Source organism: Hemitrygon akajei, chromosome 2 (assembly GCF_048418815.1).
Source record: "Hemitrygon akajei chromosome 2, sHemAka1.3, whole genome shotgun sequence".
In the NCBI taxonomy this organism is placed as follows: Eukaryota; Metazoa; Chordata; class Chondrichthyes; order Myliobatiformes; family Dasyatidae; genus Hemitrygon; species Hemitrygon akajei.
Genome location: NC_133125.1, coordinates 143,589,011 through 143,733,189, shown reverse-complemented (window position 1 = coordinate 143,733,189; position 144,179 = coordinate 143,589,011). Strand labels below are relative to the sequence as shown.

General features: G+C 44.1%; 3 protein-coding genes across 4 annotated transcripts in view; 2 read left to right on the top strand and 1 right to left on the bottom strand.

Annotated features, from left to right (window-relative positions):
* cdc16 (cell division cycle 16 homolog (S. cerevisiae)) overlaps nucleotides 1–55,175 on the top strand; it is a 75,633-nt gene extending 20,458 nt beyond the window's left edge. For both annotated transcript variants that reach the window (XM_073028937.1, XM_073028946.1), the window contains exons 9-18: nucleotides 843–922; nucleotides 8,982–9,031; nucleotides 10,917–10,990; nucleotides 27,334–27,459; nucleotides 37,278–37,430; nucleotides 39,724–39,787; nucleotides 47,026–47,087; nucleotides 49,510–49,645; nucleotides 52,949–53,039; nucleotides 54,629–55,175. In XM_073028937.1, the coding sequence (XP_072885038.1) occupies nucleotides 843–922; nucleotides 8,982–9,031; nucleotides 10,917–10,990; nucleotides 27,334–27,459; nucleotides 37,278–37,430; nucleotides 39,724–39,787; nucleotides 47,026–47,087; nucleotides 49,510–49,645; nucleotides 52,949–53,039; nucleotides 54,629–54,918 (1,126 nt within the window). In that variant the 3' untranslated portion in view covers nucleotides 54,919–55,175. The remainder of the gene's footprint in view (nucleotides 1–842; nucleotides 923–8,981; nucleotides 9,032–10,916; nucleotides 10,991–27,333; nucleotides 27,460–37,277; nucleotides 37,431–39,723; nucleotides 39,788–47,025; nucleotides 47,088–49,509; nucleotides 49,646–52,948; nucleotides 53,040–54,628) is intronic.
* A 20,206-nt stretch (nucleotides 55,176–75,381) lies between these two features.
* Nucleotides 75,382–89,608, top strand: LOC140716322 (putative defense protein 3). Its single transcript, XM_073028922.1, has 5 exons — nucleotides 75,382–75,690; nucleotides 77,368–77,480; nucleotides 82,679–82,791; nucleotides 85,405–85,463; nucleotides 89,258–89,608. The coding sequence occupies exons 1-5, from the start codon at nucleotides 75,498–75,500 to the stop codon at nucleotides 89,353–89,355; spliced, it is 576 nt and encodes a 191-aa protein (XP_072885023.1). The 5' UTR covers nucleotides 75,382–75,497; the 3' UTR covers nucleotides 89,356–89,608.
* A 3,457-nt stretch (nucleotides 89,609–93,065) lies between these two features.
* On the bottom strand, nucleotides 93,066–143,333 carry gramd1c (GRAM domain containing 1c). The gene is made up of 13 exons (XM_073028907.1): nucleotides 143,157–143,333; nucleotides 126,772–126,887; nucleotides 116,687–116,858; nucleotides 112,692–112,872; nucleotides 110,256–110,399; nucleotides 108,229–108,347; nucleotides 104,000–104,142; nucleotides 103,683–103,786; nucleotides 102,397–102,546; nucleotides 101,568–101,646; nucleotides 96,425–96,544; nucleotides 95,530–95,632; nucleotides 93,066–94,083 (listed from the first exon to the last, which is right to left on the bottom strand). Exons 2-13 carry the CDS (start codon nucleotides 126,858–126,860, stop codon nucleotides 94,006–94,008), a joined length of 1,482 nt encoding a protein of 493 aa, XP_072885008.1. The 5' UTR covers nucleotides 126,861–126,887; nucleotides 143,157–143,333; the 3' UTR covers nucleotides 93,066–94,005.
* Nucleotides 143,334–144,179: the final 846 nt, after the last annotated feature.

Genomic DNA, 144,179 nt, shown 5'->3' with positions numbered 1-144,179 from the left:
TATTTTCAGTGGATGAAAATCCAAGGAGCATCATGGAACAAGATGATATCTTTGTGTAAGTAATTGTATATGACCCAAAATTTTAGTATTGGCCTTTTAATACTCCAAAAAGCAACAGGCAAAGGGGTTTGCAAATCAAGAATTTTCCATTTTAGAAGTACACTTAACATGGAAATAGAAATCCTTGATTGAAAAGGTTAGGGCTTTATTCCTTGGAAGGTAGAAGATTGAAGGGAGGTTTGATAGACGCATACAAAATTGTGAGGGGTTTGAGATGGAGTCATTGCAAGAGGATGGGTGGGGCTGCAGCTAGAGTTCATGGGTTAAGGGTGAAAGGTGAAAAGTTTAAGAGGAACGTGAGGGGAAACTTATTAATTCAGAGTGTCATGATAATGTGCAACGGGCTGTCAGTACAGGTAGTGCATGCAAGCTCAATTCCAACATTTAAGTTTGAGTAGGTACACGGACAGTAGGGGTACAGAGGGCTATGTTTCTGGCACAGGTCTATTGGACTAGGGAGTTTAAATGGTTTGGCATAGACTAGATGGGATGAAGGGCCTTTTTCTGTGCTGTACTTTTCTATGACTCTTTAGAGGCTAAAGACTCCCTGAAAGCTGACACTGAACGACGCAGCACTCTCTCTGCACTGCCATAAATTTTAGGATTTTGCTGTGTGGGGTTTGGAAAGGAAGTTAATCCATGACTTACTGCCATGGCTGAGAGTGCCACCCTCTGCCTGACTCCTGCTTATGTTAATGCGGAAACAATTTCATAATTTTTACTCCCTTTGAAGGTAGATTAATCTGATAACCTGAGCTGTTTACTTTGTTGTCTTTTACCAGGGTGATGAATAAAGACCCATATCATGCTGTGCTGCTTCCAGTGCACATTGGAGCCTTGGTGGAACTGAACAAAGCAAATGGTAGGAACCCCATCATATACCTTCATTTATCAGAATCAGGTTTAATATCACTGACATACACTCTGTCACCACTTTATTAGGTACACCTGTACACCTGGTTGTTAATACAAATATCTAATCAGCCAATCATGTGGCAGCAACTCTATGCATAAAGGCATGCAGACATGGTCAAGAAGTTCAGTTGTTCAGACCAAATATCAGAACAGGGAGGAAATGGTAATTGATCTTGGCCATGGAATGATTGTTAGATACAGCCGGGGTGTTTAGAGTATCTCAGAAACTGCTGAACTCGTGGCATTTTCACAACAGTCTCTAGAGTTTACAGAGAAAGCATCCAGTGAGTGGCAGTTCTGTGAGTGAAAAAACTTTGTTAATGAGAGAGGTCAGAGAAGAAATACAAGGTTGGCTCAAGCTGGTTTGGAAGGCGACGGTAACAAATAACTGCACACTGCAATTGTGGTGTGCAGAAGAGCATCTCTGCATGCACAAGTAAATGGGCTGCAGCAGCAGCAGGATGTACTTAATAAAGTGACCACTGTGTGCATGTCACAAAATTTGCTTTGCAGTAGCACTACAGTCCGATAAACAACTAGAAATTACAGTAAGAAAAATACTAAGAAGTTAAGTAAGTTATGCAGAAAGAGAGCAAAAATAGGTAGTGTTCATGAGGTTAGTTTCATTGTCTGTTCAGAAATCTGATAGTGGAGGAGAAGCTGTTCGTAAAACATTGAGTGTTTGTCTTCCAGTTCTTCTACCTTCTCTCAGATGGTAGTAATAAGAGGCCATGTACTGGGTAATAGGAGGGTCCTTAGTGATGGATGACAGCTTTTTGAGGGATCATTTTTTGAAGATGAACCCAATGCTGGGGAGATGTGTGCCCATGATTGAGGTGGCTGAATTTGCAACCTTCTACTTTTTCTGATCCTATGCAGTGATGCAACCAGTTAGAATGCTCTCCACAGTACATCTACAGAAATTTTCCAGCCATTGGTGACATACCAGAACTCCTGCCTAATCTATCAAATATGCACTGCATCAGCCTCCTGCTGTCTGCCTGACACCTGCTCTTTAGACTCTTGGCTCCAGGGGATGGTGTATCCTTATTTGCCCTCAGTAAGACGAAAGAGCTGATTGTGGACTTCAGGAAGGGTAAGACAAAGGAACACATACTGATGCTCATAGACTGATCAGAAGTGGAGAGAGTGAACTGAGAGTGGAGTGGAGAGAGGCACCCTCAAATTTCTGGGTGTCAAGATCTCTGAGGACCTAACCTGGTCCCAACATTATTGATGCAGCTATAAAGAAGACAAAACAGCAACCATACTTCATTAGGAGTTTGAAGAGATTTGGTATGTCAACAAATACACTCAGAAACTTCTATAAATGTACCATGGGAAGCATTCTGACAGGCTGCATCACTGTATGGGGGGGGGGGGGGTGTGTGGTTACAGCACAGGACCAAAGAAGCTGCAGAGGGTCATAAATTTAGTCAACTCCATCTTGGATACTACCCTACAAAGTACCCAAGACATCTTCGAGGAGTGGTGTCTCAGAAAGGCAGCTTCCATTATTAAGGACCTCCAGCACCCAGGGCATGCCCTTTTCACACTGTTACCATCAAGTAAGAGGTACAAAAGCCTGAAGGCACACACTCAACAATTCAGGAACAGCCTCTTCCCCTCTGCCATCTGATTCTTAAATGGACATTGAACCTGTGAATGTTAATATACGTTATTTTTGTGTAACCCTCGGTTCAGCTAGCAGCTTAATCTAGGGGATGATAGCCCCTGGCCCAGCCAAACTTAAGAAATCTTGTTTAGTTGGATGCTGCGCAATGTGTCCCCGATGCAAATTAGTACCACGAAATAACAAACAGTACACAATATGCGATTAAATGATTGAGCTTTATCATTCTTAATTTGACTATATGGTTAGTAAAGAAACAAAAAAAAAGAAAAAGGCCTCATTCTCATGGAACAGTCTAATGCACAAATGTTGGAGCTCACATTGTCATCCATTTGTTCCCATTGACCTCCTCCCTCCAAGCGTAGCTGATCCTCGGACCTGTGCTCCTCAGTCCACTCCATTTGGCGGTCTACCAACTTTCTCCATTTGCATCCTCACTCTTCACCGCTCCCCAACCAAAGACCACAAGATCCCTGCTCCCGGACACAAGAAAGTACAACATCCTGCTCATTGGCTAGCATGCCCTGTTATCTCCAGTCATAACCCAAACATTGGTGCTACAGAGAAATCACTGCCTTAGCAGTGGAACATTACAGAGAAGCCATTCCATTAGTAGTGAAACCTTACAGTGTGTTACATCTGTTTTTGCATGATTTTTAATTTATTCAATATACATAGACAGTAATTGGTTGATTTATCTATATATTTTTCTTCTGCCATTATCATGCATTGCAGTGAATTGCTGCTGTTAAATTAACAAATTTCACGACACGTGCCGGTGATAATAAACCTGACTGTGATTCTGACTCTGCCATTGGTGAAGGAGCACTTGGCTGCTCAACGCTAAGCTAGCCAGGAATATAAAGGAGGATAGCAAAAGCTTTTTTAGGTATGTGAAGAGAAAGAAGATAGTTAAGAACAATGTTGGGCCCTTGAAGAATGAATTGGGTGAAATTGTTATGGGAAACAGAGAAATGACAGAAGAATTTAATAAGTACTTTAGATCTGTCTTCACTAGGGAAGACACAAGCAATCTCCCAGATGTATGGATGGGCCAAGGACATAGGGTAACAGAGGAAATGAAACAGATTGACATTAGGAAGGAAACGGTGATGAGTAGACTGATGGCACTGAAGGCTAACAAATCCCCAGGTCCAGATGGTCTGCATCCTAGGGTACTAAAAGAGGTGGCTCTGGAAATTGCGGATGCATTGGTAATCATTTTACAATGTTCCTTAGATTCAGGATCATTTCCTGAGGATTGGAGAATGGCTAATGTTATCCCATTTTTTAAGAAAGGAGGGAGGGAGAAAACAGACAACTAGCGTCCTGTCAGCCTAATATCAGTAGTGGGGAAGATGCTAGAGTCCATTATTAAAGATGAAATAGTGGCATATTGAGATAGCAGTGATAGTATTGGGCCGAGCCAGCATGGATTTACCAAGGGCAAATCATGCTTGACTAATCTATTGGAGTTTTTCGAGGATGTAACCAGGAAGTTAGACAAGGGAGATCCAGTGGATGTAGTGTACCTTGGTTTTCAGAAGGCATTTGATAAGGTCCCACATAGGAGATTGGTGGGTAAAATCAGAGCTCGTGGCATTGGAGGGAAGGTATTGACATGGATAGAAAACTGGTTGGTGCGGAGAAAGCATTTCATCGTATAGAGTGGAACTACCTTTTTGCAGTCTTAGAAAAATTTGACCTCGGTCAAAGTTTCATCTCTTGGATCAAATTGCTGTACCTGTGTCCTGCTGCTTCTGTTTTAACTAATTTTCAGAAATCCCAAGTATTTAATCTCAAACGTGGCACCCGTCAGGGATGCCCCTTAAGTCCCTTTCTCTTTGATTTGGCTATAGAACCTTTGGCGATAGCATTTCGAAATTGTCCTGAATTGACCGGGATTTGGAGAGGGGGTGTTGAGCATAAAGTTTCTCTTTGTGCTGATGACTTATTACTCTTTCTCTCAAATCCGTCTACATCCTTACCTCCAATGTTTTCACTTCTTGACCAGTTTAGCCAGATCTCCGGCTATAAACTTAATTTACATAAGAGTGAACTTTTCCCAATTAATAAAGAAGCACAAGAACTAACATTTCGTGATCTCCCTTTTAAAGTAGTCCATAATCAATTTACTTATCTTGGAATTACAGTCACAAGGAAGTTTAAAGATCTCTTTCGTGAAAACTTTGCCAGTCTTTCATATACTATAAAACAGAGTCTGGTACAATGGTCACCTCTATCTATGTCTTTGGTATGTCGTATTAATGTTGTTAAAATGTATGTTCTCCCCAAATTTTTATACTTATTTCAATCTATCCCAATTTTTATTCCTAAATCTTTTTTTGATTCCTTAGACTCTATTATTTTGTCATATCTGTGGAAGAATAAACACTCTAGAATTAATAAAATCCATCTCCAAAAATCTAAAAAAGAGGGTGGCATGGCTTTACCTAACTTTCGTTTATATTATTGGGCAGCTAATATACGTTGTGCTACCTTTTGGTCTTTCTTTCACGGCCAACCCGAGTGCCCTAATTGGGTGGCAATGGAGTTGAACTCCACTAAAGAATTATCTATCTCTGCACTTCTTGGCTCTGCACTCCCTAGTAGTCTGTCCAGATTAATAGCTAATCCTCTTGTTAGACACACTTAGCGTATATGGGCTCAGTTTAGGAAATGCTATGGTTTCCATGGTTTTTCCGTTTCCAGCCCTGTCGCACATAATCACCTTTTTTTTTACCTACAACGTACGATTCAGCATTTCATGTTTGGTATAGGAAGGGCATTAGACATTTTGAAGATCTTTTCATTGATAATCGCTTCGCTTCTTTTCAGCAGCTCTCTGTTAAGTTCAATCTGCCCAATGCTCATTTTTTTAGATATCTCCAAATTAGACACTTTATTGCTCCTTTAATTCCTAACTTTCCTGAAATGCCTGCGAAAAATGCTATGGACTTATTTCTTTCCATTAATCCACTAGGTAAAGGTTTAATATCAATTATTCGAGATAAATTAGCAGCTTACGACGGGCGCCTGTGGATAAAATTAAAATGGCCTGGGAACAGGATTTAAATACCTCCTTATCTGATGAGAGCTGGGACTCGATTCTCAAATCGGTTAACTCAACCTCTCTTTGTGCTCACCATTGCCTTTTACAGTTTAAGATTGTTCATAGAGCCCATATGTCTAAATCTAAACTATCTCGATTCTACCCTAACATTAGTCCGCTCTGTGATAAATGCAAGAGGGGCGTGGCCTCTCTTATCCATATGTACTGGTTCTGTCCTAGCTTGGAGAAATTTTGGAAAGATGTCTTCACTACGTTATTGTGTATTCTGAATCAGCACCTAGAACCAAACCCCTTAATTGCTTTGTTCGGTTTCTGGGGCGAGGCAGATTTACGTCTGAGTCCGACCAAATGCTGACTATTATCCTTTGCCTCTCTCCTGGCTAGACGCTTGATCCTCCTTAGATGGAGAGATGTTGCCCCGCCCACTCATGCGCAATGGCTTAACGACATTATGGCCTGCTTGGACCTTGAAAAAATTCATTATTCAGTTCTTAATTCGGATCTAAAGTTCCATAAGGTCTGGGGACCTTTTATCGAGTACTTTCATAACCTTCCTCTTGACTAGGGTTTTTTTTTTCTTTTCGGTCCCTTGCTTTCAGCTCCCTTTCTTTTTTCTGGTAGTAGGCATTATTATCCTCTGTTGCTAAGTGTATTCACAGTCTGGGAGTTTGATTGTCCTGATTTATACTCTCTATATTGTGTTGTGGTTAGTCTGGAGTTGTTTTTTTTGTGTTGTGGGGCTTGGGGAGGATACTAAGTTGTCTTCAATTTAGGTGCTTTTTTGTCAAATTCTCTTCCTTTGTAGCATATTGTCATTGTATGCTTAATTTTGCACTGTATTAATGTTCCTCATTGGGATTTGGGGTTTTTAATTTGTAAAATGTATAGAAAAACTAATAAAAAAAAAGAAAACTGGTTGGCAGATAGAAAGCAAAGGGTAGCGGTGAATGGGTGTTTCTCGGAATGGCAGGTGGTGACTAGTGGGGTGCCACAGGGCTTGGTATTGGGACCACAGCTGTTTACAATTTACGTCAACGATTTAGATGAGGCATTGAGAATAACATCAGCAAATGTGCTGATGATACTAAGCTGGGTGGCAGTGTGACATGTGATGAGGATGTTAGGAGAATTCAGGGTGACTTGGATAGGCTGGGTGAGTGGGCAGATACTTGGCAGATGACGTTTAATGTGAATAAGTGTGAGGTTATCCACTTTGGGAGTAAGAACAGGAAGGCAGATTATTATCTGAGCGGTGTAGAGTTAGGTAAGGGAGAAATACAAAGAGATCTAGGAGTCCTTGTTCATCAGTCACTGAAGGTGAATGAGCAAGTGCAGCCGGCAGTGAAGAAGGCTAATGGATATTTTTTCAATTTAGGTTTTGGTATTATCCCTTCAATATCACCTAATAAAAATAATATTGGGCTATGTGGGAGTTGTATTCCAATAATTTGTTGCAGTAAAAGTCTTTAAATTTATCCAAAAAGGTTGAATTTTAGAACAGGACCAAGTAGAATGTAAAAAGGTACCAACTTCTTGATTACATCGAAAACATTGGTCAGATAAATTTGAATTTGATCTATTTATTTTCTGTGGTGTTATATATAATTGATGTTAAAAATTATATTGTACTAATCTAAGTCGGACATTTATTGTATTTATCATACTATCAAGACATAGTCTTGACCAATTTTTTCATCAATTTTAATACTCAAATCAGTTTCCCATTTTTGTCTTGATTTATGGATTCCTGGTTTAATTGTCTGTTTTTGAATCAAATTATACATACAAGATGTAAATTTTTAAATTTTTCCTTTTTGAATTGATTTCTATTTCATTAGGTTTTGGCATTAACATTGTTTGACCCAGTTTATCTCGTAAATAGGCCTTTAGTTGAAAATAACAGAAAAGAGTGTTATTTGATATTTTATATTTAACCTAAATTGAATAAATATCAGAAAAAATTTATAAAAATTGCATTGGCAGTAGCCAAAAAAGCTATTGCAGTTACTTGGAAATCAGATTCATACTTAACTATGGATCATTGGAATAATGAAATACATAGCTGCATTCCACTTGAAAAAATTACTTATAATTTAAGAAATGAATATGATATATTTTTGAAAATTTGGCACCCCTATCTACAAAAGATAGGATTAAATATATAGGTCCTTTGAAGATAAAATTATAAGTTATTTGGGGAAAATAAAAACTGAAGTTATTTTGAACTCCATGGAACATGTGGGGATCCTCCGATATCCAGGCAATCTTTCTATCTTTTTTCTTTCTTTCTTTTTTCTTTTTTTTCTTTTCTTTTTTTTCAGATAGGGGTCTAAGGGGGGGGAGGGTTAAGGGGAGGGGGAGGGCCAATATTAATTTTCCACTATTCTAATATTCTATTCATTTTATGTAATTCTCTTAAAAATTTAATTAATTAATAAATAAATAGATAGATAGATAAATAAATAGAAAAAAAGAAAGAAAGAAAGAAGGCTAATGGAATGTTGGCCTTTATTACAAAGGGAATTGAGTACAAGAGCAAGGAAATCCTTTTGCATTTGTACAGGGCCCTGGTGAGACCACACCTGGAGTATTGTGTACAGTTTTGGTCTCCAGGGTTAAGGAAGGACATCCTGGCTGCAGAGGAAGTACAGCGTAGGTTCACAAGGTTAATTCCTGGAATGTCCTGACTGTTTTACGCAGAGAGGTTAGAGAGACTGGGCTTGTACACGCTGGAATTAAGGAGATTGAGAGGGGATCTGATTGCAACATATAAGATTATTAAGGGATTGGACAAGATAGAGGCAGGAAATATGTTCCAGATGCTGAGAGAGTCCAGTACCTGAGGGCATGGTTTAAGAATAAGGGGTAGGTCATTTAGGACAGAGTTAAGGAAAAACTTCTTCTCCCAGAGAGTTGTGGGGGTGTGGAATGCACTGCCTCAGAAGGTAGTGGAGGCCAATTCTCTGGATGCTTTCAAGAAGGAGCTAGATAGGTATCTTATGGATAGGGGAATCAAGGGATATGGGGACAAGGCAGGAACCGGGTATTGATAGTAGATGATCAGCCATGATCTCAAAATGGCGGTGCAGGCTCAAAGGGCCGAATGGTCTACTTCTGCACCTATTGTCTATACTGAGACTCTCTCTTCTTTCCTTCTGTCCAATATTTACACCTGGTGCCAGTTTCTTACCTCTGATTGACTCTGACGTTTGGTACAGAATCATTACATTCCCACTGTTTCTAATTGTAAACAGAATTGCATAAATTAACTCTTTCTTTGCATTGTCCTTTGTTTTTCAGAGCTCTTCTACCTTGCACACAAGTTGGTGGATTTGTATCCTAATAATCCAGTAAGTTGTTTTTCAATCACAATATTCATATAAAAATTCATTCACAATTCATGCACTGTTTTCCCTTTCTGTCACTCTGCTTATCTCTCTTAAACACAAGTTTCTACAGATGCTGAAAATCCAGAGCAGCGTGCACAAAATGCTGGAGGAAATCAGCGAGTCAGTCAGCATCTGTGGAGTGGAATAATGAGTCCATGTTTCAAGCTGAGGCCCTTCATCTGGAATCCCGATGAAGGGTTTTGGCTCGAAGCGTTGACTGTTTATTCCCCTCCATGGATGTTGTCTGACTTGCTGATTTCTTCCAGCATTTTGTGTGTGTGTTGTTTATCTTTCTTGATGTTGATCCCAATGACCAGAAATTACCAAGTATGTGGGTGTTTGCTTGTGTTGGACATCACAGTTGAGCTATAACTTGCCTTTGCTTGATACCTGCACTTTCACCTGGTGATGATGATCAAGTGATTGGCAGGTACTGGGGTCATTTTCTCACCCCCAAGTTTTGAGGTGGGTCGAGCCTTGTGTAATCGGTCAGCCATGTAATTCTGGGCCAGTAGTGGGATCTATGGCTCCTCTTTACATAGTTTTGATTTATGGCTGATTTATTATCCCTCTCAACCCCATTCTCCTGCCTTCTCCACGTAACCTTTGAAGGCCTCACTAATCACGAACCTATCAACCTCCGTTCTAAATATACCCAATGGCAGCCTCCATAGGCAGCTGTGGCAATGAATTCCACAAATTCACCACCACCTGGCGAAAAAAATTCCTCCCCTGTTCTAAATAGAAGTCCCTCTATTCTAAGGCTCTGCCCTCTGGCTCAGCTTTTCAATATCGCTAGGCCTCAGTGAATCTCCCCTCATTCTTCTAAACAAAATCAGAATCACTGATATCACTGGCATATGTTGTGGGAATTGTTGCTTTGCGGCAGCAGTACAGTGCTTACATAATAACAAAACTATAAATTACAATAGAAGTATATATCAAATAATTAAATAAATAGTGCAAAAGGAGTTTAAAAATTTTACAATATTGTCCATTCAAAAATCTGATGGTGGAGGGTTAGAAGCTGTTCCTGAAACGTTTAGTGTGTGTCAACATACCATCTAGGTGACTTTCACATCCACAGAATCTCCTGTCTTCTCTAACTATGAAATCCCAAATCATTACTGCACTCCACTTCTCACCCCTTCCCTTTTGAGCCATGGAGCCAGACTCAGTGCCACAGACCTGGTTGCTACGGCTTCTTCTGGAAGGCCATTCCCCCCTCCCAACAGTATCCAAAGCGGTATACTTATTATTGAGGGGAACAGCCACAAGGATACTCTGAACTGGCTGCTGACTTCCCTTTCCTGACAGTCACCCAGGAACCTGCCTCTTGCAACTTAGGGATGACTACCTACTTGTAGCTCATATCTTTTTTACTCCTCATTCTGCCTTTTGAGCTTAAAGTTATTGAGTTACCGCTCCAGTTCCTTAACACGGTCTCTATGGAGCTGTGGCTTGATGCATGTCACGCAAATGTGGTTATCAGGGAGACTGGGATCTCCCATATTTCCCATATCTCACACGAGGAACATATTACTACATCCAGATCCATTCTCAGCACACTAGATATGTACGAACAGGTGGGAAAAAAACTGTTCTAGACTTTTTATTTACTTACTTACTTAGTACCTCCATTTGTGCTTGCCCAAGCCCGTTGAGCCAGAGTCAGACCACTTTAACAATGCCTCACACCTCCTTATTGGCCCCGTGCTGAGAAAAAAGCCAAAAAATTACCTGAACTCTTTTTAAACCTCACAATGTGTCTCCAACGTAAGACTGCTTATGCTGATTGCTAGCCGCTGAGGAAAAAATGCTGTTTCTCTTGCCCCTTGCTGAGCAGGTGTCCTGGTTTGCCGTTGGCTGTTACTACCTCATGGTTGGCCACAAAAACGAACACGCCAGGAGATACCTCAGGTGAGAATGCAGCTGTGTTACATGGTCCTTTACAATGGTTTTGTAGATTCTCGCATAAATCCATTTTTTCTTCTAGGTTTTAATTTTATTTTAGTAATTATTTGTAGGTTTGGTTATGTTTTACTGAAAAAGTGGGCTCCCATGACCGGGTGTTTAGTGGTGATGTTAGGAAGCACTTTCTCACACAAAAGAATTCCTTTCCCCAAATTCTAAGGCTTTCTTTAAAACTTCCAAACAGAGATTGGTGTATTGTCGTTTGGTGAGAGGATTGTGGATCCAAGACACATTGTTTTAGGGGCAGATTAACTGTGGCATTTTGGGGGGGTGTTGTTAAGAGGCTGAATGTCCTCTTGACCCTGTGTGAGGTGTGTAACAACATTGAGGCAGCTGTGAGTTCTACAATGCTGATTAGGGTTGTGCACTATAGTACAGTCTGACATAGATTGGTGATTGGGTCCTTTGGAATTATCAATTTTTGTACCCAGTGTTTGAGTTGTTCCATACATCCGATATCCAGACACACTATTGACTGTTTAGAATTTTATAAAGCAGAAAGCAGCCCGTTGGTTCTCCAAGGAGGTGCTTTGTTTCTCTATATCTTTCAGTTATCTTCCTTCTCACTCTTCTATTTATTATGAAAAGTTCATGCTCCTCTTTAGGTTAAACTGGTGAAAGGCCAATTGCAACTGAATTAGACAGGAGTTTGGGAGAGTAGATTAGGAGTAGCTTTTATTGAGTAACTCCACATCCGACATGAAGGAAGTCGAGGATGGCAGGGTTTGTGAACCGTGGATGATTAGAGGTGCTGCAAACTTAGTCAAAAAGAAAACATGACACATATGTAAGGGGCTGAAAATCAAACAAGGCCTTTGGGGAATAAGAATAGAGAATCAGGAGGTATAAAAACTCCTCTGAAATGTCTTTTGTGAATAGGACTAGGGAATCGTAAGGCATTAATTGCATATTTTTAAAAAAGAGATAACTGGGAGAGGGTGGGACTAAACAATACTAAAGAAATACTTTGCATTGTTATTCACCAAGGATAACAACATCAGGGCAGCATAGCTGATATTCAAAGTCTTGTAGTTATCAGGATCATAATCAGGTTTCATATCATCTGCATATGTCATGAAATTTAACTTAGTGGCAGCAGTTCAGTACAATACATGATATGTGTATGTAAAAATATGAATTACAGTAAATATATATTAGTTAAATTAAGTATAGCAGTGCAAAAAAGAGAAATAACAAGTGAGGTAATGTTCATGGGTTCAATGTCCATTTAGGAATCGGGTGATCGGGAGTCCCGGATGGTAGTTTGCCTCCCTGGTGCCAGGGTCCGGGACGTTTCTGATCGCGTCCAAGATATCCTGAAGTGGGAGGGTGAGGAGCCAGAGGTCGTGGTACATGTAGGTATCAATGACATAGGTAGGAAAGGGGAAGAGGTCCTGAAACGAGAGTATATGGAGTTAGGAAGGCAGTTAAGAAGAAGGACCGCAAAGGTAGTAATATCGGGATTACTGCCTGTGCCACGCGACAGTGAGAGTAGGAATGGAATTAGATGGAGGATGAATGCGTGGCTGAGGGATTGGAGCAGGGGGCAGGGATTCAAGTTTCTGGATCATTGGGACCTCTTCTGGGGCAGGCGTGACCTGTTCAAGAAGGACGGGTTACACTTGAATCCTGGGGGGACCAATATGCTAGCGGGGAGGTTTGCTAGGGCTACAGGGCAGACTTTAAACTAGTAAGATGGGGGGGCGGAAATCAATTTGAGGAAACTATGGGAGAGGAGGTTAGTTCACCAGTAGAGCAAGTAAGTAGACAGTGTGTGAGGGAGGAAAGGCAGGTGATGGAGAAGGGATGCGCTCAGCCCGAAGATGTAGGGGAGAAGAAAGAAAAGGATAATAAATTTGAATGCATTGCTAGGGATGAAAAGAGAGGAGGAGGTGGAGAGTATCTTAAATGTATCTATTTTAATGCTAGGAGCATTGTAAGAAAGGTGGATGAGCTTAAAGCGTGGATTGATACCTGGAATTATGATGTTGTAGCTATTAGTGAAACTTGGTTGCAGGAAGGGTGTGATTGGCATTAGTTGCTTCAGGTGTGATAGAGTAGGGGGGGCCAGAGGAGGAGGTGTTGTATTGCTTGTCCGAGAAAATCTTATGGCGGTGCTTTGGAAGGATAGATTAGAGAGCTCCTCTAGGGAGGCTATTTGGGTGGAATTGAGGAATCAGAAAGGTGTAGTAACACTGATAGGAATGTATTATAGGCCACCTAATGGGGAGCGTGAGTTGGAAGAGCAAATGTGTAAGGAGATAGCAGATATTTGTAGTAAACACAAGGTGGTGATTGTGGGAGATTTTAATTTTCCACACATAGATTGGGAAGCTCATTCTGTAAAAGGGCTGGATGGTTTAGAGTTTGTGAAATGTGTGCAGGATAGTTTTTTGCAACAATACATAGAAGTACCGACTAGAGATGGGGCAGTGCTGGATCTCCTGTTAGGGAATGCGATAGGTCAGCTGACAGATGTATGTGTTGGGGAGCACTTCGGGTCCAGTGATCACAATAGCATTAGCTTCAATATAATTATGGAGAAGGACAGGACTGGACCTAGAGTTGAGATTTTTGATTGGAGAAAGGCTAACTTTGAGGAGATGCGCAGGGATTTAGAGAGAGTGGATTGGGTCAAGTTGTTTTATGGGAAGGATGTAATAGAGAAGTGGAGGTCATTTAAGGGTGAAATTATGAGGGTACAGAATCTTTATGTTCCTGTTCGGTTGAAAGGAAAGGTTAAAGGTTTGAAAGCGCCGTGGTTTTCAAGGGATATTAGAAACTTGGTTCGAAAAAAGAGGGATGTCTACAATAGATATAGGCAGCATGGAGTAAAGGAATTGCTCGAGGAATATAAAGAATGTAAAAGGAAACTTAAGAAAGAGATTAAAAAAGCTAAAAGAAGTTACCAGTTTGGTTTGGCAAATAAGGTGGAAGTAAATCCGAAAGGCTTCTACAGTTATATTAAAAGCAAGAGGATAGTGAGGGATAAAATTGGTCCCTTAGAGAATCAGGGTGGTCAGCTATGTGTGGAGCCGAGGGAGATGGGAGAGATTTTGAACGATTTCTTCTCTTCGGTATTCACTAAGGAGAAGGATATTGAATGGTGTAAGGTGTGGGAAACAAGTAAGGAAGTTATGGAACCTATGACAATTAAAGAGGTGGAAGTACTGGCGCTTTTAAGAAATTTAAAAGTGGATAAATCTCCGGGTCCTGACAGGATATTCCCCAGGACCTTGAGGGAAGTTTGTGTAGAGATAGCAGGAGCTCTGACGGAGATCTTTCAGATGTCATTAGAAACGGGGATTGTGCCGGAGGATTGGCGTATTGCTCATGTGGTTCCATTGTTTAAAAAGGATTCTAGAAGTAAGCCTGGCAATTATAGACCTGTCAGTTTGACATCAGTGGTGGGTAAATTAATGGAAAGTATTCTTAGAGATAGTATTTATAATTATCTGGATAGACAGGATCTGATTAGGAGTAGCCAGCATGGATTTGTGCGTGGAAGGTCATGTTTGACAAACCTTATTGAATTTTTTGAAGTAGTTATGAGGAATGTTGACGAGGGTAAGGCAGTGGATGTAGTCTATATGGACTTCAGCAAGGCCTTTGACAAAGTTCCACATGGAAGGTTAGTTAAGAAGGTTCAGTCGTTAGGTATTAATGCTGGAGTAATAAAATGGATTCAACAGTGGCTAGATGGGAGATGCCAGAGAGTAGTGGTGGATAATTGTTTATCGGGATGGAGGCCGGTGACTAGCAGGGTGCCTCAGGGATCTGTTTTGGGCCCAATGTTGTTTGTAATATACATAAATGATCTGGATGATGGGGTGGTAAATTGGATTAGTAAGTATGCTGATGATACTAAGGTAGGAGGTGTTGTGGATAATGAGGTGGGTTTTCAAAGCTGAGGAGTCTCAAGATGGCGCTCATGGAGTAAACCGCACTTAGGCTTTGCTCCAAAACTTTTACGTTTTTTAGCCTATAAACACCCCTTAAACTTATTCTAAAGGGGTTTAAATATACTGAATTCTTCTTTTTAAACTATTTGAATTATTCTCAACTTGCTGAAATGTCTAAAGTAAAAGAACCGAAACAGTCGAAAGAATTGGTACCTTTAGAAGCAGTTGCGAAGATTGTGGAAACTAAATTTGAAGAGATGCAGGAAAAATTATTCCTAAGGCTTTCGAAGTATGATGATCGTTTGAAATCACTCGAAGAAAAGTTTTTGGAACTTTCACTGGAATCACAAAAACAACAGGCAAGCATTTTGGCTCTTGAAGAAGCCGCTCGTAAGAAAGATCGTATGATTGAAAAGATACAAGAAGAGCAAACCTCGACTTCTCAACAGATGGATCGTTATAAAGTTAAAATTACGGATTTGGAAAATCGCTCTCGAAGGCAAAATCTCCGGATAATTGGGATCCCGGAAGGATTTGAAAGCGGTGATCTTACCGTTTTCTTCTCTAAATTTCTAGTGGATGTCCTGGGCAAAGAGGTCCTGGACCCCCCTCCAATAATCGATCGAGCACATCGGGTAACAAGATTTTATGCAAGTTCAAGTTCGAAGCCGCGGCACATAATTTTGAGGATTCACTATCCTCATATCAAAGATCGCTTGATCCGTCTGGCTCGTAAAAAAGGTATGATTATCCATCAAAATTTCAAGTTTCGTATCTTGGAAGACTATAGCCCAGAAGTATTACGGGCTAGGCTGGCTTTCAGATCGGTTATGTCGAATTTTCACCAGAAAGGCTACAAGCAAGCGCTGTTATTCCCAGCACATCTGAGAGTCGCCCTGGATGATGGAACTGTTCGGCTGTTTAAATCGCCTGCGGATGCTCAAGGTTTCCTGGATCAATGACATTCTATTGGGCTGATCAGTGTAATTTAGCCTATAAATTTGGATCTATTATGGTTTGATATATGGGTCCTTTTTTTTATATGGCTTGCATATACTTTTTATATACGATTAAAGCTTTTTTTCCCTGCTAGGTTTATGCCGATTTTATAGTTTTTCATATTATTAATCTATTTGCGTTGAAAATGACCGATTAGGGTTTCTCTTTTGTTTTTCTTTTTTTTAAAATAAAAAACGATATACGCTTTCCTTTATACTTTTAACATCTGAATATTAAAACTGAGAAAAAAAAATGGCGTTTCTTCTTCCCGACTGACTCCAGTGTTTGGAGCGTCATAACTGTTTTGATGTATTTGAAAGTTTGAAACTTTTATTTATTGTTTTAATTCTTTTCTTTTAACTTTTTTGTTTATATACATTTATAACACTAATTTTATATCTTAACTTTTGTAGTATTACCCTTTTTATAATGTGGGTTGTGTGTATTTTCTTAACTCTATTACGTTCGAGTTGCCGTCTTGAGACATGGGGGTAGTTTTAGTATTAGCTTGCTCGCTTGCCTTTTTTGGCTTTTTTCTTGGGGTTTCAAGGGTGGTGGGAGGGGGATTTTTCTTTCTTTTTTTGTTTTTTGCTTGCTTTTTGCTTAGTTTTATTTTTTGGGCGCATATGAAACTACAAAAATGGCTGCAGTGCTATGACTTCCGGTTTCCTTTTGAACTTACTTCCTTCTTCCGGGTTCATGAGTTCACTTTTCTTTCGAACTTATGTATTAACTATAATATATACTGTCATGATGGTTAAGACTATTAATTTCGTTTCTTGGAATACTAATGGTTTAAATCATCCGATCAAACGGAAAAAAGTATTCAATGTATTCCATAGAATGAATGCTAATGTTATCTTTATACAAGAGACTCATGTAAGGAAGATGGATAGTCAGCGCTTGTTTAGGTTCTGGAAGGGCCAACAGTACCACTCAAATGTGCAAGCTAAAGTGAGAGGTGTGTCTATTTTTATAGACTCATCTACTGCTTTTATACATCATGAAACAATTTCAGATCCGCACGGTAGATTTTTGCTTATTACTGGTTTACTTTGTAATCAAAAAGTTCTTCTAGTTAATGTTTATGCTCCAAATACTGATTGTCCTGAGTTTTTTAAATGTTTATTTACATCCTTTCCCAATCTGAATCAATATAGATTGATAATGGGCGGAGATTTTAATTGTTGTTTAAACCCTGTGATGGATAGGTCCAAGCCCATTCAAATTTTGCCGAACAAATCGGCTTCTCTTATTAATTCCTTTATGGTTGATTCAGCTATTTGTGAGATTTGGCGTTTTTTACACCCTAATGACAAAGAGTTCTCATACTTTTCCCATGTCTATCATAGTTATTCAAGAATTGATTACTTTTTCATTGATCAGCATTTACTCACAGATGTCATGGATTGTAAATATGACTCAATTACCATATCTGATCATGCACCTTTGAAGTTATCTATTAAGGTGACGGATTCATATACTAGTACGAAAAGTTGGAGGCTTAATCCTGTTCTTTTGCAGGACTCTGACTTTATTAGCTTTATTAAACAGCAAATTGATTTGTTTTTCTCAATAAATTCTACAGCAGAGATCTCTAGTGGAATTTTATGGGATACTTTTAAGGCATATATTCGTGGACAGATTATTTCATATTCTGCTGGAGTTAGGAAACGAACTAATTCCAAAATATTAACATTAGTTGATAAAATTAAGGCAATTGATAAGATCTACTCATCAACTCCTAGTAAAGAACTTTATAAAGAAAGAGTGGAACTCCAAATGGAACATAGTTTACTATTAACCTCCTCGATTGAAAGTCAGTTAATTAAATCGAAGGCTCAATTTTATACATATGGAGATAAGTCAGGTAAACTACTAGCTAATCAATTGAAAATTGCTTCAGATAAGCGACAAATTACTAGGATTCGTAAACAAGATGGTACTTTGACGATTGACCATAAAGAGATAAATAAAGCCTTCCAAGATTTTTATAATTCCTTATATCAATCAGAATGTACTAAGGACTCTTCTATTATGAATGAATTTTTAGGGAAATTGAATATTCCAAAAGTAACTGTTGAAGATAACGTATTTTTGGATACACCTATTACCGAGTCTGAAATAGAAAAGGCTATTTTTTCAATGAACTCGGGTAAAGCTTCAGGTCCAGATGGTTTTTCCGTAGAATTTTTTAAATCCTTTTCTTCTATACTTTCTCCTTGGCTTTGTAAAATTTTTAAAGATGCATTAAGTATAGGTAAACTACCACAATCTTTTTATGAAGCTTCTATTTCTTTAATTCTTAAAAAAGATAAAGACCCGACTGAATGTGCATCCTATCGTCCTATATCTTTGCTGAATACGGATTTTAAGATTTTTAGTAAAATTTTAGCTATTAGATTAGAAAATATATTACCTCGGATTATTTCTGAGGATCAGACCGGATTTATTAAAAATCGCTATTCATCTTTTAACATTAGAAAATTAATTAACATTGCTTATACCTCTACATCTAAAATCCCTGAATGTATTATCTCTTTGGATGCCGAAAAAGCATTTGATAGAGTCGAATGGTCATATTTATTCAATACATTGCAACATTTCAATTTTGGATCAAAATTTATATCATGGATTAAGTTAATATATCATAAACCTTTAGCTTCGGTTTTTACCAATAATCAAAAATCCCCTTTCTTTCAATTATTTCGCGGTACAAGACAAGGTTGTCCTTTGAGCCCTTTATTATTTGATATTGCTTTAGAACCTTTGGCTATAGCTATTCGTGAATCACCCAATATTTTAGGCATTACCCGTGGAGAGACGATGTATAAGGTATCATTATATGCGGACGATTTATTATTATATATATCTGATCCTGAAAAATCTATTCCTGCTATTTCTTCTTTACTTGCTCAATTTAGTAATTTTTCTGGTTATAAATTGAATTTTAATAAGAGTGAACTTTTTCCATTAAATATGTATATTCCAATTTATAATCATGTACCATATAGAATCGTTACAGATTATTTTACCTATATAGGTATTAAAATTACTAAAAAACATAAAGATTTGTTTAAAACTAATTTTTTCCCCTTAATAGATCAAATTAAGCAACTTGCTAATAGATGGTCCCCACTTTCTTTGTCTTTGGTAGGCAGAATTAATGCCATTAAGATGATGATATTACCTAAATTTCTATATTTATTTCAAGCATTACCAATTTTTATTCCTAAATCTTTTTTTGATATGGTTGACTCTAAAATATCTTCCTATTTGTGGCAGAACAAAAATCCTAGATTAGGTAAAAAATATTTACAGAAGTCAAAGAAGGAAGGCGGCTTGGCTTTACCAAACCTAAGATTTTACTACTGGGCAGTTAATATACGGTATTTGATATTTTGGACACAAGAATTGACTACAGTAGCTGGCCCACAATGGGTAAATTTAGAATGTAAATCTGTGCAAGATTTCTCATTGATCTCAATTTTAGGATCTTCACTTCCTTTTTCGTTACTCAAAATTAATAAACAGATAACTAATCCCATAGTTAAGTATACATTACGAATCTGGTTTCAATTTCATAAATCTTTTGGCTTGAATAAGTTTATACTGTCAAGTCCTATAATATCTAATTACTTCTTTCGGCCATCATCTATAGATCAGGCTTTTTTCCTATGGAAAACAAAAGGTATAAAATGTTTTCGTGACCTGTATTTGGATGATAACATTATGTCCTTTGAACAGTTATCTAACAAATACAATTTACCTAAAACCCATTTTTTTAGATACTTACAAATTAGAAATTTTTTATATAATGAATTAAAGTCTTTTTCGAAAGAATGTCCACTGGACATTACAGAGAGAATTCTAACTCTTAATCCTTATCAAAAGGGTTTAGTAGCTATCATTTACAATATGATTATGAAGATACAGCCGGATATATCAGAAAAAATTAAGAAGGAATGGCAGGAAGAATTGCATTGCCCTATATCTACTGAGCAATGGGAAAAAATTTTATTATTGGTAAACTCATCCTCTATTTGTGCTAAACATGCTCTAATACAATTCAAGGTTGTACACAGAGCCCATATGTCTAAAAATAAAATTGCTCGATTTTATTCTTATGTTAATCCAACCTGTGATAGATGTCATTCTGATATTGCTACATTGACTCATATGTTTTGGTCTTGTCCTTGTTTACAAAGCTATTGGAAGGATATTTTTAATATCATTTCAAGAGTTTTAAATATTAATCTTCAACCACATCCTTTTACTGCAATTTTTGGTCTACCTATGATAGATAATATGTGTTTATCTGCTTCTTCTCAGCGAATGATTGCATTTGCTACACTATTGGCTAGAAGATCCATTCTATTGAACTGGAAAGAAATTAATCCTCCAACTGTATTTCAGTGGCTCTCTCAAACCATTTCCTGTTTGAGTTTAGAAAAAATTAGAAGTGTGGTCTTTAACTCCTCAGTTAAATTTGAGGAAACTTGGAGACCATTTATTCAACATTTTCATGTGAGTTAAATGGTCTGATCCTGAACCTTATAGCTACCATCCTGAATTGTATAAATGGAGGTTCGGAGTCATTGGCACTACTGTGTGTACTTAACATTATACAATTGCCCATGTTAGTTTTTTTTTATATATTGTTTTTTTTTCTCTTTTTTTTGGGGTTTTTTTGTGCTTTTTGTCTTAAATCCTTCATATTAATATTATAAGTTTGGGAGACTTTTTACATTGATAATATATAATTGATTATTAATGAATCTATTGTGTACTCTCAAATGTTTTTTGTACTTATATTTTACTTATGTTATGTTCTTAAAATCAATAAAAAGATTTAAAAAGAAAAAAGAAAGGTTTTCAAAGCTTGCAGGGAGATTTATGCCGGTTAGAAGAATGGGCTGAACGTTGGCAGATGGAGTTTAATGCTGAGAAGTGTGAGGTTCTACATTTTGGCAGGAATAATCCAAATAGAACATACAGGGTAAATGGTAGGGCATTGAGGAATGCAGTGGAACAGAGAGATCTAGGAATAACAGTGCATAGTTCCCTGAAGGTGGAGTCTCATGTTGATAGGGTGGTGAAGAAGGCTTTTGGAACGCTGGCCTTTATAAATCAGAGCATTGAGTACAGAAGTTGGGATGTAATGTTAAAATTGTACAAGGCATTGGTAAGGCCAAATTTGGAATATTGTGTACAGTTCTGGTCACCGAATTATAGGAAAGATATCAATAAATTAGAGAGAGTGCAGAGACGATTTACTAGGATGTTACCTGGGTTTCAGCACTTAAGTTACAGAGAAAGGCTGAACAAGTTAGGTCTCTATTCATTGGAGCGTAGAAGGTTGAGGGGGGATTTGATCGAGGTATTTAAAATGTTGAGAGGGATAGATAGAGTTGACGTGAATAGGCTGTTTCCATTGAGAGTAGGGGAGATTCAAATGAGAGGACATGATTTGAGAGTTAGGGGGCAAAAGTTTAAGGGAAACACGAGGGGGTATTTCTTTACTCAGAGAGTGATAGCTGTGTGGAATGAGCTTCCTATAGTAGTAGTAGAGGCCAGTTCAGTTGTGTCATTTAAGGTAAAATTGGATAGGTATATGGACAGGAAAGGAGTGGAGGGTTATGGGCTGAGTGCGGGTAGGTTGGGACTAGGTGAGATTAAGAGTTCGGCACGGACTAGGAGGGCCGGAATGGCCTGTTTCCGTGCTGTGATTGTTATATGGTTATATGGATTACAGAGGGGAAGAAGCTGTTCCTGAATCGCTGAGGGTGTGCCTTCAGGCTTCTGTACGTCCTTCCTGACAGTAACAATGAGAAGAGGGCATGTCCCGGGTGAAAGGGGTCCTTAATAATAGATGCTGCCTTTTTAAGGTACTGCTTTTTGCAAGTGGTCTTGGATACTATGGAGGCTAGTATCCGTGATGGAGCTGACTAGCTTTACAACTTTCTGTAGCTTTCAATCTTGTGTAGTAACACCTCTCACCCCCTCCCCCCCCATACCAGACAGTGATGCAGCCTGTCAGAATGCTCTCCATCGTACATCTGTAGTTTCCAAGTGTTTTGGGTGACAAACAAAATTTCCTCAAACTCTTCAAAACGAGTTGTTTTGTGTTTTTTTTAAAGAAATTACGATGGATTAGTATCCAGGACTGAAGCGATCTATCCCAGGTTACTGAAAGAGGCAAGAGAGGAGATTGCTGGGGTCATTTGGAAAGATCTTTGCATTCTCTTTCACCACAAGTTATTCCTCTTAAGTACCAACAGAGACAAACCAGGAAATTACAGGGCAGTGAGCCTTTCATCAGTAGTAGGGAAATTATTAAAGAAGGTTCTTAGCAATAGGATCTACTTCATCCAGAAACATATAGACTTGTAAGGTAAAGTCAACATGAGTTTGTGCAGCGGAGGCCATGTCATACAAAGCTAGATCAGATTTTTGAGTAGATGCTCAAGATCGTTGAGCGTAGGTCAGTGGATGCCGTCTATATCAGCTTTAGAAAAACACATGACAGGTTCCTTTGTGGCGGGGTGATCTAGAGGATTAAGGCACATGGGATCCATCTAGATGTAATAAATTGGATTCTGACTTGGTTTTGTAGTTGTCGGGGTGTGTTGCTCTTACTCAAAATCCATCACCAGATGACACAATTATTGCAGGATTTGTGGATAATGATGAAGGTTATCAAAGGATTCAGTAGGATACAAACCAGATAGAGTTTAAATCCAGGCAAGTGTGAAGCAAATTTTGGGAAGGAAAATGTAAGAGGGAAGTGTACAATATATGGGAGGAGCCGTAGGAGCACTGATGTACAGTGCACAAGTCTATAGCTCCCTGAAAGTAACAACACAAGTCAATAATGTGGTAAGGAAAGCACATGGTATATTTTCCTTCTTCATTTGGAGTATTGAGTATAAAAGGAAGTCACGTAGCATAGAAAACCTACAGCACAATACAGACCCTTCGGCCCACAAAGCTGTGCCGAATATGTCCTTACCGTAGAAATTATCTAGAGTTACCTATAGCCCTCTATTTTTCCAAGCTTCATGTACCTATCCAAGAGTCTCTTAAAAGACCCTATCGTATCTGCCTCCACCACCGTCGCCGGCAGCCCATTCCACGCACTCACCATTCTCTGCGTTTAAAAAAAACTTACCCCAACATCTCCTCTGTGCCTACTTCCAAGCACCTTAAAACTGTGGCCTCTCGTGCTAGCCATTTCAGCCCTGGAGAAAAAGCATCTGACTATCCACATGGTCAGTGCCTCTCATCATCTTATACACCTCTATCAGGTCACCTCTCATCCTCCGTGACTCCAAGGAAAAAAGGCCGAGTTCACTCAACCTGTTCTCATAAGGCATGCTCCCCAATCCAAGCAACATCCTTGAAAATCTCCTCTGCACCCTTTCTATGGTTTCCACATCCTTCCTGTAGTGAGGCGACCAGAACTGAGCACAGTACTCCAAGTGGGGTCTGACCAGGGTCCTATATAGCTGCAACATTACCTCTTGGCTCCTAAATTCAATTCCACGATTGATGAAGGCCAATACACTGTATGCTTTCTTAACCACAGAGTCAACCTGCGCAGCAGCTTTGAGTGTCCTATGGACTCGGACCCCAAGATCCCTCTGATCCTCCACACTGCCAAGAGTCTTACCATTAATACTATATTCTGTCATCATATTTGACCTACCAAAATGATCCACTTCACACTTATAGTGGCATGCAAAGTTTGGGCACCCCTGGTCAAAATTTCTGTTACTGTGAATAGTTAAGTGAGTAGAAGATGAACTGATCGCAAAAAGTCATAAAGTTAAAGATGAAACATTCTTTTCAACATATTAAGCAAGATTAGTGTATTTTTGTTTGTTACAATTTTAGAGTGGAAAAAAAGGAAAGGAGCACCAGGCAAAAGTTTGGGCACCTCAAGAGATTTGAGCTCTCAGATAACTTTTACCAAGGTCTCAGACCTTAATTAGCTTGTTAGGGCTGTGGCTTGTTGGACAGTCTTCGATAGGAAAGGCCAGGTGATGCATATTTCAAAGCTTTGTAAAAACCCTGACTCAAACCTTGTCCCAACAATCAGCAGCCATGAGCTCCTCTAAGCAGCTGCCTAGCACTCTGAAAATTAAAATAAATGATGCTCACAAAGCAGGAGAAGGCTATAAGAAGATAGCAAAGCATTTTCAGGTAGCCGTTTCCTCAGTTCATAATGTAATTAAGAAATGGCAGTTAACAGGAACGGTGGAGGTCAAGGTCTGGAAGACCAAGAGAACTGCTTGTAGGAGTCCTAGATAGGCAAATCAAAACCCCCATTTGACTGCAAAAGACCTTCAGGAAGATTTAGCAGACTCTGGAGTGGTGGTGCACTGTGCTACTGTGCAGCGACACCTGCACAAATGACCTACATGATAGAGTCATTAGAAGAAATCCTTTGCTGCATCCTCATCACAAAATTCAGCGTCAGAAGTTTGCAAAGGAACATCTAAACAAGCCTGATGCATTTAGGAAACAAGTCCTGTGGACTGATGAAGTTAAATATAACTTTTTGGCCGCAATGAGCAAAGGTATGTTTGGAGAAAAAAGGGTAAAAAATTTCATGAAAAGAACACTTCTCCAACTGTTAAGCACGGAGGTAGATCGATCATGCTTTGGGCTTGTGTTGCGGCCAAAGGCACGAGGAACATTTCACTGGTAGAGGGAAGAATAAATTCAATTAAATACCAGCAAATTCTGGAAGCAAACATCACATCATCTGTAAAAAAAAGCGCTGAAGATGAAAAAAGGATGGCTTCTGCAACAGGATAATGATCCTAAACACACCTCAAAATCCACAATGGGCTACCTCAAGAGACGCAAGCTGAAGGTTTTGCCATGGCCCTCAAAGTCCCCTGACCTAAACATCATCGAAAATCTGTAGATAGACCTCAAAAGAGCAGTGCATGCAAGATGGCCTTTTGCAAGGAAGAATGGGGGAAAATCCCCTAAACAAGAAATGAAAGACTCTGAGCTGGCTACAGAAAGCGTTTACAAGCTGTGATACTTGCCTAAGGGGGTGTTACTAAGTACTGACCATGCAGGGTGCCCAAACTTTTCCTTCGGGCCCTTTTCCTTTTTTTGTTATTTTGAAACTCTAAAATATGGAAATAAAAAGGTAATCTTGCTTAAAATATTAAAGAAATGTGTCATCTTTAACTTTATGCCTTTGGGAAATCAGGTCATCTTTTACTCACTTAGCTATTCACAGTAACAGAAATTGTGTCCAGGGGTACCCAGACTTTTGCACGCCGCTGTATCTGGGTTAAACTCCATCTACCACTTCTCAGCCCAGTTTTGCATCCTATTGATGTCCCGCTGTAACCTCTGACAGCCCTCCACACTATCCACAACACCCCTAACCCTTGTGTCATCAGCAAATTTATTAACCCTACTGCTGCAAAAATCTTTGCCTCACCTGGAGGATCTTGCCTTGGACAAGGTTCTGCACGGAAGGTTAGTTAGTTAGGAAGGTTCATTCGTTAGGTATTAATATTGAAGTAGTAAAATGGATTCAACAGTGGCTGGATGGGAGATGCCAGAGAGTAGTGGCGGATAACTGTTTGTCAGGTTGGAGGCCGGTAACTAGTGGTGTGCCTCAGGGATTTGTACTGGGTCCAATGTTGTTTGTCGTATACATTAATGATCTAGATGATGGGGTGGTAAATTGGATTAGTAAGTATGCAGATGATAGATAGATAGATAGATAGATAGATAGATAGATAGATACTTTATTCATCCCCATGGGGAAATTCAACTTTTTTCCAATGTCCCATACACTTGTTGTAGCAAAACTAATTACGTACAATACTTAACTCAGTAAAAAATATGATATGCATCTAAATCACTATCTCAAAAAGCATTAATAATAGCTTTTAAAAAGTTCTTAAGTCCTGGCGGTAGAATTGTAAAGCCTAATGGCATTGGGTGGTGGTAATGTAGGTGGTGTTGTGGATAATGAAGTAGGTTTTCAAAGTTTGCAGAGAGATTTAGGCCATTAGAAGAGCGGGCTGAACGATGGCAGATGGAGTTTAATGCTGATAAGTGTGAGTTGCTACATTTTGGTAGGAATAATCCAAATAGGACATACATGGTAAATGGTAGGGCATTGAAGAATGCAGTAGAACAGAGTGATCTAGGAATAACGGTGCATAGTTCCCTGAAGGTGGAATCTCATGTGGATAGGGTGTTGAAGAAAGCTGTTGGTATGTTGGCCTTTATAAATCAGAGCATTGAGTTATTGAGTTGGGATGTAATGTTAAAATTCCACAAGGCATTGGTAAGGCTGAATTTGGAGAATTGTGTACAGTTCTGGTCACCGAATTATAGGAAAGATGTCAACAAAATAGAGAGAGTACAGAGAAGATTTACTAGAATGTTACCTGGGTTTCAGCACCTAAGTTACAGGTAAAGATTGAACAAGTTAGGTCTTTATTCTTTAGAGTGTAGAAGGTTGAGGGGAGACTTGATAGAGGTATTTAAAATTATGAGGGGGATAGATAGAGTTGACGTGGATAGGCTTTTTCCATTGAGAGTAGGGGAGATTCAAACAAGAGGACATGAGTTGAGAGTTAGGGGGCAAAAGTTTAAGGGTAATACGAAGGGGAGTTTCTTTACTCAGAGAGTGGTACCTGTGTGGAACGAGCTTCCAGTAGAAGTGGTAGAGGCAGGTTTGGTATTGACATTTAAAATAAAATTGGATAGGTATATGGACAGGAAAGGAATGGAGTGTTATGGGCTGAGTGCAGGTCGGTGGGACTAGGTGCGAGTAAGCGTTCGGCATGGACTAGAAGGGCCGAGATGGCCTGTTTCCGTGCTGTAATTGTTATATGGTTATATGATCATGTGTGGTTCCAATCACCATTACAGGGTGTGGAGGCTTTGGAGAGGATGCAGAAGAGGTTCACCAGGATTTTGCCGGGATTAGAGAGTATTAGCTATAAGAGGAGGTCAGACAAATTTGAATAATTTTCACTGAAGCTTCAAAGGCTGGGGAACACAATGATAACACGATGAGTATCACAGATAGTCCAGATGTTTTTCCCAAAGTGGAGAGCATAAGTTTAAGGTGAAAGGGGGAAAATTTAAAGGAAATTTACGAGAAAGGTATTTTACAGTGAAAGTGGTAGGTGTCTGGAAAGGCAGAAGAACAGGTAGGGCATGGAGTAATATGCAGGCAGGGGGGTTTAATTAAAATGGGCATATCAGCACAAACATGATGGGCTGAAGGGCCATGTCCTTTGCTGCTGTACAAGCTTGCGACCTCTCTTCCTGATTTGTGTCGCGGTCTATGCTAATAGGCATTTGTTTCTAACAGAGTTTATTTAACCTCCTCAGTAAAGCCACTACCCTTGAGCGAACCTATGGTCCAGCTTGGATCGCCTATGGCCATTCATTTGCAGTGGAGGGTGAACATGACCAGGCCATGGCTGCCTACTTCACTGCAGCTCAGCTAATGAAAGGGTAGGTGCTACTCCATACTACATTCAGTTAATGTCTTTAACACAACATGTCATTGTTTGATGTCTTGATGAAGGGTCGTGGCCTAGAAATTCAGTTGTCCATTTCATTCCACAGATGCCGCCTGACCTGCCGATTTCATTAGCATTTTCCATGTGTTCATCCAGACTTCCAGCATCTGAACAATCTCTTATGTCTGTCTTATTGTTTGGCAACCTTTGATTTTACAATGCTGGTTTGAAGCCTCAGTTACTTTGTTGGCACGATCTACCAATGTGTTTCAGAAACTAATGTAACATTGTGTTTTTGAGAGAAAGTTTCTGCCAACCCTTCGCTAATGCAGTTGGTACTTGTTGGTACCACACTCTCCTGAGTCCATCAGAAGATGTGCTCTCACTTCCATGGTATTACAACTGTTAATCTGAGCCTATGTGCTTTTGCTTGGATGAAAGGCATTTGGGGCAGTGGTTAAAGAAAAGATGCATATCCTCGACAAGATGGTTCTGGTGCAGGAAGTGTGGAACAAGAAAAGACATTTGCAGAGAATTGGCAGAGAGAAGTAGCAAATGTATAGTCAGTGATCTATCTCAGTGACAGATCACATGAGCAAATGTCCAGAGTCAATGGTCCATCTTGGTGACACAACACAGGATCAAATGTCCAGTCAGTAATCCATCTCGGTGACAGATCACATTAGCAAATGTTCAGTCAGTAATCCATCTCGGTGACACAACACAGGATCAAATGTCTAGTCAGTAATCCATCTTGGTGACACAACACAGGATCCAATGTCCAGTCAGTAATCCATCTCGGTGACACAACACAGGATCAAATGTCCAGTCAGTAATCCATCTCGGTGACACAACACAGGATCAAATGTCCAGTCAGTAATCCACCTCGGTGACACAACACAGGATCAAATGTCCAGTCAGTAACCCATCTCGGTGATACAACACAGGATCAAATGTCCAGTCAGTAACCCATCTTGGTGACACAACACAGGATCAAATGTCCAGTCAGTAATCCACCTCGGTGACACAACACAGGATCAAATGTCCAGTCAGTAATCCATCTCGGTGACACAACACAGGATCAAATGTCCAGTCAGTAATCCATCTCGGTGACACAACACAGGATCAAATGTCCAGTCAGTAATCCATCTCGGTGACACAACACAGGATCAAATGTCCAGTCAGTAATCCATCTCGGTGACACAACACAGGATCAAATGTCCAGTCAGTAATCCATCTCGGTGACACAACACAGGATCAAATGTCCAGTCAGTAATCCATCTCGGTGACACAACACAGGATCAAATGTCCAGTCAGTAATCCACCTCGGTGACACAACACAGGATCAAATGTCCAGTCAGTAACCCATCTCGGTGATACAACACAGGATCAAATGTCCAGTCAGTAACCCATCTCGGTGACACAACACAGGATCAAATGTCCAGTCAGTAATCCACCTCGGTGACACAACACAGGATCAAATGTCCAGTCAGTAATCCATCTCGGTGACACAACACAGGATCAAATGTCCAGTCAGTAATCCATCTCGGTGACACAACACAGGATCAAATGTCCAGTCAGTAATCCATCTCGGTGACACAACACAGGATCAAATGTCCAGTCAGTAATCCATCTCGGTGACACAACACAGGATCAAATGTCCAGTCAGTAATCCATCTCGGTGACACAACACAGGATCAAATGTCCAGTCAGTAATCCATCTCGGTGACACAACACAGGATCAAATGTCCAGAGTCAATGGTCCATCTCGGTAACAGATCACATTAGCAAATGTCCAGTCAGTAATCCACCTCGGTGACACAACACAGGATCAAACGTCCGGTCAGTAATCCATCTATACCTCTCATTATTTTGTATACCTCTATCAAGTCACCTCTCAAATCTTCTACATTCTAGAGAAAACAGTCCCAACTTATTCAAGCATTTCTTGTAACTCACGTCCTCCAGTCCTGGCAACATTCTTGTAAATTTCCTCTGCACTCTTTCAACCTCGTTTACATCTTTCCTGTATGTAGATGACTAAAGCTGCACAAAATATGCCAAATTAGGTCTCACCAACATCTTATACAATTTCAACGTATCGTCCCATCTGCTGTACTGAATACGTTGATTTATGAAGGCCAATGTGCCAGAAGCTTTCTTTACGACCCTATCTACCTGTGACACCACTTTCAACAAAATATCTACCACACTTCTCAGTGCCCAACCGTTCACTGTGTAAGACCTACCCTGGTTGGTCCTACCAAAGTGCAAAATCTCACACTTGTCTGCATTAAATTCCATCTGCCGTTTTTCCAGCTGATGCAGATCTCTCTGCAAGCCATGATAGTCTTCCTCACTGCCCACAACACGCCCAATCTCATGTCATCAGCCAACTTGCTGATCAAGTTAACCACATTATCATTTAGATAATTTTTATACATGACAAACAAAATTTTGAAAGGGATAGATAAGATAGAAGTAGGAAAGTTGTTTCCATTGGTAGGTGAGACTAGAACTAGGGGACATCGCTTCAAGATTCAGGGGAGAAGATTTAGGACGGAAATGAGGAGAAACTTTTTCCCAGAGAGTGATGAATCTGTGGAATTCTCTGCCCAGGAAGCAGTTGAGGCTTCTTCGCTAAATATATTTAAGATACATTTAGATAGGTTTTTACATAGTAAGGGAATTAAGGGTTATGGGGAAAAGGCAGGTAGATGGATCTGAGCTTACGGACAGATCAGCCATGATCTTATTGAATGGTGGGGCAGGCTCGATGGGCCGGATGGCCTATTCCTGCTCCTATTTCTTGTGTTCTTATGTAACAGCAAGGACCCATTATTGATCCCTGTAGCACACCACTAGAAGCGCTTTTCCAAGTTGTCTTTGAAAAAAGTGGACATTAGCTGTGCTCCTGTCTTCTACGCCTCACCCACAGCTAGTGCAGATGCAAAAATTCTTGTCAGGGCCACAACAGTCACCTCTCTTGTTTTCCTTAGTATTCTGGGATAGATCCTCTTTGGCCCTGAGGACTTGTCCACCTTAAAGTGCCCAAGGATTTCTATCTTTTATGATGCAGATGTGCCCCAGAATATCAGTAAATACCCACCATCCATCCCCAGCTCTCTGGCCTACAAGTTCTTCTGCCTAGTGAATACTAATGAGCTGGCCTCCACTTGATGGGCAGAAAAATCCAGAGTTTGGAGAAGGAAGTCGGAGGATCAGAATGGGAGTGCGGCGGGAACCATTTTGAATTTTTCTTATTTTCGTCGGAGTTAAGAGAGGCGGGACTGCGCAAGCATGTGACAGCGGGCAGTGAAGCAGGGAAGATTTAAAAAGGGCAGAAATCCTGAATCGGTTTTGGTTTGGAGAAGGAAGTCGGAGGATCAGAACGGGAGAGCAGCGGGAGCCATCTTGAATTTTTCTTATTTTCGTCGGAGTTAAGAGAGGCGGGACTGCGCAGACATGTGATGGCGGGCAGTGAAGCAGGGAAGATTTAAAAAGGGCAGAAATCCTGAATCGGTTTTGGTTTGGAGAAGGAAGTCGGAGGATCAGAAGGGGAGTGCGGCGGGAGCCATCTTGAATTTTTCTTATTCTCTTTGGAGTTAATAGAGGCGGGACTGCGCAGGTGTGTGACGGCGGGCAGTGAAGTGGGGAAGATTTAAAAAGGACACAGCCTTGTACAGTGGGCAGCAGAGTGTAGGCTTAAGGGCTTGGGCTCAACGGGCTTAGGCGGAAGCAGGCAAGGCAAGATAGGTTTAGGTTTCAGTTTTTCCTGTTATTTGAGGAAAGGGTAAGTATGAGTGCAAGGGCAGCTTGTTGTTCTCGGTGTCGGATATGGAAGGTCCTGGAGTCTGCTAGCCTCCCGGAAGTCCACATCTGCGCCAGGTGCGCCGAGCTGCAGCTCCAAAGGAACCATGTTAGGGAACTGGAGCTGCAGCTCGATGACCTTCGTCTGGTCAGGGACAGTGAGGAGTTACAGGCAGGTGGTCACACCGGGACCACAGGAGGCAGACAGGTGGGTCACGGTTAGGAGGGGGAAGGGGAAGAGTCAGGTACTAGAGAGTACCCCAGTGGCTGTACTCCTTGACAGTAAGTACTCCTGTTTGAGTACTGTTGGGAGGGACAGCCTACCTGGGGAAAGCAACAGTGGCTGTGCCTCTGGCACAGAGTCCAGCCCTGTAGCTCAGAAGGGTAGGGAAAGGAAGAGGAAGGCAGTAGTGATAGGGGACTCGATAGTTAGGGGGTCAGATAGGCGATTCTGTGGATGCGATCAGGAGATCCCGATGGTAGTTTGCCTCCCTGGTGCCAGGGTTCGGGATGTTTCTGATCACATCCAAGATATCCTGAAGTGGGAGGGTGAGGAGCCAGAGGTCGTGGTACATATAGGTACCAATGACGTAGGTAGGAAAAGGGAAGGGTCCTGAAAGGAGAATACAGGGAGTTAGGAAGGCAGTTGAGAAGAAGGACCACAAAAGTAGTAATCTCAGGATTACTGCCTGTGCCACGCGACAGTGAGAGTAGGAATGGAATGGGATGGAGGATAAGTGTGTGGCTGAAGGATTGGAGCAGAGGGCAGGGATTCAAGTTTCTGGATCATTGGGACCTCTTTTGGAGCAGGTGTGACCTGTACAAAAAGGACGGGTTACACTTGAATCCTAGGGGGACCAATATCCTGGTGGGGAAGTTTGCTAAGGCTACTGGGGAGACTTTAAACTAGAATGGTTAGGGGGTGGGAATCAATTTGAAGAGACTAGGGGAGAGGAGGTTGGTTCACAGATAGAGAAAGCTTGTGGACAGTGTGTGAGGGAGGATAGGCAGGTGATAGAGAAGGGGAGTGCTCAGACAGAAGATGTAGGGGAGAAGGAAGAAAAAGATAATAAAGTTGATCGCATTGTTAGGGATAAACAGAGAGGAAGAGGTGGAAAGTTTCTTAAATGCATCTATTTTAATGCTCGGAGCATTGTAAGAAAGGTGGATGAGCTTAGAGCATGGATTGATACCTGGAAATATGATGTTGTAGCTATTAGTGAAACATGGTTGCAGGAGGGGTGTGATTGACAACTAAATATTCCTGGATTTCGTTGCTTCAGGTGTGATAGAATCGGAGGGTTGTCCGAGAAAATATTACAGCGGTGCTTTGGCAGGATAGATTAGAGGGCTCATCTAGGGAGACTATTTGGGTGGAATTGAGGAATGGGAAAGGTGTAGTAACACTTATAGGGGTGTATTATAGACCACCTAATGGGGAGCGAGAATTGGAGGAGCAAATTTGTAAGGAGATAGTAGATAGTTGTAGCAAGCACAAGGTTGTGATTGTGGAAGATTTTACTTTTCCACACATAGACTGGCAAGCCCATTCTGTAAAAGGGCTGGATGGTTTGGAGTTTGTAAAATGTGTGCAGGATAGTTTTTTGCAGCAATCCATAGAGGTACCGACTAGAGAAGGGGCAGTGTTGGATCTCCTGTTAGGGAATGAGATAGGTCAGGTGACGGACTTATGTGTTGGGGAGCACTTCGGGTCCAGTTATCACAATACCATTAGTTTCAACATAATTATGGAGAAGGATAGGACTGGACCCAGAGTTGAGATTTTTGATTGGAGAAAGGCTAACTTTGAGGAGATGCAAAAGGACTTAGAAGGAATGGATTGGGACAGTTAGTTTTATGGGAAGGATGTAATAGAGAAATGGAGGTCATTTAAAGGTGAAAGTTTGAGGGTACAGAATCTTTTATGTTCCTGTTAGGTTGAAAGGAAAGGTTAAAAGTTTGAGAGCGCCATGGTTTTCAAGGGATATTGGAAACTTGGTTTGGAAGAAGAAGGAGATCTATAATAAATATAGGCAGCATGGAGTAAATGAGGTGCTCGAGGAATATAAAGAATGTAAAAAGAATCTTAAGAAAGAAATTAGAAAAGCTAAAAGAAAATATGAGGTTGCTTTGGCAAGTAAGGTGAAAATAAATCCAAAGGGTTTCTACAGTTATATTAATAGAAAAAGGGTAGTGAGGGATAAAATTGGTCTCTTAGAGAATCAGAGTGGACAGCTATGTGTGGAGCCGAAAGAGATGGGGAGATTTGAACAATTTTTTTTCTTCAGTATTCACTAAGGAGAAGGATATTGAATTGCATAAGGTAAGGGAAACAAGTAGGGAAGTTATGAAAACTATGACAATTAAAGAGGAGGAAGTACTGGCACTCTTAAGGAATATAAAAGTGGATAAATTTCTGGGTCCTGACAGGATATTCCCTAGGACCTTGAGGGAAGTTGGTGTAGAAATAGCAGGGGCTCTGACAGAAATATTTCAAATGTCATTAGAAACGGGGATGGTGCCGGAGGATTGGCGTATTGCTCATGTGGTTTCATTGTTTAAAAAGGGTTCTAAGAGTAAACCTAGCAATTATAGGCCTGTCAGTTTGACGTTAGTGGTGGGTAAATTAATGGAAAGTATTCTTAGAGATGGTATATATAATTATCTGGATAGACAGGGTCTGATTAGGAATAGTCAGCATGGATTTGTGTGTGGAAGGTCATGTTTGACAAATCTTACTGAATTTTTTGAAGAAGTTACGAGGAAAGTTGACGAGGGTAAAGCAGTGGATGTTGTCTATATGGACTTCAGTAAGGCCTTTGACAGGGTTCCGCACAGAAGGTTAGTTAGGAAGGTTCAATCGTTAGGTGTTAATATTGAAGTAGTAAAATGGATTCAACAATGGCTAGATGGGAGATGCCAGAGAATAGTGGTGGATAACTGTTTGTCAGGTTGGAGGCTGGTGACTAGTGGTGTGCCATGTATTGGGTCCAATGTTGTTTGTCATATACATTAATGATCTGGATGATGGGGTGGTAAATTGGGTTAGTAAGTATGCAGATGATACTAATGTAGGTGGCGTTGTGGATAATGAAGTAGGTTTTCAAAGTTTGCAGAGAGATTTAGGCCATTAGAAGAGTGGGCTGAACGATGGCAGATGGAGTTTAATGCTGATAAGTGTGAGTTGCTACATCTTGGTAGGAATAATCCAAATACATGGTAAATGGTAGGGCATTGAAGAATGCAGTAGAACAGAGTGATCAAGGAATAATGGTGCATAGTTCCCTGAAGGTGGAATCTCATGTGGATAGTGTGGTGAAGAAAACTTTTGGTATGCTGGCCTTTATAAATCAGAGCATTGATTATAGGAGTTGAGATGTAATGTTAAAATTGTAGAAGGCATTGGTAAGGCCGAATTTGAAGTATTGTGTACAGTTCTGGTCACCGAATTATAGGAAAGATATCAACAAAATAAAGTACAGAGAAGATTTACTGGAATGTTACCTGGGTTTCAGCACCTAAGTTACAGGGAAAGGCTGAACAAGTTAGGTCTTTATTCTTTGGAGCGTAGAAGGTTGAGGGGGGACTCGATAGAGGTATTTAAAATAATGAGGGGGATAGATAGAGTTGACGTGGATAGGCTTTTTCCATTGAGAGTAGGGGAGATTCAAACAAGAGGACATGATTTGAGAGTTAGGGGGCAAAAGTTTAAAGGTAACACGAGGGGGAATTTCTTTACTCAGAGAGTGGTAGTTGTGTGGAATGAGCTTCCAGTAGAAGTGGTAGAGGCAGGTTCGGTATTGTTATTTAAAGTAAAATTGGATAGGTATATGGACAGGAAAGGAATGGAGGGTTATGGGCTGAGTGCGGGTCAGTGGGACTAGGTGAGAGTAAGCGTTCGGCATGGACTAGAAGGGCCGAGATGGCCTGTTTCCGTGCTGTAATTGTTATATGGTTATATTTACCATCCGAGAGAAAAAAACACTTATAGAGCAATACAGCATGGGATACAGTGAAATGTTGTTAGGTTGGCAGTACGGTTGAATGTTAATGAAAATGCCAACCACCTTGCTCATCCAGTTCGTACTGTTTCTTGTGTTTGGCCCATAACCTGCTATTTCAAACACTTCAACCACTTCACTGGGTGTGTGCACTATCCTCTGGATGAAACTGCTGCACCTCCTTTTAAATCTTATCCCTCTCACCCTTAATCCTTGGCCCCCTAGTTTTGGACTTCCTTACACCAAGGAAAAATCTGCTACCATCCACCTTAACTCTTTAATTTTAAACATAACTATAAGGTTACTCCCCATTCTCCTATATTCCAAGGAATATACAGTCGGCCCTCCTTATCCACGGGTTCCGCATGCGCGGATTCGACCAGCCGCAGATCAGGAAAACCCGGAAGTTCTCTCTCCAGCATTCGTTGTTTGAGCATCGTTCACCTGGCGTTCGGTTGCTACTTCGTTTCTGTGAAAAAAATGACTCCTAGAAAGCAATTAAGTGGTCAAAGCAATTCCTCAAAGGCTAAGAGGGAGCATAAAGTGCTATCTCTCACTGAGAAAGTAGAAATCTTAGATCTTTTGAAAAGTGGCTTGTCGTTTGTCAAAGTGGTCCTCAGCCCTCAACCTCCACAGATCCTGACTTTCGTATTATTGAGCCTCTTCCAAAGGGTCCTTGTTCCCTAAACAATACAGCCTTACAACTATTTACATAGCATTTCCATTGTATTAGGTATTATAAGTACTGTAATCTAGAGATGATTTAAAGTATTACTTGTGTCTGAGCTTTGTTCACCTCGTGTCTCGGTCATTCGCTACTTGTGGTGTGAGTGAGAGGAAGGAGTTTAAGGCTAGTAAGGGATGGCTGGCTAGCTATGTAAAGTGCTACAGCCTCAAGAACTTAAAGATCACAGGAGAATCGGGATCGACTGATGCCAAGGCGGCATCAGCGTTCCCAGAAGAGCTACGATGGTTGCGTCTGTACTGAGCATGTACAGACTTTTTTTTCTTGTCATTATTCACTAAACAATACAGTATAACAACTATTTACTTAGCATTTACATTGGATTAGGTATTATAAGTAATCTAGAGATGATTTAAAGTATACGGGAGGATGTGCATAGGTTATATGCAAATACTACGCCATTTTATATAAGGGACTTGAGCATCCACGTGTTTTGGTATCCACTGGGGATCCCAGAACCAATCCCCCGCGGATAAGGAGGGCTGACTGTAGACAGCCTGGCCAACCTGGTCCTCTAGTCGTGCCACCGTCCATGTAAATCCTTTCTGCTCATTTTTACTTATTTCAGTTTTAAATGATTGTGCCCACGTTTTTGTAGTAATATCCCCTTGCTTGTAACTCTCTGCTAATGGAAACATGGCCAAAAATGTTAATACTTCCCTTGCCTTTGGAATCTTAATCTGGTAAGCATCCTCAGCTTGTGTTTGCATCACAAACTGGAAAAGCTAGTTGTGTGAAATCGTTGAATTTGACGTTGAGCCTTAATGGGTGCAGTGTACTGAAGTGGAAAATGACTTTGCACTTTCTTTGAAAGGTGCAAGTACAAAGAGACGTCATTTACTTTAATTACCTTCAAGACAGCATTAAATTCCAACAACGTTAGATAAACTGATAAACACCTGCCCTGTCACTAAGCTAGGAACGCTGGAGGAAATCAGCCAGTGAAAGAAGCCATATTTGTCATGTTATTTGAAAAATCAAAACACTCAGTGAAATTAGTAATTTGCATCAATAACTATGATTACCAAATTTCAGATTTTAATTCTTTAATGTGTTTGTAGCTCTTTGTACATTCCCTGTCTTTGCCATTGCTTTTAAATCAGTCAATAACCTAAAGAATTAAATAAATTTAACAATTCCACAAACATTTTGTGCTGTTGGCTGATCTGTGATGTCTCCATTTATTTGCATGTGATGTTTATGTTTCCTGGAAGACACTGTGCTGTTAACAATGATGAATTCTGTTACCCACAGGTGTCATTTACCAATGTTGTACATTGGCCTTGAGTATGGACTGACCAACAATTCCAAGCTGGCAGAGAGGTTTTTTAGCCAGGCCCTGAGCACAGCACCAGAGGACCCTTTTGTTCTTCATGAGATGGGAGTGGTGGCTTTCCAAAATGCAGAGTAAGTAGGTTCAAGCTTAGCAGAATTCAGGTCTGCAGTGATTAAATTCTTCCAGAAATTCAGAGCCTATGAACTTAACTATGAGGGTTTTGGGCAAATGGAAAAATGCAATTGAACAGAATCAGGATAAGCAAGAAAGAATGGTAATATGGTGAGATAAAATGGGGTGGTAGCTTTATGTAGGGGGCATAAATGTTGGTGTCTTTCTGTGCTGTATATTTAAAGAACATACTTGAATTGAGGTTACAGTGGATGTTACTAGTTTAGTGGTGGGTGGAAATGAGAGCATCAAGTCTAGCCTGTTGTAATTTTCCTCTTTATGCCCAACAGAGGGGAATGTTTCCCATTCAAGAACTTGTCTGATTCTCGTTGTGTTATTTTTTCTGGTTCTATTTTGTTAAATGAATGCCTGAATGATAAAGATCAAAATATGCCCCAAAACTTGCTTGCCCATTCCAGAAGATGATGAAAGTAGGAAGCCCACCTCCCTTCATATGGTGTTCTTGAAAAGAATAGCAGATAAAGAAGTATTAGAAGTGGTCAGGGTGTAGATATCATTGCAACAGCAAGCAGATGTTTGGGAAAGTTTATGAATAAGAAAGGTTCAGAGGGATAAGTGCAAATGGAACCAGATTAGATGGGAATCGTGGTTAGGATGGATCAGTGGGTGGAAGAGGCTGCTTCTGTGCTGTATTACTCTATGACATGTTGAAATGCAGAAGTGGACGTTACAAAGTGGAGAACCGAAAGTTATTTTGGACTTAACCACATTCCATTTCAAGCTAGAAATGCAAGATTGTGAATATGGAGGCTGTTGTTCATGCTCAGGGCAGTGACCATTTTTGGCAATCATTAGGGATAGCTGTAGAGCTATCTATTATTTGTCTATAAGATGGCCGAAACATTCTCTTATACCTGATAAGTCACCTGGTTGAGTATGTTATTGGTCTGACACAACCCTGGGATGAATTGGGATAGGTCTTACTAATAGATGTTTTCTTTCATTCTGTGGAGAGATTGCCTGAGATTTTCAGTAACGTTCTCCACACTGAGAATTTGTAGTGGAGCTGGGTCTCAGTTGATATTGCTGTGTTTCCATGTCCACTAACAGGAGTCTGGTGATAGCGTGAGGTGGGAGGAACTTCTTATGGAGCATTGTTGCTGGCAGGATTTGTTGGGCTCAATGATGTGCTGTTCTTTCTGCTCTTCATTCCTACATTTTGCATCAATGGGAGAAGTAGCTATAATTACTGTTGCTGATGATACAGCTTAGTGAAAGAAATGAGGAAAAGGCACAAAAGGCTGGGAAGAAATAAAGTGAAGTGCAAGAGGGAAATGCACAAAGTCCGAGGTTCACTAAGAATTTTTTTTCTAATTCACAAGGTTTCTCTAATTCCACAGAGAATCAAAATACACATGTTCTAAACAAACTTAAATTGCATCTTTATTTGAGTGTTATACTTGCTTGTTTCGCAGCAAAAAAAAAGTGGTTAAATGTAGAAAAAGCGCTCGGGAAATTTAAGGGGAAATTACCTGAGGACTGAGCAGGAGACTAGAGACTAATTTGAAAGTTCTTTCCAAGAGCTGCTGGTAAAGGCATGATGGCCTGAATAGCTGTGAAATGCTAAGAGCATTATCAGAGAACTGCCCATTGGCCAGATTGTTTAATGTGACAAGGCAGTTGAAGCCCTCTGTTGGTTGGGGTCTACCGTGGATGTTGCATCCCAGCTGCCTACGTGATAAGCAAGTCAGGGCAGGACAATTTGGAGAGTAAACTGTTGCCCATGTAGCAGGCTGCCCCTCCCCACACACCTGATGAATTTAAAGGAGTTGAACTCAACATAGGACTGTAGCTCTGGATTTTCCCACTGGGTTTACTCCTGTCGTCTTCACCATGAGTGGGTTTAACCACAAGGCAGTGGAGGTTTGACATCAGAGTTTTCCTTCTAGATGAGCTGCCAACCACGGCTAACGAGCCCCATCTGCCCTAACGCACCAGTAACCTGCCTTTGACCTGTTCCACCGAGTTTAGTGTCTAAGCCATCCCCATTACCACCCCTGCTATGACAACCTTACGGAACCCACAAGACTCTAGTTCACACAAAACAGTCATAATTTGGGATAGTGATCAGCTCGATACTAGTGATGCTGGATCCTGTCAACTAGTGAGATAAGATACTTTTGATCTAAAAACAGTTTTGAAAATATTGTGGCTGGATGAATGGACTTATTACAAATGTTTTAATTTACCTACTTCTAGTTGCTAAAATGAGTTTTAACAATCATGTTTCAGTTGGAAGACTGCGGAGAAATATTTTCTAGACGCATTAGAAAAAGTGAGAGCAATTGGAAATGAGGTAAAGAATGCTGTTTTGTTTTTCATTTCTGATTATCAATGTAAATAGGTCTGCTGGGTGTAACTTGAGTGTTTATTGTTAATTCAATCTGACTGTTGATGGTGTTTCTGACGTGACAAGTTAAGATTGAGTGGAATGCAAATACTTGAACGGTACAATTAGGATTAGTGTGACTTTATTCAACAAAAGTCATCTATTTAATTAACTATAAACCTTCCGGACAGAGCTGATCTTGTGAAAAATGTAAGACATGCATCTATAATGATTTCGGTTTAAGTGCCACATCTGAAAGATCTGATGAGGTCATTAATTGAAACACTTTTACGGTGATAAAATACACATTCTCACCAGACCTTACTTAGCTTTCACATAGTCTTCTCACTGTCCATTTTCCCACTGACTTGTAACTTGACTGAGCCTTGTTCCTGTGGCAATGCAAACCTACAGTTGCATATACACAGTTCACAACCGCATTTAATGTTGACCATAAGACACAGGAGCGGAATTGGGCTATTTGATCTATCAAGTCTACTCCACATTCCATCATGGCTGATTTTTTATTCCTCTCAACCCCTTCAACTTGCCTTCTCCCATAACTTTTGACACAGTTACTAATCAAGAACCTATCAACCTCCACTTTAAATATACCCAATGACTTGGCCTTCACGGCCATCTGTGGAAATGAATTCGACAGATTCCCCACTCTCTGGCTAAAGAAATTCTTCATGGTCTCAGTTCTACTATTCCATAGCTGTACCCTCTGGTGCGAGAGGAAAGATCCTTTCCACATCCGCTCAATCTAGGCCTTTCAGTATTTGCTAGATTTCAATGAGATCCCTCCTCCCCACCCCACCAATTCTCTAAATTCCAGTGAGTACAGGCCCAGAGCAACCTTCCGCTCCTCGTACATTAACCCTGTAATTCCCAGGATAATTCTTGAGAACGTTATCTGGACCCTCTTCAATGCACAGTACATCTTTCCTTAGATAAGGGGCCTAAAACTGCTTCCAGTATTCCAAGTGGGGTCTGACCAATGCCTCAGCATTGCATCCTTGTTAATTTTAGTCCTGCATTGCCTCTTTTCATTCTTCTTATCAAAATTGACTGTTTTCTATTTCTATAAATTAAATTTCATCTGCTAACTCTCTGCTCACTTAATCAACCTGTGAAGTTTCTTCACTGTCTTTCTTGCATTTGCTATACTGATTGTTCATAAAGTTTAAGGAAGTGATTTTATTACAATAGTTTGAAGCTAATTTCTCCTTTGGCTTGAAGGGAAGTAATTAATTTGTTCTCACATTATTAAAAATACCAAAGTTTCCCAGAATCTGCCACAGCTATTCACAAGTGATTTATCTGGTTGCCTTCCTGCAAGTCATTGCAACTGAATTATGTGTCATACTATTTCACACTACAAGTTGCCAAACTTCTTGTTGTTGTTGCATATTAAGCAGGAATTTGTGTAATGTACACAAAAAGTTTCTTCATGAAATTCTATTACTTTTATCACATCTTACTGGAATTATAAAACAAATTCAGCAGATGCTGAAAATCCAAAACAAAACACACAAGAAGAGCTCAGGTCAGGCAGCATCCGTGGAAATGAACAAACAGTCAATGCTTAGGGCCAAGACCCTTCCTCAGGATCTTACTGAAATTGCCTGCCATTGTGAGACAGTTCCTGGGATTACTGTTAGACTCCCTCCTTGCAGAATTTTTGTTGCTGTTTTCTTATATTTTGCTACACACTGTATTGCTGAAAGCTATTCAAAGTATACTGTATCTTTAAAGTAAAGTAAATTAAATTATACTTGTTTCCAATTATAAACACTGGAATACCACAGAAACACACATCACATCTTCATCAGCTAGAGGAATGTCCAGACTTGTTCAGGGAAACATGAACCATGCTGGAAGAGTGAATATTTTTGTAAGAAATTCCCAAGCAGTGAAAAAGCGGAAGTCAAATTTGCAGCTAAAATTAAGTAAAATTTGGGACAAGTCTGGAGCAAAACAAGAGGATGCCTTTGCATAACCCACGCTTGTTTCCCTGAACTGTTGCTGGGCTTCATGTTTTCCTAGCTTTGTGGACATCATAAGACCATAAAACATTGGAGCAGAGTTAGGCCATTCCGTCCATCCAGTCTGCTCTGCCATTCATCATGGCTGATTTATTATCCCTTTGACCCCCATTCTCCTGCCTTGTCCCCATAACCTTTGGCACCCTTTCTAAGCAGAACCTATCAACTTACACTGTAAATATAACAAATGACTTGGCCTCCACAGCCGTTAGTGGCATTGAATTCCACAGATTCACCACTCTCTGGCTAAAGAAATTCCTCCTCACCTTTGTTGTAAAGGGAAGACCTTGTATTCTGAAGATATGCCCTCTGGTCCTAGACTCCCTCACTACAGGAAGCCCCTCTCCATGTCTAGGCCTTTCAATATTCAGTGGGTTTCAGTGAGATTCCGCTCCCCCCCCCCCCCCCACAATTCTTCTAAATCCCAGCAAGTACAAGCCTAGAGCCATACTCCCTGCTTTTACAGTTGCCTCTTCCATCTCACCAAAACTCTGCAACTACAGGTATATGATCTGTCATTGTCTGACTATTGGCTTGCTCTGCTCTTTAGTCCATGTTGAAAGTCAAGGTGATTTCCCCCACTGGCCACATATGTGTTGAGATCCCAGCATGCAGCTGAAAGGCAGGACAGGACACTACCTTAGGTGTTTTAATATCACTGGCATATGTCATGAGATTTGTTAACTTATTGGCAGTGGTACAATATAATACTTTAGAAATAATAGAAAAAATTATCAATTACAGTAAGTACAGTTGCAAGAAAAAGATTGTGAACCCTTTGCAATTACCTGGTTTTCTGCATTAATTACTCATAAAATGTGGTTTGATCTTCATCTAAGTCACAATTATAGTCAAACACAACCTGCCTAAGCTAATAACGCACAAACAATTGTACTTCTTCTCATTAATACTGAGTACACTATTTAAACAATCATAGTCTAGGTTCAAATAAATATGTGAACCTCTGGGGTAATGTTTCTACAAAAGCTATTTGGAGTCAGGTGTTGCAGTCAATGAGATGAGATTGGAGGTGTGGGTTGCAGAGGTGCCCTGCCCAATAAGAAAGACACACAAAGTCAGGTTACTGACAGAGCCTGCTCCTCCAAAAAAGATCTGTTTATGTGCATCATGCCTTGATCAAAACAACTTTCAGAGGATCTTAGAATAAGACTTGTAGAGATGCATGAAGTCTGAGTGTTCAGCAGTCCACAGTAAGAGAAATTGTCTACAGATGGAAGAAATTCAGTACTGTTGCTACTTTCCCTGGGGGTGGACATCCTGCAAAGATCTCACCAAGAGCACAACATGCATTGCTGAAGGAGGTGATAAAGAACCCAAGGATAACAAACAAAGACACTGAACGAGAATGGTGTTCATAGAAGGACACCACGGGGGAAACCACTACTCTCCAAAAATAATATTGCTACATGTCTCAAGTTTGCAAAAGTCCACCTGAATGTTCCACAATGCTTCCTGGACAATGTTCTGTGGACAACTGAGACAAAAGTTGAACTTTTTGTCAGAAATACACATTGCTATGTTTGGAGGAAAAAGGGCACTGCACACCAACACCAAAACCTCATCCCAACTGTGAAGCAAGGTGGAAGGAGCATCATGATTTGGGGCTACTGTGCTGCCTCAGGGCCTGGACAGCTTACAATCGTTGAGGGAACAATGAATTCAAAATTGTGTCAAGACATTTTATAGGAAAATATCAAGGTTGCAGTCCATCACCTGAAGCTTAATAGAAGTTGGATGATGGAACAAGACAATGATCTGAAACACAAGAGTAAATCAACAACAGAATGATTTGAAAAAGAAGAAATTTTGTGTTTTGGAATGGCCAAGTCAAAGTCCTGACCTTAATCCAATTGAGATGCTGTGGCATGGCCTGAAGAGGGCTGTTCATGCAAGGTTTCGCAGAAATCACAGTGGAGGACACTTCTAACATGCCGAAGAAAGATGATATGGACGCAATGGGAGGTGGTGACCTCGATACAGTAGCTATCACTAAAGAGGTAGTGTTGAGCAAAATTGTGAGCCTAACGATAGACAAGTCCCCTGGTCCTGATTGAATGCATCCCAGGGTACTAAAAGAAATGGCAGAGGGTATAGTTTAGGCTTTGGTGATTGGAAAAAGGCTGAGTGTCATGCCACTATTCAAAAAAGGATGTAGGCAAAAGGCAGGTATCTATAGGCCAGTTAGTTTAACGCTGTGGTTGGGAAAATGCTTGAAGCTAACATTAAAGATGAAATAGCGAGGCATCTGGAAATAAATGGATCCATCAGGCAGACACAGCATGGATTCAGCTAAAGTAGTTCCTGTTTGACAAACTTACTAGAGTTCTTTGAGGATATAATAAACACAGTGGATAGAGGGGAAAAGATGGATGTTATTTACTCGGATTTGCAGAAGGTGTTCGATAAAGTGCTACATAAAAGACTTATTCATAAGATAAGGATGCATAGAGTTGGAGGTTATGTATTAGCATGGATAGAGAATTGATTAATTAATAGAAAGCAGAGAGTTGGGTTACATGGGTGTTTCTCTGATTGGCAATCAGTGGTCGGTGCTGGGCCCACAACTGTTCACAATATGCATTAACGATCTGGAAAAGGGGACCAAGTATATTATATCTAAGTTTACTGATGACACTACATTAAGTAGAAAAGCAAATTGTGCAGAGCAGATGGAGAGTCTGCAGAGAGATATAGATAGGTTAAGTGAGTAGGCAAGGGTCTGGTAGATGGACTACAATGTTGGTAAATGAAGGTCATCCACTTTGAAAGGAAAAATAGAAGATCAGCTCATTATTTAAATGGTAAAAAATTGCAGCATGCTGCTGTGCAGAAGAACTTGAGAGTGTTTGTGCATGAATTGCAAAAGGTTGGTTTGCAGGTGCAGCAGGCTATTAAGAAGGCAAATGGAATGTTGGCCTTCATTGCTAGAGGACTAAATTTAAGAGTAAGGAGGTTATGGTACTGGTGAGGCCGCATCTGGAATACTGTGTGCAGTTCTGGTCTCCTTACTTGAGGAAGGATATACTGGCTTTGGAGGCTCACCAGGTTAATTCCAGAGATGAGGGCATTAGACTATGAGGAGAGATTAAGTTACCTGGGACTACTCGCTGGAATTCAGAAGGATGAGAGATCCTATACGAACATACAAAATTATGAAAGGGATAGCTAAGATAGAGGCAGGAAAGTTGTTTCCACTGGTAGGTGAGACTAGAACTTTGGAACATAGCCTCAAGATTCAGGGGAGTAAATTTAGGATCAAGATAAGGAGGAACTGCTTTTCCCGAAATAATGATGAATCTGTGGAATTCTCTGCCCAATGAAGCGGTGGAGGTTACGTCAGGAAATATATTTAAGACCAGGTTTGGATAGATTTTTGCATAGTATGGGAATCAAGGGTTATGGGGAAAAGGCAGTTCTGTGGAGATGAATCTGTGGTCAGATCAGCCATGATCTGATTGAAAGGTGGAGCAGGCTCGACGGGCCAGATGGCCTACTCCTGCTCCTATTTCTTAAGTTCTTATGTAAATATTGATGAACTGAAACAGCTTTGTACGGAGGAATGCTTTAAAATTCCTCATCACCTTTGTGCTTGTCTGATCGTCTGATCAGCAGCTACAGGAAACACTTGGTGGAGGTTATTGCTGCTAAAGGAGGTCCTACCAGTTATTTTTTAAAAAAGGGTCCACATATTTTTTCCAGCCTGGGCTGTGAATGATTGAAAATGTGTTCAATAAAGACAAGAAAAGTGCAATTGTTTATGTGTTATTAGTTGAGGCAAACAGTGTAGCCCATTCATGTAGCCATGCAAATTTCACTTAAAGGTTTGCAGTCAAGCAATCACTTCCACATTAGCAACATTCTCTGAGTGAAGAAGTTTCCCTGTAATATTTCACCTTTCACCGTTAACCTAAGAACTCTAGTTCTAGTCTTACCCAACCTCAGTGGAAAGAGCCTGCTTGTGTTTACCCTATCTATACCTCATAGTTTTGTATAACTCTTATCAGTTCTCCCTATCATGCCCTTTGTGTGGTTTCCGTAAGGGGAAATCTTGCCTGACAAATCTGCTGGAATTATTTGAGGAAATAACAGGCAGGGTAGACAAAGAGTCCGTGAATGTTGTTTACTTGGATTTTCAGAAGGCCTTTGACAAGGTGTCACACATGAAGCTGCTTAACAAGATAAGAAGCATGGTATTACAGAAAAATGCTAGCATGGATAGAATATTGGCTCACTGACAGGAAGCAGAGAGAGGGAATAAAGGGAGCCTTTCCAGGTTGGTTGCCGTTGGCTAGTGGTCTGTAGGGGTCGGGGTTGGGACTGCTTCTTTTCACATTATGTATTAATGATTTGAATGATGGAATTAATGACTTTGTGGCTAAGATTGCAGACGGTACAAATATAGGAGTTGGGTGATGAGCCACTTGATGCAGGATATCCAACTTCTCACCTCCTCTAGAGATCACAGTAGTTAAGTGGCTAGTCTAAGTTGAGTTTGTGGTCATTGGCGACCTCCTTCCTGTTCCCTCAGAATGCTCTTGGTGGAGTCTCTTATGAATAAGTCATCAAATGTACAGTACTGGTGATTAGATACCCCCTTGTTGGAGATAGTTATTGCCTGAAACATCTGTGGAACAAATTTTGTTTACATTTACCAACCCTTGTGTTGTCTGGGGCTTGCTGCATGCAGGTGCCGGTTGCTTCATTTGGTGATTTGAGCGTTGTGCCATCATTGCCTAACAGGCATATTTCTGACATTTGGGAAGGAGGTCATTGTCAAAGCAAACAGCTGAGGATTGTCTCTGAAGTACTGCCCCGAGGAACACTGGCAGAGATATCCTGGGGCTGGGATGATAGACCTCCTGCACCTACAGCCATTTTCTTTGTGCAGTATGATCCCATCCGCTGGAGTGATTTCTGCTTGATGCTGATGCTGTGAGAAACATTTCCAGCTTTGGAGAATGCTGACAGCTGCCTTCACTTCAAATAATGCACAGACTTCTTCCAGGTTACATGTGTAATGCCAACCAGGATTACATGCTGAAGGCTTGAGTTGCCTTACTTAATATTTCTGTGTGTTTGCTGCTATTGCATTGTAACTGAGTAATACATGTAAAGTTTACCTGTTTATTTTTGCAGGTAACGGTTGATAAATGGGAGCCATTAATGAATAATTTGGGGCATGTTTGTAGGAAACTCAAGTAAGTACCTATTAAAAAATGTCAAATTCACTTTCTGTGTTTTTTTCAGTCCTCACTAGTGAATAGTATTCATTTTCTTTTGGTGTTTGAGGCTGGTACAATTGCAACATTTGAATAGGTAAACTATCCAGATAGGTACAGGGTCTGGAGGGGGTAGGCTGATGGGACTCGCTGTCTGAGCAACACAGCTGACATGGGCAAGTTGGACCAAAGGGCCTGTTTCTATGCTGTATGACTGTCACTAAGATCATGGCTGATTCTCTGTTTCAATACCATTTTCTTGGAGTCTTCCCTATTACACCTCTTGGGAATGTAGTTGGGTTTTGATTGTCATTGTAAATTTTACTGTAATTAATTTGGAGTATAAGTAAGCTAATTACTTAATGTCAGTCTATCCTTCCCCCACCCCCCCCTCAAATGGAATCAGTTAACAAGTCCATAAAGAAAACCAACACGTATGCATGAAGGTTCGGAAGGGATAGCGATAAGAACTATCTAAGTTACGTATTGAACCATGGTTTGACTAAACTTCACGTATGCATTTCGGGTCGCCATAACGAGGCGTTATGCAGGCTTCAGCAAAGGTACCAGAAATAGAAAGGCGTTTGTTTCAGGGAGCAGTGAAGACTGACTGGGTTCCTTCCTCAAGAAGGTGACAACAGGACTTCTTAAAACTAATGAAAAGGTTGAAACTTAGGCCTGCTGTGCCTAAGTGTCAGTGTAACATGACTTCATAATTCTCACTACAAGTGGCACAGATCTATCCCGTGCTGTTAGAGATCACTGGCTGTGATCACCCGTTGTCAGGAGCCACACATTCTGGATGCTGTGAGTGATTTTGTTTACAGACTGCAGTGGTGAGGCTGAACTGCAGCAGAACCATTAAAGTTACTGACACGTTTCATGTTTTAGAATAAGCAAAATACAATAGCAGCATAGCCAAAAGTTTGAAACCTTCTCCACTACCATACAATCACATTGAAATCACTGGCTAGTGGATGCCCAGAATCTGATAGCTAGTTTATCTGCAGAACATTGGGAATCCTGGCAAGACTGGGGTCTGTTGATAGATTCCTGCGGCAGAAGTCATGGCTAGATGGGGGCCCTACCCTAAGTATGGGGTTTCATGTGTAATTACAAAAATACTGAAATTTACCAGCAAAATAAGAGAATAGTTACGAACCTATCAGCATTGCCTTGTTGAACTACCCTACTTATATAGAACAGTACAGTACAGGAAGTATTGCTGTCCTTAAAGCAAAGAAAGTTTAATAGAAGAGCTGAAGATAGAGGAATAACCGTAAAATTAAAGTGAAAGAGGAACAGCTTCCAGTGGCCATGAGCTGAGGGCATGGAATCTCAGAATGGTGAAAAAGAATGGTCAAAATGGAGAGGGGAGAGTTTAATATGGTTTGGAACATAACCCTTGAGGAAGAAATAGACAGTGCAAAGGGACTTGGGAGTCTTGGTGCAGCTTTCCCTACAGGTGAACTTGAAGGTTGAGTTGATGGGAAGGCAAATACAATGTTAGGATTCACGAGCATTCATTTCAAGAGGGCAGAAATATTACAACCAAGATGTAATGCTGAGGCTTAATAAGACATTGGTTAGACTACACTTGGAGTAAGTGGTTTTGGGTTCCCTTATCTAAGGGAAGATGCGTTGGCATTGGAGAAGGTTCAGAGGAGGTTCATGAGATGATCCCAGTAATGAAAGGGTTAGTGTACAAAATAAAAAGCGTTTGATGGGTTGGGCATGCACTCACTGGAGCTGGAGTTTAGTAGAAATAGGGGGAATCTCACTGAAACCAGTGGCATACCGAGGGCTAGATGTATTGGACATAGAGTTGATGTTTCCAATAGTTGTGGAGACTAGGATTGGGTTGGGTGGTGTAGCTGAGGAGAACCAGCCTCAGAATGCAAGGACATCCCTTTAGAACAGAGATGAGGAGGAATTTCTTCTGCTAGAGGGTGGTGAATGTGGGGAATTCATTGCCACAAACGGCTGTGGAGGCCAAGTCTTTGGGTATATTTTAAACAGAGGTTGATAGGTTCATCATTAGTTAGGACATCAAAGGTTACTGGGAGAAGGCAGAAGAATGGAGCTGAGAGGGAATAATGAATGCTGATACATTGCTTAATGGCTGAGCAGACTTGATGGGATGAATGGCTTAATTCTGCTCCTTTGTTTTATGACTTGTAAATGTTGGAAAGGAAACATATGCAAGGTATGAGGAACACACAGGGGAGTGAGTGTAACCAGAGAGCTGTAACAGCTAATACAAGGAGCCATATGGCTTCTCCCACACTGACTGATTTCACCACCTCTCCAGTTTCTGCATGTTGTTCAATGTGTGTGTGTACACAGCGATTCTTAACTCTCAATGTCTTGACAATTAACAGAACCTCTGCTTCTGTTTTAGGAAGTACGATGAAGCATTAGATTATCACCACCAAGCCCTCGTCCTCATTCCTCAGAATGCATCCACTTATTCTGCCATAGGTTATGTGTTGAGTCTGAAGGGCAACTTCGAGAGTGCCATTAACTATTTTCATACGGTATGCCTTTTGATTTCTTGAGAACACTCAAACGTTAACACACTTGAAATTCACACACAATTCTATTTGTTACTAATGTATTTAACTCCATTATAGAAGTACATAAGCACTTAGTACACCTTTCAAGGATAATCAGAACTGGTATTCTGAGTGGTGCTCGTCGGTTGAAAGTCTGTCTTGTCTGGTGATGATAAGGGTTTGTCACAATGAAAATGGTTGGTCTGATAACTGGGGGAACATCAGAAGAACAGAGAGCTCAACCTGGCCTGGGTCAGTGCTTGAAGCTGAGAGTGTTTGAAACATAATGTGTTCTGTTCTTCAGCACTGACTCGCCACATCAGTGAGAGCACGAGTTTGTCAAGCTGAAAAGCCGATTGTAAAATGTTAATATTGCATAACACTTGTTTATGACTTTTTGCTATGGTGGTGGAGCCTTGTCACCACCTCCCTTGCCTTCAGAAACCATTCTTAAAAGTTCCATCTGTGCTTTCCCTTGTGCGCAAAACAATTGTAAGAATTTTCATCTCATCACTGAGCTGACAGAATTACACTGGAACATAGAGGAAGAGGCACAATTAGACGACAATGATCGCTGGTAAAAATTAGGAGAGTGTCAAGAAACTTTGGGGAAGTTTCTGAAGGTGGAGAGGAGTAGCGAAGTATCCAAGGGAGAGAGGGAGGCTCATGGTGGGGCAAAGTGTTAACATCAGTGAATATGATGCAGGAGTAGGGATCAAAAACACCAGGGCTGACGGTCGAGAAGAGAAGCGTCAGTGATGAAGTATGGTGGAGAAGTGTGGACTAGGGGTTTGAAGGTGACCAAGCTTCTAATGTGCTAGAGTGAAAGCCAGTGTGAATTAGAGATGAGTGTTCCATTGTAAGCACAATCAGCATGGAGTGGTTCGAAGGTTAGAGCCCTGACCTTTGTATGTGCATTTCTTCCGCTCTGTGGCCGAGATAACTTAAATCCTTCATTTAGTGCCATGAAAACCTCAATTCGCTACAGCTTGTGTCAGGCTGACATAGCAGCAAATAATCTATTGCTTGGAGCACTGTTGGGAAATATTTACGTTGAATTCACCTGAGGCATCAGAAAAGATGCTCAACACTTTCTGCTGTCTGCTGCTTGAAACACTCTTCATTTACACTGGGTGGCCATAAATTGTGTGTAGCTCTGTAAAATGTGCTGTGGTCCCACAGCAGTTGTGCCGTATTTGTATATCAATACAAGTATACGTTTCTGTACATCAATGAGTAGATTCTTTTCTCCCCAGCAGCCTCCCACAGGAACGTGCTACCATTGAACACTGATACAAATCTTCATTTCCCTTGTCATTTGGATGGAAAACTATATAAGCCAGTTTGAGTTTGGTTGCTCTTTGTAAAGTACAGATGCTGCATGAGAAATCATCGGCCGTGTGTGTGTGTAGAATAATCCCTTCAGTTCCACTCTCCCTGCATGTTTCCTGTATGCCTGAAATCATCCTCTCAAATACTCTGTTCTGGTCAAAAGCTGTACCTGATTCTGACTGCTGTGGAAGTGTAATCTATTCTTGGAGTAAAATCAAATCCTTGCATTTTTGGTAAAGATTAGCTTTATTTGTCACATGCACATCAAAACATTGTTCATGGGTTTGGTGAGTGAGACGGAAGCCACTGATTACGAATAAGTACACCAGCCATTTATTTACAAACAGTAAAAGATTCAACCATGCATCTGAAGTCCCCCCCCACCCGAATTACACAAACTACAAATATAAATATTCAACAAATAGATACTTAGTGCGTGAGCCCTTCTGTATCTGCAGCATCCTTTCCCAATAGGTCTTCAACACTGGTCGTGACCTCAGTGTAAAAATGAATGCCTGGGGAGAAAAGGAAAGGAGGCCAAGTCTCCTGCAGTGCTCTTCTTATACCCCTGAGATGCCTGAAACCGGACACCGGTGCTGTGGCATACCGGGCAACAAATGGGAAAGAGCTGCTGCATCCTTCAAACAGGCCAATCGATGCCCGGCATGGTAGAAGCCACTTTCGACGGACAAACCCCACATGCAATGCGTCAAGGCTGCGCTGCAGGCAGCCTGCAAGTGTCACAACTTACTAACCGTAACTCATATATCTCTGGAATGCCAGAGGAAACTGAAGCAGTCGGAAGAAGCTCCACACGGTCACTGGGAAAGCTCCTTATCAGACCGTGGCAGGAATTGAACTCTGATCACTGGCACTGTAAAGTGTTACACTACTGCTACGCTAATGTGTCGTCCATTTGCTGATAAGATAGAAGCATCTCTTTAAGATTATGTTAGCAAATGATAATAAACTAGTCTGGGAGTTCCTTCCTGTGCTCACATCAGTTAATCTACAAGAGACAACCTCATTCTTATGAGGAAGTATTGAAACCAAATAACCTGGCGTAAATTTTTGTACAGTTGTTAGGTTATTGAGATGGGCAGATTCACAGTGGGCTCTGCCACCACTCAGCCTCATCAACTATGAGTCACTCAGTTGTCCATGAATCAAATAAATCTCCAAAACTCCAATAAATATTTCTGTGCCAACCAGATGTGAGTGAGGAGAATAATTCTCACCACACTCCAATACAGTGGTTAACTCTAAGGGTATTCTGATTTCCGCCCCTCTCAAGCAGACACTACCGTTTAGAAGCTACTTTGAACATAATTGCTGGGGCTTTAAATGCCTTTTCGGTGAACAATTTTTTTTAAAAAATTTTATTTAATTGCGTTTTTAAGTAATTACAAGTGTAGAAAAAAAATGTATATATCCCTTCCCCCCTCCCCTTAACCCCTCCCCCCTAACTTCCCTATAAAAAAAAGAGAAAGTGAGAAAGAAAAAAAAAGAAAGAGTGCCTGGTTGTTGGAAGATCTCCACATGCTCCATGGAGTTCTTAATAACTTTAGTATATATATTTATTTCTTTCCCCAAGTAACCAATTTCATCTTCAGAGCACCTATATATTTAGTCCTGTCTTTTGTAAATAAGGGCACCAAATTTTCAGAAATGTTTCATATTTATCTCTTAAATTATAAGTAATTTTTTCTAATGGAATAAAGCCATAAATTTCTTTGTTCCAACAATCTATACTTAAATATGTATCCGATTTCCAAGTAACTGCAATAGCCTTTTTGGCTACTGCCAGTGCAATTTTTATGAATTCTTTCTGATATTTATTTAGTTTGAGTTTCGGTTTTATCCCTTCAATATCACGTAGTAAAAGTAATATTGGATTATGAGGAAGTTGTATTCGGTGAACGATTTGAGCCTGACTTACTTTTTCTTCTCCAGGCCCTGGGTCTCCGTCGAGATGATACCTTTTCAGTTACAATGCTTGGTCATTGCATCGAAATGTACATTGGGGATGCAGACGCTTATATTGGTGAGCAAGCTTCTGCAGGTTTTTAGAGCATTGTTTAGGCCTTTGTATACAGTACTGTGCAAATCTCTTAGGGGTGTGTGTGTATATATATATATAGCTAGGGTGCCTAAGAGTTTTGCACAGTACTGTACTTGTCAATGTGGAGCAGAATGTAAGTTTGTAAATCTGGCGGAAGCAAAGGATATTGGGAATGGCGAGGGTAGAGCGCTGCGGGAGGGGTGTGGGACAGGGGCAGAAAGGAGTGCTGGGGCAGGGAGTGGTGCAGGTGCAGACCACTGTTTGGGTCATTTGATTCCAAGCAGTTGGTTGATTGATTGTTACAGAATATCTGTCTGGTGCTTCCCACTCCATCCCCTCTCCTTTCCCCTTTTGCTAACCATGGTTCCCCTCCTTCTGCCCCTTCCCACTCGCCATCCACAATAGAGACCCATATCAGAATCAGGTTTATCATCACTCACGTATGGCATGAATTTTTTTTAGGTGGCAGTAGTACAATTACTACAGTACTGTGCAATTGTGCTCCATAGCTATATATATATGTCCTAAGACTTTTGCACATTACTATATGTGTCAAAGTGGCATCTGTAAACTGCCTGTTGGTATTTGCTTATTGGTCCAAATTGCATGGACTGTGCTGTTGTACCTGAATCTCAACCTGCACTCACTACTTAGAAACATAGAAACAGAAAACCTACAGCACAGTACAGGCCCTTCGGCCCACAAAGCTGTGCTGAACATGTCAGTACCTTAGAAATTACCTAGGGTTACCCATAGCCCTCTATTTTTCTAAGCTCCCTGTTCCTATCCAGGAGTCTCTTAAAAGACCCTATCTTATCTGCCTCCACCACCATCGCCGGCAGTCCATTCCACACAGTCACCACTCTCTGCGTAAAAAACTTTACCCCTGACATCTCCTCTATATCTACTTCCAAGCACCTCAAAACTGTGCCCTCTCGTGCTAGCCATTCCAGCCCTGGGAAAAAACCTCTGACTATCTGCACGATCAATGCCTCTCATCATCTTATACACCTCTATCAGGTCACCTCTCATCCTCCATCGCTCTAAGGAGAAAAGGCCAAGTTCACTCAGCCTATTCTCATAAGCAATGCTGGTTGAATGCAGTCCCAAACTGCACTGTTGTTCCTGAATCTCACCCTGCATGGACTGCACTGTTTGTCCCTGGTTCTGACCTATCCGAACTACTTTGTTGGTTCTGAATTCTGACCTACACCAATTCCACAGATGTTGGTGGATCCTGACATGCAAGGGCTGCACTTTTGCCGTCTAGTGCTGACTTGAATGGACTGCACTGTTGGTCCCTAATCGCAACCCACGGGGACAGCACTGTTGGTCTCTGGCGTCAAGTCACTATCTTTTGACTTGATACCACTGAGCCAAGCTACCTCTGTCTGTGATCCCTTGAGTATGTCCTAATTAGCTCAGGATGGGTTGTGTAATTGCCAAGTATTTACTTCCTGACAGTGTTTATAGAAGAGCCTCGATATGTCTCTGAATCCACCTGGGGTATGAAATGTTTGGCCCATTGTGACTTGGGATTGTCACCAAGGAAAATGTTCCATTTGTTGCAGGGACAGAGATAAAGGAGAAACTCGGGTGTTACGAGCTCGATTTGTCTGCGATGAAGGCACCCATGATCAAGAAAATGATCTACTGCTCGTGGGAGGAGCGGGAGAGGGAAAGTGACGTGGAGTTCCAGAGACCGCCCCTGGAAGAAAGTGGCATCATGGCTCTGGAGACTCCACCCCAGCAGAGTAAAGCAGCAAACCCCAGGCCTGCCCCTGAGGACACCCCACTTTTCATGGAGATGAACGAAAGTGACATGATGTTAGAAACATCCTTGTCCGACCAGAGCAACTGAGTGCTTTGTGACCGAGAACTTTGGAACCTTTCTCTGCCTTACGGTGGGCTGGCAGGTCTGAGCGGTCCTTATCCAGAGAGTAGACCAGCTGGAAAGCTGAAGACTCGTGGATACTGAGCCAGTCCTCTCGCACCAGTTTCCAGCAGCTGAGTAACTTGGTATCAAATGATCCTGTGGTCACCTGCTAGGTACAGGTTGATCAAGTGGTATATCGCTTTGTTAATCTGTCAATTCATTGTATTAAAATCTCAAATAACCTTGGGCTGTATGTCGTTCCATTCCTAACCAGGCACTCAGCTAATGTCAGATTATCTAGTCTATACTTCTGTGTTACCTTAGGGCAGGGATGGCCAACCTGTGGTGCATGCGCCAAAAGTGGCACATGGGATGATTAGAAGTAGCGCATTGCACCCCAGTGATAATAATAAAGAAGTAAGCCTACTCATGCAGAAAGTATTAACCAAAAATCAATTTGTAGAAAAAGAATCTATAACAGGAATTCAAGTTGTTTAGAGCTAGAAATCGGTTTTACTGAGAATAAATCTAAAACTTAGCAATTATTTTTATCGATTTTATTATTTCGTGCACATCTTTTGGCGAATGTTATCTTCTTTCACATTAATCTGTTTTCAATTTTTTTAAAAATGTTCAACGAGTCAAACTAGGAAAGAAGGACTTTTGTTCTGCAGTTGTTCCATAACTGTTGAATACACGTTTGATACTTGTTTGATCCTGAGGTGCCAGGCGTCTACACCAGCGGTGCGTCGCAGGTTTTTGCCAGTCAGTTTACAATTGACACTTGTGCACTACCGAGTCGTGTTTTGTTTGTCCTTTGTGAACATTTGCTGTTTTGTACTTGGTTGAAAATTAAGCCTTGTTTTTACATTCAGTTACTCATCACAGTGCAAAAGAAAATAAGCAAAAGAAAAGTAGAAAGTGATAGTAAGCGTGAATTCAGTGAACAGTGGCAAAATGAGTTCTTACTTATAGTGGGTCCGTCAGGAAAACCGTTGTGCATTATTTATGAAGACACTTTCTCACATAATAGAAGACATGATTTTAATAGACACTATAAAACACAACATCAGACTGAAATAGAAGGAAAACTGAAGCTAGTGCCTGGGTTTGAATTACGGAAAGAATATGTGATTAAGAAAAAGGAAGAAATCAAAAGAAGACAAAATATATTTGTCAAAAGTCTCATTAAGGTAAGTAATGTTTATCTTGTTTTGATATTAAATTAATATATCATGTAAAACGCTAAATATGTCTATATTAACATTTTTACAAGAATTGAATAGGGGTACAAGAGTTGTATGACGCATCTGAACTTGTGCATGAAAAAGTTGACGCATGGAATGTGAAAGGTTGGCCACCCCTGCGTTAGGGTTTCAGACCACCTCTGCTGGTGCTGTAGAGTGTTGGAACAAGCCCTTGTCAGGCTTCTCAACAACATAGTCAGACCCAAGTCAGCTTTCTGGTTCCGTTCTTGCCTTTTGCCATATTTTGTGTGCCTTTGACAACTGAGTCAAAGTTGTATTTATACTAAGTCTGGCACAGCTTGTACATGGATGCCTCTCTGACTTTCCCTAAATACAGTCGGCCCTCCTTATCAGTGAATTCAACCAACCGCGAATCGAGAAAACCCGTAAGTGCTCTTCCAGCACTTGTTGTTCGAGCATGTACAGACTTTCTTTCTTGTCGTTATTCCCTAAACAATGCAGTATAACAACTATTTTACATAGTATATATATTGTATTAGGTATTGTAAGTAATCTAGAGATGATTTAAAGTATACGGGAGGATGTGCACAGGTTATCGTGGATTGGGATCGAAAAAAATCGGAAGTTCTTTCACTAAGTAAGTTGGAACAGGTACGTCCAGTATTATTTAGCGTCAGTTAAACGTTTGTCTTAGTATATAGTATATATTTTACCTTTCTGTGCATATAAAACACTTAAAAACGTATGTTTCAGCGCCGAGTTCGATCCAGTGACAGACCACTTCCAAGCCCACTCTCCATCCATGCCTGGTTGATGTGGAGGATCAAAAACCCAATAATTAAACCACTGCATTGCTTAGTAATAATTGTAGCTTTCATCGGGGCAGGGCCTTTCTCACTTTATCCTTTAAAATTGTTCCGATCGTTGACCGACTGTAGCCTAACAGTTTTCCAATGACCGATGGCATTTCACCTCTTTCCGATTGCTTTATTATTTCCACTTTATTTTCAACCGTGTTCGTGATTATTTTTGTGAACAGAAACACTGTAGATTCAGATCTCTGCCACTGGGTCCTAATGTCCACCGCACTAAGACAGGTTAAATAAGGTTTGGGGTTCCGCTGGGTCCTATAGTCCACTGCATTGAAACAGGTTGAATAAGGAATTTGCGCATCCGTGTTTTTTGGTATCCACGAGGGGTCCTGGATCCAATCCCTCACGGATAAGGAGGGCCGACTGTACAACATTCCTCAACCCTCTGCTGTTTCTCCTTGCTCACACCAGATGGAAAGTAATCGTTTGCCCTCGAATTCCAAAGCCAACTCTTCAACAGCTGGCTGTTTCCATCCTGCTTTTGTTCCTTCCACTAGTCAACATTTTACCTTTATTAAATTTTCAAACCTGCTGAAATCTGTCATAGTAGCCAAATTGATATTTCTGCAAGTTTTCCTATAACTGGTGTGGAGCAGCAGCCTATGTAACGGATGGACTACAGTGAAAGCCTAATGAGTGCACCGATAGTTTTATGGCAATTTCCTTAGAGATAAGCCTTCCCTGGAACACACCGCCAAGGGGGTGGTGGAGACAGATACATTAAGGAGATTTAAGAAGCTACTGACATGCTGAAGGAAGCCTGGAACACCACCAAATATGTAGGACCTTCATTGCTGCCCTACACATTAGCGTCATAATGGACAGTAACAGATAACCACTTGAATGAAAGAGAAATGTAGGGCTATGCAGGAGGGAAGCTTTAGAGTGATCTTGGAGTAGGTTAAAAGGTCAGTGTTACATTGTGGGCTGAAGGGCCTGTAATGATCAATGTAGGGAGGGTATTGAACCCTGAGATGAGGAGTTGCTCAGTGCTGTTGGGAAGAGATGAGAGATTTTAGCAAAGAATGAGAAGCAGAATTAGACATTTGGCCCTTCTAGTTTGCTCCACCATTTCATCATGACTGATCCAATTTTCCTCTCAACCCCAGTCTCTTGCCTTCTCCTCATATCCCTTCATGCCCTGACCAATCAAGAATCTATCAACCTCCACCTTAAATATACATTCAATCCTGGAATCATTTTTGTGAACCTCCTTTGAACCCTCTCTAGCTTCAGCACATCCTTTCTGAGTTAAGGGGCCCAAAAAGTACTCATGCTGCATCTTGGGGTTCAGTATAGATCATTAAAATGTCATGAATTGGTGTAGAGGCTAATGGAATGCTGGGAAAGTAACTGTTTTTGAGTCTGGTAGTTTTGGCATGAATGTTACGTAGCCTTCTCCCTGATGGGAGTGGGACAGGGAGTCCATGAGTAGGGTGGGTGAGGTCCTTCATGATGTTACTGGCCCTTTTCTGGCACCTTTCTGTATACATGTCCTTGATAGTGAATAGGCAGAAGCCAGTGATGTTTTGACCTCTCGTTGTGGAGACTTCCTGTCCACCACAGCGCAGTTTCCATACTATGCAGTGATGCAGCCTGTTAGAATGCTCGCTACTGTGCACCTACAGAATGACATGAGTATGGATGTGCAAAGTCCAGCTCTCTTCAACCTCCTCAGAAAACAGAGGCATTGGTGAGCATTTTCTGATTGTGTGTGCTGTGCTGTGCTGTGGAACCATGAGAGGTTGTGTAAGTTGTGCATTTCCATGAGTCTGAAACTGCTCACAATTTCCACTACTGTGCCACCATCGTAAAGAGTGGTGTGAGTGATGCGAGTTCTCCTGAAGTCAATAGCCATCTCCTTTGTCTTGTTGACATTGAGGAAGAGGTTATTTACTTAGCACCAGGTCTTGAGCTCCTCCACCTTCTCTCTGTAGGCCGTCCTATCATTGTTGGAGATGAGCCTCACCGTTGTGTCATCGGAGAACTTGACAACGTATGACTCGGCTGTTTGGCCATGCCGTCATGCGTGAGCAGAGTGTACAGCAGTGGGCTCGGCACACAGGCCTAGAGGGCACCTACGTTGAGGATGATGAGAGGGAAGGGCGGTTTTGTTTATTCAGAAATACACCACAGCAACAGGCCCTTCTAATCCATGAGCCCATGCTGCAATTACACCCATGTGACCAATTAAGCTGCTGACATATACATCTTTGGAATGTGGGAGGAAACATAAAACTCCTTACTGGCAGTGGCTGATCATCCACAATCAGTACCCCGTTCCTGCCTTCTCCCCATATCCCTTGACTCCGCTATCTTTAAGAGCCCTATCTAACTCTTTCTTAAAAGCATCCAGAGAATTGGCCTTCACTGCCTTCTGAGGCAGAGCTGGTGAGTGGTGACAGCCAATTTGCCACAAAGACTGCTGGAAGAGAATAGATCTTTGTCAAGAATTTTTGAAAATGTTAAGCATTGTGTGTTCAAAAAATAAGGAATAAATCTCCCCTCTTTCTCAATTACGCTGCTGCCTTTTTTTATCCTGATATTTGCATGTATGTCTTTGGAATGTGGGAGGAAACATACAAACTCCTTACCAACAGCGGCAGGAATTGGACCCAGGTCACTGGCACAGTGATAGCAATACACTAACCACCACGCTATTGTAGTCATACATTAGTGTGACTACAGTAGGGGTATTAGAGCTACATTAGGGTAGTGTGAAACGGGTATTTAAGAGCCTGTTGGACGGGCTCTTAGACATTGGATGAAAGAAAAATAGAGGGTTATGGGGTAGTGTGGGTTTAGTACTTTTTTTAAAGGATTATATGGGTCGGCACAACATGGAGGACTGAAGGGCCTGTGCTGTGCTGTAATGGTCTATGGTTCTTTTATTTTGAAGTCTGGTTTTCCATTTGGAAAAATTTTATAGGATGAGGTAAGAAGTAAAGCCGGTGAGAGTCACTCTGAAGGGAAAAATACTGTACGTATGAGACACAAGAGACTGCAGATGCTGGAATCTAAAGCAACAAACAATCTGCTTTGTTACACCATACACGCGATCCTTGTTTCTAAAAGACAATTGAAGGTGAGGCTCTTGAATATGCTGTTCCCTGGTGGTAAATGGAATTGGAATGCACATTAGCTTGTTGGTTCTGACTCCAGGTGAGGTATAGCAATACTAACAATTGTTAATCTTCTAGCACCCTTCAGTTTGTCTTGAGTCAATTGAATTGTTATTAAAATATTCAACTGTTTCTGGCTACATCCACGCTACGCCGGATAAATCCGTAACCAAAGCTTTTTCTCTTTGTTTTTACCCTCCGTCCACTCTAAAACGGCGTTTTCGTCCCCCGAAAGCGTTTTTCAGAAACGCTTTTCAAGGTGGATATTTTTGAAAACGCTGCTCGGGCAGATCAGTGTGGAAGGGGTAACCGGAGACTTCTGAAAACACTATCAGACGGCAGCGCGCTATTTCATTGTTTTCTTGAACGCAACCTAACAATTTCAGAACAGACGGCAACGAGACTGAAGCCAGAAGAGTTAGACAATAGACAGTAGTTGCAGGAGTAGGCCATTCAGCCGTTCTAGCCAGCACCGCCATTCACTGTGATCATGGCTGATCATACACAATCAGTACCCCGTTCCTGCCCTCTCCCCATATCCCTTGACCCCGCTATCTATAAGAGCTCTATCTAACTCTCCCTTGAATGCATCCAGAGACTTGGCCTCCACTGCCTTCTGGGGCAGAGCATTCCACATATCCACCACACTCTGGGTGAAAAAGTTTTTCCACATCTCTGTTCTAAGTGACCTACCCTTTATTCTTAAACTGTGGCCTCTAGTTCTGGACTCACCCATCAGCGGGAACATGCTTCCTGCCTCCAGTGTGTCCAATCCCTTAATAATCTTATATGTTTCAATCAGATCCCCTCTCATCCTTCTAAATTCCAGTGTATACAAGCCCAGTCGCTCCAATCTTTCAACATATGACAGTCCCACCATTCCGGGAATTAACCTTGTGAACCTACGCTGCACTCCCTCAATAGCAAGAATGTCCTTCCTCAAATTTGGAGACCAAAACTGCACACAATACTCCAGGTGGGGTCTCATCAGGGCTCTGTACAGCTGCTAAAGAACCTCTTTACTCCTATACTCAATTCCTCTTGTTATAAAGGCCAGCATGCCATTAGCTTTCTTCACTGCCTGCATGCTCGTTTTCATTGACTGATGTACAAGAACACCTAGATCTCATTGTACTTCCCCTTTTCCTAACTTGACTCCATTTAGATAGTAATCTGCCTTCCTGTTCTTGCCACCAAAGTGGATAACCTCACATTTATCCACATTAAACTGCATCTGCCATACATTCGCCCACTCACCTAGCCTGTCCAAGTCACCCTGCATTCTCATAACATCCTCCTGACATTTTACACTGCCACCCAGCTTTGTGTCATCGGCAAATTTGTTAATGTTACTTTTATTCCCTTCATCTAAATCATTAATGTATATTGTAAACAGCTGCGGTCCCAGCACCGAACCTTGCAGTACTCCACTGGTCACAACCTGCCATTCCGAAAGGGACCCGTTAATCGCTACTCTTTGTTTCCTGTCAGCCGGCCAATTTTCAATCCATGTCAGTACTCTGCCCCCAATACCATGAAATGTTAGAAATGTACTCACCAAATACTTTGACCCATAACTTACTGAATAAATAAGTATACTCACTTTGCCCTGTTTTCTGTCCTTGCTCGTATGAAGGTGGTTTACCTATTTATGCAAGTACTTCTCTGACAATAGATGTGTAACAGCCTAATGTAACATTGTATGGAAATACAAGATAACACTGATGCAGACATGTTTTATATATTTAACAAGGGGCTTTATTAATGCAAGAGAGTTAGTCAGTTTTTCAATATTCATTGTCAGCCGGGTCAATCTGTCCGTGAACTCCCTGTCGGTTGCCTCCGTTACGCTCCAGTATTTTTTTTTTTTTAAGTTTAAGTTCTCCTGCGCGAGAGCCAACAGCTGTCCATCGTTTTAAGTTTTTCTAGTCTGTAACTACACAAGCGCGCACTTCTACGGTGAGATTCGACACCAAACATGTCACTTGTTTTCGGTAGATGTATCCTGCGCATGCGCAGCAGGAGGATATTCGCCAAAATCTCCATTTCAATGTGGACAGAGATATTTTCAAAAACGCATAGTGTGGACGCCTATTGCTTTAACGCGAAACCAGCATTTTCAAAATTATCCAGTCTAGTGTGGATGTAGCCTCTGACAAAGGTGGTAGCGTGTTTGCTAATATTGGAGCTCACAGCAATGTGCTAGAATTGTTTGCTGAGGGGTCAAGAGAATGTGCCTGGACTTCATTGTCATCCATCTGCAATCAAACAAAGGTCTCATTCACTCCCATCTGAAGCACAGCCTCTGCCCCTCAGTACTGTACAGGGGCAATCAGTTTGGTGCTGGGGTTGGAACCAACCATCTGGTTAAGCAGCAAGAGTATTACTGGACAAACCATAACCGAATCCTCTGTGAGATCCATGGAGGATGGAGGACTCCTCATGAACACATCTGTTTTAATGTCCTTCAATGAAATTGCACTGGATGGGAGTTGGGAGTTGGGAGTTGCGCTAGGGTAGGTGAGGCTAGGATAGGATAGGTTGGGCTAGGCTAGGCGAGGCTATGTGAGGCAAGGATAGGCAAAGCAAGGGTAGGGGAGGTGAGGCTTGGCTAGGCTATGGCTATGCAAGGCTAGGTGAGGCGAGGCTAGACGAAGCTAGGCAAGGCGAGAATAGGATAGGTGAGGCGAGGGTAGGCAAGGCAAAGCTAGGCGAGGCGAGGGTCAGCTAGGTGAGGCTATGCAAGGCTGGGCGAGGCGAGACGATAGGCGGGGCGAGGGTCGGCGAGGCTAAGCTAGGCAAGGCCAGGTGAGGCTAAGATAGGCGAGGTTAGACAAGGCGACTCTGGGCAAAGCTAGGCTAGGATAGGCTCGGCTAGGCTAGGCGAGGCAAGGTTATGCTAGTGGTGGGTGAGGCTAGGGTAGGTGACACTAAGCAAAGCTAGGCGAGGGAAGATGAGGCTAGGCAAGGCGAGGCTAAGCTCGGCTAGGCAGGGCAAGGCTATGTGAGGCAAGGCTAGGTGGGGCGATGCGAGGAGACTAAGCAAAGCTTAGGATAGGCGAGGTGAGGCTAGGCTGGGCAAGGCTAGGGTCGGCGAGGCTAGGCTAAGCTAGGTGAGGCTATGCGAAGCAAGGCTAGGCTGGGCGAGAATAGGTTAGGCTAGGCGAGGATAGGTGGGGTGGGGCGAGGTGAGGCTAGGCTGGGCGAGGCAAGGTTAGGTGAGGCTAGACTAGGCAAGGATAGGTGGGGCGGGGGGCTAAGCGAGGCTAGGCTAGGCAAGGGTAGGCGAGGTGAGGCGTGGTTAGGTGGGGCAAGGGTAGGCTAGGCTAGGCGAGAATAGGTTAGGCTAGGTGGGGCAGAGCTAGGCTAGGCGGGGTTAGGCGAGTCTAGGCGGGGCGAGGCTAGTCGAGACTAGACTAGGTGAGGCTAAGCTAGGGTAGGCTATGAGAGGCTAGGCGAAGCTAGGCTGAGCAAAGCCAGGCGAGGCCAAGCTAGGCAAGGCTATGCAAGGTGAGGGTAGGCGAGGTGAGGCTAGGCTAGGATAGACTATGCGAGGCTAGGCGAGGTGAAGCTAGGCTAGGGTAGGCTGAGCGAGGCTACGTGAGGCCAGGCTAGGCGAGCCCAGGTTAGGCCAGTTTAGATGATTTGAGGCTAGGCTGGGCGAGGCTTGGAGAGGGTAGGCTAGTCGAGATGAGGCGAGACTAGGAGAGGCTAAGCGAGGCGAGGTGAAGCTAGTCGAGGCTAGGCTAGGCGAGGCTAGGCTGGGCAAAGCTAGGGGAGGCTAGGATAGGTTGGGCTAGGTAGGTGAGGCTAGGCTATGCGAGGCTAGGCAGAGCAAAGCTAGGCAAGGCCAGGCTAGGCGAGGCTAGTCTCAGCTAGGCGAGGCGAGGCAATGCTAGTCAAGGCTGGGCTAGTGTAGGCTATGAGAGGCTATGCGACGCTAGACGAAGCTAGGCTGAGCAAGGCTTGGCTGAGCAAAGCTAAGCGAGGCTAGGCTAGGGTAGGCTATGCAAGGCTAGGCCAGGCAAAGCTAGTCGAGGCTAGGCTGGACGAGGCGATGCGAGGCGAGGCTAGGCGGGACGAGGCTGGGCTGGGCGAGGCTATGCGAGGCGAAGCTAAGCGAGGTGAGGCGAGGCTAGGCTAGAGTAGGCTGAGCGAAGCTAGGCGAGGCTAGGCTGGGCGAGGCTCGGAGAGGCGAGGCTAGTCAAGACAAGGCTAGGCTATGGGAGCTGAGGCTAAGCGAGGCTAGGCTAGGTGAGCTAGGCGAGGCTAGGCTGGGCCAAGCTCGGCGAGGCTAAGGCTAGGCTAGACCAGGCTAGGCTGGGTGATGATAGGCGAGGCGAGGCAATGCTAGTCGAGGTGAGGTTAGGCAAAGTTAGTCGAGGCTAGGTTAGGCTAGGGTAGGCTATGTTAGGCTAGGCTGGGTGGAGCTAGGGGAGGCTAAACTAGGGTAGGCCAGGCTCGGCAAAGCTAGGCCAGGTGAGGGTAGGTGATGCTAAGCTAGGCGGTTAGTCGAGGCCAGGCTGGGTGAGGCTATGCGGGGCGAGGCTGGGTTGGGCGAGGGTTTGCGAGGTGAAACTAGGTGTGGCGAGGCTAGGCAGAGCAAGGCTGGCCTAGGCAAGGCTAGGTGAGGCTAGGCTAGGGTAGGTGAGGCGAGGCTATGCGAGGCTAGGCTGGGCGAAGCTAGGGGAGGCTAGGCTGGGTGAGGCTATGCGAGGCAAAGCTAAGCGAGGCTAGGATAGGCGAGGGTAGGTGAGGCAAGGCGAGGCTAGGCTGAGTGAAGCTAGGCGAGGCCAGGCTAGACGAGATAGGCCAGGTTAGGCGAGGTTAGGCTAGGCTAGGCGATGCTGTGCAAGGTGAGGCTAGGCGAGGCTAGGCTAGGCTAGGCTACGCTAGCCAAGGTCAGTCTAGGCTACGCTAGCCAAGGTCAGTCTAGGTTAGGCTAGGCCATGCAAGGCTAGGTTAGGCTAGGCGAGGTAAGTCTCAGCTAGGCGAGGCAATACTAGTCGAGCCTAGGGTAGGTGAGGCTAGGCTACGTGGGTCAAGGCTAGGCGAGGCAAGTCTAGGCAAAGCTAGGAGAGGTGAAGGTAGGTGGGGTGAGGCTAGGCTGGGTGAGGCTTGGAGAGGCGAGGGTAGGCGAGGTGAGGCAAGTCTAGGCCAGCTAGGTCAGGTGATGCTAGGCTGGGCGAGGCTAGGCGAGGTGAGGCAATGCTAGTCAAGGCTAGGCGAGGCTATGGAAGACGAGGCAAAGCGGAGCGAGGGTTGGCTAGGCTAGGCGAGGCTAGGCTGAGCGAAACTAGGCGAGGCTAGGCAAGGCGAGGCAATGCTAGTCAAGGTTAGGCTGGGCGAGGCTAGGCTAGGGGAGGCGAGGCTAAGCGAGGCTAGGCTAGGCAAGGATAGGCTGGATGAGGCTAGTCGAGACAAGGCTAAGCTAGGGGAGGCGAGGCTAAGAGAGGCTAAGCAAAGCGAGGATAGGCTGGACGAAGATAGGCGACGTCAGGCTAGCCAAAGAAAGCTATGCAAGGCGAGGCGAGGCTAGGGTAGGCTATGCGAGGTTATGCGAAGCTAGGCGAGGCCAGGCTAGGCTAAGCTATGCAAGGTGAGGCTAGTCGAGAAGAGGCTAGGCTAGGGGAAGCGAGGCTAAGAGAGGTTAAGCGAAGCGAGGCTAGGCTAGGCAAGGGAAGGTGAGGTGAGGCAATGCTAATCAAGGTTAGGCTAGGTGAGGCTAGGCTGGGTGAGGCTAGTCGAGACGAGGCTAGGCTAAGGGAGGTGAGGCTAGGAGAGGCTAAATGAAGCGAGGTGAGGCTAGGCTAGGTGAGGTAAGTCTCAGCTTGGCGAGGCAATACTAGTGGAGGCTAGGCTGGTCGAGGCTTGGAGAGGCAAGGCTAGTCGAGACAAGGCTAGGCTAGGGGAGGTGAGGCTAGGAGAGGCTAAATGAAGCGAGGTGAGTCTAGGCAAAGCTAGGCGAGGCGAGGCTAGGCAAAGCTAGTCGAGGCTAGGCTAGGATAGGCTATGTGAGGCTAGGCGAGGCAAAGCTTGGCAAGGCGAGTCTAGGCGAAGCTAGTCGAGACTAGGCTAGGGTAGGCTGGGCGAAGCTAGGGGAGGATAGGCGAGGCTAGGCTAGGTGGGGCGAGGCTAGGCGGAGCAAGGCTGGGCTAAGCAAGGCTAGGTGAGGCTAGGCTATGATAGGTTGAGCTGGGCTAGGCTAGATGAGGGTAGGCTAGGCTAGGCGAGGCAAGTCTAGGCAAAGCTAGGCAAGGTGAGTCTAGGCTAGGCGAGGCGAGAATATGCAAGGCGAGGCTAGGTGGGCGAGGCTAGGCGAGGGAAGTCTAGGCAAAGCTAGGCAAGGTGAGGCTAGGCGAGGGTAGGTGAGGCTAGGCTGGGTGAGACTTGGAGAGACAAGACTAGTCGAGATGAGGCGCGGCTAGGAGAGGCTATGCAAGGCTAAGATAGGTTGGGCTATGCTAGGCGAGGCTAAGCTACGGTAGGCTATACGAGGCTAGGCTGGGTGAAGTTAGGCGAGGCTAGGTGAGGCAAGTCTCAGCGAGGCGAGGCGAGGTTAGGCTAGGGTAGGCTATGAGAGGCTAAGCTAGGCTGGGCGAGGCTAGGCTAGGGTAGGGTATGCGAGGCTAGGCTGGGTGAGGCTAGGCAAAGCTAGTCGAGGCTAGGCTAGAGTAGGCTATGAGAGACTAGGCTGGGTGAAGCTAGGGGAGGCTAGGCTAGAGTAGGCTATGAGAGACTAGGCTGGGTGAAGCTAGGGGAGGCTAGGCTAGGGTAGGCTATGAGAGACTAGGCTGGGCTGGGCGAGGCTAGGCTAGGGTAGGGTATGCGAGGCTAGGTGAGACTAGGCTGGGCGAAGCTAGGGGAGGCTAGGCTAGGGTAGGCTATGAGAGACTAGGCTCGGCGAAGCTAGGTTGGGGCGAGGCTAGGCGGAGCAAGGCTGGGCTAGGTAAGGCTAGGCGAGGAGAAACTAAGCGAGGCCAGGCTAGGCAAAGCTATGCAAGGTGAGGGTAGGCGAGGCGAGGCTAGTCGAGACGAGGCTAGGCTAGGGGAGGCGAGGCTAGGAGAGGCTAAGCGAATCGAGGTGAGGCTAGGCTAGGCCAGGCTGGGCGAAGCTAGTCGAGGCTAGGGTGGACGAGGCTATGTGAGGCAAGGCTAGGCGGGACGAGGCTGGGCTGGGTGAGGCTATGCGAGGCTGGTTTAGGCGATTTGAGTCTAGGCTGGGCGAGGCTAGTCGAGATGAGGCGAGGCTAGGCTGGGCGAAGCTAGGGGAGGCTAGGCTAGGCGAAGCTAGTCGAGGCTAGGGTGGACGAGGCTTGGAGAGGCGAGGCTAGTCGAGACGAGGCGAGGCTAGGCTGGGTGAGGCTATGCGAGGCGAGGCTGGGCTGGGCGAGGGTAGGTGAGGCGATGCGAGGCTAGGCTAGGCTATGCTAGGGTAGGCTGAGCGAGGCTAGGCTAGGATAGGTTGGGCTAGGCTAGGTGAGTATAAGCTAGGTGGGGCAAGGCTAGGCGAGGTGAGGCTAGGTGGGGCAAGGCTAGGCAAGGGAAGTCTAGGCAAAGCTAGGTGAGGCGAGGCTAGGCAAAACTAGGCAAGGCAAGTCTAGGCGAGGCAAGGGTAGGTGAGGCGAAGCTAGTCAAGGCTAGGCTGGGAGCAGCTAGGCCAGGCATGAGCAAACTACGGCCCGGGGGCCATAAGCTTTTTAATCCGGCCCGCAGAACTTGATGAAATTATATTAATAAACCTTGTTAACGTTTTTTCCCCGCAATTCTGGCGTTATTTTTTTCAATAAGCCTTACATGTTACATGTCATTTCTGTTAAGTGATGGACATGAGTAGTGCGCAGGTGCACGTACGTTCTCAAAATAAAAAATGCGCTCCGGATCAAATAACGCGCTCCGCATACTGGCGCGCTGTCACTGTTCTGTCCTTGTGCTGGTCGTTGTTGAGTTTTGGCACAGGGGACAATTGAATAAGAAGGAGCAGGACAAGTAGACCTGCATCTCCTACCGTTTTTGAAATAAAGACAGTCAGGAGGAGAGTGATGATGATAATATCTTGAAGGATAACAGAATTTTCAGTGCTTTAAAATAATAACTGTTACTATTTAAAAAAGCTGTATTTTATTCATTTAATTTTCAGTGTTTTAAAAGTCATTTCAATAAATAGCTAAATACCATGGGACTTCAAAGACAGATATTTTGTTGTAATGCATTTGTTCATTTTCAATTGAAATTAAAGCACGTTTTCTACATATCCCATGATATTTTATTTTCTCTTATGAGGTGTATTACCAAAACACTCCGTCCATCTGCTCCTGGTCCAGCCCCCCTGTCAAATTTTAGAACCCTTTGTGGCCCACAAGTCAAAAAGTTTGCCCACCCCTGGGCTAGGCTAAGGCTAGGGGAGGCTAGGCTGAGCAAGGCTAGGTGAGGCCAGGCTAGGCTAGGGTAGGCTATGCGAGGCGAGGCTGGGCTAGGATATGTGAGGTGAAGCTAGGTGAGGCTAGGCTGGGCGAGGCTATGCGAGACCAAGCTAGGTGGGGCGCAGCTAGCCTAGGATAGGTTGGGCTAGGCTAGGTGAGTCTAGGCTAGGCGAGACGAGGCTAGGCGAGGTGAGGCTAGGTGGGGTCAAGGCTAGGCGAGGGAAGTCTAGGCAAAGCTAGGCTAGGCGAGGCTAGGCTAGGCAAGTTGAGGCGAGTCCAGGCCAGGGCAGGCAGAGAGCGTTTTCTGCAGTGAGTACTGAAGAACACTTCCCTTCCAGTTCTGCTTCGGTTTTGTCACTTCAGGTGGTTGATATTCTTATTGCATGTGTGACAAGGAGCCAAATTTCACTGCTATTGGCTACAGGAATGAGATATGCCAGCCACTTGAGTGGTGTCACAGCAACAACCTTGTAGTCAACATCAGTGAGACCAAAAAAATTGATTGTGGACATCATAATAGAGTAAGTGAAGGGAACACACACCAATCTTCATGGAGGGATCAGAAGTGGAGAGAGTGAGCAATTTCCAATTTCTGGGTTCCGTTTCTGTGAGGATCTAACCTGGTCCCTACATATTGATACAGCTACAAAGAAGGCATGACAGTGGGTATATTACATTAGGAGTTTGAGGAGATTTGGTATGTCACCAATGACAGTCACAAATTTCTACAGCTGTACTGTGGAGAGTATTCTAACTGGTTGCATCACCATTTGGTACTGCATTGCACAGCATCAGGTGCAGTGAGAGCTGTAAACTTTTTTCTAATATAAATTTTCTAATATAAATCCCACCTGTGATAGATGTAATGCTGAGGTGGCTACTTTAACTCATATGTTTTGATCTTGTATACAATTAAATAATTTTTGGAGAGATGTTTTTAGAACGCTATCCAATGTCATAGGTTTGGACCTACAACCTAATTCACTTGCGGCAATCTTTGGGATCACTCCGAAGGAAGCAGGAAATGTTCCTGCCTCCGCTCAACGTATGATAGCTGTTTCAACTTTTTTGGCTAGGAGAGCTATTTTGGTGTATTGGAAAGATCCTCATCCACCTACTGTTTTTTTTTTGGCTTTCCTCCATTATGTCGTGGTTAAGCTTGGAGAAGATTAGAAGTAGGACGTTTGATACATCTTTTGAATTTGAGCAAACCTGGTGACCTTTCATTCAATATTTTCATATGATTTAAATTTTCTTTTTTTTAAACTTTTTTCCACTTTTTTTTAAGGTAATCTTTTCTCTTCTTCTCCTCCATGACTTTTCAGACTTGACCAAAAGGACTTTTCCCCCTTTTTTTGTAATTATATCCTCAAATGGAATGTCCAGTCTTTTTTTTTTGTTTTAGGCTAGTTTAGTGTTATTTTTCTTTTTCTTAATAATGGTAATTTTTGATCTTTTTTTTAATTGTTAAGAGGAGTTGTGGATATTGAGGAGCTCAATATTATATTATATATGATTTTGACCATGTACTCTCCTTTTTTGTTGTTTCTACTTCCATTATGTATTTGATATAACTTCTCCTCTGATTTGTATTTGTCTTTATACATTTTTAAATCAATAAAATAAGATTAAAAATGAAATGAGGGCTGTAAACTTGGCTCCATCATGAGCAATAGCCTCTCATGACGTCTTCAAGGAGCGGTGCCTCAGAAAGGAGGTGTCCATCATTAGGGACCATCATCACCCAGGACATGCCCTCTTCTCATTGATATCATCAGGAAGGAGGTACAGGAGCCTGAAAGCACACACTCAGCAATTCAGAACCAGCTTCTTCCCCTCTGCCATTGATTTCTGAATGGACATTAATCCCATGAGTACCACTTCACTACATTTTTACTCTTATTTTTGCACCACTTGTTTAATCTAACTATTAAAAACATGTATACTGTAATTGTTTTTTCTCCTATTATTATGTATTGCATTGTACTGCCTCCACAAAGTCAGCAAATTTTACAACAACCGCTGGTGATATTAAACCTGATTCTGATTCTGATTTACAAAATCAACACATGAATAACAATTGAGCCTGGATTTGTCAGCTCAGACCTCTTGCTGTCAGAATCAGATGCATGCTTTGAAAGGGAGAATAGCACTACACCTGTGCAAATCCCCACGACGTACAGTGATTTCCGTCTCAGAGGCCCATATCAGAATATTCTACAAGAGGGTGAACTCTTGCAAAGTACCAGGCCCCAATGGTATACCTGGCAGGGAACTGATAAGCGGTCCCAACCAACTGGTAGGAGTGTTCAAGGACATCTTCAAACTCTCACTGCTGCCATCGGACATTCCCAACGACTTCAACAGGGCAGCTATCTTACCAGTGTCAAGTGTTAACCATATAACAATTACAGCATGGAAACAGGCCATCTTGGCCCTTCTAGTCCATGCCGAACGTTTACTCTCACCTAGTCCCACTGGCCTGCACTCAGCCCATAACCCTCAATTCCTTTCCTGTCCATTTACCAATCCAATTTTACTTTAAATGACAATATCAAACCTGCCTCTACCATTTCTACTGGAAGCTCGTTCCACACAGCTACCACTCTCTGAGTAAAGAAGTTCCCCCTCGTGTTACCTCTAAACTTTTGCCCCTTAACTCTCAACTCATAGTTTTAAGGGGAGAGAGGGAAAGTTTAAGGGAGACATGTGGGGTAAGCTTTTTACACAGGGTGCCTAGAACAAGCTGCCAGGGATGTTGGTGGAAGATGATACAATAACATTTAAGAGGTATTTAGACTTGATCCTCCAGCATTCTGTGTGTGCTGCTCAAGATGTGTTGCTGCATAATCTGTTGTGTTTAGAATCCCCTCCATAGATGCTGCCTGACTTGCTGAGTTCCTCCAGTAGTCTGTGGCAGATTGGATTGCTTTAAGTTAAGCTCATCATAGCTCAACCCAGGTAAATGTGAAGTGGTTCATTTTGGTATGTCAAATATGATGGCAGAATATAGTATTAATGGTAAGACTCTTGGCAGTGTGGAGGATCAGAGGGATCTTGGGGTCCGAGTCCATAGGACGCTCAAAACTGCTGCGCAGGTTGACTGTGTGGTTAAGAAGGCATACAGTGCATTTGCCTTCATCAACTGCAGGATTGAGTTTAAAAGCCGAGAGGCAATGTTGCAGCTATATAGGATCCTGGTCAGACCTTACTTGGAGTACTGTGCTCAGTTCTGGTCACCTCACTACAGGAAGGACGTGGAAGCCATAGAAAGGGTGCAGAGGAGATTTACAAGGATGTTGCCTGGATTGGGAATCATGCCTTATGAGAATAGGTTGAGTGAACTCGGCCTTTTCTCCTTGGAGCGATGGAGGATGAGAGGTGTACAAGATGATAAGAGGCATTGATCATGTGGATAGTCAGAAGACTTTTCCCAGGGTAGAAATGGCTAGCATGAGAGGGCATAGTTTTAAGGTGCTTGGAAGCAGGTACAGAGATGTCAGGGGTAAGTTTTTTTACGCAGAGAGTAGTGGGTTCGTGGAATGGGCTGCCGGCAGCGTTGGTGGAGGCAGAAATGATAGGGTCTTCTAAGAGACTCCTGGATAGGTACATGGATCTTAGAAAAGTAGAGGGCTATAGGTAAGCCTAGGTGGTTCTAAGGTAAGAACATGTTCGGCACAGCTTTGTGGGCTGAAGGGCCTGTATTGTGCTGTAGGTTTTCTATGTTTCTATCGTGGGTTAAGGGGCCTGTCCCCGTGCTGTTGCTGTTCTGTGTTCTATGATCTACTTCCTGGAGACTCATGAGACTGTAGATGCTGGAATGTGGAGGAACTCAGCAGGTCGAGCTCATGAGAGGACTGATGCGGTGGTTCAACATGGAATGTGGGTAGGTCCTTTCACCCTCAGATGCTGCTTCACCAGCTGAGTTTCTCCATCAGTTGTTTTCTTGTCTTTGTTTAATTTTCTTGCTACCTTAGTGTCCAAGAGGGAGGTAACATGATATCACAGTGCCACACAGGTATGATTATCCTGATACATTTAATTATAGTCACACCCCGTTTCTGCTTCTCTGGGAGTTTGATATAATTTATAATTTCATGAAGTGCTGACACATCATCTCAATAGCTTCTGTTATTATCCTTCAATCTCCTGTAGTATAGTTACGGTTTGATTATCTAATCTGATTCTTGATTTCAACAGAACAGAGGAACTTTTAATTCCCATAACATTACTTGCTGTCGTCACACAGTCTATCACATGCATGATTTGTTGGAACTCTGCAATTAACCCTGTGCCCATGCCCCTACTTTAATATCCCTGTAATTTCTATTTAAACTTCCTGTTAGACCTGCTTCTATCACACTCCAGACTCTCAATACTATTATATTTCCCAACTAGTGACATGGCTCAACTCCAGATCCATTGGGTCTGATGTTGCTAAGTGCCGTCAAGTTGTTGTCAGCTCATGGCGACCCTATGGATAGAGTCATTGTCCATAGGGGTTTTCGTGGCACTTTACAGGAGTAGACTGCCAGGCCTTTCTTCCTTGCAGATACTGCTGCTGCCCAGGTTGGGACCCGGCTGGATTTGAACTCAGGACCGTCTGCCTCGAAGTCTAGTGCTGATGCCATTACACCACCAGCCAGCCCATGGGTCAGATTAACACTCCGCAAATCAAATTTATTTGTAATCAAGTGTTTTATATCGATTTTTCAGTACATAGGTTTCACTGGCAAAACCAGCATATATTGCCCAACCTTCAGTATCCTTGAGAAGGTCAGTGTGAGCTGTCTTCAACTGCTAGAGTTGCTCATGTGATGCTACTGGGCAATGAGAGTATACTCGGTGAGATTATATATATAGGCATCTTTTAGTCTCGAGAGACCATGGATTTGTGCTTTGGAAAGTTCCCAGGGCGCAGGCCTAGGCAGGGTTGTATGGGAGACTGGCAGTTGCCCATGCTGCAAGTCTCCCCTCTCCACACCACCGATGTTGTCCAAGGGAAGGGCACCAGGACCCAAGCAGCTTGGCACCGGTGTTGTCACAGAGCAATGTGTTGTTAAATGCCTCGCTCAAGGACACAACACGCTGCCTCAGCTGAGGCTTGAACCAGTGACCTTCAGATCACTAGACCAACCACTAATAATATACAGTGATATATTTCCAAGTGCGATGGTGTGTGATTTGGAGAAATTTCAGATTGTGGTGCTCTTGATTTGTTGAATGGTAGAGGTCATGGGCTTAGGTGGTGCTGTTGGCTACCCTGAACGATCAATCACTGGAGCACATTGCATCATGGGATCTAACCTTCCAGCATTTCCGTGGGATTTGCTCCCTTTCCTCCTGATATTTTCAATTCACTGTGGAAAAAAAACTCAGCAGGTCCAGTAGCATCTGTGGGAGGAAGGGAATCAATGGTTATTTGGGTAGAAATCATGTGTCTGGATTTCAATGAGTCCTGACATAGTTTCCACACAAAATATTGACAATTATTTTCCCTCCCACAGATACTGTTTCACTGATTTGAGTTTTTCCAGCACATTGCTTGTTGGTCTGCATTCCAGCATCTCCGTATACCTCCTCTTAAGAGGTTCGGATGGCAGGAGGGAGACATTACAAAACCTGTGTCTCCCACTACTTGGTTGCTCAACCTTAAACAGAACGGTAGATTGAAACATGGAGGGTATTCTTGAGTTTAGAAATGATCAGCTGGAGAATAGAGACAACTGTACATCATTCCTAACCCATCCATGACCCCAATCCTCACTTTAGTCCTTCACCTCAATTGGCCTCAACCATGAGGCAGATTCCCCCAATTTTGATATCCCAACTCAATGCTTGACTGAGACTGGATGAGTGAAGCTGGTAAATTACATGGAGACTCCAGGATTGATAGACTGATCTTCAGGGCCCTTTTCACTTTCCCTCAACACTACTTACAATTCGGTAGTTTTAAGTGGGAAAGGGTGACACTTATGGCTCATCCATTCAGTCAAGAAGAAGGTATTTGTTTACCCATAACCATTTGAGAAGTTGGGCTGAAAGGAGGGAGATATCACAACACTTGTTAGAGCGAGGTGACTGAGTAATGACATTCCCTCTGTTGGTACGTATTGAGAATCATACTTGTAACTGGTAACAAGATCTCTCTCTCCAATTGCACCAAGAATTAGGATGTTACTGCAAACTTTGAAAGTGTAAAGTTGTGTAAAAAATTATATCCGTATTTTTTCTGGAAGTCGAATTATTGGGGGGGGGGGAGAGTGGTTTGGACAGCTTTTGAACAACTTTCATTACAAATAATACATGGATACCACACAGAAGCAGCAGGTGCAGAGAGAAGATCATCGGGGACACCAGCCTCCCCAACCATAAACTGTTTCAGCCGCTTTCGTCTGGCAAACGGTATCGCAGCATTAAAGCCAGGACGGGACAGCTTCTCTCTACAAGCCATTAGACTTTTAAATCCACAAGTCTGTAACGGAGTCATAACGCAAAGATTTTTGTTCCCTCGCGTTGTGGGATGGATGTATGATTTAAGTAAGTTCTAAATTCTAGAGATTGTGGAAGCGTGGCGTGCAAAAGCACACTCACAACAGGGCATTGGAATATATTTCGAGGACCCGCGACTGGAAACGGTGAGACTAGGTGTAATAGAAAGGTTCACATGGAGGAAAGACGAATATTCCGGGCAGGGAGTTGGGTGTCCACAGAGGAACCGGGAGTGCAGGACAAATGTCCCTATGATCTACATAGTGTGAAGAGTACTTCTCCAGGACCCCAGAGCGGTACGGAGCTTCCTCTCTCAGGTCCGTGGACGCCATCCTCTCCTGTCGGCACCTCCCCGGTACTGCCCCACCCCTCGCAGTTCCCGTTCCGTATCGTCCCTATAAGAGCAGATACCACTGGGAGCGGCCACAGACGGAGCCGCGTTACCAGATGCTGAACCTCGGTTTCCGCTGCGTTGTGCCCGGGCTGCTCGCCCTCTGCCTCCCGCTGGCGTTGGCACTGCCCAATGGCGCGCCGATATCATCCTGCGGCACCATGGCCCCGGTTCACAACAATATCGTCCCTCAGAATTCCTCTTCACCGCACTCCATCAACGCTAGCAGCGTTAACGGCACCATGCAAGGTGAGTGGGAGGGGGTGATGGGCTGGGAGAGGGGGTAAGTGACGACGGATCGAACAGTGGCGATGGGTAGAGAGGTGACCGTCCGAGGAGGTGTAAGGTAGGGGTGATGGAGTCAATATCTCCCGATGTTGATCATCACCCGGCATGCCCCCCACCCCACCCCCCCCCCCAGGCGCTCCTATCCTCGACCCCACCCCTCAGTTTCTCTCTGCCTTGTCCCTTTGGATCCGAGGCGGGATGCACTCATGGGCGAGTTTACGAAGATTTTTTCCCCCGCCACGATGGACAACCAAAAGCGTCCGCCTCCTTCGGAGAAAGGAGGGCTGGCTGGGCGGTACATGATAGAAGTAGATGAAATTATGAAATGCAGGAATCGGGTACGTCGCCACAACCTGGTGGGGAGGAGTGGGGTTGTCTAAAACCGGAGAGCATATGTTTAAAGGCATTCTGAGGGTAAGTCTTTCACACAGAGTATTTCAAAACAAAAGTAAATTATAATTATCAAAGTAAACATCATATACAACCCCGAGATTTTTTTTTTCCTGTGGGCATACTCAACAAATCAATGAAATAGTAACAATAACAGAATCAATGAAAGACCAGCGTGCAGAAAACAACTGCAAATGCAAATATAAATGAGTAGCAATAAATAACAAGAACATGAGATGAAGAGTCCATTGGTCGTGGGAACATTTCAATGACGGGGCAAATGAAGTTGTCCCTTTTCGTTTGAAAGCCTGATGGTTCAGAGGTAGTAACTGTTCTTGAACCTGGTGGTGAGAGTCCTGAGGCTCTTGTACCTTCTTCCTGATGGCAGCAGCCAGAAGAGTACATGGCCTGGTTTGGGGGGTGAGGGGAGGGGGGGGATGTGGGAGAAATCCCTGATGATGGAGGCTGCTTTCCTACCAGCGTTTCAGGTCGGTGTGCTCCGTGGTGGGGGAGGGCTTTACCAGTGATGGACTGGGCTGAATCCACAGCTTTCTGACTTCCTGGAGGAATCTTAGTATTTCCATACCAGGCTGTGATGCAGCCAATCTATAAGAGTTAGTCAAAATTCAGATGCCATGCTAATTCTCTGCAAACTCCTAAAGAAATAGAGGTACTCCGTAACAGCACTTAGTTGAGTAGTTGGTATAAGTGAGCTGCCAGAGGAGATAGGAACAGTAACAACATTTAAATTGTACTTAAATGAACAAGGTATAGATGGATGTGGAATTAATGCAGGCAAGTGGGATTGGTATAGATAGGGATGATTGTCAGTACAGACACGGTGAGCTGAAGAGCCTGTTTCTATGTTTATAAATGATCTGAGATGCACTATTCCATCTCTCAGCCTTTGACCCATTGGGTCCACTGGTGTTTAAAGGCTCCAGCAACCTCTCCAAGTTATTCCATGCTCTTATCTTTGTGTTTATTTTAGTTAAGACTTGGGTCTTTCTGGATTGCATTACTAGTGTCACCTTTGTACATTTCCTTGAGGTTCTATATCTTGAGACTGAAAATCAATTGCTTGATAAAAGAAGTTAAGATCTGCATTCTGGTGTGCCCAGTTCATAAGTCCAATCACTCTTCACTGAATAAACACAGCTTTCTTATTCCTTTCAACTGCCTGCCTGAGTGTGCTTGTTTAAATTATAAGGAAGTTGCATATAAAAATGAAATCTCGTTCTTTTACAGTGAGAATAATGGGCCCAATTTACAAAGGGCTCCTGCTCCAAGCTCGAAAGCCCAATGAGAGTACGGCAGTTGGTACGTGGAGTTCTCCTCCAGCAAATACAAAAACAATTGCGGTATGAACAGTTTATTATCTTGGTGCCATGGATATCACTCCATTAATGAAAGATTTTTTAAAAGGCTGTGCAAAAGAGTTTCTTGCCTTAGATTTTGACCAATTTGTGCTTTTTCTACCCTCCCCCCCCCATATCAAAGCAATGGTTGGGGGGTGGACATGTTAACAGAATAGCAGGGTAGTGTACAGGTTAGTTTTGGAACTTTATTAACACTTCGGAAAAGGATGTGGAGTTGTGGACTGACTGAAGTGAAGTAAGGAGTAACTATGGTTGCAATCACCCTGGCTGCTAGGTTTAGTGGGCCTGGAGACTGAATTCCAGACAGTGAGTGGGACAGGGAATGAGATGTCACACCTGCTTCGAAGGACCTGGATCTCTAAAGGCATATTCAAACACTTTGTGAACTGAATTTGAGTACTAAATATCCTTTGAAAGTGCAGTCTGAGAGTTAAATATAATGAAATTGTAATTAGTAATCAAACTGTCTTGCACAGCAGAAGAACTAGGTTGTGACCTTGGTTTTAGGTTGTTAATTGATGGTGGGATTTGGAAAAATGTTTTGCTTTTCTGCATCTCATTCCCCTCCTCTGCATTCTTCTATTCAGTTCTGTCTTCGGTTTTAGGTTTAGAGATTAGAGAGCAGGTCTTATGAGGAAAAGCTGAGTGAGCTGGGGTTTTTTTCTTTGGAGTGAAGAAGGATAAGAAATGACTTGATAGTGGTGTACAAGATGATAAGAGGACAACCAATGCCTTCTTCCTAGTGTAGCAATGGCTAATACACGAGGACATAATTTTAAGGTGATTGGAGGGAAGTATGGGGGATGTAGGAGGTAGAATCTTTACACAGAGAGTGATTGGTCTGTGAAACACACTGCTAGGGTGGTGGTAAAGGCACATTGTCATGATCCGGATTGGTTCCCCTTTAAATTTAGTTGGGTTGCGTTATGATCCGGACCATTGACTCTTTGTTCCCTTCTAATTCCGTTTCACGTGTCCCTGGAGCTTGGCAATTAAGGTGATCTACTCTCGACCCAAACCGGCAGCTTATAAGCCGTTGGCTTTAGCCATTCGGGGCGAGAGTGTTAGAAGCCTTCGCAAGCCGCCGCCGCTACGACAAGCCAGAGTGATCCAGCCCGCATCGGAGTACCAGCAATTCACCTTCCGTCACCAGAGTGGGTCCGGGCAAGGTCACTCTACCAGGGGTGAGTGGAAGGCGGAGTCCTGACTCGACGTTCGTGCCCATTGTCCATGTCTACCCCTCGAAGAGTCCTGGCTCGGTGCCTGAGTGGAAGGCGGAGTCCTGTCTCGACATTCATGCCCATTGTCCGTGTCTACCCCTCGAAGAGTCCTGGCTCGGTGCCTGAGTGGAAGGCGGAGTCCTGTCTCGACATTCATGCCCATTGTCCGTGTCTACCCCTTGAAGAAGAGTCCCCGCTCGGTGCCTGATATGAAGGCTGAGTCCTGGTTCGATGTTCCTGTCCTGTGTTTTGGTGTCCACGTTTCTGGCTGCGGCGATCCATGGTGTCCATGTTTTCTGGCTGCGATGAATCAAGGTCCTAGTCTTCTAGTCCAAGGTCCGCGGCGGTCCCAGTCCCCAAAGTCCCAGTCATGGCCGCGGCTGTCCATGTTCCCCCTGTCCAAGTCATGGCCACAGCAACCTCAGTTCCCAGTTTCCAAGTCCAAGGTCCGCGGTGATCCAAGTCCCTAGTCCGAGGTTCGTATTCCTCTTCGTCCTCCTTGATTTCCCGATTTTTCTGTGTAGCGAGTAATAAACGCTATTTTATTGTACCTAAGAAGGACGTGTTTGTGTCCTGCTTGTGAGTCCTCTCCCAGCACCCTTGTCCCCACCCTGTAACACACATACATAAGGGTCACTTAAAAGACTCTTAAGAGGGACACATAGGTGAAGAAAAATGGAGGGCAATGCAGGAGGGAACCATTACATTGATCTTGATCATGGTTAAAAGGTTGGCGCAATATCTTGGGCCGAAAATATTGGTACAACATTGCACTGTGTCCTTGATCTCTGGAGAGGTGTTAATTATTTGAAATGGGGGTAGGGGAACTTTTTCTGTTAAGAAGGAAGGACTATTGGTCATTTCTGAGGAAATCCAACAGGAACTAGAATGTTGTATTAGTTTGAGATTACACTGTAATACCAGGGTTCTGGATGATATCCAGGATAACCATGTATACCTTTGGTCATTTTCCCCAAGGTATTGGCTAATTTAATTCTGGGAAGATGCAGTTATTGAGGCATAGGCTCTCCTAATGAGGAAACTGGCTGAGAACTTGGTCTGCTCCTTGTGCAACATCTAATGCTTGGGAAACAACGATGGTGCTGGAAAAAGTCCATTTGACTTTCTTGCAGCTGAGAACCTATCAAGCAGCCCTGAAGGTGCAAGTACAGAACATCAGTTGTCAGGGAGAGTTGCCGATGTGCTGCCATCTGTAAGTGATCCTGAGGTAGGGGTTTCCCTGTGAAAGACTCTAAGCTGGCAGATCTCATCCCCTGCGGGGAGAGTGTCCTCTCGGGAAACTGGAGGCTCCTCGGTGCTCCTGGCAAGGAGTTTCTTGGGTGGTTTATGAGTGCCTTCACTCTGGGCAAATGTCCAGTGGCAGTGAGTGGCCCCGACTTGTCTGCTTGCACCTGTGGACTGGCACAGAAGCGTACAGCTTCAATGACTTCCCCGGTGGAATGAAGGAAATGGTACAGAGCAGTCCTGAGGTTAGGGGAGTCCTCGCCCTCATGAGGTTCTAGATGTGAGGGTGGACCATCTTACGGAAGTGAGGCCTGTGGGAAGGGAGGAAATAAGCATGGATCCTTATGGGGTGCTGTATGCTGAGCTTTGCTCTGTCTCTTGGCTGGAGCTACACCTCATGTTACCTGGGCATTGCCATAGGAACATAAGATATAGAGGCGGACCTAGGCTATCTGGCCCTTGAGCCTGCTCTGTCATTGTGAATGCAGCCCAGTCCATTGTACAAGCCATTCTCCCCTCCACTAACTCATTTATACTTCCTGCTGCCTTAGGAAGGCTGCCAATGTATCCATGGACGCTTCTCACCGCAGCTATTGTTGTTTCTCCTGTCAGGCAGAAGATGCAAGTGGTTGAGAACACATTCCACAGGGTTCAAGGACAGCTTCTACTCCACTCTTTTTTTCCCTTTTCTTAAAATTTTCATTTTCAATTTTTTTTTGATTTAAAAGAATAAGGATAAATACAAATCAGAGGAGAGGTTATCTCAAATACATATTTCAATAACAGTACTAAGAAAGGAATACACACTGTCAAAATCATATAGTATTAAGCTAATATAAAGAAATCTACCCCACTCTTGACCGGACCTCTGATGCATTAAAGGTGAATTCTTGGTCTGTCAGGCTACCCTGGCAGTTTCTCTGCGTGTGGAGCATTTCCTCTGTCATTGAAACACTATATTCTGCATTCCACTTCTCTTTTTTACTACCTCACTTTATGTAAGAATGGAATGATGCCAGTTTCACCTAAATACCAGCTGTCTTGTAATTCTTCCTCCCTGCCCCCCCCCACCCCCCATCTTACTGAGTTCTCCCCTTCCTTTTCAGTCCCGATCAAGGTCTCAGCCGGAAACGTTGGCCGTTTACTCTTTTCGATAGATGCTGCCTGACCTACTGAATTCCTCTAATATTTTGTGCGTGTTGCTATCTGAATCTGTCTGAATGGCAGCCGGATCTCTTTACTGTAGCTCTTTTCACCAATAATAAACTGACCTGATTTTCTTGCCCCACTGCATCCCCTAATTCTTCCATTAACAGACACCTACCAATCTCCATTCTGAGTGCAGTCAGTGTGTGAGACTTCACTGCTGTCTTGGGCAAAGAACACCAACGTAGCTCCACCAAATGCTCCTCATTTTAGTCTGGTTATAGATGCTCCACCCAGCTAGAACTAGACCCAGTGGCCATTTTATGAGGATCCTCCTGTAGCTAATAAAGTGGCCACCAAGTTTATGTTTGTGGTCTTCTGCTGTAGCCCATCCACTCCAAGGTTTGACGTGTTATGCATCCTGAGATGTTCTTCACACCACTGTTGTTCTTTGAGTTTCTGTCGCCTTCCTGTCAGCTTGAATCAGTCTGGCCATTCTCCTCTGACCTCTCTCATTAACAGGGTGCTTTTGTCCACAGAACTGCTGCTCACTGGATGTTTTTATTGTTTTTCACACCATTCTCTGTAAAATTTAGAGGCTGTTGTTCTTAAAAGTCTCAGGAGATCACTAGTTTCTGAGGTTCTCGAACCACACCTTTTGGCACCAACAATCATTCCATGGTCAAAGTCACTTAAATCACATTTCTTCCCCATTCTGATGTTTGGTCTGAACAACAACTGAACCTCTTGATCATGTCTGCATGCTTTTATGCATCAAGTTGCTGCCAGCTGATTGGCTGATATTTGCATTATTTGCAGGAAGTGGTCACTGAGTATATTTTCTGTGGCCACACTTTTGAGCACCATTAATATTGTAGGTTATTGTGGGATCACCTTTCATTTTTCTGAAGCCTAAAGCCACTTTAGTCTCTCCTCAAGATAGACAACCCCTCCCCCAGTATAGAAGCGTGTTCGTAGAATTTTTGCTGTGCTCCTTCTATAGCAAGTAGCAGGGGTGTCAAACTCATTTTAGGTCACGGGCCGGATTGAGCAAAATGCAGCTTCATGCGGGCCGGATCAGTCGGACGCGTGCGAACGCAGCTTTCGTTGCCTCCGTTTTTTCAGCCTGCTCTCATGTGTCTCAGTCTCTGCTATAACGACAAAGTGTTTCACTTTACAAATTCCGTTTCTTATGAAGAAGACTGCCGAATAAACACTAAAAACCCTGAAAACCTGGTACCTGAATAAACTCAGCATTAGCCATATCATATGCCATAGGTGCTTTGATTACTGGGGCCAGCTTTAATAGTAATTAGATATTATCTCGCGGGCCAAAGACAATTCCACCGCGGGCCTTGAGTTTGACATATATGTGTTACAGGGAGCAGAGCATGCTACTCCAGGAGTGGTCTCAATAGGGCTTGTCTCATAGCAGTACGATATTTGCCTTCTGTACACAAATACTGCCTCAGTTAAAATGTCTTAAGCTGAAAAATGAAGGAACTGCCTTTCAGGGCAGTCTTGAGATGCTCCTTCTGTATGTATTAACCCCTTGCATACCATCACCAGTGCTTCAACGTGCAAAACAGTGCAATGACTCACGCAAACACGTCTGAGAAAGACAGCGACGTCGTCTACACCTGGAATCCACCTTCAGGAGAGTGTATAAAGGTCATGTTTACGTAAGTATGTTATGAATGGTTGAAGCTGCATTAATAAAACAGCAGCAGGTGAAATAATATTAAGCAGCTGGCCAATGGTCTCACTGGGCAGCAGACGGACATCCTACTGTGAGAATCTAACTGGTCTAGCTGATGGCAGACTGACCAATGCCCCCTCCCCTCATTTTCCACATCTCCTCCTCCAGAGTGCCACATCATCTCATGCACCGAGCTCGGCCTCAGGTGTGAAACCCCATGTGTCATGCAATCTGTAACGTCTAGAATAAAATTTCTTGGGCAGACAACTTCTTGGCCCTCCTCCAGATTTTATTCCAACAGTTGCCCCTCGAGCGACGTCATAAGACCACAAGATCGAGGAGCAAAATTAAGCCACTCAGCCCATCTAGTCTGCTCACGGCTGATTCAACCCCACTCTCCTGCCTTCTCCCTGTAGCCTTTGATGTCTTGACTAAACAAGAACCTATCAACCTCTGCTGTGGAAACCAAGTCATTGAGTATATTTAAAGCGGTCGGTGGGAAAAAAAAATTCCACAGATTCACCCCTCTCTGGCTGAAGAACTTCCCCTATGCTATATTCCATCTGCCACCACTTTGCAAGTCCTTCTGCAGTCTCTCTGCTTCCTCAACACTACCTGCCCTCCACCTGCCCTCGCATTGTCTGCAACCCCGGCCACAAAGCCATCAGGCTGACTAGTCTGTGATTACTCAGTCTATTCCTTCCTCTTCTTTAAACAATGAAGGCAGCTCGGTGGCTGCATAGCTGCCCAACGCCGGCAACACTGCCGGAGAACCAGATCAGTGTTTGGAGTTTGTACCTTCTCCTTGGGGCTGAGTGGGGGCTGTAGGTGTTCCAGATTCCTCCCACTTTTCAGAACTAGCTTATTATCACTGACATAGGTTGTGAAATGTGTTGTTTTTTTGGCATCAATACAGTGCAGAACATAGAGAACTTGCAATAAGAAATGTAGTGGATTCCAGTTAACTGGGACAGATTGGGACCAGTACATTTTGGCCCAATTAATTGGCTGCCCCAATTAGTGAAAATTTCATGGAAATAGTTAAAAAGGTTTTAAAAAAAACCAAACTGAGTAAGAAATTAGGTGTTTAAATGAAATACAGAACAAATCAGAATGCCACCAATATTACTACAGTGCTATAAAACTGTATTAGTTCCTAATAGTTATCATAGGGGGAATTCATCCAGTGCGCACAGTAAACAAACTCAATGCAGACACCTAGTGCAGATAATTGTCTGCCTTCATGCAATTGTGTCAATGGCTGTGTCCTCCAAATTTTCATTTCCATTGTAACTTTCAAGATGATTGTCAATACTGTTAAATTCCCCGTGGTTCCTGACTTGTGAAATCATTTCATTTCCATGCTCTGCTGTTTCTGGCCAAGCCTGAACGTTTGAAACCGCAGTGAGCAAAACTGTTCTAATTTGTCTTAACTGCTTATTTCTCGCCATTTATCAGTGACGAAGATCACTACTTTTTGAACACAAACACACACAGCTGATGCTATTTTAAAAACATTTTGCTCTAAGCAAGGTGCAGGTCTGATGTCCAAACAACTGTGCAAAACTGATACTAGTTAGAACCTGTTCAGTAGCAGTCTCCTGCTCAATTAGTTTTTTGTTTTCTCAGAGTTGCCCCAAATAACTGGTTGCCCCGATTAACTGACAGTCAAAATAACTGGAATCCATTGTATATTTAAAAGCTAAATAAGATGTGCAAAAGTACAGCAGAAGAATGAGACAATTTTCATGGGTCTGATGGCAGAGGGGAAGAAATTCTTCCTAAAATGTTGTGTGTGTGTTCAGGCTCACGTACCTCCTTTCTGATGGTAACAATGAGAAGAGGATGTGTCCTGGGTGGTGGGGGTCCATCGTGATCAATGCTGCCTTGGCCAAACATTTTGAGTCTTGATTCCCATTCCCATTTGTTCGGTCCATGGCTCTCTTGTGCCAAGCTGAAGCTGCCCTCGGGGTGGAGGAGCAGAACCTTCTGGGCAGCCTCCAACCTGAAGGCATGAAAATCGATTTCTCCTTCTGGTAAAAATAATTCCATCCACCCCCCCCCCCCCCCCCCCACCGCAGTTCCTCTATTTACCACTCTGCCCACTTCTCACTTGCCTATTACCTCCTCCTTCCCTTTCTCCTATGGTCCACTCTGCTCTCCTATCAGATTCCTTCCTCTCCAGCCCTTGACCTTTCCCACCCATATGGCTTCACCTATCAACTTCCAGCTTAGCTCCTGCCCACCTTTTTTTATTCTGGCATCTTCCCCCTAATTTTCCAGTATAGATGAAGGGTCTCGGCCCGAAACGCCAATTATTTATTCATTTCCATAGATGTTGCTTGACCTGCTGAGTTCCTCCAGCATTTTGTGTGTGCTGACTTTTGAAGATTTCCACGATGGGTGGGAAGGCTATTTGCTTGCGATGGAGTTGCGTGTCTGAGGTGCTGTGTCGCTGGAGTTTTGTTTTGACCTTCCTGGGAGGTTGCTTGGCAGCATTCATCCCTGACACAATGGCCTTGGGGAAGCACAGGTTGGTTCAGTGAACCGCTTCTCCACAGAGAACGTTTGCAATAATTCATGCTTTCTCTTGCAGAGCAACTGTGGCCCAAGGCCGATCTGTTTACTGGCTTGGGGTAACTTCTAATGAAATCAGTAAGTAATCATTATTAATTCTTCAACAAAACTAGTGGCTTTTGAGTGGAAGGAACCTCGAACAGAGTTTGAACAAAAGTAAAAGTTTCATTGCCAAAATCTGTGTTGTGATGGCAAACTTTGTCCTGCAGTGTGGGCCACCTGTCCCTGGGTAATTCTTCGAGTGTTGGTGAAGAATGATGCAGTGGTTCTAACATCCCCTTCCTCCTAACTTAAGTCCTTGATCCAGTAACACTGGTTTCTAAGGGTTGCTGTAATGTAATCGGCTTAGTTCGGCAGTGCCACGGTAATACAGTGCGATACAGTGCCAGCTATATAATCAGGGTTTAATTCCCACCGCTGCCTGTAAGGAGTTTGTGAGTAACTGTCTGGGTGCTCTGGTGACTCCCCACAATCCAAAGACCGCGTGGACATCAGCGAGTTAGACCAGCGTAAAAAGTTGAGAAGGAGTGGGTGTTTGAGTAGAGGTAGACAGAGTAGGAGGGCTTTGGCTCAACAGGGCCTCGGCAATAACGGGTCCAGGGGGGGTAGGTTACTGGTGAAGAATAGAAACAGGAAGTCTGTCTGTGAGGCCGGTGTTCTGTACTGGGTGTCAGATGTGGGTAGTCCGGGAGACTCCCAGCCTCCCGGACGGCCACATCTGCGTCAGGTGCATCGAGCTGCAGCTTGGGTAGTCCGGGAGACTCCCAGCCTCCCGGACGGCCACATCTGCGTCAGGTGCATCGAGCTGCAGCTCCATAGGGACCGTGTTAGGGAACTGGAGCTGCAGCTCGATGACCTTCGTCCGGTCAGGAAGAGTGAGGAGATGGTAGAGTGGAGCTATAGGCAGGTAGTCACACCGGGGTCTCGGGAGACAGATAAGTGGGTCACAGTCAGGAGAGGGAAGGGGCAATAGTCAGATACTAGAGAATACCCCTGTGGCTGTCCCCCTTGACAATAAGTACTCCTGCTTGAGTACTGTTGTGGGGGGGGGGGGTGGGGGAACAGCCTACCTGGGGGAAGCGACAGTGGCCGTGCCTCCGGCACAGAGTCCGGCCCTGTGGCTCAGAAGGGTAGGGAAAGGAAGAGGATGGCAGCAGTGATAGGGAACTCTATAGTCAGGGGGTCAGATAGGCGAGTCTGTGGGCACAGGAAAGAAACACAGATGGTAGTTTGCCTCCCAGGCACCAGGGTCCGGGATGTTTCTGATCGCGTCCACGATATCCTGAAGTGGGAAGGTAGATAGCCAGAGGTCGTGGTACATATTAGTACCAATGACATAGGTAGGAAAAGGGAGGAGGTCCTGAAAACAGACTACAGGGAGTTAGGAAGGAAGTTGAGAAGCAGGACCTCAAAGGTAGTAATCTCGATTTTACTGCCTGTGCCACACAACAGTGAGTATAGGAATAGAATGAGGTGGAGGATAAATGCGTGGCTGAGGGATGGGAATGGGGGCAGGGAATCAGATTTCTGGATCATTGGGTCCTCTTTTGGGGCAGGCGTGACCTGTACAAAATGGACGGGTTGCACTTGAATCCCAGAGGGACTAATATCCTGGCGGAGAGGTTTGCAAAGGCTACTGGGGAGAGTTTAAGCTAGAATTGCTGGGGGGTGGGAACCGAACTGAAGAGACAGAGGAAGGGGCTGTTGGTTCACAAATAGAGAAAGCTTGGAGACAGTGCGAGAGGGAGGATAGGCAGGTGTTAGAGAGGTCACTCTCAAACCGATGGTTTAAGATGTGTCTATTTTAATGCAAGAAGCATCATGCAGAAAGCGGATGAGCTTAGAGCGTGGATCAGTACTTGGAGCTATGATGTTGTGGCCATTACAGAGACTTCAATGGCTCAGGGACAGGAACGGTTACTTAGAGAGCCGGGTTTCAGAAAGGACAGGGAGGGAGGCAAGAGAGGTGAGGACAAGGCACTGTTGATCAGAGGTAGTGTCATGGCTGCAGAAAAGGAGGAAGTCATGGAGGGATTGTCTACGGAGTCTCTATGGGTGGAAGTTAGGAACAGGAAGGGGTCATTAAATCGACTGGGTGTTTTTTATAGCCCACCCAATAGTAACAGGGACATCAAGGAGCAGATAGGGAGACAGATTCTGGAAAGGTGTAATAATAACAGGGTTGTCATGGTGGATGATTTTAATTTCCCAAATATTGATTGGCATCTCCCTAGAGCAAGGGGTTTAGATGGGGTGGAGTTTGTTAGGTGTGATCAGGAAGGTTTCTTGACACAATATGTACATAATCCTACAAGAGGAGAGGCTGTACTTGATCTGGTATTGGGAAATGAACCTGGTCAGGTGTCAGGTCTCTCAGTGGGAGAGCATTTTGGAGATAGTGATCCCAGTTCTATCTTTATAATAGCATTGGAGAGGGATAGGAACGGACAAGTTAGGAAAGTGTTTAATTGGAGTAAGGGGAAATATAAAGCTATCAGGCAGGAACTTGGAAACATTAATTGGGAACAGATGTTCTCAGGGAAATGTATGGCTCGATGATCCACAGCTTATTAGGGAGAGTGAACAGGAGATAGAGAGGAGCTATAGGGAGTTAGTCACGCCGAGGCTGCAGGGGTTAGACAAGTGGGTGACGGTCAGGGAAGTGAGGGGAAGAGCCCAGAGAGTAGAGAGCACCCCTGTGGCCTCCCCCCCTCCCCCCAGTAATCGTTATCTCATTTTGGATGCGGTAGAGTGGTGTGACCTTACAGAGGACGACCACGGCCATCGGGTCTCTGGCACTGACCCTGGTTCCGTGGTGTGGAAAGGAAAGAGGAAGATGAGGAATACGGTAGTCACAGGGGATTCCATAGCGAGGGGAACAGACAGGACATTCTGTCAGCCTGATAGAGATACGTGCATGGTGTGTTGCTTCTCAGGTGCCAGGGTACGTACGGGATGTCTTGGATCGGGTGCAGAGTATTCTGAAGGGAGAGTGTGTTTCTATAGAAGCAACATTGGGTGTTTTGTAAAAAGAGTGGGTGGGGAAGGGGATAATCTGAGCCCAGTTTATTGCTCACATTTGCGGCTTCAGTTACTGAAAATGCTGCAGATTTTGTCTTCAGAGGCTGGGCCAAGAATCATAAACATCATTAGCCCGAAGGATGAACTGCTCTGCCCTCTACAGGTGATGATGCCTCAGTCTTTTATACACAAAGTCCTGTCAATCTCTTCCTCTTTGGTTGTTGGGCTGCAGAATTGATATTTTCCTTGTAATTTAACTCTCTTGTGGTTGTTTGTATTTTTATATAATCATCTGTATACATGTAATTGTTCAGTGAGTTTTCCAGTTGCCTGTGTATTTTTTCTGGAAACTTCTTGGGTGTTAGTGGTGAGTGTTACATCACTTGTATTTGACTATCTTGATGGTCAACTGTGATTAATGGAGTTTCTGACGGAATTTGCTGATATCCATCCTTAGTCTCTCTCCACGCTACTTCTGCCTCTCCTTCTCTGCTCTTAATAAAATTATCATAAGCAACAAGTTCTATGCCTCATCGTTGACTTCTGAAGAACCTTTAGATTGCAGAAGTGTCAGGATCCAGCTGCAACTTTAGTAACCGTCCCACACCACCACATGGAACATGGAATTGCCATCAAATGCCCCATTTCCCTCCCTGGCTTGAACATTGACATTTATTTCCCATTGCTTTCTTATTTCCTTTTGTGGAACAGCAAATCGTTCCTGTGTCTGTGGCTTGCACTCTTTCCCCCAGCTGTAGACCATCACAAACACCATCTGCTCCTGAACTATTGTCACATTTAGCAGGACAAGTGTTATTGCTGCTGTAACCTATTGATTCTTTGTTTTGCAGTGATGAATTGTGATGGTAATGGAGCAGTGAGGACCACATCTGGACTCGTCCTGGTGCTGATTTGGCCTTTATTGTTCTGGTTGCATTCTGAAGGATAACAAACAGAGGGGTGGGGGGGGGGGGGGCATTTGGTTTGGGTTGTTGAGAATGGATTTCCTTCGACCAAGACTGCAAAGTTCTACAACACATCCTAAGTGGCACTTTAAGCTCTTGCACGGAAAGCTTCCCAGACTAATGAAGAAACTGCAATTTGAAAAGGCAAGGTTGATAAATCCATTTTTGTATGTTTGTTTAATGCATATATGCAAGAGAATTATTTCCAATAAATAAACTTGTACTTTCTCTCAATAAGGATCACCTTTTTTTAAACATGAGATTCTGCAGCTGCTGGTAATCCAGAGCAACACTTGCACACACTAGGAGGAACTCCGTAGCTAGGCAGTATCTATGGAAAAGAATTTACTGTCAAGGTTTTGGCCCTTTGGTCTATTCATTTCCATAGACATTGTCTGCATTCTGACTGTGGTGCACACATTTATTAAACTCCGTTTTCTTGAATGGCACAAAGCATATGCAGGGTCTTGTGCTTCAATTAAGAAAAATCCACTATCAAATTAAGATGACAGCTGGACTCTTTAAGAAGTCAGGCTGTTTAAGGACAGGGTCTATTATTTGACTAGCTCCTGCCCCTGTAGTAATGAAACTGTCATCCAGTGCTTGTGGCCACTGCTAGACTTGTTGAATCTTGTGACTTGACACTAAGGAACAGATAATCCAGAACCCTTCCTGCTGAGATGCAACACTCTCGTCAGACTAAGTGAACAAGGTTAATTTCCTTTATGGGGGAGAAAAAGCTTTGAGAACGCTGAAAGAAACAAATCATTTGTTCGCTGCCTCAAGTCAATTTCAGAATTGTCACACTATCAAGACAGAGAAGTGCTGGGAAAGTTAGCAGGTCTCCTTGAAAGTTGTCAGACCTGAAATATTAACTGTTTTTGTCTCAGCAGATGCTGTCCAACTTGCTTTGGGGCCCTTTCTGCCAACTTAGGTTTCCTGTGGCGGGCGGGCGGGGGCCAGGGATGGAGGCAGAACTAGAAATACATCAGCACCGGGAGGGAGGTTGGGGTTAAAGCAAAACACGATAAGATGCCTTATGTTTTAGTTCAAACTCCTTGAACAGTGTACAAAGATAGGACACTTTGCATCAAGATCTTTCAAATATTTCTTAGCCTCAGTATAACATGTTAATGTTTCCCTTGCACTGGTCCAGGTGACTGGTTCATTGAATTCTTCAATTGGGAATCTCCTCCTTCCTCTGTTTTCCTGATCTCCCCATCTTTCCCTCACTTTTCCTGTCTTCCCCACCTCTCGATTCCTTGCTAAACCGGCTAAGACTGAATTAAACCAATATAATCCGGTTTAAACTAGTATAATCTGGTTTTGACCGGTTTTAAGCAGTATAATCCAGTTTAGACCGGTTTTAACCAGTATGAACCAGTTTAGAACGGTTTAAACTAGTATCAATATTACATATGTCATTATTCCTACTTAGACTTTAATCTGAAAAACTACAATTGTTATTCAACTACAAGAACTAACTAATGGCCACAAACATTCGCAAAACCCATCCCCTGTTCAAAATTATCAACAGCTCCCTAATCGATCGTATAATCCGGTTTAGACCGGTTTAAAACAGTATAAAACGGTTTTGACAAGTTTTAACCAGTGCAATCCAGTTTTAACCAGTTTAGACCTGTTTAGCCCGGTTTAAAAAAGTATAAACCGCTTTAAACCAGAATAATCCAGTTTAGACGAGTATAAAAAGGTTTAGACTGTTTTAAATCAGTATGAACCGGTTTAAACCAATATTAACCGGTTTTAACTAGTATGAACCAGTTTAGAACGGTTTAAACTAGTATCAAAATTACATATGTCATTATTCCTATTTAGACTTTAATCTGAAAAACTACCGTTGTTATTCAACTACAAGAACTAACTAATGGCCACAAACATTCGCAAAACCCATCCCGTTCAAAATTATCAACAACTCCCTAATCGATCGTATAATCCGGTTTAAACCGGTATAATCTGGTTTAGACTGGTTTTAAGCAGTATAATCCAGTTTAGATGGGTTTAAACCAGTATGAACCGGTTTAGACTGGTTTTAACCAGTATGAACCAGTTTAGAACGGTTTTAACTGGTATCAACATTACATATGTCATTATTCCTACTTAGACTTGAATCTGAAAAACTACAATTGTTATTCAACTACAAGAACTAACTAATGGCCACAAACATCCGCAAAACCCATCCCCTGTTCAAAATTATCAACAGCTCCCTAATCGATCGTATAATCCGGTTTAGACCGGTTTAAACCGGTATAATCTGGTTTAGACCGGTTTTAACCAGTGTAAACCAGTTTAGACTGGTTTTAACCAGTGTAAACCAGTTTAGAGCGGTTTTAAGCAGTATAATCCAGTTTAGACGGGTTTAAACCAGTATGAACCGGTTTAGACTGGTTTTAACCAGTATGAACCAGTTTAGAATGGTTTTAACTGGTATCAACATTACATACGTCATTATTCCTACTTAGACTTGAATCTGAAAAACTAACTAATGGCCACAAACATCCGCAAAACCCATCCCCTGTTCGAAATTATCAACAGCTCCCTAATTGATCGTATAATCTGGTTTAGACCGGTTTAAAACAGTATAAAATGGTTTAGACAAGTTTAAACCAGTACAATCCGGTTTAAAATGTGACATGGCTGCAAGAATCAATATAAACACAGAGGTAACACTGAATATTTAGAAAGATCGTATTCCCATCTCTGAACATTCAGTTGGATGGGGATATGTGCTCAGTATCCCATGGGAATGTCTGGAACCCTTCCTGGAAGATCATTACTGCTGATAGAAGCTGTAAGTAAAACAATTCCAGTCAAAGAGAATATACATTAGTGAAGTTATTACTTTATTTAATAGCCATCAAGATGTTTGGAATTTGTTTGTAGTCTGCCCTTGTCCAGTACATTGCACACAGAAGGTTCCCTTCAATCTGACTCCAGTGGATGGTAATCTGCTGACGTTCCAACCTGGATTAGATCACAGTCTAGCCCTCCACTCTGCAGTGATGGGAGATGAAAGACAATCATGGCTGAATGTTGGCCCAGCAGACCAGTGAGGATGAGGGCTGTTGCCCTCCCCCCACCCCAGTGAGTTCTGAGTTCCATTCAGGCAGGGGGCATTTAGACTGATGAAGCCCCTTGGTGTGTAATTGGTGAGCCTGGGGTTTCCTGGTGTCAGGGGTCCTGTCATCGGTGTGTCTGGAGTTTGAGGGCCAGTGGCAGGGGTCCTGCCTTCATCATCAGCTATAACTGAGGATCGCAACCCAAAGGTTAATCAGAGGTCTGGAAGTCATAGCTCGATGGCTGCAACCTTGGGTCTAAGTGTTTGTGAGTCCACCGGGGAAATGGAGGCTGGAGGCAGCTTGTGCTGAGGTTGGAGGAGCGCGAGTGAGTGTTTATGCAGAGGAGGGCTGGGGCTTGGTTTATTGCTGCTGTTGTTGCGTGAACATGGTAAACATGCTACAATGGTACTGGGAATGTGCGGCAACGTCTGTGGGCTGCCGCCAGCACGTCCTCAGGTTGTGTTGGTTGCTAAAGTAAATGACATATTTCGTTATGTTTCTATGTATACGTAATAAATTAATCTGAGAAGTACATGATCTTTTGCACTCAATAAACGTCTCTAATTTTCTTCAAATACTTCCCTTGCCCGTTTGCACCTCAACACAATGAAATCAAGTTACTTGAAAATGCTTTATTTTTTCCATTACACGTAGTGTTTTGACAGTGAGGCTTCATGACTTTAAGTTAGTAAAAATATTGTTCATTGTAATGGACAAGAACCAGTTAATGCATCTGTTTGACATTCCTATGGGCACCAGCGGGAACAAGTGTTTATTCTTTCTGGTGCCTGCTCAAGAAGGGGGAAAATAAAAAGACCACAGCAGAGAGGTGTAACCTCAGCCCTCAGCTATCAGAAGTCATTAAAAATGTCTATGCAAACACAGGTGTCCATATTGTATGTGGTAAAATGTAAACAGTATATCAAGAAACCCTGATAATGCTACTTGTGAAGTCATTCATATATAAAAACCTTTGTTAGGTGATATGCATCAAAAAAAACCTACGTATATATTTTAAATATAGATTTTCTTTTATAAATTGCATTGGATTTGATCCACATTATTCTGCAATTCAATTAATTTCAAGTATGTACAAGTTCATCTAGCTTTTGTGTGCAAAGGGACGTCGGTTCCTACAGTAAAATTAAATAGCCTTAAGAAAGTGAAGCAGCGGTGTTTAGAAATTTCCAGGGCCAAACAAGTCTTGGAATCGTTAAAAAGTGGAAAGTAAAGTTCCTATAAAGCACAGCTGACACTGTTATCAAAGTGCAATAATTGAATATCAAAGCACTTAAAAAACATTCGGTCCAGAAAATTTACAAAACATCCATTACAGTCAAAAGTGGCTCAGTAGAATTTCCATTCAAGACAGAGTTCGTGTGCTTTGTGGTGCTGGGCATCAGCTTGGCTGATGTGGAAGCACACTAACCTGAGGCAGAGGCTGCAGGTTGATTTATAACTGGGCACAAGTGTATCGTCTTTCCTGGATCGCCCCTGGAGGCAAGGGCACCGTATAAACGTGTAGTTCAATTCTGTGTCTTCACTGCTGATGGCTGTTCAGATTCCACTTGCGCTCATCACAGTCTGATTGTGGAGTTCAAAACTCTTCTGAATTGCTGCTAGGGAATTTTTCAACTGCAAAACAGAGAGAGATCATGACCTGACCCTGTGCTCCAAGCGCCCCTCACTTTAGCTCAAACGTTCTGTGAAGGTTTGCACCGGTTACGTTAGTCCATGCATCGCCACTTCCTGCAACACACTACACACGCTCTGCCCAACCCACACGTGGCAAGCAGTAGTTCATGTGGCAGGCTGGACCTTAGAGGAGATTAATTTCATCCAGTCTGGGATGGGCTTGAAATGTAATCCCCCATCAAGAGTGCAGGCTTAAGGGCAGGAGACGGAGAAGGATGTGGTCCAGAGAGGACTGCTCCTTTACACAATGCAGGCCCTTCAGCTCACCACACCGTGCCGGCCTTTTAACCTACTCTAACGCTTTCCTTTTGCATAGCCCTCCAATTTCCTTTCATCCATCTGCCTATTTGAGAATCTCTTAGATGTCCCGAGGTGTATCTGCCTCTAGCACCACCCCCGGCGCACGCTCCACTCACTTTCCACTCTGTGTGTAACACATTCACCTACACTTATAATCTGAAAACTAGGCCCCTCACGCTAGCCATTGCCATCCTGGGAATAAGCCCCTAGCTGTCCACTCTATTAACACCTCTTTTCATCATTCACACCTCCTCTTGTCCTCCACTCCTTAGAGGAAAGTCCTTGCTCGCTCAACCCAAGAGAAAGGCCCTGCCTGGCTCACTCAACCTATCCTCACAAGACATGCTCTCTAATCCAGGCAGCATCTTTGTAAACCTCTTCTGCACCCTCTCTAAAGCTTCCACATCCTTCCTCTAATGGGGCAACTAGAACTGAACACGATACTCCAAGTGTGGTCTAACCAGAGCTGCACCATTGCCTCGTCACTCGTGAACTCACTCCACCTCCCTCTGGATAATCTCAGCTTGGGGACTTGGTGGTGGGGGGGGGGGGGGGGGAAATAAAATAACAGTGTCAAGGGAAATGGAGCAAAGACCAGAGCTCCATTAGTCTGTGCAATAGACCTTGGCTCACTGTTCTGTCATCTTGTAACTCAGCAGCTGGCCGTGATGTTGCTGGAACTTCCCAGTTGTAGTCAAATACTCCAAGAGCGTAATCAGCCCAAGAGAATCCCCGACACACAAAAGGTAGTTAGACCGGGGACCGCAAGCATGTAAAAGAGCAGCGAAGCTCTGTGTCATGTGCCTGGGACCTTGACGCTCAGAGGGTTCCAGGGCTGGAGGAGGTCACAGAGACGGGGACGCAAGGGACACCTAAATTAAAGGTGCAGTAATTGTCAGCTCGGAAGAATCCACAACTGAACCAGTTCTCAGAAACCCTGGGCCAAGCTGTTATTCTGAACTCTAAATAATCAAAGGAACCTTGAACCACGGCGACATGCTGATTATTGGATGCTGGAGCGGTTTACAGACCTCCTCGGCATTGACACAAAGGGTGGGCGGCCCGAACTGTTCCACGTAGTTATACCTGTTCCAGCAGAACAATGGAATCATTGATCACTGCCCGCAGCTCCTGAAGTTGACGAGGACTCTTGTGTTTTGCTTCCTGCTCTAGCGTCTCGTGATCCAAACTGTGGAAAACGGGAAAGTAGCGTCATTTCAGTGAAATTCAAGCGGGTCTCCGGTCGGAATTCACACAGGACACAGGCCAGTGCATTCTAGGCATCTGCCACCTTTTGTGTAAAAAGAAACCTGCCCCACACACCTCCTTTGAACTTCTCTCTCTCTCAGCTCAAATGCATTCCCTTCGGTATTAGGCATTAAGACCCTCGGGAAAAGTTACTGGCTGTCTACTCTGTCAGTGTCCCTCAATCTTATAAACTTCTGTCTGGACCTTCTCAGCCTCTGCTGCTCCAGAGAAATCTACCCTCGGTGGATTAATGTTACATTAGCACAATTGGGAGTTGATGGTCAGCAGTGGCTCAATGGGCTGAAGGGCCTGATTCTGCACTGGGCACCCCTGAGCTTCTAAAAACCTCATCCAAACAGCAAGCGTTCAGAAACTGGGATTACAGTTGATGCAGTAATCAGAAATAATCAAAGACAAGATGTTGCTAGCTGTCTGGAGGGACGGGCCACACAAGTGTGGTAGTGAGGGGGGGGGGGGATGGTCCCAGAGAGTGGTGTTGGGGGGCTGGAGGCTGTAGGGGGTGCCACAGAGTAGTAGGGTGGGTGGACCCCAAGATTAGAGTATGGTAGGGTTTTCATACCTCATCACTGGTTAGGGAACAAAGTCAGCATAAATGGCTTTTCCCTGAACCCACCAGGGCCGGGGTCAGGGTCGGGGGGCATAGTGAGTCGAAAGGCTGTGTCGTTTGAAGTCCTTTCATTCAATGCATCACATCTACTGGAGCACCACCTACCTGATGCTCAGCTTTTCAGGAATCTTCAACTTGCTTGACAAATGGACCTTTTGGGCCACAACTTCTACATCCAGAAGCTTAAAAAACAGACCCAAGTTCAAGGCAGCTAGGATAAGCAGGCTGAAACACAAGGACATCGAATCATATAACACAAGATGCAACACAAACACTCCTTCTGTCTGTCCATCCTTTATTCTCCCAAGTTAAACACGCTTTTGACTTCAATTTACATTTACTACCCCACACCATCTCCACAAAACGTCCAACATACACAAACCTTGCTTGTGATATAGGCCTCATATGGAGCCAGTGATCATTAATGGAGAATGTGTGGAGCAGGTTAAGACCTACAAGTATCTGGGAGTACAGTTAGACGAGAAGCTAGACTGGACTGCCAACACAGATGCCTTGTGCAGGAAGGCACAGAGTCGACTGTACTTCCTAAGAAGGTTGGCGTCATTCAATGTCTGTAGTGAGATGCTGAAGATGTTCTATAGGTCAGTTGTGGAGAGCGCCCTCTTCTTTGTGGTGGCGTGTTGGGGAGGAAGCATTAAGAAGAGGGACGCCTCACGTCTTAATAAGCTGGTAAGGAAGGCGGGCTCTGTCGTGGGCAAAGTACTGGAGGGTTTAACATCGGTAGCTGAGCGAAGGGCGCTGAGTAGGCTACGGTCAATTATGGATAACTCTGAACATCCTCTACATAGCACCATCCAGAGACAGAGAAGCAGTTTCAGCGACAGGTTACTATCGATGCAATGCTCCTCAGACAGGATGAAGAGGTCAATACTCCCCAATGCCATTAGGCTTTACAATTCTACCGCCAGGACTTAAGAACTTTTTAAAAGCTATTATTAATGCTTTTTGAGATAGTGATTTAGATGCATATCACATTTTTTTACTGAGTTAAGTATTGTATGTAATCAGTTCTGCTACAACAAGTGTATGGGACATTGGAAAAAAAGTTGAATTTCCCCATGGGGATGAATAAAGTATCTATCTATCTATCTATATTAGCATGCCAAGCGATTACACTGAACCATTACTGATGGGCGGAGAACAAAGTTAAGAGTTGGAATAATGTGCCCAAATTCCTGAACAAGTCCCCTCCAGGATGACGAAGGGTCTCGTCCCAAAACGTTGACTGCTTCTTTCAACGGATGCTGCCCGACCTGCTGAGTTCATCCAGCTTTTTTTGTTCCCATCAAGGATGAGACTCCATTTAGGAAGCAACATGTTGTGTCAAGAAGTTTTGAACTGGGTGCTTGTCCACAATACTGGCGTCACTTCTGATTTCCATAAGATCATAAGACACAGGAGTTGGTTTAGACCATTCGGCCCATCGAGCCTGCTCCACTATTCAATCACGGTTGATCCTTCCCCACCCCAATAACCTTCGATGCTGTGTCCAATCAAGAACCTATCAAGCTCTGCCTTCAATACACCCAGTGACCTGGCCTCTACTGCTGCATGTGGTAATAAATTCCACTACTTCATCATCCTCTGGCAAGATAAATTTCTCTGAATCTCTGTTTTAAATGGGCACCCCTCTATCCTGAGGCTGTGCCCACTCGTCCTAGACACCCCCACCATGGGAAACATCCTTTCACATCTACTCTGTCTAGGCTTTCCAACATTCAAAAGGTTTCAATGAGATCCCCCCCTCATCCTTCCAAATTCCAGCGAGTACAGACTCAGAGCTATCAATCGTTCCTCATACACAGCCTTTCCTGGAATGATCCCTGTGAACCTCCCCTGAACCCTCTCCAATGCCGCCAGCACATCTTTTCTTAAATGAGGAGCTCAAAACTGTTTACGACACTCAAGGTGGGGCTTCTCACAGTGGTGCCAGGGTAACAGCCTCTCCCTCAATGTCCAAAAAACAAAAGAGCTGATTGTGGATTACAGGAGGAATGGAGACAGGCTCAGCCTAATCAACATCAATGGGTCTGCAGTTGAGAGGGTGATTAGTTTCAGTTCCTCGGTATACACAGCACCGATGATCTCACCTGAACTGTACACACCGGCTTTGTGGCAAAAAAGCACAACAGCGTCTCTTCCACCTCAGTCGACTTCTTCAGTCGACTGTTGGCATGGGCCCCCAAATCCTCAAGACCTTCCTTAGGGGCACCATTGAGAGTATTCTGACTGGCTGTATCACTGCCTGGTAAGGGAACTGCACCAACCTTGATTGCTGGGCACTGCAGAGAGTGGTACGGACAGCCCAGCACATTTACGGATGTGAACTTCCCTCCATTGAGGACATTTACAGCAGCAGAAGGCCTGGAAGATCATCAGGGACACCAGTAACCCCAACCATAAACTGTTTCAGCTATTTCCGTCTGGCAAATGCTACTGCAACATTAAAGCCAGGACCAACAGGTCAGCTTCTTTCTACAAGCCATTAAACTTATAAATTCACATGTCCGTACATTGCAATGGTGTCATAACACAAAGATTTTTACTCCCTCACGTTGTGGCATGGATGAAAGATTTAAATAAATTTATCAGTGCCTTCTGAAGCCTCAGCATCACATCCTTCCTCTTGTATTCTAACCTCTTGAAATTAATGCTAACATGGCATTTGCCTTCCTCACCACCGACTTGACCTGCAAGTTAACCTTCAGGGTGTTCTGCATAAGGACTCCCAAGTCCCTTTGCATCTCAAATTTTGGAGTTCCTCCCCGTTCAGAAAATAGTCTGCACATTTATTTCTACTATCAAATTGCATGACTATGCATTTTCCAACATTGTATTTCATTTGCCACTCTCTTGCCCATTCTAATCTGTCCAAGACCTTCTGCATCCTACCCGTTTCCTCAACACTACCTGCCCCTCCACAAATCCTCATAACACCTGCAAACTTGGCAACAAAGCTATCTATTCCATCTTCTAAAATCATGGATATAGAGCATAAAAAGAAGTGGTCCCAAAATCCAAATATACAACATCCACTTCATTCCCTTTATCTATCCTACTTGTAATCTCCTCAAAGAATTCCAACAGGTTCATCAGGCAAGATTTTCCATGAAGGAAACCATGCTGTCTTTGTCCTAAGCCACTGAGTACTCTACAACTCATCCTTAACAATCGACTCCAACATCTTCCCAACCACTGAGGTCAGGCTAACTGGTCTATAGTTTCCTTTCTTAAAGAGTGGAGTGACATTTGCAATTTTCCAGTCCTCTGGCACCATGCCAGATTTCAATGATTTTTGAAAAATCATTACTAATACCCCTACAATCTCTAACGCCACCTCTTTCAGAACCCTAGGGTGCAGTTCAAATGGTCCAAGTGACTTATGCACCCTTAGGTCTTTCAGCTTTTTAAGCACCTTCTCCCCTGTAATAGTAACTGTACTCTCTTCTCTTCCCTCACACCCTTCAACATCTGGCACAGAGTGTCTTCCACAGTGAAGACTGATGCAAAATTCTCATTTGGTTCATCTGCCATCTCCTTATTCCCCGTTATTATTTTTCCAGCATTTTCTAGTGTTCCAATATCCACTCTCATACTTTACGATCCACTTTGATATTGTTTGCTAGCTTGCTTTCATATTTCATTGTTTCCCTCCTAATGACTCTTTCAGTCGCTCTCTGTAGGTTTTTGAAAGCTTCCCAATTCTCTGTCTTCCCACTAATTTTTGCTTTGTTGTACTCTTTTTCTTTAGGTTAAGGTCTGTCCCTCTAGCCTACACCCACCCCTTTCCTTTAACACTCTCCATGGCTGAATCTGCTTTGCTTTTCTGTCAACTTGTAACTTTCACCATCTGGTTTACCTGCTCGCACCTGTGAAATCACACCTACAAACCGGATCACTCACGCCCACAAACCGGATCACTCACACCTGTAAACTGGATCACTCACGCTCCCACCGTAGTCTTGGGCTTTCTTACTCTGCAATCTCTGCCGTTGCCCTCTCACTTTGGTCAGAATTTAATTTTTGCTTCATAGGCAGTCAAAGATGAGCCAGTAGTGAATAATGACTGCAGTATCAGCAGTGTTCCTCTAATCTGCCAAGCCCTGGACATCCTCTCTAAATCACTCCAGCCTCGCTCATACCCCACTGATACCTTAAGTTGCTCTCATTTCACCAAACCTTTGGCGGCTATATTCAACATCTCTACATCCTACTCAACAATTCCGTTTCATAACTTCCCTATGGAGCGTAATGCGGCGTCGGAGAGTGCAAGGCGGAATGCGGAGTGGACATGGGGAGGAAGTTTCCTATATGGGTGAAATCGAGGTCTAGAGGGCACAGCCTCAGATTAGAGGGGTGGACCTTTAGAACAGAGATAAGGAATTTCTTTAGCTGAAGGGTGTTGAATCTGTGGAATTCATTGCCATAGACAGCTGTGGAGGCCAGGCCGTTGGGTATATTTAAAGTGCAGGTTGCTAGCTTCTTGATTTGTAAGGATATCAAAGTTTATGGGGAGAAGGCAGGGGAACGGGGTTGAGGGATACAAAAAAGCCATAATGGAAGACAGAGCCTAATTCTGATACTAGATCTGGTGAAATGCCTTGGTCTACTGTTATAAGCTCAGTGGCTACTTTATTAGGCACAAAACGTGGCCACTGAGCATATTTCCACATGCTGCAGTAGCTTATCCACTTAAAGGTTCAACATGTTGTGTGTTCAGAGATGCTCTTCTACACACCACTGTTGTAATGCGTGGTTATTTGAGTTACTGTCGCCTTACTGTCAACTGGAACCTGACTTGCCGTTCTCTGCCCTCTCTCATTAACGAGGCGTTTCCACCCACAGGACGTTTTTCTGCTCTTTTCACCATTCTCTGTAAGCTCTAGAGACCGTTCCGTGAGATCAGCAGTTTCTGAGATACTCAAACCACCCCGTGTGGCGCCAACAATCATTCCACGGTCAGAGTCACTTAGATCTCGTTTCTTCCCCGTTCTGATGTTTGGTCTGAACAACAACTGAACCTCTTGACCACGTCTGCATGCTTTTATGCACTGAGTTGCTGCCTCATGACTGGCTGATTAGATATTTGCATTAACGAGCAAGTGGCCACTGAGTCAACGTTAAGCTGCCACATCACTGATAATGGTTGATGTTTCACCACGAGATCTGTAGTTTTCAGCCTCCTCCATGCTGCTCATGAAGACAAGCCTTCCTTAAACGTACTTACATCACACTCATGCTCAACACAAGCTTTGACAGCTTCCAATTCTGCTTTGTTGGTTTATCTTCCAAATTATTTCCTTTATCTGCAATAAGAGGAAAAGGAAAAGAGAGGAGGTCAGGAAACCTCACTGCGATCCATCACCAACGTACCAAGGACCCCATCAGGACCAGCACGGGAGAGCAGGGGTATAAACGCAGCTTCTAATCTGCAGACCCGCGAGCATTTGGGGTCCATTTTCTAATGAACAGCTGTGTCCATAAGCCCCATCTCAGACTCCAATAACCCCCAACCCTAATAACCCCAATCCAGACCCTGAACTCGAATTTCCGTAATTCTGACCAGCAATGTCCCCTGTAAGGTGTGTGTGCGCAGACACACCCCTTTGCTACTCGCGCACAAAGGAATTTAAACTGCGCACAAAAGGTTGTCGTCCTCCACCTCGTTGGCATGTTAAGTATATTTCACAATGGTACACAATCACATTTCCTTTTCCGGTTTCTGATGCGGACGGTGTGGACAACCTGGAGTCTGTGACGATTTGTCTGCCGATTTTAGAACTGGTTTATTTATACCGTTTTTAGTGAAGAATTATTCGTTGCGCACACGTTGCCTCTGGGCATGAATTTGCACAGCACGAGATTTTTGCATGCATTGGTCATTACAAATTAGAGGGGACATTACTGACCAGAATAATCCAAACCTCAATCTTGAATTAAATCCTAATAACCCCAACCCTGACCCTAACTACCCCTACAACCCCGAACACTGGCCCCAAACCCAATAACTCTGACCGTGACAACTTTGACCCTTGCCTTGGCACACAGCGCATTACCTGCGTAGCCTTCCCTCGTGCCAACATCGCGGTTTGGAGAGAGGTCGGCAAGTCCCCGGTTGAAGCCCCTGCGGCGGCGCCGATGGCCCGGCTGACCGGGCTCAGCGGAGACGGGGTTCTGTAGAACCTCCTCAGTCAACAGGTCAGATTCTGTGGAGAGAGCGCCCAGAGCTGAAGCCCTTTGCAGATTTTCAACCCAGGAAGCTGGTGGCTTGTCTGTTTCTGGGCTGGATCAGACCTGCCGTCCGTGAGCCACAGTGGATCGAGGGGATGATATGCTGGGGTATCCTGGTCCACCTCAGCACGCAGGCTGGGTGCCCACCCAGCGCTTGGACCAGGTTACCCAATAATACGCAGTCACGTTACGCGGACTGCGCACCTCACCCGGTCCAGGTACGCTTGCCTGTATCTCACCAACGGGGCCCGGAGTCAGCGAGCTCGGCGAAGCTCCAGAGTGCAGGGGTGGCCAAATCCAAGCTCAGTGGCACTTCAGCACAGGAGTCACTGAGCTATCAGTCAGGGTCAGAACCCAGGCTGATCGCCCTCAAGTGTCTCCAGCTCACTCCAATGGGTGCAGTCGGGAGCAGTCGGCACCTCTGGTCAGTGTAGGCGAGATGTGGGCAGGCAAACCTAGAAGAGCTTCCCTTGCCAAGAGCTACCTCGTCACTTTATCATTTGCTGTCAGAGTCACCTTACGTTCAGATGCTCCTGCTCACTCTACGCACATACAATCAGTCCACGTACGAAGCTAACCTTACATAATCAACCACACTCAGCAGTTACCTGTAGTGGTTTACCAGATCGTTTTTATATTTATTGTGTTTTTAATACTTATTTTCTGTTTTTTTATGCCACATCGGATCTAGAGTATGAATCATTTTTTTCCCCTTTATACTTGTGTACCGGAGAATGACAGTAAACCATCTCGAATCCCCAATCTGGGAGAAGTGTGTACTCCACGTAACCCATAGAGGGCAGGTCTCGGCCAGAGAACCCCGATCTCTTCTGGAGCAGACTCCATGGGCTGTTGGCCCAACTCTGCTCCCCTGCCCTATAATCTTAAGATTTCCTCTGAAAACTACTTCCCCCTGGTGCCGGGAATTTCTTCCCGTGTTTTTCCACCTTCCATCTTGTTTACAATGGGGTAACGTGGTCCAGACTCAGTTGGGCGTCCAGACCGTGCACCAAGGTGGACCAGGTCACTCCACAAAATCCACAGGCTGCTTCTGTTTAGCCCGGACCTACCAGCTCTCCTGACTTATTACATGACAAAACAGAATACAGACCTAAGTGCTTGAAGTAGTCCTCCAATCCGCTCCAGGAGTTTTTCTGTATGAAGGACTTCACCAGTCCCCAGGGCTGCTTCCTGTAACAGACGTCTGTCGAAACTCTGAAGCGAAAGTAAAGGGAGAAGAAATTACTCGAAAGTAAAAGACCCAAAGGTGAATCAGAGTTGTACTCTGCATACATACTTCGATAATAAAGGTCCCTTAGCCTTGGAATATACAGAAAGAAAGTCCCTGAATTTGGGAAGTAAACAGGAACGCAGACGAGGCAGATTAAAGAAATGATATCCTCTGTGGACGGTAGCAAAGCACTTTACCTGAGTCTACACTTGCGCTTTGAGGTCTGAATGATGCAGTATCTGTTGTGCGTGTAGAAGTAGTCATGGTAAGGCACATCATGTGTGGTTACCTCTGCATCAATCACATAGTACTGGCCAGGCTGGCTGTCTTTGGACATGGTCTGCAAAACCAGAGAGACACCGCAGCGATCAGTTACTGACTCTGATCCCAGGCAGGAGTAGAGGTCACGTCGCAACGGCAGTGAAGGTGGAGGAAGGCTGCGTCCACCCCATGCCACTGGACCCCATCAAGGAGCACGGGGTGACTGCCTGTGCGTCAGCCTCCCCACATTGAACAAGGTCATGTGCAGGCATTCTCCATTAAGGGAACCCACACAAACACTCTGGAAGAAGCTCTGTGGCGATCAGCAAGTGGCACCAGCCACCCGAAGATTCACCAACGGGGCAATTCACTTAGGAGAACAATCACACTCCACTTGAGTGATCACAAGACTACTACTACAGGCTGCAGCCCAACCTGTTGTACAGCCTTCCCACTCCCCTCCAAATATATATCCAATATCCTTTTAAAACACTGTTTTTGTTTCCAGTACTAATTCCAGTTGGATCCCGATCTCCACACTGAAAGAAACTATACTCTTGGACATGTTGATTGCTCTTCTGTACTGATGTACAAACCTTAAGAAAGCTTTCTGACTTGACAATTTGAAACACCAATTGACCACTTCAAGCAGAACCTCTCAAAACCTATCGACAAAGTTTAGTGTAAAGTTGTAATTGAGCTTCCTTTCCTGATATCACCTGAAAAAACTTTTGTCACCATGTTCTCTACAAACTGGACTATTTGCTCGCTGACCATATTGTACTTTTCCCTCCCAATTTATAAAGGATAAAGATCGATTTTTATTAACTTTGTATTTTCACCTGAAACGTATGCATACACCCAACTTTGTGGTCCTGTACGTCTCTTAATGAACTTTGTGTATATGTTTTGCTGTCAAAGCATTGTACGGAGAATGATTCCAGTGCTTTCTTTGACACTTAATACAGTCAGCCCTCCTTATCCGCGGATTCCGTATGCGTGGATTCAACCAACCGCGGATCGGGAAAACCCGGAAGTTCTCTCTCCAGCACTCGTTGCTTGAGCATGTACAGAATATTTTTTCTTGTCATTATTCCCTAAACAATACAGTATAACAACTATTTACATAGCATTTACATTGTATTAGGTATTATAAGTAATCTAGAAATGACTTAAAAGTACAGGCAGTCCCCGGGTTATGAATGAGTTCCATTCCTGAGTCTGTCTTTAAGTCGGATTTGAAATCGGAACAGGTACATCCGGTATTATTTAGCGTCAGTTAGTCAAACGTTTTTCTTAGTATATAGTACATATTTTACTTTTCTATGCATACAAAACACTTAAGAAACATACGTATTTCAATAATTTAATCACTGGGTTGCTTAGTAATAATTGTAGCTTTCATCGGGGCAGGGCCTTTCACATGCTCTATTAAAATTGTTCCAATCATTGACCGACTGTAGCCTAACGCTTTTCCAATGGCCGATGGCGTTTCACCTCTTTCCGATCGCTTTATTACTTCCACCTTATTTTCAATCGCGATCGTGATTATTTTCGTGAACAGAAACACTGTGGATTCAGAGCTGCACTGCCAGGTCCTAATGTCCACCACACGGACAGATGTTAAATAAAGACCAGGGTTCCGCTGGGTCCCAAAGACCACCGCACTGATGTTAAATAAGGGACTTGAGCATCTGCGAATTTTGGTATCCGCGGGAGTCCCCGGAACCAATCCCCCGCAGATAAGGAGGGCCGACCATACACTGGTTTTAACACATTTCCACCCTGACAAAGGTCCTTGGCCCACAACATAGACCATTTCTCTCCCCACAGTTGCTGTCTGACCCACTGAGACACCAAGACCACCAGGTTGATACAAGCTGCCCTGATAAAATTGATCAATACCAGATTGTTGCACAGACTCGGCTGGTTCGGGGGGAGACCCGTTGTTCTTCCTTGCTCTAGCTTGCATTTGACTGCAGGCCCTTCTGTTGTTAGCCACCCTCTGACATGACCTTGTAGGATCGACTATCGGCTGGAGGAGTGCAGTGGGAGTGGCCAACTTGTCTGTGCATGCACCATCTACACAATGCACTGCATACACTCATCCTGGGCCACTGACACAACCCCCAGCCCAACAAGAGGACAGGTGAGTGTATGGCCATGCAGGGAGGTCCAAGCACTTGACTTGTGGTTTCTGGTCTCAGCAGCACCTCTGACTGGAGATTTTACATCTCCATTGTTTTTACCCTCTTTCTCTAATTACCCCTCTAACCTGTTAGCCAGATGGTACCACGAGCATGAGAGGAAAGTCACCTCATTAAAGGAAGGATGTGGAAGCTTTAGAGGGTGCAGAGGAGATTTAGCAGGATGCTGCCTGGATTACGAGGAAAGGTTGAGAAAGCTGGGGCTTTTCTCTTTGGAGTGAAGGAGGATTTCAGGAGATACGTCCATACATGGCCTCCTCTACTGCCATGATGAGGCCAAACTCAGGTTGGAGGAGCAACACCTCATCTACCGTCTGGGTAGCCTCCAGCCTGGAGGTATGAACATTGAATTCTCCAATTTCCAGTAATTCCCTCCCCCTTCCCCTATCCCAGGTCCCTCTCTGCCTCTCTCCCCTTTCAACTTTCTGCTCCTTTATCTCTACAGTTCTTTCATGCTTATCCCCTCCCCCCTTTATCCTTCCTCTGATTGGTTTTCCACCTGGCGCCTCTAGGCCCTACCCCCTCCCCTATCTCTATTACTGGGCTTCGGCCCTCTCTTCCCCCCCATTCCTGATGAAGGGTCGTTGGCTACTCTTTTCTCACGGATGCTGCCTGACCTGCTGAGTTCTTCCAGCGTTGTGTACGTATTCTTTGATCCACAGCATCTGCAGTTGTATTTTTGTGTTTGGATTTCAGGAGACTTGGTAGAAGTGTACAAGGTGATAAGAGGCATGGATTGAGTGGACAGCCAGTACGTTTTTTTCCCCAGGGCAGAAATGGCTAAAATTGGAGGACATAATTTTAAGGAGATTGGAGGAAAGTACAGGGAGGATGTCAGAGGTAGGTTTTTTTTTTTTTAAAACAGAGAACGGTAGATGTGTGGAGCGTGCTCCCAGGGGTGATGGCAGAGGCAGACACATTAGAGACATTTAAAAGCCCCTTAGGTGAGCACACAGCTGAAGGAAAGACAGAGAGCTGCAGTATTCGGGAGGGAAGTGTTAGAGCAGGTTAAAGGTTGGCACAATTTCACAGGCTGAATGGCCTGTACTGTGCGGTACTGATCTGTGTTCTATGAACTTCAGAGTCGGCTGGGCTGCATTCTTACAGAGGGACTTCCTTCGTCCTGCCCATCCCTGCTGCCTATTCTGCAACCCAGACTCTCCCAGTCCACGAGGAGCCTCAAACCCGAAACACCAGCCTGCTTCTCTTCCCACAGATGCTGGCCAACCCCCAGCATTCCTCAGAACAGTCAGCGCTAGCGTGCGGCACTTTGCTGAGGAAGGAATTCCATCAGACTTTGATCTGAAGGGATTTGTTTAATGACAGCAAGTAGGAAATAGAAAGTTCTGATGCTACAAACACTCCATGTGCTGTTATTGTCACCAACACCAAGGAAGCATCCACCTGCCTTGGGAAACAGCTCTTTGAAAAGTGCACTGTCCCTTTGGCGTTGCAGTGGGGCAGGCATTCAAAGCATCGACATAGGGCTTGGGTAGACTGGCAGGGGCAGGAATCTTACCCACTGAGTACTGTTACACCCTCAGTCTATTCTAATGCTAGATACCAGCGCACTGCCTGGATTACAGGTCAGGAGCTATCAGGAGAGGATGGACAAACCCGGGTTGGACAAACCCTGGAGCAGCGGATGCTGGGTAGCTGCCAACCTGATGGCATGAACATCAGTTTCTCCAACTTCCAGTCATTTCTCCCCTCCTCCTCTTTTTCCATTCCCTCTCACCCCACTCACCTGCCCATTACCTCCCTCTGGTTCCCTCCCCTTCCCTTTATTCCACACCCCGCTGTCCTAGATTCCTTCTCCTCCAGCCCTTTACCACCCATCACCTCCCAACTTCATCCTCCTCCCCCCCACCGATCCACCTGCCCCCTTACCCGGTCTGGAGACCAGGTGATCCTTAAGGTCAGCACTAAACACAGGCCACTGATAGGAGGCCCAGTACCTGACTCTCAGTTGCAGTGGAGAACTTGCCGATCAATGGGTTTGTGATGGTTATTACGTATTTCAGAGTCCGTTTCTGGGTACCATTCACATCTCTCTCCCATGAACCCATGACGAAATCTGGGGGAACAAGATTATATCGTCACTGTGTGCTTGGTAAGTTACAAACAGATTCCAGCCATCTGGATGGCACAGATATGCTGAGTCTCTGTGAGCCCTGTAGAGATGCAGAGACACTTCCCTACTTTGAAATAAGAGCCAGCCCTCCGTCTGTTTCCCTGCGACTTGCATGCTAGCTTACAGCATCTCCTGCACGAGGGCTTCACAAATCGCTTTGAGCTGCAGCTTCCTTCTCTTCAAACACTTCCCATTCTAAAATGAAAAGCAATTCCCACTCTTCACACCATTTGTCTACTTTCTGCCCACAAACTAACCCTTCGATTTCCACCCTAAACAGTACACATCCCCCTCATAGTGGCTTTCCCCATCTGTCTTTTGGTCATCTGCACCATTCTCCCAGGGTCACTTGGACCTCCTCTTCCTGTTATACGATGTAAAAGAACTCTCCCTGTTGGTTTCTTTACCCCTCTTTACTTTGCCCCCATTGTTTATTTTCTCTCTGCTACCTTTCTCGTTCTCCTTTGCTGAGTTTATCCCAACGTTTGGGTCGACTGATAACTTCTGCCTCCTTGTTTTTGTGCTTTAATCCATCAATCCTGGCTGGTTCACCCTTCCTTTGTACTGCTCTATCTCACCGGGGGACAGTATTGTTCAGCTCCTTAACTGCAGGCCCTGGCCTGGTCTTTGCTGCCAGTCTACTGGCCCCGTACACGCTAGCTAACTCTTTGTTTCCTGCATGAGATCTAACAGTAACCCACGATAGCCTTGAGCTGCTGCCTCACCAGCAGCTGCGGTCTGTCCACGCTCAAGGACAATTCCACATTGAATTAGTCACAGAGTGGAACAAACGCGGCACTTCCATGCTGACTTTTTTTTGACCACTTACACAAATCCCACGTGCCCACATCAGGTCGGTAACCTTCTGTGCCTTGCCTAGTTAAGCCATTGTCTACTTTAACCATAGTGATTGTACCTGCCTCCACCACCTCCCCTGGCAGTGAACTCCAAATACCAAACACTCTCAGTATACAAGAATGAACTGTAGCGTAGTGAATATCAACGCACTTGCTGCTGTCTGGGAGGAGTTTGCATGTACTCCCCGTGACCACGTGGGTCTCCTCCGGTTCCCTCCCACATTCCAAAGACTAGTGGGTTAGTAGGTTAATTGGCCGCACGGGTGGAATTAGTCCTCACGTTTTGAAGATGAGAAGGTTGAGAGACTCAAGTTCCCAGGTGTGAACATCACTGTTACCCTGTCCTGGTGCAAACTCGTCAACACCTCCACTTCCTCAGTAAGCCTACAGAAATTCAGCACGTCCCTGTTGACTCTTCCCAATACTTAATCGATGCACCATACTGTCTGCATGCATTGTGGCAACTGCTCTGCACGTGACCACAAGAAGCTTCGGAGAGTTATGGACACAGCTCGGCAAATCACAGGAACCGGCCTCCTCTCCGTGGACTCTGTATATACCTCTCACTGCCTCAGTGAAGCAGAGAGCAGAATTATAATTAGAGCCCCCCCCCCCCCCCCCCCCACCATCCAGACAGTCTCTCTTCTTCCCTCTTTCATCGAGCAGAAGACACAAGAGCCCTAAAGCACCTATCACCATGCTCAGGGGCAAGTTCTATCCCAATCTAATCGTACAGTAAGATGCACTCTTTACCTCACGATCTACCTCGCTACGATCCTGCACTTTGTTTACCTACGCTGCACTCTCTTGGCAATGTTTACACTTCATTCTGCATTGTTATTCCTTTATTCTAACTCCAATCACTATGTAATAATCGGATCTGTAGAAACAATATGCAAGTTTTTCATCATATCTTGGTAAAAGTGAGAATAATAAACCAATATCAATATGCATAATCTTACACTTGTCAGTAATTATGCAAAATTGCAGTTACCTGTAATTTTTCTGGCATTTATAAAATTCTGTAGAAATTGAGAGTTGCTGAAGAGAAGCTCAACCATCTTGTCTGCATTCATGTTGAACACTCTATTAATGTAAAGTTTACCCTGGAGATCACTGCAAGAGGTTCCCTCTTCATCTGCACAGAATCAAATCATAGTCATTAAAAAATTCCCCAAGAAATATTTCTTCAATACAAAGCACTGTTGTATAAAATATAGATTGCCTTGCACATGACGTGTTACAGCTGGAACGTAAAAGCATTACACATCCTTATGGTGTGAATTCCCGTACAGCCCAGGAGGTGGCGCTGTTGTCTGCTTACTCCAGCTTCCTCCCTCCCCCACCCCGGGTCATCCCACTTTACTGCTGACAGATTCTCGAAAATGTGCCCTTAACCAGAACCTGATCCCGGGAGACGCTCCCTGTTTAACTTGTTATTAGCAACACAACTGTACGCTGAAAATGCTGGATATTCTCAGCAGGTCAGGCAGCATCTGGGAGAGAGAAACAGAGGTGATGTTTCAGGTCGAGAAGCTTTCAGAGGGTCCTGAAATTTTGTTCTTCTCCTTCAATGGTTGCTGCCTGACCTGCCAACTGTTTCCAGCAATTTTTCTTTGCACTTTGATGTCCAAACCCTTTAGTCTTTTTGAATCAAGTAACATGGTGATCACTGGTTAAATCCTAGAACCCATAGACTTGTTACAGCATGGGACCAGGCTATTCTACCCATCTTGTGCTTGCTATCTGAGTAGAGGAATCCCTTCAGTCCCATTCCTCTGGTCTATCTGTTCTCCATGGTGCTGATCCAGAACCCCCAGTCATCTCCAAAATGCTGGAGGAACTCAGCGGGTCAGGCAGCATCTATGGAAATTAATAAACAGTCAATGTCTTGGGCCGAGACCCTTTTTCAGGAGTGAAAAGGAAGGGGGAAAATGCCAGAATAAAAAGGTGGGGAGGTGGGGAAAGAGGCTAGCTGGAAGGTGATAAGTGAAGTCAGGTGGATAGGAAAGGTCAAGGGCAGGAGAAGAATCTGACAGGTTCTCATCACTGCTTCTGGCAGTAACTTCTGTTGCAGAACAGAACTGGTCATTGCATAAAGACGTATCGGAAGATATCTCCTCAGCTCATCTTTCCGGCTGCCCCCATTCTCTGCTTCACCTCACCGTTCGCTGTCCCACACAGGATGCAAACTCACAGGCAACACCACTATGCGACTGTGCTGCCTTACTGATTGATGATAGATTGAGGTTCAACCCTGACCTCGGCCGTTGTGTGTGGAGTTTGCACACTCTCCCTGTTACTGCGTGAGTACTCCTCCCCCACCCCCACGCGCTCCGGTTCCCACACACGGGGTAGTCATTGGCTGCTCCAAACTGTACGTGTAGGTGAGAGGGAGCAGAACCAATGGGGATGTGATGAGGTGAGAGTATAAACTGCAGGGAAATTGGGGGATGCAGGGAACCGATGGGCTTGCTGTGACCTGCTAATGGGCCACGGGCGACCAGCAGCGTTTGGGTGAAAGGGCTGCTGCACATAGTCACAAAGCTTGTCAACTCCACACCCGGGACAGGCCGCCTTCTCACCGCTACCATCGATCAGTAAGGCCGCACGGTAGCATAGTGGTTAGCACAACGCTTTACAGTACAGGCGACCCGGGTTCAATTCCCACCACTGCCTACAAGAAGTTTGCACGCTCCCCCGGGACCACGTGGATTTCTCCCGGGACCGCGTGGATTTCTCCCGGGACCGCGTGGGTTTCCTCCCACAGTCCAAAGACGTGCTCATTAGTAGGTTAACTGGTCATTGTAAATGGCTAGGGTTAAATTGGAAGATTGATGGGCAGTGTGGATTGAATGATCAGAAGGGCCTATTCCGTGTGGGATATCAATAAATAAATTAACCCACTGGTTCAGGAACCTGATGGTTGAGGGGTAATAACTATTCCTGAACTTGGTGGCGAATCCAGAGGCTTCTACAAAGAGAAAAGAGAGCCTGGCCTAGATGGTGGGGGTTCCTGATGATGCTTTCCTGCAACAGTGCCCCATGTAGATATGCTCAGTGGTGGGGAGGGCTTTACCCGTGATGGACTGGGCCGTATCCACCACTTTTTGTGGGAGTTTCCCTTCAAGGGCATTGGTGTTCCCATTCCAGGCCATGATGCAGCCACTGTTTCCTCTCTGCACCAGTTATTTTTGGAAAAGTGCATGTTTTAATGTCTTGCCCTGTGTTGCTATTGCAAAACAACAAGTTTCACAATATCAGTGATAATAAACCCAATTCTGATTCTGAAGGTTCACATACACAAAAAAAAAATTGTATGTGGGCAAGAAATTGAATGAAATAAAACACAACTGAAACCTTAGACCTTATGACCATGAAGAATAAAGTCTAACATCAACACTATCGTTTGGAAATGATTGGCCACTACCTTCTACCATGTCAGATGTGTCAGTCCTGTCCATGTGGGGCTCCTCATTGCCGTTGTGGTCCAAGCAGGAGGGCGATTGGATGGACAGTGCTCTGTGGCGCCCCCTGCTGCCGCTCCTCTCAGACACCCCGGGGGCATGACTTCTCTCACAGTTCTCGCCTCTGGCCTCTTCTCTGGGGGGCTGAACACATTTAACAATTTCACTGTCAATTTCGTGAACAATCATCAGCTCAGCCCATTTTTTTTTTTAAAGACAACTCTGGGGAAGGAATGCTTGGTTGCTACTGATCTGGACATGCACGTGTAGGAGTATTCACTTGTCTTGCTTCTCCCTTTCTCACGCGCACGGAGCACAACACATGCAGACAGACAGAGCAGGGAGCAGACTTAGCCGTGGCTCTAACCAGGGCAAGGAAAGACAGTCTCACCAGGATGGAGACTGCAGTCACGTCTCTAACCCTGAACCAGGACAAAGAGCACCACCCCCACCCCCAGGACGGACCAGATGACAGAGATGATGCCAGTGGAACTGGAACACGAGAGGACGATAGTTGTGTACTACAGGAACTATAAAGGGAATTTCAAACACTGGACCGTAGAAGAAAGCTGCATCAAAACAAGGCAGTGCACATGGTTCCATGGTGAAGGAGGGCTCAGTGGAGACATTAGGATGGCAGTGGTACAAGGTCATGGTTGTGGGAGCACAGGGAAGCTCACTGGGGCGTCCTTCAACATTCTGTATTCCAGCCCGGAACGTGGGCAGTGGGCGAGGGAAAGTGCCAGGTGGTACATGGTCTGCAGGCTTTGGCCCTCAAAGGAGATGTAAACATGGGTCTTGTACTTTGTTCGTGGGACTGAAACTCAGCTGAAAGAAGTATGCATAGATCTGGTAACTGAAGGCACCCATTTCATTCTCTGAAGCCCAGATCCGGGCGGAGGCTGGATTTGGGGAAGGTGCTGAAATTGACGGTAAGAGGCCAGACCTTGCCACTGAGCACAGAACCCCTGGCCCAATGCAGGAAAGCTTACACAGTTGAAGCATCATCCGAAGGAGTGGTTATGAATGAATGAATGCCAATGGCAGAGGCAGAGACACGAGGGGCATTTAGGAAACTCTCGTATAGGCCCACAGATGATAGAAAAAAAATGAAAGGCACAGTATTTCTATTCTCTGAACAACGGCCTGCCAATCTGAGACAAATGCCACTGCGTGCCCAGTTAAACCAACCATGAGACATGGGATCAGAGTCAGACCATCCCTTCCATCTCTTCTGTTAAAAACTAGGCCTCGTAGGAAGAGGCAGTTGACTGAGCACCAGCCTGGTTTCGCAATCCCAGTACTTTAGTCCCAGGAAACTGTCCAACCACATACGAATCCAAGATGGCGTGGAGTTGCAGAATCTATCAAGGCTGTGGCTCACATTTCATTGTTTCTTTTTAGGTTCATAGGGACGGTGGGGGGAGAAGGTCATTTGTCCACGTTCCTCCAACAACTCACTGACCCTGGGGTGTGGGGGGGGGGGGGAAGGAAGGTGTGGAGCACCAGCCTCAATATGCTAACCTGTCGGACTGACATCCAACCACAGGAGGAACACGTACTGTTACGTACCCGTGACACGTGACAGTGGTACCCTTGTCACGTGACTGCGGTTGAAGTTATACTGGACATGAGGTAATGGTGGAGTGATGTCATTTTCCCGCCAGTAGAGGTCATGTGACAGGTTTTTTCTACAGGGTATAAAAGGAAGACCCACCCTGTCAGGTGGGGCAGTTCGTGGCTGGATTTGCCAAGATGACTTCATATCACTGTGTGATTTAATGTGATGACGCAGTTTAGTTAAAAATGAAGTTTTATATAATGCCTAAAGTTTAAAAGGTCAGAGCCAACGGTTTCTTTGCTAATGGAGAGTGAAGAGAAGTTTGGAAAATTGATTTTCGATGGATTGACTTCGACCTTGTGTGATCCTCATTCGGAAGGATTTCGTTTACTATTCTCACGATAGTCTCCGCTGGAAAAAGCGGGAGATTGAGAATATTGTGGAAGGAAGGTCAGTCACTTTAAGTTGTTATATTTAATAAAATTCGACGTGGGAGTTCGACGCTGGGAATCGAAGGACATCGACGTGGAAGAGAATTTACATCGTTTTAAAAAGTCTCTCCTTTTAAAAGTACCGTGAGCTTTTGAACTGTCGGCATATCGTTTTAAAATACTGTTTTTTTTCGGCATACCGCTTTAACGAACTGAGTTCTTTTCAATACCGCTTTGAAGACTGTTTGGGACTGCAAAGCTATTAAGGACTGTTTGAGCAGCTGAGCTCGGATCATTGTTTGGGTTTGTTTACTTTTGAAGGGGGTTTGTTATCAGCGTTTAATAAACGTGTTATTTGTTATAAAACCCCTTGCCTAACTCATCTATATTATTGTTGCTCGAATACGTAACAGTACCAACGACACCACCCCCCACCCCCCCACAGGCTAGGTTCACGAATCAAGATCTAGTGCCCAGGGTCCCAGTGTCAGTGAATTCAGAGTTCAAGGCCTGGTGTCTGGTGATCGGTGGGTCCTGGGGTCAATGCCGAATGGTGAGGGTCAAATAGGAAGTCCAGAAGTTGAGGCCCGTTGGCCGGGCCAGAGTCTGTGAATCTGCGGAGTCTATAGGGGAAGCTAAATAGATAGATAGATAGATAGATAGATACTTTATTCATCCCCATGGGGAAATTCAACTTTTTTTCCAATGTCCCATACACTTGTTGTAGCAAAACTAATTACATACAATACTTAACTCAGTAAAAAATATGATATGCATCTAAATCACTATCTCAAAAAGCATTAATAATAGCTTTTAAAAAGTTCTTAAGTCCTGGCGGTAGAATTGTAAAGCCTAATGGCATTGGGGAGTATTGACCTCTTCATCCTGTCTGAGGAGCATTGTATCGATAGTAACCTGTCGCTGAAACTGCTTCTCTGTCTCTGGATGGTGCTATGTAGAGGATGTTCAGAGTTATCCATAATTGACCGTAGCCTACTCAGCGCCCTTCGCTCAGCTACCAATGTTAAACTCTCCAGTACTTTGCCCACGACAGAGCCCGCCTTCCTTACCAGCTTATTAAGACGGGAGGCATCCCTCTTCTTAATGCTTCCTCCCCAACACGCCACCACAAAGAAGAGGGCGCTCTCCACAACTGACCTATAGAACATCTTCAGCATCTCACTACAGACATTGAATGACGCCAACCTTCTTAGGAAGTACAGTCGACTCTGTGCCTTCCTGCACAAGGCATCTGTGTTGGCAGTCCAGTCTAGCTTCTCGTCTAACTGTACTCCCAGATACTTGTAGGTCTTAACCTGCTCCACACATTCTCCATTAATGATCACTGGCTCCATATGAGGCCTATATCTCCTGGTGCCAACATCTGCAAATCAGAGTCCACTGGAAGCTGAAGATGCCTGTTCTGGGGTTAGAGGACTGTGCTCGTTCCTGGGTGGGAGGGAGGAACAGGGCTCTGTGCTGTTCTGCCAAGCATTATGGGTATGCCACGTTGGCACCAGAATGTGTGGCAACACTTGCTGGCTACCCCCTGCACGCCCCCTGTTGGTAGTTAACACAAACAACACATTTCACTGTATGCTTTGATGTACACTTGGATCTTTATTTCTCTGAAAATCTAGAACCACAGGGAACACTGGGCAGGAAGAGGAGCTGAGAGCGAAGGGCAAACGTGCAAAGCACTAACACTCAATCTGAGGAATGAGGATCATAGACCTCGGAGTGAGGTCAGTTTCTGAAAGGACAGTAAATCAAGACCAGAGCAGTGATTGCAGACAGATTACAGACACACAGGAGAAGTGCAGGAAAATGGTGAGAAGGTAATAACTGTCAGCAGACGTAAACTTTGTTCTATCGGCTCAGCAGCGACTCACTCCATCGCTAAGGAAAAAAGTCAAAAGATCCGGGGACGGTGGAGAGGAAGGGGGGGTGGAGAAGACTTCCTTACCGTGGCTGGTCCATTGTCCTGGGTCGTAGGTGTAGGGATTATAAATGTGGTGTCTCCAAACGGAAGTGGGGTGCTTGAATCCTGAGCACACACGTTACTCCAGGGTACTCTGGGAGTGTTTGCTGAAGATCCTTTATCATTATGGTCGGTGCACACATCTTTTCCCACAGGTCTAAACAGGAACAACACAGTCATGCACCAGAAAGGGCTTCAACACATCACCTTTCACAATGCCTCTCTCTCTATATCACATTGCAAATAACTATATTCTGAACGGACAGGCATTCTTATCTCAAATACCCATCATTTTTGATACAGGGGAATGTCAGATTTAATGTCTTTGGTTGGTCCTATCTTCCCGATTTGTTTTGCAGTAATATTTGTATTACTACTATCGGAGAGGACGTACAGCAAGGGGTCCTGACCTGGGGCTCACAGGCCCCTCGGTTAATGGTAGCGGCCCATGGCATAAAAAAGGTTGGGAACCCCGACGCAGGATCCTGAGAAACCCAACTCAACAGCGTCTTCCCCTCTCCCTTCACATTTCTGAGTGATCCACAAACACTACCTTGTTATTCATCTTTCGCTCCATTCATTTTGTAGCTTATAGTAATTTTTTACATCTTTGCACTGAACTGCTGCCACAAAACAACAAATCTGACGACGTAGGTCAGTAATAATAATTTTTAAAAAACAGAATATAGAACACTACAGCAGAGTAAGGGCACTTTACCTATTCTACCAGTATTCCAGGGTCAAAATAGAAACAGAGAAAACCTACAGCACAATACAGGCCCCTCGGCCCACAAAGCTGTGCCGAACATGTACTTTCTTTAGAAATTACTAGGGTTACCCATAGCCCTCAGCTCTATGTACCTTTCCAGGAGCCTTTTAAAAGACCCTATTGTATCCACCTTCACCACCATCGCCGGCAGCCCTATCCAGGCACTTACCACTCTCCGAGTAAAAAAAAAACTTACCCCTGACATCTCCTCTGTACCTACTTCCAAGCACCTTAAAATTACACCCTCTCGTGCTAGCCATTTCAGCCCTGGGAAAAAGCCTCTGACTATCCACACGATCAATGCCTCTCATTATCTTGTACACCTCTATCAGGTCACCTCTCATCCTCCGTCACTCCAAGGAGAAAAAGCCAAGTTCACTTAATCTGTTCTCATATGGCATGCTCCCCAATCCAGGCAACATCCTTGTAAATCTCCTCTGCACCTTTTCTATGGTTTCCACATCCTTCCTGTAGTGAGGTGACCAGAACTGAGCACAATACTCCAAGTGGGGTCTGACCAGGGTCCCAGCTGCAACATTACCTCTCGGCTCCCAAACTCAGTCTCACGATCGATGAAGGTCAATGCACTGTATGCCTTCTTAACCACAGTCAACCTGCGCAGCTCAATAAGCCTTGCATGGGGTAACTTATCAAATGCCTTGCTGAAATCCATATACACTACATCCACTACCCTACCTTCATCAACATGTTTAGGCACATCCTCAAAAAATTCAATCAGGTTTGTAAGGCACAACCTGCCTTTGACAAAGCCTTGCTGACTATTCCTAATCGTATTATACCTCTCCAAATGTTCATAATCCTGCCTCTCAGGATCTTCTCCATCAACTTGCCAAACACTGAGGTAAGACTCACTGGTCTAATTTCCTGGGCTATCTCTACTCCCTTTCTTGAATAAGGGAACAACATCCACAACCCTCCAATCCTCCGGAACCTCTCCCGTCCCCATTGATGATGCAAAGATCATCACCAGAGGCTCAGCAATCTCCACCCTCACCTCCCACAGTAGCCTGGGGTACATCTTGTCCGGTCCCGGTGACTTATCCAACTTGATGCTTTCCAAAAGCTCCAGAACATCCTCTTTCTTAATGTTTATATGCTCGAGCTTTTCAGCCCACTGCTTGGAATTCCCTCCCAAACCGCACTGTGGGTGTACCTACACCTCAAGGGCAAGTAGGGATGGGCAATAAATGCTGGTTTAGCTGGTGACGCCCACATCCCGTAAATAAATAAATAAGGTACCCAAAAGCCTCTTAAATATACCTAATGTACACTGTCTATAAAAAGTATTCTCTCTCCCTTGGAAGTTTTCATGTTTTATAACATTGAATCACAGTGGATTTAATTTGGATCAACTGAAAAGGACTCTTTCTTGCCAAAGCAAAAACAAATCTCTGTAAAGTGATTTAAATTAATTACAATTTACAGGGGTACATAAGTATTCACCCCCTTTAATATAACACACCAAATCATCACTGGTGCAGCCAACTGGTTTTTGAAGTCACATAACTAGTTAAATGGGGATCACCTGTGTGCAGTCAAGGTGTTTCAACTGATTGTAGTACAATACACCTGTATCTGGAAGGTCCAACTGCTGGTGAGTCAGTATCCAGGCAAAAAACTACAGCATGAAGACAAAATAACACTCCAAGCAACTCCATGAAAAGGTTATTGAAAAACACAAGTCAAGAGATGGACACAAGAATATTTCAAAGTCACTGAATACAGTCAAGTCAATCATTAAGAAATGGAAAGAATATGGCACAACTGTAAATCTGCCTGGAGCAGTCCGTCCTCAAAAACTGAGTGACAGTGCAAGAAGGTGACCGGTGAGGGAGGCCACCCAGAGACCTATGACAACTCTGGAGGAGTTACAAGCTTCCGTGGCTGAGATGGGCGAGGCTGTTGCCCAATACTTCACCAGTCTCAGCTTTACGGGAGAGTGGCAAAGAGAAAGTCACTGCTGAAAAAAACTCACATGAAATCTCAGCTAGAGTTTGCCAGAAGGCATCTGGGAGACTCTGAAGTCAGCTAGAAGAGCTTTTTGGCCATCAGACTAAACACTATGTTTGGTGTAAGCCAAACACCGCACATCATCAAAAACACACTATCCCTACCGTGAAGCAAGGTGGTGGCTGCATCGTGCTGTGGGGATGCTTCACTGCAGCAGGTCCTGGAAGGCTTGTGATGGTAGAGGGTAAAATGAATTCAGCAAAATACAGGGAAATCCTAGAGGAAAACCTGATACGGTCTGTAAGATAATGCAACTTGGGAGAAGATTTGTTTTCCAGTAAGACAATGGCCCCAAACATAAAGCCAAAGCTACACTGGAATGGCTTTAAAACAACAACATTAATGTCCTGGCGTGGCCAAGTCAAAGTCCAGACCTCAATTCAGTTGAGAATTTGTAGTTGAACTTGAAAAGGGCTGTTCACTCGCGATCCCCATGCAATCTGACAGAGCTTGAGCAGTTTCATAAAGAAGAGTGGGGGAAAATTGCAGCGTCCAGATGTGCAAAGCTGATAGACACCTATCCACGCAGACTCAAGGCTGTAATTGCTGCCAAAGGTGCATCTACTGAATACTGACTTTAAGGGGGTGAGTAATTATGCAATTAATTATTCTGTGTTCAATAATTGTAATAAATTTAGACATATTTGTAGAAATTTGTTTTCACATTGACACCAAGGAGTCCTTTCTGTTGATCAGTGTCAAAAGAGCCAGTTTAAATCCACTGTGAATCAATGTTGTAAAACAAAAAATATGAAAACTTCCAAGGGGGTGAATAAGCACTGTATATGCCTCCCCAACTCTCCTGGCTGCAGGTCACACACACACACACACACACACACCCACCCCCCACCATTGACCATGGGGTCATGGAGGCCAAACACAACAGCTAGAACTTTATGTATGGAAAAGTGGAGGGCCTGCACTTCTCAGACGTGAATGGTGGAGAAAAACTCAACTAGATTGGCACCCGGTCAAAGCTCTCAGTGTGGCATCAACAGGCAACAGCAGCACAAACGGCAGCACGAACCAGACACTGACACAGCTGCTTAATGCTAATACGATTAGTAAACTCAAAGGCACAAAAGCCAGAATTAAACTGGGTGAAACAGCAGCTATAAAGCACGTCCAGTGCCTTGCGCACTACATCCTAGAGTGTTGCTGAACGGCAGAGCTTGGAGGTGTCTGGAACTCTCTCCAAGGTTGAGTGGAGCGACTGGACCACACCCATTGTCCTGGTGATCAAGAAAGGGAAGGCCAGAGCTGTTTTGCATATGTGGGGTTTACAAGGTGAGCATCAACCCGGTGCTGCGTTCTGTGCAGTAGCCCCTGCTACAAGTAGAAGATATTTTTGCACCTTTGGCAGGCGGGGAGAGGTTTTCAAAGATTGACTTGTCACAAGCCTATATGCAAATAGAGATTGAGGAGTCAAGCAGGAAGTTCCTCACCATTAACACTCACAAGGGACTGTTCCAGTGTAATCATCTGGTCTTTGGGCATCACATCAGCTCCAGCAACTTGGCAAAGGCCAATGAACCAAGTACTCCAAGATATCCCCGGAACACAACGTTATCTTGATGACATCATCATGACTGGCAAGAATGGTGAAGAGCACCTCCAGAACCTTGGTAAAGTGTTTACTGGGCTGAGTGAGTATGGTCTGCGTGCAAAGAGAGAGAAATGAGAGTTTTTCAGGAACGAAATCTCATGTTGTGGACGTGTCATTGACAAGCAGGGCTTATACAAGAGAAGACTGAAGCAGTGCTACAGGCACCCAAACTGGAAAATGTGTCACAACTTAGATCATACTTGGGCCTTGTAAACTACTACGTCTGGTTTCTCCCAAACATTACTACAGCAAATGCACCGTTACAGACAGGCGCAAAGTGGGAATGGTCAGAAAGATGTGAAAGAGCATTCAGGGAAAATAAGAGACTTGTAACATCCGTTGAACTGCTCACCCATTAAGACTCATCTCTGCCCATGAGACTGGCATATATGTTCTGGGGCCGTTTTGTCAAACATTATGAAAGATGGATCTGAATGTCCGATTGCATTTGCTTCCAGGTCACTGACGAGCACAGATCGACCACCAGGCCCTTAATCTAGTCTGGGGAATAAAGAAGTTCCACCACTACTTCAACAGACAAAAGTTTACACTAGTGACAGATCACCAGCCCCTTGTGTCCATCTTCAATCCCAGGAAGGGAATTCCAGTGATCGTGTTCAAGGGTACCAAGCAACACAGTAACACTGACAGCTCGTCACATCTTCCAGTATTGGCAACTGAAGAAATGTCTTCATACTGCAACCCAGCAGAAGTGTTCCACACTGGACTGGCGGACCAGTTGCCGGTAACAAATTCTGAAATAGAAAGGGAAACAGGGCATAGCCAAACATTGTCAAAAGTATGAAATCGCCATGCAGATGGCCAGCTCATGGTAACCCTATGTTTCCAGAGTTCTCAGCGAGACAGGACCAACTGTCAGTATGTCTCATGTTGTGGCTCCTTCTAAACTGTACACCAGAGTGTTAGAAAATCTGCATGATTACACCTGGGTACGGTCAAGATGAAAAATCTCACCCAGAGCTATGTGTGGTGGCTGAGAATAGATAAACAGATTGAAGGCTTGTACGAGATGCCAAAAAGTTCAAAATGCACCCTCACATTTTACACCTGGGGAGTGGCCATCTTCACCATGGCAAAGAGTACATATTGACCTTGCTGGGCCATTCATGGACTCCATGTTCCTGATTGCTGTGGATGCTCATTCGAAGTGACTGGAGGTTATACCAAAGAAGTCAACCACCTCAGCAAAGACTATCTCCGTCCTGAAGACCACCTTCGCCAGAAATGGCTTATCAGAACAAATTGTGAGTAACATTATAATAATTCAGACGGCTCATGAAGAAAAATGGCACCAGAAATTTCATGTCAGCTCCTCACCACCCAGCAACGAATAGGTTCACTGAAAGGTTTATCCAAACCTTCAATAAGTCCATTAAAATGATGGACAAGAGGGACATTTCTCTAGAGCAGTGGTTCCCAACCTTTTCTATGCCCCACACCCCTAGGAAATGTTTGATTAATGTTCGCACCCCCTACAAAAGTAATATCACATTTGAAGATGAAGAAGTCTAATTTCTAACTTTTGAACCACATACAATACTATTGGTGAACAAACTGAACTTAAAAAAAATAAGCTTTTAACTCAGCGCATAAAATGCAAATACAAATTGAGCAATTAGATTCTAATTTATTCAGCATTGTAAACAGTAAAATCAATCCCAATTGTGAACATAAAATTCAATGACTTCTTTGCTCCTGATTCTCATTCATGATTTTGTCAAAACATGGAACTTTCTTGCTGACTGTGATCCGCAGGTCTGCCTGTGGATTGAGGCGATTCCTAGATTTTGTCTTGATTGACAAAAGAGAACTGAATCCAGATTCACTCAAGTATGTTGTTGCCAATGGAATGAGGACATGGAGTGCTTTTCCACCAACTCTTGGTAACATATCCAGTGCTGCACACCAAAACTCCTCCAAAATCTTGCTTTCAAATTGCATTTCAAGAGCTTGATTTGTCCGCAAATCAATAAGATCTTCCTTCAGCTCTTCATCATCTGACATTTTCTCCAAATTGTAGGAATATGGATTCATGATCCATTCTTCTGAAATCTTCAGGTCTCCAGCAGCAAAATATCCATCAAATGATTCTGACAGCATTTCCAAATGAGCCACAATTTCTTCACGCACAGTAGGAGTTATGGATCCACCATCATTAACCATCTCTGGTTAAGGAAAATTTGAAGGAAAATTTGAGAGACTGCCACTTTTCATCCTTTGACACCAAAGACGTAACTTTTCTTTGAAGGCATTCAACTTTTCACAAGCCTTCAATATGTTTATCCCTTTTCCTTGAAGAGGAACATTCAGGTCATTCATACGAGTGAAAATGTCAGCTAAGTAAGCCAGCATTTGGGCAAATTCCTGTGATTCCATTGCCCCAACCAGATCACATTCACACTCCTCCAGAAAAACTTTGATTTCTTCCCGTAGTTCAAAGAAGCAGGTTAAAGCTTGTCCTCGTGACAACCAATGGAATTCTGTGTGGAAAAGCAAAACTGAATGCTCACTTCCCAGATCCTTACAAAATGATTTGAAGATGCGATGGTTCAAAGCACGCCCCCTGATCCAGTTGATGATCTTCACACAAGTATCAAGGACTTTCTTCAAATTTGGAGGCAATGTTTTTGATGCCAATGCATGCCAATGAAGAAAACAATGGGTGACTTGCAAGTCTGGAATCTCCTTTTTTTATCAATGCAGAAAAGCCAGATTTATTTCCAAGCATTGCAGGTGCCCCATCAGTGCACACAGAACCAATGACTTTGATGTCTAAATCATGTTAGGCAAAGAAGTCTTTCACCAGCTGCATCACATCCTTTGCAGTTTTTGTTTTCAGATCTTTACAAAACAGGAAATCTTCCTTCACAGCACCATCATTGACATACCTCACTACTGAGATGAGTTGACGACAACTGGAGTCATCAGTTGACTCATCCAACTGAATAGAGATTTTAAGAGGACTAGCTCTGACATCTGAGATGAATTGGTCCAAAATATCTTCACTCAAATCACTGATACGGTTGTGAATGACATTATTTGATAGGGGCACCTATTCAAATTTTTTTCTTCCTTCTTTGCCCAGGATAATTGTTGCCATTTCCAGTGCACATGGCTTGATGAGATCTTCCGCAATTGTATGGGGCTTCTTGGATTTGGCCACTTTATATGCCACTTGGTATGAAGCAAGAAACAAAACCTAATTTTGGAAGAGTTCCTTGTGAATCAAAACAAGCTCTTTTGATTTTCAATGACCCAACATCATGTCCTTCAACATCAGCTCTGCCAGGCTTGTTCTTGAAGTGCTCTTGAAGTATGGATGGCTTCAGATTTGAGTTGGAAAACACAACGCTATGAATAATGCACTGGGGTTTTTGCAAGCCATCGTTTCCTGTTGTGCAAGTGAAACCGAAGCACACATAGTCATCATTCCATTTCCTTCTTTTTGACATGACGAAGGGTTAATGAAGGGTTAAGGGTAAAGAGAAAAATATGAGCTAATATGAGAAAAACTATCTGACTAAGTCAGGGATGCCTGCTTTACTCAACCAGACACACCTATAGCAAAGTATTGCAAGAAATACGCTTTCGAATATTATATTACGATATTATCTGCGGTTACGCCAAGATAAATCGTCAGGTGGAAATGCTACGGGGATGGGTTGCAACTTAATAGGCTACTCTTTACTGAATTTACACACCTATTCCCGATTATTACCGGAGATATGAACTCCCTTCACACGATTCAAAGTCCTCGGTGCTAACCATGATACCTCCGCAACTAACACAATTCAAAATTATCAACGATTCAAGAAAAAAAACCTTTTAAGAGGAAAAAACCTTCAAAATTCAAAAACTTCTTTAATGCATTGAGACAAATACAAATGAATGACTTCAGCTGCTTTTTATCAAAATGTGGCTTTTTAAAATTTTGTAATTGAATAATTTACCTACTGTCTGCGGGTTTGGTTTTAACGCGAAGTCGTTACTCGATGGTTGATTCGGGATGTATAAAGATTTTGGCATTATGAGATGATTTTTAACTCTGAGATGTAACCTTCTATCTAACATTGATGAGACTCCTCAACTCTGAGGTGCAACTCCCAGGTAACACTGACGAGACCCCTCAACTCTGAGGTGTAACTTCCGAGCTAACACTGACGAGAATCCTCAACGCTGACTCGGGCAGCGGGAGACTGGAGTGAGTTTACATCTCTCTCGACTCGGGAAGTGGGAGACTGGAGTGTGCTTGGGACAAACGTTACTACCACTTCTCAAGGCGCACTGGCAGCTGGCTGAGTGATGACTCGTGACTCGTCACTCAAGGACACAAGCCACTCTTTGTCGCACCCCCTGAAATTCCATCTCGCACCCCAGGTTGGGAACCCCTGCTCTAGAGCACAAGGTGGATAACTTCCTTTTTGAGTATCGGAACTCTGTTTATGCGACGGTAAGAAACCAAACACCTGCAATGCTGTTCATGAGCAGGAGTCTGAGATCTCACATGGACCTTCTGAAACCAGATCTACAGAGGGAAGTGCAGAACAAACAGTTCAACCAGTTGCCAAGCAAAGCAGCAAGGAGCTTCAGGGTTGGACAGGAAGTCCTGGTGTGCAACTACCGAGGGGACGAGTGGACACAGCTACAAGAACAGGACCACTGATGTACACAGAGGATGCTGGAGATCAGACAAGGAGACGTCATGTGGACCAGATACTGGATGCTCAACCGAAGAAAACACCTGTGTTGACTGCATCCAACCAGACGGATACATTACAGTCACCGGACTTGCCTCTCAGTGATGATCACATCACAGACAGCAACGTGACACCAGAAACCGAGAACGTTGTCTTAAACAGTACACCTGCCGAACCTGATGGCACTCCACAGATCCAGAGGCGCTATGAGATCGTTATCATTGACAAGACACCTGCCAGACCTGATGCTATTCCACAGGTCCAGAGGCATTATCCTGAAAGAAACAGAGCACCACCCAAGAAACTGAACCTTCAGAACTGTGAAGTTAGTTCTGGACTGCTGTTGTGAGAGCATGTTTATTTGGAACATGGGATTACGAAAGGGGAATTGAATGTTTTGTATATACACAGTTTTAAGTTGCATTAATCTAAAGGGGGAGGAACTGTAATGTATGGGATCCATTTCTTTCAGAGCAATGACCCCCCCCCCCCCCCAGCACTACGTATTGATCTGTTGTCTGTGTATGCGCTGTAGCGTACTCATATGTATTGTTCTCTCTCTCTGTCTGGCTGCAATCTGAATACACCAGTTAAAACCGTCTCCCGTGTGAGTGTTTTTATTTAATTGGTATGTAATTGTGCACAGACACAACAGATGGGACCAGTAAGTTTCTAATAATTAAATGTAAAATTCACAAATTATCACTGTCAAATGTTACACACTAGTTTTACAGGAAAAAGAGTGACACTTATCCACACGGAACAAACTTCATTATGAAGACAACAAGATATCCTCATTATTAATTGGTTTCCCTTCCAAAATCACTAAATGAGAAGAGCAACATATCAATCTTCAGCTGATCATGAATAAAAGACCAAAATTTTACCATTGCCTTTGATTGGGGAATGGTCTAAATCCCAGTTTACAGTGCAGACATTTCCTTACCCTGACATCTGGCCAGTCTCACTGGATAGTCGGTTGTCCATTTCATGTCTCTTTAATGCCTGATCAGCGCCGTAATCCAATCGTACCATGCTACAGAGCTGCTAATCATTCGCATGCTAGAAGCACAAAGGATGTGAAAACAACACAAGGAACTTGAGTTACTCAATCTTTGATTACGAAGCTAACCCCCCCGGAGAGTAGGAGATTTGATACAGGTATACAAAATTATGAAGGGTATAGATAAGTTAAATGCAAGCAGGCTTTTTCCACTGAAGTTGGCTGGGACTACAACCAGAGGTCACAGGTTAAGGGTGAAAGGTGAAATGGTTAAGAGGAACAGGAGGGGGAACCTTTTCACTCAGACAGTGGAATGAGCTGCCAGCGGAAGTAGTGGGCGCGGGTTCAACTTCAACATTTAAGAGAAGTTTGGATGACTACTTGCATGGGAGGATATGGATGGCTATGGTCTGGATTCAGGGCGATGGGACTAGGTAGTATAATAGCTTGGCACAGACTAGATGGGCTGAAGGTCCTGTTTCTGTGCTTTAGAGCTCTATGACTATAAAGGAGTGGAATTAGATGTTCAAGTATTTAGTGTAATTTGATGGAAATGTGTATATCCATCAGTTAATTGATTCCACCCAGACCTTGCACTGTCCACTATATAGAACCAAAACATAAAACTGGATGATGATGAATTCTCTTCTTTCACTGAAATAAAGATAGAACATGTGGGAAGTTCTCAACAGGTCAGGCAGCATCTGTGGAGACAGTAATAGAGTTAACGTTTTGGGTCAAGGACTTTTCTCCAATTCAACACCTGCAGTTTCTTCCCCCACTGAATAATTAGGATCAACATGTGGGAGAACTCTCCCCTTGAACCACAAAGATCTCGTTACACCCTGTGAACACTCTCATCCTTAGCCGGCTACCTGGGGACAAAGAAGAGAAGGAAGTGAAAGGTACAAGCAAGGGAAGACATGTCTGTGGATTTTCGAAAGGCTTTTGACCAAGTCCGACATAAAAGATTAGTTAGCATAAAGGACAGTGTAGATACGTAATTACCACAGCTTCAAACTACAGAGAGCTGTGGTAAAGACATTTCTGAAATGGAATAGTCAAGATTAATAGTAGGATCTCTGTTTTTTTATTGACCAATGTTAATGATTTGGATAGAACACGGATATAAGCCCTTTGGACCAGCCAGTCCATGGTGTCCACCCAATAGTCCCAATTTCCTGCATTCATGCCATATCTCTCTAAGCCCCACCCACCAAGAGCTTTTTAAAATGATACTATTACCTCAACCACTCCCTCTGACAACTCATTCCACGTAGTCACCACTCTTTGCATGAGAAAGTTGCCTCTTAATTCTTTTTCCTCTCGCCCTAAACCTCCACTCAGTGGCCACTTTATCAGGTACCACCTTCAACTTCCACTCACTGGATTTCTTTTCGTTTCTGATACCATTCTCTGCAAACTCTGTTTGTGGAAATCCCAGGAGATCAGCAGTTTCTGAGATACCAAAACTCTCCCGTCTGGCACCAACACTCATTCCACAGTCAGAGTCACTTGGAACACATTTCTTCCTCATTCGGAGGTTTTGGCCTGAACAACTGAACCTCTTGACCATTGCTGTATGCTTTTAGGCACTGAATTGCTGACACATGATTGGCTGATTGGATATTTGCATTAATGAGCGAGTGTATCTAATAAAGTAGCCATTGAATGTATGTTAGACTTCCCTACCCTGAGGAAAAAGACAGTCACTATCCACCTTATCTACACCTCTCATACTTTTAAACATTTCTAGAAAGGTTGCTCCTCATTTTCCCAAGTCCAAGCCTGGCCAAACTCTCCCTATAACTCAGGCCCTGTAGTTCTGACAACATCCTTTCCAGGACTTTACCCAGTTTAATCTCCTCTTTCCTATAACAGAATGACCAAAACTGTATATGGTATTCCAAGTGCAGCTTCACCAACAACTTATACAATTGCAACACAAGTTAATAGTTAAACTTTAAAATTGCCTTCAAAGGGCAAGTCAAAATTTCAAAACATGCAAAGTGGTAGATTGTGTGGAAGGCTGAAATAGAGGCAAAGGTTGTCTGGATGACTATGTGGACAAAAAGACAAATGAAATTTAATAGCAAAGAAAATGCATGAACTAGATGGGCCAAAGGGCCTGATTCTGTTTCTATCTATTCTGATAGATCGACTGTGATACACCTCAAGTTTGTATGGGGGATTCTGGCATGTTCAAATGGTAGAAGATGCTGAGAAAGGGGTTAGTAAAGAATTTGGATGTTGGGCTTGGTAAACAAGGCCGCAGGAAACAACCACTGGGAGGTTATAGGTCATAGGTAAACCACTGGGACACTGCATTGAATTCGGGTCACCAAACCTGGTGTGCTGATCCCAGAGAATGCTCGTTGGAGGTAAGTGATCAGAGAGGTCAGTCATGAGGTTGGAGTGAAGGTTACCCTTCTTGGGGTAGGGGACCGCAAGACCACAAGACATAGGAACAGAATTAGGCCATTCAGCCCATCGAGTTCACTCGGCCATTTCAGCATGGCTGATCCCGGATCCCATTCAATCCCATACACCTGCCCTCTCACCATATCCCTTGATGCCCCGACCAATCAGGAATCTATCAACTTCTGCTTTAAATATACCCATGGACTCAGCCTCCACTGCAGTCTGTGGCAGAGAATTCCAGAGATTCAACACTTTTTGACAAAAAATAATTCCTCCTTACTTCTGTTCTAAAAGGTTGCTCCTCAATTCTGAGGCTGCACCCTGTAGTTCTGGATACCTACCCCCACCAGAGGAAACACCCTCTCCACATCCATCTTATCTAGTCTGTTCAACCTTCGGAAGGTTTCAATAAGATCCCCAAGTATTCTTCTAAATTCCGGTGAGTACAGGCCCAAAGGTGGCAAACGTTCCCAGAATCATCCTTGTGAACCTCCTCTGGACTCTCTCCAATGACAACACATCCCTTCTGAGATAGGGGGTCCAAAACGGTTGACAATACTCCAAGTGTGCCTGACTATGCCTTACGCGGTTTCAGCATTATCTCCTTTACCACACACTCAACCTGTGAATTAACCTTCTGGGTGTCTCGCACGAGGACTTCCAAGTCCCTCTGCACCTCTGATGTTTGAACCTTCTCCCCATTTAGATAACTGTCTGCACTATTGTTCCTTTTACCAAAATTCATTGTCATACATTTCCCAACACTGTATTCCATCAGCCTTTTTTTTGCCCATTCTTCCAATTTGCCCAAGTCCTGCTGCAATTGCATTGCTTCCTCAGCACTACCTACCCCTCCACCTAGCTTCGTATCATCCGCAAACTTTGCCACAAAGCCATCAATTCAATTATTTAAATTATTAACGAACAATGTGAGTAGTAGTCCCAACACTAACCCCTGAGGAACACCACTAGTCACCGGCAGCCATCCAGAAAAGGTCACTCGCTGCCTCCTGCCTGTCAGCCATTCCTCTATCCATGCCATTATCTTTCCTGTAGTGCTATAGGATTTTATCTTGTTAAGCAGCCTCACGAGGCACCTTATCAAATGCCTTCTGAAAATCTAAGTAAATGACATCCACTCTCTCTCCTTTGTCCACCCTGATTGTTAAATCTTCAAAGATTTCTAACGGATTTAACAGGCAAGATTTCCCTTTACAGAAACTGTGCTGACTTTGATTTATCTGAGAAGGTATCTGATACTGCAGACATTGAGAAGGTACTTGATATTGCACGCATACTCAGCAACCCGAGTCAGACTGGAGCACCTGAAGACTGCTCCTTCTGTACCAACCTGCTCCACAGTTAGTGGGTCACTGGCAACTGAGACATTTGATCTAAAGCTCCAACTCTGTCAAGACTTCAAGAATGGGTTGTTTCTCATCTAATCTGGGACAGAGTCCTGATACCCTGAGAGGCCTTTGCCAGCCATGGCCTGGCCTTCTCTTCACAAGTCAAATTCAAATAAATTTATTTTCAAACTATGTTCTGCATGCGACCAGTATGCAAGTCCCATTACAAGGAAGGTACGGCAATGCCTCTACTTTCTTAAAGTTTGCACAGATTCAGCATGTCATCTGAAACATTGACAAACCTTTACAGAGAGTATCCCAACTAATTGTATCATGGCTTGCAATGGGAAAACCAATGCCCAGGAACAGCAATCCTACAAAATGTAGTGGATGCCGCAAAGCCCATCATTGGAAAAGCCTTCCTAACACTAAGCACATCTACAAGCAGCGCTAACACAAGAAAGCAGCATCCATCGTCAAGGCCGTGGTCTCTTGCTGCTGCCATTGAGAATGAGATACAGGAACCTCAGGTTCCAGGAACTGTTCAACTATCAGGCTTCTGAACCAATGTGGATAAATTTACTCATCTCATCACTGCACTGATTCTACAACCTATGGACTCGCTTTCAAGGACTCTACAACTCATGTTCTCAATATTATTTACTACTTATTTATCATTATAGAAACATAGAAAGCCTACAGCACGGTACAGGCCCTTCAGCCCACAAAGCTGTGCCGAACATGTCCTTACTTTAGAAATTATCTAGGGTTACCCATAGCCCTCTATTTTTCTAGCTCCATGTACCTATCCAGGAGTCTCTTAAAAGACCCTATCGTATCCGCCTCTATCACCATTGCTGGCAGCCCATTCCATGCATTCACCACTCTCTGCGTAAAAAAACTTACCCTGACATCTGCTCTGTACCTACTCCCCAGCACCTTAAACCTGTGTCCTCTTGTGGCAACCATTTCAGCCCTGGGAAAAAACCTCTGACTATCCACACAATCAATGCCTCTCATCATCTTGTACACTTCTATCAGGTCATCTCTCATCCTCCGTTGCTCCAAGGAGAAAAGGCCGAGTTCACTCAACATATTCTCATAGGGCATGCTCCCCAATCCAGGCAACGTCCTTGTAAATCTCCTCTGCACCCTTTCTATGGCTTCCACATCCTTCCTGTAGTGAGGCGACCAGAACTGAGCACAGTACTCCAGGTGGGGTCTGACCAGGTCCTATATAGCTGCAACATTATCTCTCAGCTCCTAAACTCAATTCCACGATTGATGAAAGCCAATGCACCGTACGCCTTCTTAACCACAAAGTCAACCTGCGCAGCTGCTTTGAGTGTCCTGTGGACTCGGACCCCAAGATCACTCTGATCTTCCACACTGCTAAGGGTCTTACCATTAATACTATACTCTGCCATCATATTTGACCTACCAAAATGAACTACCTCACACTTACCTGGGTTGAACTCCATCTGCCACTTCTCAGCCCAGTTTTGCATCCTATCAATTTTCCGCTGTAACCTGACAGCCCTCCACTATCCACAACACCTCCAACCCTTGTGTCATCCTTCCTAACTTCCTGTAGTCTGTTTTCAGGACCTCCTCCCTTTTTCTACCTAGGTCGTTGGTACCAATATGTACCACGACCTCTGGCTGTTCTCCACCCCACTTCAGGATATCATGGACGTGATCAGAAGCATCCCATACCCTGACACCTGGGAGGCAAACTACCTTCCGTATTTCTTTCCTGCGTCCATAGAATCACCTGTCTAACCCCCTAAGTATAGAGTCCCCTATCACTGTTGCCATCCCCTTCTTTCTGAGCCACAGGTGCCAGAGACGTGGCCACTGTTGCTTCCCCCAGGTAGGCTGTCCTACCCAACAGCACTCAAGCAGGAGTACTTACTGTTAATGGGGACATCCACAGGGGTACTCTCTAACATCTGACTCTTGCCCTTCCCTCTCCTGACTGTTACTCACTTATCTGTCTCCCGAGGCCCCAGTATGGCTCCTATCTATCACCTCCTCACTCTCCCTGACCAGACGAAGGTCGTCGAGCTGCATCTCCGGTTCCTTAGCGCGGTCCCCAAGGAGCTGCAGCTCGACGCACCTGGCACAGATGTGGCCATCCGGGAGGCTGGGAGTCGTCTGACCTCTGACACCGAGCACAGAACACGGGCCTCACACACGTACTTCCTGTCTGTATTCTACACAAGTAACGTACCTCACCTCAACCCATTATTCGCTGAAGCCAAAGCCCTCCTACTCTGTCTCCCTCTACCATAACGTCCGCTCTATAAAGCTGTCTCCTTTAAACTCTTTTCACTGTTCTAACTGGCTGACATCCACACGCTTGTGCAGTGGTGCCTCACCTACTAGTTCTTAGATTTGTGCAGTTTGTCTTTTGCACACTAGTTACTTGTCCATCTTTCTTTGTGTGTAGTTTTTCATTGATTCTATTGTTTCCCTGAATCTACTGTGAACGCCTGCAAAAAATGAATCCCAGAGAATTACATGGTGACACGTACATAATTTTATAATAACTTTACTTTGATATACTACCTTGAGAGTTATTTTCTTGCAGGATTTGCAGGAAAATTTAAAAATAGAATAGAATTCATGAAAAACTACAAAGAAAGACTAACAAACAAGCAAACCGCCGAAGACGACAAACTGGTGCAAGTAACATATGTAAATAATACTGAGAAAGTCGTTAAAAGTGAGTCTGTAGGTTGAGGAATCAGTTCAGTGTTGAGGTGAGAGGAGTTCTCCATGCTGCCTCAGAGCCTGACAGTTGAAGGGTAATAACTCCTTGAGCCTGGTGGTGGGGACCTTCTTCCCAATGGCGTAAGTGAGACGCGAGCATGGCCTGGATGGAGGGGGTCCTTGCTGATGGATGTTGCTTTCAGATGCTCCGAGCACTGGTTACTTTCCACGACCATGAGGGACCCCCTACACTAGAAACAAAGGGCTCACAGGCCAACTTGCCACCGGTGCCATGAAGCGCGTTCCTTGGCATCACACTTCCTCTTCCAAACGCTCTCCCAGGGGAGTCACGGAAAGGCCAAGACCCAGTTGGCAAACAATGGCATTTTAGGGCATAAAATTCAGCTGGAAGCTGACACCCTTGTATGCTGCCTCTCTGCTTACAAGGACATAAATGGCAGATGAGGAAAACGATACCTGTATTGAGCCACTATAATTACAGAATGAAAGGAACTCAGCTTTGCACAGGATTTCATGTCTGCTTCATTCTCAGCCGCCGGCATTATCCCTTTATAAAAACTACTCACATTCCCAGTTTATCGCTCATAATTTGTCCTCCGAATAATTTATTGCTTCCAATGATGCCCAGTTCCTTTGTACAACTGGTAGAACAGTCGGTGCCAGTGACTAAAAGGAGTGAGGCACATTTATTAAACATGGGGCAATTTAGCGGACGCTGTGACTGGCAACAGAGCAGTGAGACGCCGGGGTGAAGATGCCTGGAGCAGACAGAGAAGCTCTGTCTCTGCAGCCCTCTCACCAGTGACATGGAAGCTTAGGGAAGTGAGTAATGGCAGGTTTGTTAATGTGCAATCAGTCTAGGAACTGGACTCACAGCCTCTGTGATGCCAGGTCACTGACAGTGGGGAGTTACTCCTTTCCAAGCAGAGCAGTCTGCTCCACCTCTCTCTACACTAAAGGGATAGCTTGCATTGGCACAGGCTAGCATGTCGTGAAGGCTATTTACACAGTTGTAGAGAGAGGGGTACAGCACACAGCCTGGCCTTTCAGCCCACAAAGTCTGTGCTGACCATCAACCCTCCATTGATTCACTTGTGTTTTTAATTTCCCTCAGTTTACCCATTGACCTGCACACCAGTGTGTTGGGATGTGGAAGGAAAGTGGAGCACCCTACAGAACATCGGCGGCTTCTTGGGAGAGATTGTTAAGAGCACCAAATTTCTTGGTGTTCACCTGGCGGAGAATCTCACCTGGTCCCTCAACACCAGCTCCATAGCCAAGAAAGCCCAGCAGCGTCTCTACTTTCTGCGAAGGCTGAGGAAAGTCCATCTCCCACCCCCCATCCTCATCACATTCTACAGAGGTTGTATTGAGAGCATCCTGAGCAGCTGCATCACTGCCTGGTTCGGAAATTGCACCATTTCGGATCGCAAGATCCTGCAGCGGATAGTGAGGTCAGCTGAGAAGATCATCGGGGTCTCTCTTCCCGCCATTACAGACATTTACACTACACGCTGCATCTGCAAAGCAAACAGCATTATGAAGGACCCCACGCACCCCTCATACAATCTCTTCTCCCTCCTGCCATCTGGGAAAAGGCTCCGAAGCATTAGGTCTCTCAAGACCAGACTATGTAACAGTTTCTTCCCCCAAGCTATCAGACTCCTCAATACCCAGAGCCTGGACTGACACCTTACTGCCCTATTGTCCTGTTTATTATTTATTGTAATGCCTGCACTGTTTTGTGCACTTTACGTAGTCCTGGGTAGGTCTGTAGTCTAGTGTAGTTTTTTTTCTCTCTGTTGTTTTTATGTAGTTCAGTGTCGTTTTTATATTGTTTCATGTAGCACCATGGTCCTGAAAAATATTGTCTCATTTCTACTGTGTACTGAACCAGCAGTTATGGTGGAAATGACAATAAAAAGTGACTTGAACCCACAGGGCCACAGACAGTGCTGGAAGCCAGGACTGAAACCGGGACTCTGGCACCGTCAGGCAGGGATTACCAGCTTCGCCACCAAAAGTTTATTATGTTGCAAACAGCAGAAAGTGACAACTCTCAAACTGAGATGTACTTGTCACACGCACACTGAAACAGAGGGAAATGCCATGACCACGCTCAAGGTGGTGTTGGGGCAGCTCACTAGTGTCAGTGCACAGTCCAGCACCAACAACAAAATAAAGAAAACAGCAGCAGAACAAACTCCTTTCCCAATGCCCCACCCATCCACCCACACACAGACAGGCCTTCAGCCCCAGGACAGGCAACCTCCTGTCTTTGGCCTCGTTTTCTCAGAATTGCAGACATCAAGCCTCCAACTTCAGACTTCGCCACCGGGCTCGCCCACCATGGGCTTGACCGCTGGGCGCTGAGTTCCGGACTGCACGGACCTCTGACCCCAGTGACCTGAGGGAGTGGGGGGGGGGGGGGGGGGGCTGGGGGTCGCACCCATGCCTTGGACTTGCACCCCGTACGGGACCTCCAACCTGGGTCTGGGACTCACCGATTGGAAAGATTGCTGATCTTTCCATCCGTGATCACTGATGTTTGCCTGTAGTCTCAAACTCCTACCCAGAGTCTTCACTTACCACCCTAACCTCTAATCCCCCCTCATCCCTGATCCCCAACTTCCTGCTCTGTCCCCCAAAACCATCCCTACATCCCTAAGAGGATGAGCCACGACATTAACGGACATCGCAGCCTGGCGACTTGACTGGAAGATGCCAGAGGTTCAAAGTAAGTTTATTATTAAAGTACATATATCTTCATATATGTGTGGGCATTCACAGTAAATACAAAGAAGCACAATTGAATCAATGAATACAATATACAGAGCACAATACAATCCCACTGCTAGCTAACACGAGGAAATCTGCAGATGCTGGAAATTCAAACAACAACACACAAAATGCTGGTGGAACGCAGCAGGCCAGGCAGCATCTATAGGGAGAAGCACTGTCGACGTTTTGGGCCGAGACCCTTCGTCAGGACTGCTAGCTGTAAGGAGTTTGTGCGTTCTCTCTCTGTGAGCGAGTGGGTTTCCTCCCACACTGTAGTTAACCTACAGTGACAGTAGGTTAACTGGTCACTGTAAATTGTCCGATGATTAAGACAGGGTTAGATCGGGGGTTGCCAGGCATCATGGCTCGAAGGACTGGAAGGGTCTACCCCACACTATAGCTCAATAAAATAATTTTTAAAAACTGCGCACAACACTTTATTGGGGCCTTTCAACAGTCAGTAGATTTCATTGGGATCCCCCATCATTCTCAGTTCCAGCGAGTGAAGGCCCAGTAGTGAAGTACGTCACTACGTCCAACACTAACGCAGGGGAACAGAGGAAACTAAGTCTGAGACTTCATTTCAGTGCAATCCTTTCAGAAATGCTCAACTTTTTAAAAAGTGTTGACTTTGGATGTTTCAGCTTTGTCGAGTACTTGGGTGAGCCAAATTAAAGAAACTCATAAGATTTTATAATTATATATAATATATATAATATATAATTAAATTGATATAATTATAACTCATAAGATAAAGAAATTCATAAGATTTGCACTCAATCTACTTTCATGGAATTAAAGAAAAGAATCAGTTCAGAAATGCATTTTGCAAGATTAGGCAACTTAATTGTCTGCATGTAAAACTTCTTTGGATTTATTCTGTAGAAATACAAGACAAACACCATTAATTTTCAGGAGGTTCTCATGATAATTGAACAAAATCTTGGCTGCTAGTTCTATGGAACTCAAGAGAAATGCCTCTGTTGACTGATTCCCTTTGGTTTTTGCAGCACAGCCTTGAGGTGCAAGCTGTGTTGATGGTCAGCAAGGAGGAGATGTTGTTACTGATCTGTACAGACTGAAATCTGCCAATGAGGAAGTCAACATTCCAGTTAGAGTGGAGCTTTGTGATTAAGTAAATGGGATTCGTTTAAATTGACATCATGATTAGCACAGATATGATGGGCCAAAGAGCCTGTTCCTGTCTGTTCCATCTTTGCCAAAGGAGAACAGGGGTTTATATCCTTCAATGAAATCACCTCTCATTTCCAATCAACTCAAGAGACTTAGAGCAATAGTCATACAGCACAGCCCAATTCACCCATGCCTACAGCGTTGGCCAGCGAGCTTGTCCCACCTGATCTCCAGAGAGGTAAGCAAGCTCTCTCTCCGCCCAGTAGAAGTTCATCAGGATCAACGGGGAATGAACCCAGTGAAGCTCTGCTGCTCTCTCTCCGTCACAGGTATCTCCTTCCTAAGGCTCGGAGACTTGAAGGAAGCAACATTCCAGTTAAGGTCTCACTTGGGCGCCTTGTAGTTGGTGGAAGACTTTTCTACTACTGCACCAGAATACTTCAGCACTGGAGGCCAGCAAATCGTTTGCCTTCCAAGCCACATGTTTTACAACACACTAATACTCAGCAATGTGTGTACAAAGACACCCAGCTCCCTGGGACACCAACACCCTTCTGTCCTTCACCACTTGAGAATTAATCTACCTTTCGATTTCTCCTACCAAGGGATGTTCCAAAAGAACTTAAACAAAAGTGGAAAGAAGGCCATTTGGCCCCTCAATGAGGATAGGCTGTGTGAGCTAGGGCTTTTCTCTTTGGAGCAGAAGACGAGAGGAGACCTGATGGAGGTATACAAGAGGGCAGTGTATAACAGGTGACTTGATAGAGGCGTACGTGATGAGAAGAAGCATAGATAGAGTGTGTGGTCAGCGCCTTTCTCCCAGGGTGGAAATGGCTAATACAAGAGGGTATGATTTGAAGGTGATTGGAGGAAAATATAGGGGAGGGGTAATTTCAGAGGTAGATGTATTTTCTTTTACATACAGAGTGGGGGGGGGGGTGGGTGCATGGAATGCATGGCCAGGAGAGGCAGATTCATTAGAGACATTTAAGAGTCTCTTAGACAGGTACATGGATGATAGACAAATGGCGGGCTATGGGGGAAGGAAGATTTTGATTGATCTGGTGTAGGGTTAAAAGGCTGGCACAACATTGTGGTCCAAAAGGGCCTGGACTGTGCTGGACTGTTCTATATTCCCTCCTCTCTTAAACAATTGCTAATGTCCAGTCTGGAGAAACTGCTCTAGAACCTGTGGAACTTCCAGTGCATCCCCTTTCTGCAGAGCTGCCTTCTACAAAAACCCCAGGCATGGGGTCCCAGCGATGCATCACCTTTCCCTCTGACCCACTTCTGCAACAGTACTTTTTGTATTAATGCTAAAACCTCTGGAGCTGGGGATCCCAACCTGGGGTGCACTGAACCCTTAGATAATGGTAAGGGTCCATGCCATTAAAATAAAGATTGGGAACTCCTGCTCAGATGTGAGCAGAATTCCTGAAGATTCACTGCTTCCTCTGAACAACGTGCTCTCTCTGAGCCATCCATCGACTGTTGTTGCTTTAGCTTATATCAACCCAATGCACTGGTGTAATGAATTGATCAGTACGAACTGTACACAAAACCAGCTTTTCACTACATTTCACTGCTGTGGCAATAATAATCCAATTGCAGTTCTACATTCGCCAGAAGAACACCTCCCTCCCCCTCCCCACAGAAACTATTATTTTCCTGTTCACATACGAGTGGAAGAAGGTTTTAAATCTGTTTCTATCTTTGGTAGCACACCAATGCTTTCCCCCTTCTTTATCAATAACTTGTTCCTTTGTTTAATTCTGGAATATTCCCAATCCTCAGTCTTCCTGCTTATTTTGATGACATTATACAGTTTTACCCTGCCATTAAATACCCCACCACCGAGGACACCCTCAAAAGGCAATGCCTCAAAAAGGTTTCATCCATCATTAAGGACCCCCACCACTCCAGACATGCCCTCTTCTCATTACTACTATCAGAGGGGAGGTACAGGAGCCTGAGGACCCACACTCAACATTTCAAGTACAGCTTCCTGCCCTTCGACTTCAGATTTCTAAATTGACTACAAACCCATGAACACCACCTCACCGTTTTTTCTCTCTTTTTGCACTAATTCATTACTTTAATGTTTGTTATTGTAATTCATAGATCTTTAATGCTATGCACTGTACTGCTGTTGCAAAGTAACACATTTTATGATAATGTCAGTGATAATAAACCTGATTCTGATTCCTTTCATCTAATACCATCTTTAAATTATTTGGTACTCAGTTCCCCATGGAGTAGATTATAACATTGTTAGCTCTCCCCAATACTCAACGTCACAGCGTTCTGCAACCAATCACCATTTAGATTTAATACATTTAATTTTTCTTGCTGGAATTTTCCTTCATAATACAGTTTGATAGATCTTTGATTAATCTACCTGTCAATATGCCTCTGCAGCCTTCTGACAAACTGTTCACAATATACCTTTTTAACCTATCTACATGTCACCAGCAGAATGAGCAAACACACCTTCATGCCAATTGTACACATAATCGTGAAAGTTGAAGCCTGGGCTCCAATGATCCCTGCAGTTCCCTGGCTCGTTACATCCTGCTGAGATCCAGTTACACTTGCTCTCCATTTCCTGTTCTCCAGCCAATCTTCTCTCCACTATTCTCCGCCGAGGCTTCTTACTCCACGATGACGTCCTGCTGCCACACCTCAAATGCCTTTGGGGAAACTGATGCACAGTCACCGCCCCTTCACTCCACCTTCCCCAGAGCTCCAATAAGTTGGTCAAACTTCATTCCTTTCTAACAAAACCCTGTTCTCTTTACCTGACCACCTTGAATATTCATGTGAGCCAAAGCAACACCTTTAATAAAAGCTTCTTATAGCTTCCTTGAGATGTTAAGGTGACTCCCGCCCTCACTTTTTGATATAGAAGTAATTCATTTTCTATTTTTCACCAGAACTTCCTCAAGTCCAGGGAACTTTAGGGAAATTTAAACCAACACATCGACAGTTTCACCAGACCCCACACACAAAATGCTGGTGGAACAAAGCAGGCCAGGCAGCATCTATAAGGAAAAGTACTGTCAACGTTTCGGGCTGAGACCCTTCGTCAGGACTAACTGAAGGGAGAGATATCCTTTCAAATCTCTTAGTATCTCTCCTTTCAGTTAGTCCTGACGAAGGGTCTCAGCCCGAAACGTCGACAGTGCTTCTCCTTGTAGATGCTGCCTGGCCTGCTATGTCCACCAGCATTTTGTGTGTGTTGTTTGAATTTCCAGCATCTGCAGATTTCCTTGTGTTTGTTCACCAGACCCTTCTGTTTAGACCCTGGGATGAATTTGACCAGGAGTTGAAAACTTGTCCATCAATTTGCTGAGCCCACCTATCCCATTGATTCCTCCCCGTCTCTTCCAGTTTGTGAACTATAGGTGTCTGTGATACTATTTACACTATCTTTAGAGAGGAATACGGTTGGGGGGGGGGGGGGGGGGGTCAAACAGCCTTAGAGTCAGAGGATGACTTGTTTTGATTCTGAAAATTCAGTTACACCGATGAGGGAACCACCAACAGGACATGACGAGGCCGAAGGGGCGAGTCGATAGTTTGGGACGTGATCTCCACCGGGTTTCTATTGAAGAGATGGGACCTTGGCTGGAATCCTGAAATCACCTCTTCCATTCTGAGCGCTGGTGGGATTCACTGCGGTCAAAATGGCTGAGGAGGTTTTTCTTCTCTCTGTAAACCTCTTGCCAGGTCGCAGTTTTAGATGAGGCATCTATTTCAGGAATTTGGACCAGGTACGATTGAACACACAATGGAGTTGCCTAAACACAAGGAGAGCTGGATGTCAAGGGCATTGCAAGCATCTTGCTTACCTGGCCAATGGGATTGGAGGATCATGTGGAGACTGTCTTGTCATCGATAGAGTGCCCAGAGTAATGGTGTTCACTGCTGCACAGGGACTATCAGCTGTGCCAAGCCTGACCATTTGCTCCTCAAACAAAATCTGTGCTGGCATGTTAGTGGGGAATATATTCATTGATGTCAGTCCCAGAAACGTGGCTCCTGAGATACAGTACTGTGTACAGGTCTTAGGCTCATATGTACTGTATAGCTAGGGTGCCCGAGACTTCTGCACGGTACTGTATTTGTCATTGTGGAGCAGAGAGAAAGTCTGTAAGTCAGGTGGGAACAAAGGATGTTGGGAATGGTGAGGGTGGAGAGCTGTGGGAGGGGTATGGGACAGGTGGTAGAGCAGTGGTGTAGGTGCAGATACACCCAGCCCTGAGATACCAGGCAAGGTCACTTGTTTCCGAACAACTGGTTCATTGATCATTACACAATGTCTCTCTGGCATTCCCCACTCCATCCCCTCTCCCCCCCCACTTTTCTCAACCATGATTTCCCTCTCCCTGCCCCCTCTCAGTCCGCAATCCAGACCCCTATCAGAATCATCACTCACGTGTCATGAAATTTGGTTTTTCTGTGGCAGCTGTACAATGAGGAACATAAAATTCCCACAGTACTGTGCAAAAGTTTCAGGCACCCTAGCAATATACGTGTGACTAAGCCTTCCACACAGCACTGTATGGGAAATGACTTTCAGGTTTTGAGTCTTGTCACAGACCTTTATTTACAGGTGGTGCCTCTTAGCAAAAGGGGGCTGGTTGGTAGAGGTTATTATTTACAGATGACTCATTCATTGGAGTATCCTCAGTGATCCAGAGCTTGTAACCCTGGCGACAGAGAGGAGGGGAAAATCTGCAGTCACATCTCCCGTTGATTAGCTCTGCTCCAGTGGGGAGATGGTGGAGGGACACCTTGGGCAAGGTCTTGTTTGACCCACTGGTGGACCTGTTTTCATGACCTAATGGCTAAAGTTTCTCTCCACGTGTGGGATTAAGAAAATCCAAGGTGGTAGACAACCGGTTGATGTCCACGCACATTCCGGGACAGACCGAACAACTCCATCGTGCCTCAGGTTTGTGCTCCAGACTCAAAGAGCAGGAGCCTGAGAATAAACACAAGAGAGTCTGCAGGTGCTGGTAATCCAGCGTAAAACCTTCACACCACATACTGAGGGAACTCAGCAGGTCAGGCAGCATCAACAGATGTCCTGATGTAGGCTCTCAGGCTGAAGCATCGACTCCATGGATGCTGCCTGGCCTGCTGAGTTCCCCCAACATTTTGTGTGAGTGTTGCTATGGATCTATAGGATGTTACTGATGGGGTCACCGCAGTCAAAGAGAAGTTATCTGCGGTGAAGGGAGTGATGGATTTGGTTCGACCCAAGTGTGAGTCAGAGTATGGATTTAGTTCGATGCAGTAAAAACATAAACAGACGCAGAACAAAGTGCGCCACACGTTCCAGAATGGTGTTTGTAACACACACACACACACACAGTCATTTCACTTGAACAAAAGGAACCATTTCAACATTAGATGGACCTGCTGGCAGCAGTTCTCCCGGTGACAACTCTGCCATATTTAAAACAAAAGTCACTTCTAAACGCATATAATAATCGCCGCAAAGTATCCTTCGTGCACTCCGATAGTGTGTGTGTGTGTGTGTGTGTGTGTGTGTGTTTACACGAAGGGATTGATGCACCAAATACCTGTAGCAGCCCCACTTGCCACCAGGATACCTCAGCTAAGCCCCGGTAGAGCAGCGTGCCCCTCCCTCACACAGTCCCTGAACTCTAGTATCAGGCAGGCTGTAGTGCAAATTAAACACAGCTTCTGCAGTCTCCCCCACTTCAAGGACTCCACAACCCCACAAAAGACAAGCCAGTCTTCGCCAGGTTAAAATACGGAAACATTATGAACACCTACAGAGCACGCATCAAGCCGCTTAAACTTGCAGATTAACAACAGTAAAAACAGCCTTAGGATTCCTTAGCTTCTCGTCAGACCGTATAAACCTGTATTTACCTGGGCGGCCGTGACCTGCCGGCCCTCACCCCCACGGCAGCGACCGCGGCAGACCTGCTGAATATGGAAGCGAAGCAGCTGAGAGTTGTCGGGGGAGGTTTATAAGGGTCAAAGTTCAGCGTGGTGCCGCCTTTTCCTGTGAAGTTGTGGTGAGTTCAGGTAGATCCAGGTTGTTGGGTGTGTGGTGACACAGAGGCAACAGAGGGTCCTTTAACCACTCGTGATGAAATAGCTTGTTGAGTCTGCACTTTCCATTGTCTCTTAAAGTTACTGTGGCTGAACCAGCTTCCTAACTTTTAAATGAAAAGTCTATCATTTTTTTTAAAGAGTGATTAAGTTTAACAAGCTGATATTTAAAAGTTGAACTGTGTTAAGTGTCAAAACAATTTTTTTTTAAAAAAAAATTAACCCTTTGAGAACTGGAATTTGTATAGTCTAAAATGAATGCATTGTGATAAACAAGATGTCATTACCTACACACACACCTATTGGTTATTGGTGAAGGATTGAAACAGATTGGGCAGGTTGCAGTTGTGAGATTTACATGTCTAATTTTCCTTTGTTTGAAGTCATGTGTGTCTTGGCAGGAAGATCCTCTAATTGTTTTCCCCAATCAAAGCAAACAGTAGCAATGTCAGTTCAAACCTTGCCTGAGCTGGAGGCACGCGGCGTTCAGGAGCTCTGAATAACCTCTGCTCACCAGATACAGAGACACTCAGACCTTCACCCGCTTCAAACCCTCCCCCCACATATGGATCTCAAACCAGAGGCCGGCACCAGCAGTCTGTTAAATCTGGACACCTGTTCTGCATTACTTTAGCCCAACTATACTGGATCATCAATCACAGTCTACCACTATAAACACGAGATTCTGCCAATGCTGAAAATCCAGAGCAACACACTCAAAATGCTAGAGGAACTCAGCAGGTCAGGCAGCATCTGTGGAGGGGAATAAACAGCTGATGTTTCGGGCTGAGGCCCTTCATCAGGACTGGAAAGGAAGTGGGGAGGGAGGGAGGGGGC

What these genes read in the sequence shown, in the direction of transcription:
- LOC140716322 (XM_073028922.1), top strand. Translation starts at nt 75,498, where the DNA reads ATGCTGAACCTCGGTTTCCGCTGCGTTGTGCCCGGGCTGCTCGCCCTC. An exon ending in CGTTAACGGCACCATGCAAG is followed by an intron (nt 75,691 to 77,367) that starts GTGAGTGGGAGG and finishes GTTCTTTTACAG; the next exon opens with TGAGAATAATGGGCCCAATT. An exon ending in GGTAACTTCTAATGAAATCA is followed by an intron (nt 85,464 to 89,257) that starts GTAAGTAATCAT and finishes TTTGTTTTGCAG; the next exon opens with TGATGAATTGTGATGGTAAT.
- gramd1c (XM_073028907.1), bottom strand. Translation starts at nt 126,860, where the DNA reads ATGGTACGATTGGATTACGGCGCTGATCAGGCATTAAAGAGACATGAA. An exon ending in GGACTACTTCAAGCACTTAG is followed by an intron (nt 102,547 to 103,682) that starts GTCTGTATTCTG and finishes CTCTCTCCACAG; the next exon opens with AATCTGACCTGTTGACTGAG. An exon ending in CCTGAAAAGCTGAGCATCAG is followed by an intron (nt 95,633 to 96,424) that starts GTAGGTGGTGCT and finishes CGTTTTCCACAG; the next exon opens with TTTGGATCACGAGACGCTAG.